The sequence below is a fragment of the Epinephelus lanceolatus genome, chromosome 1 (genome assembly GCF_041903045.1).
Source record: "Epinephelus lanceolatus isolate andai-2023 chromosome 1, ASM4190304v1, whole genome shotgun sequence".
In the NCBI taxonomy this organism is placed as follows: domain Eukaryota; kingdom Metazoa; phylum Chordata; class Actinopteri; order Perciformes; family Serranidae; genus Epinephelus; species Epinephelus lanceolatus.
Genome location: NC_135734.1, coordinates 40349360 through 40478457, shown reverse-complemented (window position 1 = coordinate 40478457; position 129098 = coordinate 40349360). Strand labels below are relative to the sequence as shown.

The 129098-nt window shown below is 40.1% G+C and overlaps 9 protein-coding genes across 18 annotated transcripts; 4 read left to right on the top strand and 5 right to left on the bottom strand.

The window, feature by feature from the left end:
• Positions 1–1463: 1463 nt before the first annotated feature.
• hp1bp3 (heterochromatin protein 1, binding protein 3) lies at positions 1464–15514 on the top strand. Of its 2 annotated transcripts, XM_033627516.2 has the most exons (13): positions 1464–1585; positions 2060–2140; positions 4482–4671; positions 5430–5492; positions 5613–5769; positions 5880–6023; positions 7917–7976; positions 8466–8605; positions 10108–10198; positions 10432–10591; positions 11843–11954; positions 12377–12541; positions 14086–15514. In XM_033627516.2, the coding sequence occupies exons 2-13, from the start codon at positions 2074–2076 to the stop codon at positions 14600–14602; spliced, it is 1866 nt and encodes a 621-aa protein (XP_033483407.2). In that variant the 5' UTR covers positions 1464–1585; positions 2060–2073; the 3' UTR covers positions 14603–15514. The 2 variants fall into 2 exon arrangements, with proteins under 2 accessions (XP_033483407.2, XP_033483408.2); XM_033627517.2 differs by lacking the exon at positions 5430–5492.
• A 4121-nt stretch (positions 15515–19635) lies between these two features.
• On the top strand, positions 19636–31547 carry sh2d5 (SH2 domain containing 5). 4 transcript variants are annotated; one of them, XM_033625678.2, is made up of 10 exons: positions 19643–19918; positions 20384–20449; positions 20537–20617; positions 20697–20771; positions 20879–21025; positions 25045–25245; positions 25347–25530; positions 26638–26743; positions 26844–27003; positions 27401–31547. In XM_033625678.2, exons 2-10 carry the CDS (start codon positions 20399–20401, stop codon positions 27605–27607), a joined length of 1212 nt encoding a protein of 403 aa, XP_033481569.1. In that variant the 5' UTR covers positions 19643–19918; positions 20384–20398; the 3' UTR covers positions 27608–31547. The 4 variants fall into 4 exon arrangements, with proteins under 4 accessions (XP_033481572.1, XP_033481569.1, XP_033481570.1 ...); XM_033625679.2 differs by having other exon boundaries at positions 20355–20449; XM_033625680.2 differs by lacking the exon at positions 19643–19918 and adding an exon at positions 19936–20167.
• A 932-nt stretch (positions 31548–32479) lies between these two features.
• Positions 32480–45304, top strand: kif17 (kinesin family member 17). Its single transcript, XM_033627470.2, has 14 exons — positions 32480–33039; positions 33313–33459; positions 33636–33737; positions 34023–34212; positions 35979–36431; positions 38239–38333; positions 38436–38637; positions 38813–38916; positions 39550–39656; positions 40807–41035; positions 41241–41499; positions 41624–41685; positions 41776–41896; positions 44652–45304. The coding sequence occupies exons 1-14, from the start codon at positions 32734–32736 to the stop codon at positions 44840–44842; spliced, it is 2568 nt and encodes an 855-aa protein (XP_033483361.1). The 5' UTR covers positions 32480–32733; the 3' UTR covers positions 44843–45304.
• A 4514-nt stretch (positions 45305–49818) lies between these two features.
• LOC117256562 (specifically androgen-regulated gene protein) lies at positions 49819–57983 on the bottom strand. The gene is made up of 4 exons (XM_033626046.2): positions 57914–57983; positions 52660–52816; positions 52197–52392; positions 49819–52103 (listed from the first exon to the last, which is right to left on the bottom strand). Exons 2-4 carry the CDS (start codon positions 52762–52764, stop codon positions 51019–51021), a joined length of 1386 nt encoding a protein of 461 aa, XP_033481937.1. The 5' UTR covers positions 52765–52816; positions 57914–57983; the 3' UTR covers positions 49819–51018.
• A 3807-nt stretch (positions 57984–61790) lies between these two features.
• On the bottom strand, positions 61791–70875 carry yod1 (YOD1 deubiquitinase). 2 transcript variants are annotated; one of them, XM_033625813.2, is made up of 4 exons: positions 70787–70831; positions 68147–68211; positions 67578–67786; positions 61791–65722 (listed from the first exon to the last, which is right to left on the bottom strand). In XM_033625813.2, the coding sequence occupies exons 2-4, from the start codon at positions 68152–68154 to the stop codon at positions 65022–65024; spliced, it is 918 nt and encodes a 305-aa protein (XP_033481704.2). In that variant the 5' UTR covers positions 68155–68211; positions 70787–70831; the 3' UTR covers positions 61791–65021. The 2 variants fall into 2 exon arrangements, with proteins under 2 accessions (XP_033481704.2, XP_033481705.2); XM_033625814.2 differs by lacking the exon at positions 68147–68211 and having other exon boundaries at positions 70787–70875.
• A 3337-nt stretch (positions 70876–74212) lies between these two features.
• pfkfb2b (6-phosphofructo-2-kinase/fructose-2,6-biphosphatase 2b) lies at positions 74213–96840 on the bottom strand. Of its 5 annotated transcripts, XM_033626159.2 has the most exons (17): positions 96679–96840; positions 93501–93648; positions 92210–92335; positions 90387–90483; positions 88437–88503; positions 88184–88258; positions 85836–85892; positions 85555–85679; positions 85099–85306; positions 84649–84795; positions 82339–82443; positions 82105–82234; positions 81947–82009; positions 81794–81858; positions 78439–78606; positions 75422–75444; positions 74753–74958 (listed from the first exon to the last, which is right to left on the bottom strand). In XM_033626159.2, the coding sequence occupies exons 2-17, from the start codon at positions 93583–93585 to the stop codon at positions 74889–74891; spliced, it is 1611 nt and encodes a 536-aa protein (XP_033482050.2). In that variant the 5' UTR covers positions 93586–93648; positions 96679–96840; the 3' UTR covers positions 74753–74888. The 5 variants fall into 5 exon arrangements, with proteins under 5 accessions (XP_033482052.2, XP_078026607.1, XP_078026598.1 ...); XM_033626161.2 differs by lacking the exon at positions 75422–75444 and having other exon boundaries at positions 74213–74958; XM_078170481.1 differs by lacking the exon at positions 75422–75444 and having other exon boundaries at positions 74213–74958; positions 82111–82234.
• Positions 96841–96996: 156 nt separating this feature from the next.
• Positions 96997–113166, bottom strand: phtf1 (putative homeodomain transcription factor 1). Its single transcript, XM_033626158.2, has 17 exons — positions 112849–113166; positions 111797–111922; positions 109930–109986; positions 109771–109840; positions 109428–109586; positions 108551–108731; positions 108179–108299; positions 107332–107529; positions 106962–107207; positions 105766–105894; positions 105071–105340; positions 102664–102795; positions 102482–102568; positions 102073–102228; positions 101815–101910; positions 100007–100132; positions 96997–97824 (listed from the first exon to the last, which is right to left on the bottom strand). Exons 2-17 carry the CDS (start codon positions 111830–111832, stop codon positions 97804–97806), a joined length of 2085 nt encoding a protein of 694 aa, XP_033482049.1. The 5' UTR covers positions 111833–111922; positions 112849–113166; the 3' UTR covers positions 96997–97803.
• Positions 113167–114092: 926 nt separating this feature from the next.
• Positions 114093–116964, bottom strand: ora1 (olfactory receptor class A related 1). Its single transcript, XM_033627751.2, has one exon. It carries the CDS (start codon positions 116532–116534, stop codon positions 115593–115595), a length of 942 nt encoding a protein of 313 aa, XP_033483642.2. The 5' UTR covers positions 116535–116964; the 3' UTR covers positions 114093–115592.
• Positions 116965–124027: 7063 nt separating this feature from the next.
• On the top strand, positions 124028–128166 carry ora2 (olfactory receptor class A related 2). Its single transcript, XM_033627632.2, has 2 exons — positions 124028–124293; positions 124380–128166. Exon 2 carries the CDS (start codon positions 124382–124384, stop codon positions 125348–125350), a length of 969 nt encoding a protein of 322 aa, XP_033483523.1. The 5' UTR covers positions 124028–124293; positions 124380–124381; the 3' UTR covers positions 125351–128166.
• Positions 128167–129098: the final 932 nt, after the last annotated feature.

Sequence of the window (129098 nt, the reverse complement as noted above, 5' to 3'; positions counted from 1 at the left end):
TAACAACTTTTGCGTGGGAAGTGGCGTACATGTCTTTCAAGCATCGTTTTGTGCGTATGCAATGTTATAAAAGAGACCCCTGGTGATTTCTGTCTATATTTTACACTTAACGTGTATCTAATACAGTACTGAATAAGAAAAACTGCTGTTAGCATTAGACAACTACAGCTCCCACGAGTCTTTGCCACAGACACCTTTTCAGAACCTTATCAGAGCTGTAGATTTTGAATGCATAGAATCGTAATTGATATATCTTGGATAAAATAATACGGTGCACAGATGTTGGTCCGTAAGGTAGAGGATATCAGGTTAGCTTAACGCATGGACACAGAACATTAGTATCATGTTTGAGCTTTTTCGAAAAAAACATGGAAAGAGTAAAAACTTTGTTTTGGTAGCTAGCCTAAAATATAAACCACGCATAATGATACCACAAGGGTGTGATAAAGAGTACTCATTTTCAGGGTATTTTCAGTTTGTCACTTTAGCTGAAGTGCTTCTGGTGTCTGTCTATATTTTATGTTTAATTTGTATCTAATACTGTTCTGAATAAGAAAAATTGCTTCTTCTTCATTTTGACTTTGTTAGCATTAGACAACTACAGCTCCCATCAGTCTTTGCCCCAGACTCCATTTCAAAACTTATCAGGGCTGTAGTTTTTGAATGCATACAATAATAATTGATAAATCTTGGTTGAATCAATAATGTGCGCAGATTATGTTGACCTGTAAGGTAGAGGATATCAAGTTAGCTCGACATTTGGACATAAACCCTCAGTTTATGTTTGAGCTTTCAAGAAAGAACATTGAAAGAGAGAAAACCTAGCTAGCTAGTGAATTTAAACCACAAATAAGTGACTATAAGTGATCATTTTTGTGTATTTTAATGGAGGTTTACTTTATTACTCTAGCTGAAGTTTGTTTTGGTGTTTCCTGTCTATATTTTACTCATTTTGTGTATCTAATATTGTCCTGAATAGTAGAAGTTGCTAACATTTTAGCAGTAGACAACTACAGCTCCCATGAGCCTTTGCCACAGACACATTTTCCGATCTTAAGTAAAGCATACAGTTAGAATTGATTTATCTTGGTGAAATTAATCATGTGCTCAGATTGTATTGACCTGTAAGGTAGAGGATATCAAGTTAACTCAACATACGGACTTAAACCCCCAGTAACACGTTTTAACTTTTTAAAACATTGAAAGAAAAAAAAGTTTTTTGTTTGCTAGCTAGCCTATTTCCTGTTAGCTTGACCGGCCAAAGCTAACGGCAGCGATACTGCTGCACTTTATTTAAAATTGTCCGGTGCACTTCATTTGGTTGCTTTAAGATAATTTCAAAATGTTTAAAAATAGACTGTAAAAGATATTATTTCATATAACGTTAGTCAAAGGGTTATTTTTATTTTTTATGTTTTGTTTTGTTTCTCAACGGTTAGTGTCGGCTCGGCTGTGACGTGCCCGTGTGACGCTGCGACGTCACCAACGGTCCTAACGGGGCGGGGCTCGTAAACAGAGAAATCTAAATAAAGGATCGTGCAGAATTTTTACTCCAAAGTATCTGACTTTTCTCCACAAGTAAAAGGTAAGTTTGATCCGCGTTGTGATAACTCATCAAATAAATGTGTAGTTGCACGGATGCGATGCTGGAGAAAATACGTAGGCCGGCGGTTTTTACTCCATGCAACTGAAATGAATTTTATCTGCCGTGTGCGACGCGACGCCATTACTGTGTGTACAAACCGACGGACAAAATGGCGAAATTACCAAAAAATCCTGCAACTCATTTTCTGGCTCGTGTGAAGACTGTCGAAATGTGTTTGCGAAGGCTGGCGGAGGAGCCGGAGAGCAGTGCACCGTCTTGGAGGTGGCTGCGATTAGCCAAACACAAAAGCAGCTCCTCTTGTGTGTAAGGATAATGGGCCTCAATGAATGAAGTGGGATTGGCACGGTCCACCATGTTTCACGGCGCACGTACACAGGACGGGCCTCGGGACAGTGTTGTGCGTTAATGTGGTTTCCCCTGGTGTTACGAAACGTGTTTATTTTCCTCATCCAGGTAAATCTCGTGTGATGCCGATACGCCGAGCAGCAGCGACTCCGACCCCGGAGAAGCCCCCCTCCGTTGCAGCAGAGGAAGGTGAGGCTGGGGTCGTCCATCACCTGAACCAGAGACCCGTGAACGCACCGTCATCACTGACACAGCTCCGGTCTCACTGCAGCCCACACAGCCCTACACTGTAGTCTGGGTATTCAGCATGGCCTCATGGCTGTGTGGGCATGCAAAGTTTGTTTTTACACCCTTTAGTAACAGGAGCAAGTACAAATCAAATATCAGAATTAAACTCCGCAATATATTTGGTGCTTACATGCAGACTTAAATTAGAATTGGGCAATATTATGTCCTTGAGGACAAAATGTACATACTTTGGGCATGTTGGACAAGCAGGCAATTAAAACAAGTCCACAATTCTGCATTACACCAGTTAAAATTAGAAAAAAATAAGCGTCTTGTCCTGCATTTTGTCGTCAAAAATCCCCAATTGTCATCAGAACACTTATTTTAAAGTGCAAATAGACATGTTTTTAAAGTTAAGTCATTATTATTAAGTAAATATTGATTATAAAATGTAACTGCCATAGAATAAAGACACCATACGTGTTAAGATTGGTTCCCTATACGCTTGGCACTGTGTAATTCTGTCTGCCACTAGGTTTGATCTCCCAGGAAATTGACGTCCCACCTTGATTTATGGCTCAAAGTGCCATTGCGCAACCAAACAGGAAGAGAATAGTTGTTTCCTGGTAGCTATCTATTGCCATCCCCAGCTACTAAGGAGTATCAACACAAGTTCTTTGCAATTACTATCCTCAGTTTTGGAAATGACGGACACTGGACAAACCAAAGTAACCGTAGAAGTAACTAAAGCTCAAAGAAGAAATGGAAAGTAATCTGGTATCTTTGCGACAGGCGCTAACATTAAAACCACTTGGAAACTGTGGTAGATGTTGAAAAGTTATCTGTCGTCACTTTGGGTAATGTCTCTGAAGTCAAAGACTAGGTTAAAGGTTAGGCCTAGCTGCAGCAGATACAGCCAATCAGCAGTCACAAACTGAATAGTGCACCACAGTATGGAAATCAAACCAAACAAAGACAATCAGTCAAGCAATCCTGCACAACTCAAGCTGTAGAATTTACCTTTAAGTTCCATAAGTAACTTCTGTCCCCCGCCCCCCCTCTGTAACTCATGTTTCCTGTTTCTATCTACCTCACTGTTTCTTTAAAGGAATACTTTACCCACAGAACGATCATTTGTAAATCAATTGGCCACGCTGTGTTACCTTGAATTTTGTGAAAATACTGTTGTTTTTCTCGCACGCTTCACTAGAAGACGGCAAACGCATTGATTTTTCAATTGATTGGAGACCGTGTTTCACTACAGCAAAACTATATCAAACTCTCATACACCTCGTGCAGTATAATCCAAGTCTCATTTATCCAGTCATATGCTCAGTGCTTCACAAACATGCATTTTCACTAAAAAACCTTAGACTTTGAAGAGTGTAGACAAGTTTTACTTTCAGTTCAGTTTTAAATTGCAAGGTTTTCAAAAAATGCATGTGTTTGGGAAGTACTGAGTGTACGGCTGGACAAATGAGATGTGGATTAGACGGCAGGAGTTGTGTGAGAGTTGTAAATGGATGTTTCGAAATAGTTTTGTTGTTAAACGTGGTCCCCAATATATCAGTAAGTTCTATAACTTCTGTGGAGGCAGATGGCAAAACTTTTTAACAAATTGAAAGTAACACAGCACGACTTACTGATATGCAACTGGTCATTTTGTGAGTGAAGACATCCTTTACCCAATTAATGGGTCATGGGTCCATTCTGAATGGACCACAAGTGACTCACAAACGTGTCGAATTTGTTTTAAAAAAAAAAACACTTAATTTTGAAGTACAGCAAATTTTTGAAGTGCTGTTTCCTGCTGTAGAGTGTGAATAACAGATAGCTAGTTAACAGAGACAGCGAACTAGCTTGATGACGCAGCCAAACCTAAGTAAGATGCTGAATATATTAAGCTGTGTGGACCCTGAACTAATGACTAAGGAGAAATCTGGACCCTGTGGCTGGACCAGTTGGGAATCACTGCTTTACATTACAGATCCTGACACAAAATTGGTCGTGGAAGTATATTTGTGGGTGTTAATATCATTACCCAACATATATTTGTAAAATTATTTACATACTTGTGAGTATTTTGCTCTACAAAATTCCCCGACAGTGTCTCTTTCTCTTTCAAAATAGCTTACATTGTTCTGCTTTGGGAAATCATTTGGAAAAATGTCACACAAACCAAATAGAAAACTACAAAAGACAATATTTTTTACAGTGGAATAGTCGGTCAGCTACTGTTTGGAAAAAGAAAAGTCATTGCATTGTTTCCCCACTCATAGTTTGTATGGTTTCCTCCTTTCAGAGCCTGAAGCATCCTCAGAGGAGTCCCCCTCCGCTGACGAGGAGCAGGCTGCATCTTCAGCCGCACCAACCGAGGGCGATGAGGGCGACGCCGACGCTGAGGCCGAGGGCGAAACAAGGCCCACAGAGAACGGAGAGAAGGCTGAAGGAGCGGCGGAGGAGAAGGAAGGAGAAGGGACCGGGAAGAAAGAGTGAGTTCCACCAGAGAGCGAGAGTTGCAACTCTGAACGCTGCGATATTTCACTTTGATAGCACTTTTATCTGTTTATATGATCCTTACCTCTGCTGGATAACAGCAGACTGCTCCTCCTGTGGTTGCAGTGTTGCATTTCCCAAAGGATGCGACCTGTCACAGCCACGTTCATCAGACAGATATCAGACAGATGTGTCGGTCCCTTTGTCCGCAGTCTTGGAGGAGTGCAGGAGGGGAGGACGTAAGCGTCATGAGAGTCTGACGGTTTACCAGCTCAGTCCAAATCTGAAAACTAATAGAGAGAGCAGCAGCATCCACTACAAGCTACTAACATTCAGAATAATGCTACGAAAATATTTTTGTTTCGCCTTCTTAGTACAAAAATGATTAAAATATGTATCAAGCCCTGCACTTAATCAAAATGTTTGGACATTTCTAAAGCATCGTGGACAAAATATTTCATAAAAATAATGACCTCTGTGTAGAGCAGTTTTCCAAAATATGTACCTAGACAGTGGAAAAAACTCAGCTGCAGGTGATGAACTATTACTGACATTAAAACCTGGCTTTCACAGTTAATAACTCCTAATTTCTCCTCCTTGTCTTCTCCCAGACCTTGACAAAGCAAACATTCACTTCTCTGCACATAGTACCCTAGTTTAGCAAGTCATTTGGGGTCAAATTACCATGGTGATCATTAAGACAGATGTTCTCAAATTTCATTTTGTCTTTCCCGTCGGTGACAAATGGACAAAGTGACAAATGCAAGGACTGCGCGGCTGGACAGTGTGCAACACACTGCTATGTTCTCCTACTAAGGTGAGGATGTGATAAAGATAAGGGTGGTAACAATCACAGTGAAATATCGCTTCTAAAGAAACGAACCACTTCACTGAACCCGTGTCTCGCTCCTCCTTTTTTTTTTTTTTGCGGCGGCAGGTTGAAGGATGGCTACAAGTACAAGAAAGCCAAAGTCAAGAAGGTGAAAAGGACGATTCCTGCGTGGGCCAGCGTCGCTGCCAGCAAAAAGCTTCCTGTCACCAACTTTGCAGGCACTCAGAACAAAGTGGATAATATCCTCATCGAAGCTATTACGGTGTGTACGAACTCTGTAAATCCATCGACTCAGTCTGTCACGTGTGTTTGTTTTTCCCTGATTTTTTTGGTATTAAAAAAATCTGATCCTTTGTCCTCGTGTCTTCACAGTCTTGTAATGACAGAACCGGGGTTTCGTACCAGTCTGTCATGAAATATATCCTGAAAAAATACCCGGGGATGGAACTCGACAGGAAGAAGTTTCTCATCAAGAAAGCAATGAAGAAACATTTGGAGAAGGGAACTATCAAACAGGTAAATGTTTCTCATGCAGGGATATACAGTCAGGTCCATAATTATTTGGACAATGATACACTTGTCATCATTTTGGCTCTGTACACCACCACAATGGGTTTTAAATGAAACAATGAATACCTGCTTAAAGTGCAGACTCTCAGCTTTCATTTAAGGCTTTTTTCCAAAAATGTAGTATGAACCGTGTAGGAATTACAACCATTTATTCACACAGTCCCCCAACTTTAAGGGCTCATAAGTATTTGGACAAACTAACATAATCATCAATTTAACAGTCAGTTTTAATACTTGGTTGCAAATCCTTTACAGTCAATGACTGCCTCAAGTGTTGGACACATAGGCATCATCAGATGCTGGGTTTCTTCCCTGGTGATGCTCTGCCAGCACTTTACTGCAGCCGTCTGCACTTCCTGTTTGTGTTTTGGGTGTTTTGCCCTCAGTTTTGGTTTCAGCAAGAGAAACGCATGTTCAGTTGGATTCAGGTCAGATGATATGACTTGGCCATTGCAGAACATTCCACTTCTTTGCCTTAAAAATGTCTTTGGTTGCTTTTGCAGTATGCTTCAGGTCAATGTCCATCTGCACTGTGAAGCATCGTCCAATGAGTTTTGAAGCATTTGGTTGAATTTGAGCAGATAATGGTGCCCCAAACACTTCAGCTTTCATCCTGCTGCTCTTGTAAGCAGTCACATCATCAATAAATACAAGAGAACCAGTTCCACTGTCAGCCATACATGGCTATGACATAACAGTACCTCCACCATGCTTCACTGATGAGGTGGTGTGCTTTGGATCATGAGCAGTTCCTTCCCTTCTTCCTTCTCTTCTCTTCCCATCATTCTGGTAGTTGATCTTTGTTTTATCTGTCCATAGTATGCTGTTCCACAACTGTACAGGCTTTTTAGATGGTTTTTGACAAACTCTAATCTGGCCTTCCATTTTTAAGGCTAACCAATGGTTTGCATCTTGTGATAAACCCTCTGTATTTATTCTAGTGAAGTCTTGTCTTGCTTACAAGAGCAGCAGGATGAAAGCTGAAGTGTTTGGGGCACCATTATCTGCTCAGATTCAACTAAATGCTTCAAAACTCATTGGACGATGCTTCACAGTGCAGTTGGACAATGACCTGAAGCATATTGCAAAAGCAACCAAAGACATTTTTAAGGCAAAGAAGTGGAATGTTCTGCAATGGCCAAGTCATATCATCTGACCTGAATCCAACTGAGCATGCGTTTCTCTTGCTGAAGCCAAAACTGAGGGCAAAACACCCAAAACACAAGCAGGAAGTGCAGACGGCTGCAGTAAAGTGCTGGCAGAGCATCACCAGGGAAGAAACCCAGCATCTGATGATGTCTATGGGTCCAACACTTCAGGCAGTCATTGACTGTAAAGGATTTGCAACCAAGTATTAAAACTGACTGTTAAATTGATGATTATGTTAGTTTGTCCAAATACTTATGAGCCCTTAAAGTTGGGGGACTGTGTGAAGAAATGGTTGTAATTCCTACACGGTTCATACTACATTTTTGAAAAAAGCCTTAAATGAAAGCTGAAAGTCTGCACTTTAAGCAGGTATTCATTGTTTCATTTAAAACCCATTGTGGTGGTGTACAGAGCCAAAATGATGACAAGTGTATCATTGTCCAAATAATTATGGACCTGACTGTAGATAAGATTGATGCATTGATTGAAGCTTAGTTGTAAACCAGTTCGACAGACATGCTAACATCAAACCCTTTAATGGCCATGTGCACACTGCTTCAAACTTTGGAAAAATCCTAAGTTTCACAGGCTTTGGTGCATATTGTCCATTTACAGATGTTCATTAAAATGTGTAGGAAACCATGAAGCGTTATCACTTATTTTCTTGTTTTTGCTCCGTCTCTCACGCAGCTGAAGGGTAAAGGACTTTCAGGAACCTTCGCCATTGGGAAGCAGCCCACCTTGTCGAAGGTACGTTACAGCAGAGGTCAGAGTCTCTGCTCGCTGCCTAGCAACAACGTAATTGTTGTATACTTGGGTTTTTGTACAGATTAAACAAATGAAATAAAGCATTACATAATCAGTGAGCATTAGTGATGCTGGGAATTTGTTACTGTTGGACAGAGTCCTGTGTTCAGTCTCTGTGCTAAGCTAAGCTAACCAGCTGCTGGCAATAGCTTCACATTTAATGGACAGATATAAGAGTGGTATTGATCTTTCTCTCATCTAACTCTCTGGAATTACTTCTTTAAATCATGAGTTAAATTTGGACTGCAGCGTTTCTTTACTGATGTCCAACTAGCCCCACAAGATAATACCTTCAGTAGGAGATCACAGCACAATATCTGATAGGTCTAATTCTTGTGTTACTGATGATGTAGTGTCAGCAGTTAATTTTCCCCTAAAAGAGTATGATGTGTTGGGTTGTAATCATGATGTCTTCAATGGGTGGTGTTTTAGAAAGCTGCTCAGAAGATGGAGTCTCTGGGAGATGCTCTTCCTCTCATCATCACTCGGCTCTGTGAGCCCAAAGAGGCGTCCTACAACCTGATCAAGAAATACCTGGAGCAGCACTTCCCCAACTTCAACATTGAAAAGAGGTACAGAGCATTATTTTCTGTTGAGTGTTGTTTTATATAACTTTACAGATAGTGCCGCATGATTTGATAAAAATGTTGTGATTTGAGTGGACAATATCGCAATTTGCAATTACAAAATAATTTTAAAAATGGTATCATTAGTCTTCTTGCTTGATTCAGTGTTTCCCCTACATTACATTAGGGGGGCACTAACCTGACCTGACATAGTTATTGTTATGGACAGACAGTGTCTAAATGACCATCAACAGACTGCGCACAGTCAAACACGCTGCTGGCACTGTACCTACAGCGGAGCGAGCCTGTGTTGCATTCAGGCGTTGTCATGTAAATGACAAATTCCAACACGCCATAGCACAACACAGCAGCCTGTCAAGTGAGCCGAACCCGAGCAAAATTTTTCATTTGTTATTATATAGCTTGTTATGGAGTCCGTGATTTCCCTGTGACACTTACAAATGTTTGTGTAACTGTGCTTGGATGTTGTTTTATGAGGCTCTGGCGGCTTTCAGTTGTCTCTTTGTCTTTAACGTTACACAGCTCGGCTTTCTCTCGCATGCACTCTTCCTACTTTTCTCTGTGCTGTCTCAAGTGCTGATATAGACTGGTCGTGTTGCCGCGGGACGTGCCGACTTTAACTTTTAAACTTTTACACAGCACGTCTTTCTGTTAAACGTCGCTGTACCTGAATCCAAAGTATCGCCATGTAATAGATGTTGCGGGGTTTTTTTTCCGCCACCAACTCAGCCTGTTCATGGTCGTGCTCATGCTCCTCTTCAGCGTCTGTGTTGCCAACACAGCCGCTGAAGAAGACGTGCAGACGTGCAGCTGTGACCAACAGTTAGTCACAGCTGCATGCCGGATAGTCACCTGACCATACGTGCTGCACACACCAGGATAGCTTGTGGCCGTGATGTCAACAGACTCCACACACTACAGCAGAGGTAGTCACGTTCATAGGCACACACGTTAACATTTATTTACATTAAATCGCAAATCGCAGCCTTTTATGCGGTTATGTAATCGCACAGCCTGACATCGCGGTTGCAATTAGATTAATCGTGCAGCACTATTTACAGACAACCAAGTAGAACAACCAGCTAGAATTGATGATTATTTTTTATTGTTCATTCATGTATTACTTTTAATTCTAACAAGTCTTTAAAGTTTCCAGTTTCAAACGGACGAACAATTAAAAAACAAATATTGAACTGATGATAATAATTAATGGAGTAGATTCAAGCAACTTGTTTCATTTGGGAATCTATAAACAGCTAATGTTTAATATTGTCTTTGATAGTAGAAGATGAATCCGTCCATGATCAAAAGTGGAGCTAATTTAACAGTCAAACAATTTCTTTGGCACTACAGCATCAAAATTAACATTCCAGCACACACACACTGGATTTTAGTGATTCAGTAACTTAACAAAAACGGAGTGTGTAAATCTGTGTTATTAGCTGAGTTTATTGAATAGGTGAATGATTAACTGACCTTGTCCTCAGGCCAGACGTCCTGAAGTCAGCCCTGGTGAGGGCGGTAGAGAAAGGACAGCTGGAGCAGATCACTGGGAAAGGCGCCAGAGGGACCTTCCAGGTGAAGCCTTTTTATTAATTATTGTCCAAATGAGTCACAACTGCTGTTAAAAATAACAAGTAGCGTATAAATTGTGACCTGCTGGTGAAGTGCAGTTTGCAACATGCAGGCCTCCGTCTGCTGTTCATATTAAAGCCACCATGGTGGACAAAGATGTAGCTGATTACCTGTACAGATTCAGTAACGGGGAAATCACGTGATAACTTAAAAATGGTTTTATCTGACTGTCGCAGCTGAAGCGTACCGGTAACCAGGTCCTGCTGAAAGGCACCAATCTGGAGGACGCCATCACCGCCGCCATCACAGCCATGAATGAACCCAAAACCTGCAGTACCACCACCCTACGCAGATATCTAGTGGACGCAAACAAGGACAGAAAGGAGTACCAGTTAGGTAAGAGTCTATCTTTTGGTTGGATGTCTTAGCAGAACGGCTGCTGACCACCTGCTGCTTCCTCTGGTACTAACAAATTCAGTTAAGTAACTTCAAATGATTGGTCTCCAGCTGAATGATATGAGGAAAATATGCAATAGCATTGCTGGATATTGCTACAACTATATTACTTGCAATAAACGGACCCCTCATTTTTATGGACAGAATTTCAAAACTCCAATTTTACCAGCATTTTTCAGATATATCAAATTCAAACTATTCACACATAACTTCAGCTAGCGGGCTCACTTGAAGGGAATTATGGAACGTTGTGAGAAAATGAAGAAATGTTTGTGATGATTAATAAAACAACACATATCGTAATGCAGCTCAAATATCAAGCTGCATTACGTCAACAGCTACAGAAAATAAATTTGCCATTATGTTACATTACGTGGAAGGTTATCCGCAGAAAATTACTGCAACACTTTCTTTATACACCACAAAATTCTGTAACATTTCCAGGCCTAAAAAAAAGTTCTTAAAAATTTCCATGAATTTTCCGGGTTTTCCATGACTGTGGGAACGTTGTAATAAATAAACATATTATAGCAGTTCTTGGCTGAGACTCTAACCGTACCTGTGCCTATTGTCTCTCCTGTATCCTGTCACACTTTCCTCTTGTAGCTCGGCAGCACTAGTCAAACAAACCTCTTTGCATGTGCGCAGATTCTGCCCAATCAGGCAATGACTCGCGCTGAGGGCCCAGTGTGATTGGCCAAAGAGTTAACTACATGGCTTATGTTAGACAAAATAGCTCCTGCAGACAGAATTTTATTTTAATAATGTAATATTTTATGTTTAATCCTTAAATAGATTTAATAGCAAATGCTAAAGTAGAGTTTTGAGATTATTTTGCCTTAAATTTTGCTCCAACCTCTTCTTTAGGTTTGTATTCACCATAACACCTTATTATCTCAATGAAATATTCTGAAACTAATGTCAGTATATCAGTATATAACACAAAAAGGCAATTTATAATTTTTGTGAATTAAAAAAAAAAAATCTGCATTGCTGGTGAGTTAAAAACGTTGATTACAGACACTTTAAGATCTGAAGTTTGTCTCTGTAACATAGACCATCTTGCATTTTGTAATGAAGAGTTAAAGTTCAGAAAAAGTGAAATTCAGATGAGCTGACTATGAAACCTGAAACTCAAACACACTTCACTGTGGGCTTTGGTGTCACTAAAGTGGGAACTCTTTTCTTCAGTGGCCAATCTGAGGAGGACCCTGACGAAGTGTAAAGTACTAGGCTGGATGGAGCAGATCACGGGTCACGGCTTCACAGGGACCTACCAGCTCTCCTTCCCGTTCTACCCAAGGTTTGTCTGCTACATGTAGAGAAAATCTTTCTTTTATTTAGTCATTAAATACTTACAGTCTTTACAGTTTTACTTTACAGTCTCTAAAAGAGTACCTTTTTTTTCCTTTAACACACTTTGACTTATGGTTTAATAATCTCTATATTTCTGGCACTGGTGGCCTTCAGTGTCAAAAAGACACAGTGGCAGTCATTAACACTTACGACTGTGCTCTAAAATATCCCTCCCTATAAATGGTCTCCAACTTTTTTCTCTTTAGTCGATGTAATGTGTTTTCTATAGTATATACTGTAGTTTGACAACATGTAAATATTTTTCTATTCACACACCAGGCTGGTAAGTTATAGCAATCTTTGGAGACAACATTCGTGGAGAAATCTCTCAAGACGCAGCAGATAAACGATTTCTATGTCTCTCTTTAGCCCCACCATCTTGTACCCAGACAAGTTCAAAGAGCTTCCGAAGAAAACCCCCCCACCTGCGACCAAGAGGAGGCGGACGGTGGAATCTTCTGACGAGGAAGAGGAGGAAGAAGAAGATGAAGATGAAGAAGAAGAGTCTGAGGACGAGGCTCCCGCCCAGAAGAGGTGGGTGTAAAAATTTGGATCCATTAGTGTCCTTAACACAGGGTTGCAGTCTGCAGGGAGTCTCTCCATCATTTATTATGACACCTCAGTGAGTGCTTTGCTCAGAAACACAGAAGCGGACCGTGCAGTCCAGCCACATCTTCATCAGGTCAGAATGTTTAAAAGTGGTTTCAGCATCTTCATAAACGCCTCAGAGAAGTTAAAAATTCAAGTAGTGCACAAAGTAAACGCATCATAGCACATTAATCCCAAAGATTTGAATTACAGAGACAATAAAGTGTCAGAAACATGTTTAAAAGTTAGATGAAAGGAAACATTTAATATTTTACAAGCGGAAAACACAAAATGGTATTAAACCTCTATAATTCCACGTCTGTATCATATTATACACCAACATAAATGGGCTGGGTGTCTAAATTTGATGCCTTTGAAGATATGCAGAAATTTCCTACAGACAGTGTGTGACTCACACAGAAGTAATCTCTCTCAATCATCACTTATGACCCACTAGAAATTTATGGTGGTGTATTTATCTGCCGAGACTCTGCCCTCTGCCTGCGTTTTTATATTTTCTGTGCTCGGGACGTTGATAGGTCTGTGCCCCCACAGCGCTCAGGTGAGGTTGGGACTTTATAAAAAGGTAGCGACCAGGTGCCAGACTGTAAGCAGCAGGCATCCAAGAGACACATTGCTAAAGAGAGTAAATTTAGCAAGACCAAAACAAGAGTGAATCTCGGGTTGGCTACTTTCACTTTCAGTTGCAGGTGTGTTAACGAACAGTTACTGACAATCTGCAATGTATACCTTTTTAAGAAGTGAAATAACGAATGATATAACCCAGTGCCAAGTAGTATCGAAACTTCTTCAATCAAACAATACCTGCATTTGATTCTTTTTGCACCAGGAGTCTGATCCAAGACAATCCTGACTCTTTATATTGCTGCTGTCTCTAGAGCTGCTCTCATCTGTTGAATGGTCAGTGTAACACCTGCCCGGTTGGCATGAGCTAACATCCGACTACAAGCCGTTTAATGGTCGTGACAGAAAGGGCTTGACTGTCGTTAAACCCGTTAAGAACTGTTAGGTAACATTAACTGTGTGCTGCTAACATTTAGCCCTGTTGCTGTGTGTGTGGTGGGATGGATTGTCACAACTGTCCCTGGCATAGAGCTTACACTCCTGCAGCAGCAGCAGCAGCTACAACCTATACAGCCGGTGGAGTTGGCAATTTACCTTTACCATGAAGAAATTGAAATATGAAAGAAATATTTTCACCACGTTTTTGGTTCAGGCCTCTTTGTGTCAGTATCTGAGAGGTAAACATGTACAATTTTACCTCTTTTAAAGAAGAAAAGTGAAACATTAGTGTCCACAACTTTTTAAAATATTTTGACCCGATGAAGATAAAACTTGGATCAAGATGCTGGCCATCTATACATCATAACTGTGCAATTTGGAGTGCAGGTGTTACTCTTTTCACTGATTGAACCCTCCTGTGACACCCGTCTACCTAACTAACGGCTCCTTGTTCAAATTATTCGTAGAAAATCTCAGAAGAGGCCTCCACCCAAGGCTCGCCGTCCCCCACCAGCCAAGAAATCTCGGAGCTCTAGTCAGTCAAAACCTAGTGGCAGGGGACGCGCTCCCTCCAAGAAGTCTCCAGCCAAGAAAGCAGTGTCCTCAGTGAAGAGACAAGGAAGGAAACCATCAGCCGCTAAGAAGGAATCCACAACGCCGTCTAAAGCCACCCCTGTCAAGAGAGGAGCTCCTGCAAGAAAGCCCAAAACACCAGCAGTAAAAAAGCTAAGCAAAAGGGGCTCCAAGCGACCGGTGTCCAGAGAGTCTACTCCAGAGGAGGAGGAGGAGGAAGTAGTCACAAAGGAGACGGCGAAGGGCGGGTCCAAGCGATCAAAGGCTGAGTTGTCCCCTGAGCCTGCAGTCAAAAAGGCAGCAACCAAAAGGCGGTCTGAACCCGAGGAGTCTCCAGAAGAGCCTGTCGTCAAAGGGGGGGCAAAGAACAGCAAGCAGTCCACTCGTAAGTCCAAGAGAGGGAAATACTGAGGCCGGGAGCAGCTTCCACGAACTGGGCCGCTCTGAATATGCAGCAGTCTGCCGCTTTGTTTTAGTGCTCTCTTTCTCTCTCTTTTTATCATTTTCTCCCTTTTTAACAGGGCAGTAGTTTTTTTTATTTCTATTGTAGAATAAGAACGTTATCCTACCAAGTTTACTGTACATTGAGAGTTTCTGAATTTCCTTTTTAATCACCATGTTGTAGAAAAGCGCAGTTAGTGTTGCCGTTAAAACAGATGTGACCAGCTGCCTGATCGGGAAAGCATAGCAAGATCCGACAAACTGTAACTAGAGCCATGTAGTGACTTCCGTTTTTATATCTGTTCCTCATCCACTCTATAAGCGTTGGCAGCACACGTTCCTAATATCAAATCAGTGTTTTGGAGGGTTGAAAAAGAGTTCATTTTAACTTAAAAACATTTAAATTGTTTCTAATGACATTAATATTTTATAAAACTCTGATTTTGAAGGTCTTGTCTTCTGTCCTGGGATCAGATTACAGTTTTTTCGGCTGTGCAGCACTGCATCAGAACCTAAATTTTTATCTATATTTGTCCTTATATAATTATTATTATTATTACTAACAATGATTGATGTTTGTTTATTTAAAAAAAAAAAAGCCCCTGACAAGATAAGGCTCGAGGATCAAACACTATGTTAGTATTCATTTCAAACACACCGGGGGGGGGGGAGAAATGTCTTTTTTGATATGTGTGTGTAATCGAGCATATACATACATTGATTTTATTGCTTCACAGCTGTAATTCAGTACCGAACTGTAAGAAATGTGTGTTGTGAATAAGAAAAAGGAGGATAATAGCTCATACATACCCTGCATGCATGTATTCCTTGTGTTGTTAAGCTTTTTTTCCAAGTCATTAATAAAATGGCTATATTTGTAAACTCTGCTGTTTTTTTTTTATTATTTGATTCAGTGTACAGGTAACTTACATTTTCCAGATTCCAGAACATAAAGAAGTGTTAGATATGGGCTTAACTATTATCAGTCATCAATTATTAGTTAAAAGGATTTCTTCATTTGGTGCAAAACTACTACAATGTTTAGTAATGTACAGGTCAGTGCGTCAGTCTTGCTGGGACGAGCAAGTGTTCCCAGAAGGAAATTATTAACGGAACAGTATCAATGATTCACCTTATTTAAGTATTTCACTTCTCGAGGGTTGTTATTCAGAAAAACAAATAAATAATGACATAAAAAAAAAGACAAGGGTGAATCTTCACCTAATCACATTAAGCGGTTTTACAGTCTCTTCTTGTTTAAAAAGGAGGGCTTCTTCATCCTGTTCAATTTCATGAGAAATGCTGTAATTGCATTTTGTTTTTAAGTGTGTGTGTAGATATTTAACATTAATTGGTTAAATTACATTTGGCACAGTGGTGCAGTGGTTAGCACTGTCACCTCACAGCAAGAGGGTTCAGGGTTCAATCCCAGGAGGAGCCCCTTCTGTGTGGAGTTTGCATGTTCTCCCTGTGTCAGCGTGGGTTTTCTCAGGGTACTCCAGCTTCCTCCCACAGTCCAAAGACATGCAGGTTAATTGGTGACTCTAAATTGTCCGTAGGTGTGAATGTGAGTGTGAATGGTTGTCTGTCTTCATGTGTCAGCCCTGTGATAGTCTGGTGACCTGTCCAGGGTGTCTCTCGACCAATGTCAGCTGGGATAGGTGACCCTCAAGAGGATAAGCGAAAATGGATGGTTAAATGACTTTTTTCACATTTGTATCAAACTTGTTGAAGTGCCACAAGTGTGCACAGTGGTAGCGTAAGTATTTTACTCAAGTACAGCTTTAAAGGCACTTGTACTGTGGTTTGTCTGTCTTGTGCTACTTTCCCCTTCACTACATGTCAAAGCAAAACATTATACGTTATACTTCCTTGAATGTTTGACAGCTATAATTACTACTTACTTTTAAGATTTAGGTTTATAACAAAACGTGTGATAAACTTACATACTAAGATTACATTGATAATACATCTTAAAACAGATAACGTTAAACCAGTGGTTTGCAACCTTTTTGGCTCGTGACACCGGTGACATATCAGTGTCTGGTTTCAGATGTTCATGAGTTGGAGCAAATAATTATTCTGTAAACTTCTCAGATGGCTTTGATTGAAATATGTTAGCATCCAATATTTAACTAAAAAAAAAAAAGATCATGTAAAAGTCCAATCAAAATGCAAATTTGTATCACAGACCACTCCCACACATCGTTTTCCTGTCTGGTCTTGCAGCAATAAGGGACTGAAGTAAGTTTAGCTATATATAACATTTTTCAGTGCTCACTCTTACTACGGGTCTGAGCAACTCTGACTTGGCTGACTCAGACTCAGACTCAGACTGAGAAGTGACTTCACAAGTGTGTCAAGTTTGGGAAAAATACACTACATACAGTAAATTTCCAGCACAGAGCTTTTATTTTGAAGTGATGTTTCCTTCTGTAGGGTGACTGTTGCACAGGTAGGAGACAGAGACAGTAAACTAACTTGATGACACGGCTGACCACAAGTGTGACACTGAAATTGAAGCTGTTATATCAAGGCCACCGGGCTCTATTGACAACAACAGTAATGTAACTAAGCAGAACACTGCAGGTGCTCGTCTACCACAGCCTTGATTGGTTAGTGTGTGAGCAGAGTAAATATTCACATATAGAGTCAGCCTAAATTGATAGTGATTTTCTCAGGTGGCTAAAATAAGTTTTGCTGCAGCCCTGTCCACAGCTGTACATGCTTAGCTTCTGTGCCAACAGATTTGATCTATCTAAGATGCTCACAAAGCAACACAGTACATAAAATAAGCAGAGCAGAAACATCAGATCAGTCAGACCACAGTGTTTAACTATATACTGCTACATGTTACACTTCAGGCTGAAATTACAAAAATGTTTGGTAATTTTTCAGAACAAGTGCCAGCTGTCTGCCCCGAGGTGACTGTTGTTGTTAGCCCAACATCAGCGTGACTTGGTCTATACACTGTGAAACATACCAACAACAAACACAAAAGGACCCGTTTACAATGTTTATGTTTCAAACAATCTGTGTAGTATGGTTGTGACATCACAGATTCACAGAAATCCTGATGGCTCGTCTTAAGGCACAGTTTCTGAATACTAACTGTGAGCGTTTCTCTGTGGACTGAGCGATTGATACTCTCACAGTATTTATAAAGTAGAAGAAGAAGAAAAAGAAGAAGATATATTTTATTAATCCCTGAAGTGAAATTCAATTTTTTCACTCTGTTGTCATGCACACACAGGCCTGAAATACACACATGCATAAACAGGACCTATGTGTGCATTGAATGGAGAGATGTCAGAGCAGGGGGCTTAAACAGTGCCCCCCACAAGTGAGGTGAACTGGCACCTCTCCAGCTACCAGTCCACGCTCCATATTTGATCCATACGGGGACATGAGCCTGTGATCCTCTGGTTGCACACCAAGTCCCTATGGGCTGAGCTACTGCCGCCCCTATATCTGCTTTTTTTTTTTGTTTAAAAAAAAGACATGGAAATCTGACTTTTCTCTATATGGGGCCTTTAATATCTTACTGTTTTCTTTTTATTCTTTTCTGCCTCATTAATGAGGATGATGAGATGATGGGGGTCCCCCTGAGGTTTATTTTGTGACCCTTTGGATGGGGCCCCAAAGTTAGAAGCATTGGACTGAACTACTGACCTGTATCTAAAGTAGTAAACTAGCTTTGTGTCGACCAGCTGCAACAATAAAATGCTGCTCACGCACTGATGCATCAGTAAGTATCAGTTACAGGTTTCTGTGGAACAAGCACTTTCCCTTTTGGTACTGTCAGTATATTTGGATGACAACCTTTATGTAGTATTTTAGAAGCAGAACTTTTACTTTTAAGACTGTTCAGTCCATACAGTTATTTTAAACAAAGATAGTAATACCATTTGAAATTTTTGAAAAACAAACTATATACATGTGGGTATTGATTAAACTGCATTAAAGAATTTTTTTTAAGACTTTACAAATTTCTTTTGTTTTCATTGCTTTATTATTTTTCAGTCCATGTATTGTTTTAATATAATGTCTGATTTATATTTTCAGTTGTTGTGGCAATGTGTTTTAGTCCATTTCCATTTGTGAAAAATAAAAAAAATTAAATTTTCCACATAAAATAAATTTGTGCAATCAATATCATTATTATCATAAATATATATATATATATATATATATATATACATATATATCTTTGATCTAAATAAATAAATGCAGAACTTTTAAGTTTTACATTGTTGTTTTTTTGTTATTGTTTTTTGTGTGGCATCGTTTTAGTCTATTTGCATTTGTGAAAAAAATAAAAATAAAAAATTCCATATAAAATAAAGACAACCAAAATATATCGTTTTAGTTTTACTTTTACAAGTTTTTAAATATTTATAATCATATAATGTCAGATTTATATTTTTATGTGTTGTGTTTGTGGCATCGTTTTAGTCCATTTCCATTTGTGAAAAAAATTTAAAATTAAATTTTCCACATAAAATAAATTGGTTCAAAATACACCGTTTTTGCAATCAATATCATTGTTATCATATGTCTCTTTAATCTAAATAAATAAATGCAGAACTTTTGAGTTTTTACATTGTTTTGTTTTTTGTTATTGTTTTTTGTGTGACATTGTTTTAGTCCATTTGCATTTGTGAAAAAAAAAATCCATATAAAATAAAAACGTCCAAAATATATCGTTTTAGTTTTACCTTTAAGTTTTTACACAAGTTTTTAAATATTTATAATCATATAATGTCAGATTTATATTTTTATGTGTTGAATGTGTGGCATCGTTTTAGTTCATTTGCATTTGTGAAAATTACATTTTCCATGTAAAATAAAGATGTTCAAAATAAATAAACAAACAAATAAACTTTTACTGTAAACATTGTTGTATGTGGTGCTTTCACTGGCCGCGTGACGTCACCGGGGTGAATTGCGCAACCAGCAGGAATGTGTGGAGCAGGAAAAAAAAAACGTGTGGAGAGGGTGGAGTGATTCAACGCTTTATCTTCCGCTGACTTTCACATGTCAAAGGCAGACGTGTTCACATACCCCCTCGCCTCCTCCTCCTCTTCCTCCTCTTCCTCCCCCGCTTTCTTCCCCCGCTTTCTTCCCCTCGAGCCCCGCCTCGGGCACCAGCAGCACACCTGGAGCCCGGAGCGGCCGCAGCAGGTAAAGGTGAGGAGGTCGGTGTGGACTACGGCGTGTGGAGAGGACGCAGCGTGAGCGGAGGAGGTGGTGTCGGTGCTGGTGGAGGCTCTCCGGCTGTGTAAGGTGAGTGTCTGTGATTTCAGGGTGAGACGCTCCGGTGTACCGTCGGTCTACACGAGCCGGAAACTGCTCAAAAGTCAAGTCCACTGAAGTTTGTCATTTTGGATTTGGTCGGGAAGGAGGCAGTGTAAACTTTACCGTGTGTTAACCGCGACTCTGACGCATTTACGGCGCTGGAAAGAAAACGGATAAAATGGAGCAATAAGCAGCAAACAGCACAAAGTCCAAGAAAGCATATGTAAAAAATCACAGGTAACAGTTTTAAGTCATGTTCCTGGCTTCCTGTAGTCGACTACACGGTGTTAAACTTTTACTATATTGTAAACTTTATTTAAATTTCCTGCAGCACCACTGTTGCCATCATTTAAAGGTCGAGTTTCCTTCATGTGTGCATGCATGTGTTGACAGCTTTAAAAATGAGTTTTGTTCTTATTTTCAGGGTCATTGTCTCACTGTCTGTTTTCACAGAGATAAACAGGCAGCATGGGTGAGGCACCGGTCACAGAGGATGGCTCAGTGACTCGATCAGCAGAGGTAACTCCAGAATTGTAATATTATATTTCTATTTATTTATTTGTGTCTTGGTGTTTTGCCTATGAGCTTGGGTCTTTGCTGTCAAAGTATGTGGGGTCATTTCCTGTGGACGACCACTGTTTGGATGACCAGATAGAGCAGCTGCACTCTGAGCTGAAGTCCCTCAGAGTAAGTCTTAATCATCAGTGTCCCAAATAGCATCAACTTTAATGCAGAATATAATATCTAACCTGTCTGTTGTCTTCAGGCATGCAAAAGAAGGAGGTCCGTGTCTCTAAAATTCTCCATCAAAGGAGTGAAAATGTACAATGAGGATGAAACGGTGAGTATGACAACATGATGCACACACAAGCAGCTGATGAGTGTGTTAACCTCAAAGCATTAGAGGTTAAAGATGTGGTGTGTGTGTGTCACCCTGACTGTCTGCAGACGCTCCTGATGGCTCACGCTCTGCGGAGAGTCTCTCTGTCCACAGCCCGACCCGTCGATGCCCAGTTTGCCTTCGTCTCCCACAACCCAGGCAGCACTGACGCTCAGCTGTACTGCCACGTCTTTAAAGCGAGGCATGCCAGAGCGGTAAGAAATTTATTTCAACAAAAGTGCTTCTTAAGAGTTGTGTCTGCTGTTATGTGGAGAGAAAGTTACAGCTCTGAGTCCAACTTTAATTAAATTGTACTTTTTTTAGGGCAAATATGAAACACAGCTCTTAAATTTCTGGGATTTTGACATTATGGACTCATAAAAAGTGTATTTTAAAAAGACTTATGGATCAGTATGTGAGAATGGGCTGATTTGGGCAGCTTTTATTTCACACTCTATACCCTGTGCAGGGTCCTGAAATCAGCGACCCTCCAGTTCCCAAGCCAAGTCCCCACAGACTGCCCTCTAACAATTTAAACTTCATAGACTTGTGGTTAAAACCAACCTTGTTGCAAATAACACGTCATCTGCACGTAACCCTGATGGCATTCAGTTCTCCTGACTCGACCCTTCAGAGTCTGAAGTGAGACTTGCTCCAGAGTAGAGAGAAAAGGATTACTATAACCAGGGTTCCTATGCAAGTATGGAAAGTATGGAAAAGTATGGAAATAAATTTGATCAATTTCCAGGTATTAAAAAGTATGGAAAATGAAAAATAAAGTATGGAAAAATATTTGTTTCCAGACAATTACCACTGTTATAAAATACTGTTTTCTAAAATAGAAAATTAGGTATTTCCAAAAATAATTTACTCAATCCGGATCGTGTTTTATGCCGGGCCAAGCACAGTTTGTGTGAGAGCAAACGTCTCCTTTTACCTGATTGACAAGTGGTATGTCCAGTCCGCTGCCCCATGACCCTCCTCCAGCCCGCGAGGTATCAAGTTTCACTCCAACACTGCACCTTCGACAAGAAGACGAGTTTCACGTGGTTCACAATGGGTAGATGCAAGTTTTTGGATGGATGGCTTGACAATACCATATATAAATACTGGTTGGCCAAGGATGCCCAATTCACACACAGAGCTAGATGCAAGCTTTGTGTGAAATCGTTTGACATCGCCAACATGGGGGAGAAGGCGATTCTGAGCCACATGTAAGGAAAAAACACCGACGTCTCGTTACTGCATCGCTTGCTCCCAGAGTCCCAACCTTTTTGCCTCAGCTCAGACATTGAACTTAGCTGAGTTTTTATTTGCATGCCATTATGGTGCTTGGCTACAATCGCCTATTAAGAATAATTAAATATGATGTGAAATATGATACACTGATATATTTACTCAGATGTCGCATATTCTCTGAAAAAAAAAACAAAACTGAGAAGTCTGGAAATAAGGGTATGGAAAAGTATGGAATTTTGAAATTCCAAATGTGTAGGAACTCTGTATAACAATGATGCCTTACATTGAGATATTAGACAGATATTAGGTTTTGTTGTTTTCACACTGGGAGCGAATAAAACAATTCGCGTGAATGAATTACATGTAAAGTCAATGTAAAGACACAATTAGCTGCAAATTTCCATCGGGCAGGGTGATGGACACGACACAAAGGACGTGAAATATGCGAATTAAGTAGTGCAAATGAAGCAAGTAGCATGATTTTGCCTGATAGGCTTATTCACGAGAGTTGAAAAATCTGAACTAAGGCGACCAATTCGTGCCTCAATAGCCAATCAGCATTGAGATCATCCGGGAACATATGATGCCAAGGAAGTACCAGTGGAAGTTCATTCATTCATTCAGAGATTTCACACGCGTATGAAGCGAGAAAGCACAAAATATTCCAGCTGTCAAAGTCGCGCAGGTAATGCATCATGAAAATTCACATTTGTGTTTGGTGTGAACAAAACATTAGACATTTTTGATCAGTATCTGCTGCCTGATTTAGCCAGGAAGCACTTTGACAGTGTAGTTTAAACTGTACCAATCACCTGGCAAAAAAAAGAAAAAGAAAAAGAAAATACAGCTATGTCACTTAACTTACAGAAATAGGTCTGATCTTTTGAAGTCGGGTTGTATGTGGGAATTCTCCGTAGTCAGTGTATTATACACAGCCGAAGTTAGTCGGCACGCCCCTAGTTTGTAGAAGCAGGCAGGAGTACTGCCACAGTATTTTAGCCACCTAAAAATATTAATAGAGAACGTAAAGGTATGCCATGCCATGTAGAACGTGGGTTTCATTTTGTGTGGTACGTGCACTTTGTCCAAAAACAAGATAGTTTACAATATCTGGGTTTGTGAGTGGAAGTAGTGCATTGAGTTCTGTAATCCAACCTCGGGCTGTCAAGTCATATTGATCTGTGTTGTTTGTCGTGATTAGTTTGCACAAATACTGTTGCTTGATGATCGTAGCAGGCACAGATAACACAGCATGATCCCCTCAAGATGGCGCTCTCATCCCAAAAATTGAACACAGCGTGCCGGACGTCAGCTTCATATTTTCTGTAACAGTTTGAGTGTGCACTACACTGAGAATATTTTCACCGCTCTACCGTGCTGCAAACAGCCCTTTCTGGCCGGAGATGCCGTTACGACTTCTGTTCCCCATCTATACTCTTGTCAAGCCACCAGGTTCCTGGTGCCTCCAGCTTGCTGAATACAAGAGCTGCTGGTCTACCACTGCTCGATTAGTTAGTTTGTGGTATTGTGTGAATTTGGTAAATCCAAACTCCTCTTTTAATGCCAAAGTCACACAATAACACAGACTAACTAACTGATCGAGGCAGGGGTATACCAGCAGCTCCTGTGTTCAGCTATGTTAAATTACAGTTTTTCTCAATGGAGTCAGGCTGTGAAGAGAACAAGATGTCTGCTTCAGTTCCCCATTGAAATTGCTGTCTGATGGTGAGGTAAAGCAGTGAAAATCAACTTTTTTAGGTGGCTTAAATATGTTTTGCTGGTGCTCCCATCCACAACAGTACATTGCTTAGCTTGCATGTGGTCACTCCTGCCTTCTTCTCCAAACTGGGGAGGGGCCGTAACGGTACATGTATTTGTGTCGAACCGTTCGGTACGCGACTTTCGGTTCGGCACAACCCTGTACCGAATTATTGGGCGCAGGATATTATTTTATTTTATTTTGTTTTATTTTAATTCCGTTTTTGCGAGCCGAACCATTTAAAATATCTAGTTCCCCGACGGACATAATTGAGTGACGGACCGAGTCGGACCGTAAATCTCCGCTTTCACTTTGTGCAGCGCATTCTCGCATTTTGACAACATGGCAAGTGAGCCTGACGAACCTGAAGACCCACCCGCAAACCTTAAGTCCTCCGTTTGGGAACACTTTGGTTTCAGGGTAAAATACGAAGATGGAAATAAACAAGTGGACAAGACAAAAGCAGTGTGCCGACACTGCAGAACAGCGGTCGGGTATGCACTTGGAAACACGTCTAACATGCTAACACATCTAAAGCGACACCACCCGAGTTTGAACGTTAACCGGCACGACTAGAAAAAGCAATCTGGTGCAAACTACAATATTGTCGTCGTTTAAAAAGAGAGAGCGTTTACCTGACCATCGCACTAAAGAAATAACCAACGCCATTGGAGTTGAGTAAAATTGTTTAAGCTGCACTTTAGATATAAGCATGTTTTGTTTACTGCACTTTAACAAAGTGGGAAAGCTAAGTAAGTTCCTAGTAAAACTGAATCTGAGCAGGCTTTAAAGCTGACCAGCTGCACTATACTTTTTATTTTAACTGAGTAAAACTGTTTAAGCAGAAATGTATATTTATATTTTTCATTCAAAAAATGTGTTAAAAAAACAGCAGGATTTTATTTTTCACTTTTATATTTCTATTTTCATTCAAACAATGTGAAAAAGCAGGATTTTATATATATTTGTTACATTCAAAAATTGCGTAAAAAGAATTAACTGCTGTGGTGGTATGTTTTAATAAGGTTACCATTAAGTAAAAGATATTTAATAGTTGTCTATTTTTTTCATTACTGTACCGAAAAAAACGAACCGTGACTTGTGTACCGAGGTACGTACCGAACTGTGATTTTTGTGTACCGTTACACCCCTAACACTGACTATGGATAAGTGCCTCATACAGCCCCACTTCAAAAGATCCAAACAATACCAACAATACTGCTTTCTCTCCTGTAGGCGCAGTTCCTGAACCTGCTGCTTTGCCGCTGTTTTCAGCTGTATTACTTGGAGAAGCACCCAGACGAGACGCAGGAAGACTCTGCTGGCTCAATGCCTCGTCGCAACCCCTCCCTACTTAACCACGGCTTCCCTCTCAGTGTTAGTGCCCTGGTGTCTTTCAGAAGAGCCCCATTTCGAGGGTTGTTGCCAGGGACTAAGGTTTGGACTTAAATGTCTTCTGGTATTAACTTGCTGAGTATGATTGTAATAACTCAACCCCAGTATTACCCATAATTTTATTTTCCCCCCTCCATCTACAGAAGAGTAAAAAGTCTTCCGATGACCCGCAGAGCAGCCAAGATGAAGTCTTCCCCACCTCCTCCCCCTCCCTGGTTCGCAAGAAGGCCATCCGCAATAAAGTGCTGCGCTCTGGGGCGTACCGCTCCTTCACTTTCACACCACTCAAACAGCGTAACATTCAGGAGCGACTGAATGTGTCACAAGGTGGGCCAGGTGTTCACAGAGCGCTTTCAAGAGTCAAAGAGTTGATTAGGTAAAGCAAACCCCTCAGTGTTTAGGTGACGGGCAGCCACTCACTGTCTTGTTGTGGTGTCAGAAGGTATATTTTGGAGTTCAGATCACTCAATAAGGTGATGGATAATGGTCTCGTCACACGTGGGTCATACTGGACGCACATTTTCTTAAAGCTTCTCACTGTTGAGCCTCTTACACTGATGGTAATTTGACTCTAAAGCCCAGTTCAGGCCAAAGGTTCGTGACAAGATGAAACTGTTTTAGAACTTTGCAGAGAAAAGTTGCAGCAGTGTGAACTCGCCGTCTGAGCTTGACTCAGCTGGTTTTAGAAAGTAAAAGCACGTCACCTGTTTCTACAGCCAATCGGATGTAATGAAGTCCGCTGGTCGAGTCAAAATGACTACAGATGGTGTGTTTGCTTGCGGCGGCAGGGGCTCCGTCCCCACCAAGTCCTCTGTTTCAGTCCTCATGATGTGCCGATGTCAGAAGCTGCTTGCTCTATGTGCTTATGCCCCGCCCACACACACATTTTATTGATAATGATTAATCGGCACTGGTTATTTATATTCTTGTGGCATATTTACTATGAATCCTCATTTCATCACTACCACGATGCAGCTGTAGCCAGTATCTCACTATCACTATCCTCATTCATATTTTAAGAAACTGGAATTAATATTCAGCCACAAAATCAGCCTGAAAAGCTGGAAATCAGAATGGAAGAACAGAGAGTTGTTGCATAGAGATGATACACCATCTCATCTAGTTGCATTGGTGTGAACTGGCAGGTTTTAAGAATGTTGCAGAACATCACACTGCAAGTAGCTGCCTGTTTCAACGTGTCTCATTGTGAATCTTTGGTCTGAACTTGGCTTTAGCTGTAACGTGTTAAAACACCAATTTTGTTTTTATGGGTTATTTTATTACCTCTTGCTCTGTTTGGTTCGGTCTTGTTACATTTTAAACCAAACATTTCCTTCACAGAGTTGGGAGTACACTGAATGTTTCCCCACGCAAACGCACTTCACTTGTTATGTAAACATCTCCTAATTCACAATGATTTCCCTTCTGAATCAGGAAAAGACCAAGACAAGAAGCAAGTGAAGAGATCCCGTACTCCCAGTTTGGCCGAAACAGAAGAAGCACTGGCTCAAGCAGTGTGGTGTTGGGCTGGTGTCGCAACGTGAGTGTCACTCATGCATTTAGTGTCAATGTCTTCACGAGCCCATATTTTTTTCTTGAGTTCGTCAAAGGTTTTCTAAGACGCGTATCTTGTATTTCAGTGACAGCAGCTACTCCCTGCTTGCAGACGATGTTCTGGGATCGTATCTTCTGTGCCCACATCCTAAAAAACCCAAATGTGGCTCTCTCATTGTTCGCTTCCCCTCAGGCCTGGTCACCCACCTCATAGAAAACACCCGTAAAGGGAAATTCCTGCTGGAGGTATTTGTTTTATCAATGTTCAGTCTTACTTATACATAATTATCAGTCGACAGTGAGTCTGCCAGGATAATACTTGCATAGAGCTGAAGTGGAAACAAAATCTTCAGATGTAACCTGAACTACTCCCCAGACGTGGGGAGTGGTTGGTGTAAGGCTGTTGGAAAGTTTAAATGGTCTTAAATTTAAAATTTTTGTGCTAAAATATAAGTATTTGGACTTATTTATTGTGCAAAACCCCATAAACTTAGCACTGAGACAACCATAATAATTCCACTGAAACCAAGAATAATTAAGTTATTGTTGCATTTCTTGGAGATGATAATTCTGTGTAACCCTGGCTTTGACTTCTGATTTTACAGTATTTTTTTCCTGTTTCTTTGGTTTATCTTTGTGGCAGAAATGCAAGACAGAGTTCAGCTCCATCGCAGAGCTGATTGAATTCTACACAGAAATCCAGGGTGAGCTGCCATGTCTGCTGAGCTGTGCCCGCGTAAACCACTGTTACGAGTGGGAGGAAAATACTGGCAAACAGGAGGCTGTGAAACCACACAAGAGCCTGAGCAAAGCCAAACTTAAAAGTACCCACAGACAGAACTGGGTTTAACCCTGGAGACTGGAACTTGTGGATTGCCAACCTCAGAATAAGTGACGCCTTTTCTTACTTTGCACATATGTATATTAACTTTAAATCACTTTGGTGTTTTTGGGAGGATCCACAAACTGTGTAACACACTGCACCTAATAACAGTGTTGTCACTTAATGTTTATAGTAGACAAGCCATTTCATCAAAGGGTACTTTTTTGGTTTATATTTTAAAGGTGTAATATTTTGTACTTGCTGCTTTCTGGTTTTCAATATAATATTTTTAAAGAATATTTTTATTTGTGCCTATAAGGCATCAGAGTTTATATGCGTTTTTAAGACATGAAATAAATTGAAACTGTGGAGTGGAATATATCGCACACAGAGTTGGCAAAGCCATACTTTTTTTTTCTTGCATTGCAAAGATGCTGCACAAATATATTTGATCAAATTTTATTGAATTTTAATTCTGCTTACATGTTAGTCTTTATGTGTTTCAACATTAGACCGATGATGTGTGCTGATATAAAAACATGACACCAATATTTTCTTTTTCTTGACACCTCAGTGTATTAGTGCACTTATCATGGCCACTGAAAGGGGACATGTTCATGTTTTCTGTGTTTTAAAGTTATATGTAGTCAAAGTTAACTGGTGATTTTAACTGCTAATGTTTGTAAGCAGTTTAATATACTTGGCACACTGATTTTCAACAGTGGTTTAAAGCTAGGTCTTCGTCATATGATTGTGAGGTTGTTTTCTGGTTCAAGAGGCTATATACAATGTAAGTAACTAATTTGTGTACCTTCCATGTACCATCCTTTCAACAGTAGGCCAACAGACAATTTTCATATTGCTCACTTCTGTTTGAGATTAAACGACAGGTGTTCTCTATTTTCAACCCTGAAAAAAATGTTTTCCGTTATTTCTGACTCTGCATGGCACAACCACACCTGCAGCTTTGGTATTGGAAAAAGATGCTACCGGCTGCTGTGAATTAATAGGCAACTTATACTGTACACAGCTTCTAAATCTCAGGGCAGAACTTCACATGGGATTGCTTGATGGGTGAATAGGGTCACAGGAGATTTCTACACTGATACTTAGTGGCCAGTTTGTTGGTTACACCCAGCTTCAGCTTCAGCTCAGTTTTTGTTTAGTGTTTTCAAGAGATGTTGATTTACCTTTATGATTTTTATGGAGGCCTCAGTTTGTGGTGCTGTTGAATTTGTATTGCTACATTGTTTGTCTTTTTTTCCACTTTTAAGTCAATAATACGCTGGATAACACCTCTTTGTATAATGCAATACTGTTAAACAGAACCAAAAACTGTATCCTCCAAAATAATCCTAAAGTTAAATGAACACATCTCTAAAACCGTTTCAATAAAACCTTAACATTATGACGTTCATTAATGTAGAAATTATTGTAGGACTGTTGTTCTGAGACTGCATTAGTTTTAGCTAAGTGTACCTAATAAACTGGTATCTGAGGGTATTTGTTGAATACATTTTTAAAAAACCATTAAATAAGTTTGAAATATATTAATATTATAATTTCTTGTAATGGGTTAATGATGTTGTATAGTTTAACATTTATTCCACTGTGAAGGCAATAAAACCCCATCATCCAGTGTGTAATTTAACACTTGTTGTGACTTTGGCTTCCCAGCATTTAGTTTAAATGAGAATAAACTAGAATGAAATATGCTGTCATATAGAGTCTGTCTTTGAAAAAGTAATCTTTACAACCAGAGATCACATACGAATGGAATAAGATTTATCTCAATGTCCAAAATTTGTTCCATTGTTGATAGCCATGGAATAGCCTAGGTTACATTTTGATACTAATATTTTTGTACTTGAGTAAGATTTTGAATGTAGGACTTTTACTTGAAAGAGTGTACTTCTACACTGTAATGCTATTACTTTTACATAAGCATAAAATATTGAAAATATCTGCTAGCCTATATCAAGATTTGGATTTAAAAAATTGACTCACATCAAGTTTAGCTCCCTAGATAAAAAGATGGAAGGGAGAGGTAATGCTGAGGTAAAGTTGGATGGAGACACCATAAAATGTCATTAATGAAGGAACTATAGTCTTTCAAAAAAAAAAAAGTAACAAGAAACATTTTCTACAAAACATGATTTTACAGAGCCAAGTCCGAAAAGTGATTTTTTTTTTCTTGTGTGTACAAGTTATGGCTACAGTTAGGCCAGCGTTAATTATCTTGTGTGCATAAGACAATTTACTATGAATTATATGCATCACTAACAACTTATACCGTAGTGTAGACTGCATAGATATTGTTATGTAGAGATATCTTGTATAATTGCCCTTACCATTAGCCAAGGAAAATATAAATTACATTTATATTTAAAATATAAATTACATTTTCCTTGCCATGAGCCTGCTATATATTGTTCCATTTTTATGTGGTCTCTGATTGTAAAGATTAATTTTCAATGTCCAGAATTTGTTCTACTATTGATAGCCTAGATTTTGATGCTAATATTTTTGTACTTTTACTTGAATAAGATTTTGAATGAACTTTTACTTGTAAGAGTATTTCCACACTGTGATATTACTGCTTTTACTTAAGCATAAAATATGTGTAGTTACATCTTTCACCACTGAAGATATCTAGGCAAGATTTGGATGAAAAAAATTACTCACCTCAAGTTAGCTTAAGTTAGCTGGAAGGATAGAAGGAAGAAGTTGAAAGGAGACACCTTAAAACGTTATTCATTAAGAAACTGTAGTCTTGCAAAGAAACAAAGACAGAAATATTTTGTAAAAAACAAACAAACATGATTTTAAGGACCCCCCAGTCCCAAAAAGTAGTAACGTTAACTTATTTCTTTCTTGCTTACAAGTTAGGGGAACAAGTAAGGCTAACGTTAATTATCTTGTGTGCAAATGATTATTTACTGTGGATTAATATGCACATTTAAGATTTCTACAGTAGTGCAAACTGTGTAGTTGTTATGTAGAGATATTTCCATTAACTGCTTTTACTGTTAACCTGCAAACTGGGCCGCACTCCGTTCTCCACAAAATGGCCACGGGGCTGGGGCCTATGTTCCTCAACGGTAGTTTATGGGGGGTTTACCCATAGATATATACACATAGATATGCCGCACCCTGGCTTGTGGGATGCGTCAATACCGCCGCCATCTTGCCTAAGTGCTCTGACCGGTTCAGACCTGTGTCAGACTCGGCAAAAATGCCACATTTTTGCTCTGCATTTGGGTGTACAAACGAGAGAAGTGTTAAAACCAAGCAGAAGGGAATAACATTCCACAGTTGAAGAAGTTGTTTTACAATATTTTACTGTTACGAACATGTTTAATGAGATATATATCTCAAAAAATGATCCTTCTTTTAAGCTAATCAAGTAAAGTAACTGTCCTGATCTGGTCCTAATGCCAAATTAAGCTAACGCTATGTCACACAACTTAAAGAAAAAAGGTTAACATTTAACGTTATATAATATTACTTATAAAATTATGATGCTTTGTCAAACACCTATGTTGGCGTATGTGTTATTCCAAATTGTCAACTATCTGTTTCATGGCACCAACGTCACATAACGCAGTATAACGTTAGTAGTTAACTTGTGGCCTGAATTGTAACTACAAATTATGTGGAACTGCGTTTTTCTGACACACTTATTTTGTGTGTAGTTTCCCAAAAACACACAGATAGGAGACGGGCATGGGTAGCAGCAGTGAGGAGAAAGGACTTTGTCCCGAGTGACTCCTCAGTCATCTGCAGCTGTCACTTCAGACCTGAGGACTTCGACAGGACTAGGCAGACTCCTAAAAATAATACTAGCTACTGTACACTGTATTTTTTGTAAATATGACCTAATAATGTAAACAGTTCTGTGTCCAGGCTCCCACGAGCACTGTGGTGTTATACATATGAGATTAAAGCAAAATTTTGTGTAAACATGCAGCTCTAAGTCATTTATTTTCACTTGTACAAAACCAACATTTATTAATCAGAATATACACTGCAGCTCGGCACAACCCTGCTGATACACTATTTTTTGCACATTGTGTGAAATGTGAATAAACATTTATAGTCAAAATTAATAATTAAATGACATCGTGGTGGGCATTGTACATCTAGTAAGAAAAAAGAATATGTATTACATGGGGAAAGTTTAGTTTAAATGTGTTGTAGAACTACTACTGTTACTTTATCTACATAAGATCAAATATTTTGGTATGAAAAGCTGCATTTTTTATTTAACCAAGTATCCTGTATCATAACTACATGTCTGACAATTGTAACAAACCAAACCGCATGAAAATCGGTTGAGAATTCAGCGAGTAATGATGATTTTAATCATAAATAATCCCCCTGCGCGGCTCCACCTGGGCAAGATGGCGGCCGCGTTGACGTATCGCTCCAATGAGGAGCACCGTTGAATGCGGCATCAACGTATATATATCGATGGGGTTTACCAGTTACCTAATGGCAGACATTCCCGCTAGATAGCAGACATGGCCACATGTAAAACACATAAAGTTAACAGCAAGGGCCGCTAACGTTAATTTCAGGAGGCATGAAAAATTTGTGTTTTTTTCCCTTGTGTGTACAAGTCTATGGAGACAAGTTAGGCTAACGTTTATTTTCTTGTGTGCATACGATAATTTACTATGAACGAATATGCATCACTAACGATGTCTTCGGTGGTGTAGACTGTGTAGTTATTATTATGTTGGGATATTTTCTTACTGCCCTTACCTGTAGCCTGTTAACTGGACCTCACTCCGTCCTCACCAAAATGGCCGCCGCTCCGGGGCCGCTCTGTTCCTCTGCGGTAGTTTATGGTTGCTTAGCAACTTCAGAACGCCATGGGAAGAAGAAGAGGAGAATGGCTGGGGACCTGTAAAGATACCTGACAAGGATACCGTGTCTGGAAACATTTCCGTCTCAACCTGTTGTTAATTAAGACTTAATTTAAATATTGTAGCAGCTGGTGTTTGATTCTCTCTGCTCGTCAGCTTTACTCTGTGGATTTTAACCGGGATTTGAACTGTTAGTTAGCTGTTAGTCGGCAGAGCTGGTCATCTAATTATCCAGGCTAACGCTCATTAGGATCCTGCTGCAGCTCAGCTGTTCAGATATGTATGTATAAGTCATTTTCCTTGCTTTTATCTGTTATTTATTGCACACACCACCTGCTGTGGAGTGAATGTGGAGACATGGGGTCAGAGTCAGTGAAGGTGGTGGTCAGGTGCAGGCCCCTGAATGACAGGGAGAAGGCTCTGGGCTCTAACATGGTGCTGTCCATGGACCTGCACCGCTGCCAGTGCTTCATAGAGAAGCCCGGGGCGGTGGATGAGCCACCCAAACAGTTCACCTTTGATGGGACCTACTTCATTGATCAGACCACTGAGCAGATGTACAACGAGATCGCCTATCCTCTGGTTGAGGTAAGCTCCTGGAACCACTCTTGATTCTGTTTGTTTTCAGTGCCAGTACACAGCAACAGTGTTCAGATCCAGGCATTATAAAAGTAGCACGCTGGTCACTGGACACCTCCAGTTCAACAGGCTATATCTTATTGCTAATGACTGCAGACCTCATTATTTACTCATTATTTAGTCTGCTGTCAGTCACTTACAAGGGTCAGCAGGGTGTAGGTCCTTTTAAAGAAGCCTCACACAGAAACTCTTTCATTCCACATATATTTTTATTTTTTACAGGGTTTCACTGAGGGATACAATGGCACAATCTTTGCCTACGGACAAACTGGAAGTGGGAAGTCTTTCACCATGCAGGGAGTATCACATCCTGCAGCCCAGAAGGGGGTCATCCCACGTGCCTTTGAGCATATCTTTGAGAGTATTCAGGTAGGTTTGGCAACTGTTGTTAATTGTGCAACATATTTCCCCATTCCAGTGTGTAGTCATCATTTATTTTGTCTGTCGGGGCAATATGCATACTAGTTTGATTGTTCTGTCCGGGCTTGTCTAAGCTTTGTGTTCTCAGAGAGTAATTCATGTGTTTGTTTTTCTCTGCAAGCTAGTGTGCAGAAAATACAAAATTCCTGGTGAGAGCCTCCTACTTGGAGATTTACAATGAGGAAATCCGAGACCTTTTGGGGACTGACACCAAACAGAGATTGGAGGTAAGTCTCCTGAATCACTGTTGTCTCAATAAACAAATCAGGCCTCACTGTGAAACATTAGAAGCCAAAATGATTATTGTTCTTTGGCGAGTACAGTCATTAGTAAACTTGTTTCTCATACTGTTCTCTGGCAGTCACCGCCAGACTTATGTTTTGGGCACAATACTGCACAAGTTGCCATGGTGACTTAAAAGCACAGTCGTTCCATGATTCCTTGAAGGTCAAGGTGTTTGCACAAGGTGACAGATTTGTGCGTGTGTGTTTGTGTGGTTGATGAATGCCCAGCTGAAAGAGCATCCAGAGCGTGGGGTGTATGTGCGCGACCTCTCCATGCACACCGTGCACAGCGTGGGGGAGTGCGAGAGAATCATGGAGCAGGGCTGGGGGAACCGGGCGGTGGGCTACACGCTGATGAACAAGGACTCCTCTCGCTCGCACTCCATCTTCACCATCCATTTGGAGATCTGCAACACAGGTGAACACACACACACACACACACACACAGCGATACAATACTTGTAACATGTTGAAACACAATCTGCTCAGTGTGTGATTGAGGCGTTTTTATCTGCATAATCATGTGCTTGTAGGAACATGTGATCCTATTACAGCTCATGACGTCACCAGTAGATAAACATTAAAGAACAATTGCACTTTCTGATATCATCATGCTGTTCAGCTTTGTATGTGTTAAGAGTTATTTTTGTCCTCTTCCAACAAAAGTGTCTGGCGCCAGTGGGTGTAATTAACTAAGTAAGTGATGATTGAGAGGGATTACGTCTGTATTAGGTGCATCTCAAATAATAGTATATCATGAAAAAGTTCAATATTTCTTATCAGTTATTTTAGAAAATGAAAATTGCATGTATTCTGGACTCACACAGTCTTGAGAAGAGCTCTCAATTTTTTCTGTTTTTCTGAGTATTTTTTTATGAGTTAGGAGAGCAATAGACCAACAGATGTTTTCATTCCTTTTTTGAGAGCTCGATATAAAGGAAGCAAACATGACCCGCTTGTTTAGTTTAATCCAGTTTTACTTTGTTTTGGGTTATGTGTCCAACTGATTCGGGAGAAACACTGCAATGTCCAGCAGATCTGAATGGGCTTTTCGTCTGAACAACCGCAAAGTCTTAAGGTGCCTGCGTAAAGTTGACAAACTAATGATAACACCATGTATATGACTTAAAGACAAGAGTATCTCCCAGTGTCTCAAACCCAAAACAAAGTAAAACTGGATTAAACTAAACAAGCGGGTCATGTTTGCTTCCATTATATTGAGCTCTCAAGAAAGGAATGAAAGCCTCTGTTGTTCTATTGCTCTCTTAACTCAGAAAAAAATACTCAGAAAAACAGAAAAAATTACCCCCCCAAAAAAAACAAAAAAACCCCACGAAAAACAGAAAAAATTACTCCAAAAAACAGAAAAAATTACTCAATAAAACAGATTTTTTTAATTTGTCAAGTGAATGCAATACGCTTCCGTACCAAACTGCTCTTTTTGGATTAAAGTAATTTTTGCATTTAATGTAGAGATCAAGGTCCCAGAGTCTGGAGAACAAGTGGAGAGGCACAGAATCCAAGTTGCTTTAAGTCCTGTGATGATTTGGGGTGCCATGTCATCTGCTGGTGTTGGTCCGCTGTGTTTTATCAAGTCTAAAGTCAAAGGAGTCGTCTACCAGGAGATTTTAGAGCACTTCATGCCTCTGTCTGCTGACGAGCTTTAGGAAGAGGAAGATGAGTGACATCAGACCCAACGATACAGACGAGCTGAAGGCTGCCATCAAAGCAACCTGGGGCACCATAACACCTCAGCAGTGCCACAGACTGATCGCCTCCATGTCACACCACAATGATGCAGTAAATTGTGCAATAGGAGCCCCGACAAAGTGTTGAGTGCATAAATGAACATACATTTCAGTATTATAAATCCCTTTTTGCTTGGTCCTATGTAATATTCTAATATTTTGATATACTGGATTTATTATTTTCATGTGCTGTGAACTGTAATCATCAAAATTAAGACCAAAAGAGGCTTGAAATATTTCACTTTATGTTTAATTAATCTAGAACATATGAAAGTTTTATCTTTTGAATTTAATCAAGGACAATAAAGAACTTTTCCATGATACTGAAATTTTTTGAGTTGCACCTGTATGCTCACAGAAAATCCTGAATAGTATATCTAACAAATTTCAAAGTCGTATTTTCTCTATATTTTCTTTTGTCACTCCACATTCTCAGACGCATGTGGCCAGGATCATCTCCGAGCAGGTAAACTCAACCTTGTTGACCTGGCAGGGAGCGAGCGTCAGTCTAAAACCGGTGCTACAGGTGAGCGCCTCCGCGAGGCCACCAAGATCAACCTCTCCCTCTCGGCCCTGGGTAACGTCATCTCCGCCCTGGTGGACGGACGCTCCAAATACATCCCCTACCGCGACTCCAAGCTGACCAGGCTGCTGCAGGACTCTCTGGGAGGAAACACCCGCACCTTGATGATCGCCTGTCTCTCCCCAGCAGATAATAACTACGAGGAGAGCCTGAGCACGTTGCGCTACGCCAACCGCGCAAAGAGCATCCAGAACAGGCCTCGCATCAATGAGGACCCCAAAGATGCTCTGCTGCGGGAGTATCAGGAGGAGATCAAGAACCTGCGGGCCCTCATCTCAGGACAGCTGGGCACTGCTAACTTTGCATGTAAGTGATTTTGTGAGAAGGTTTTTGATTTAAGAGAAATTATTTTTGTTTGAATGATGCCAGGTGATTTAAAGGAACGGTGTGTAGGATTTAGTGGCATCTAGCCGTAAGGATTGGGATTGAATCCAGCTGAAACTTTTTCCATGTGTGAAGCGTGAACTCCCATTCAAGATTCCATCAATGTTCATTGTTCAGGAGGTTTTTACAGGGAGCCAAATTATCAACAGAGGTATCTTCCTCCTCACAGCAGAGACCATACCAAGCCTGTTTTGGCCTCTCTCCACTGGCTGCTTGTAAAGTTCAGAATTGACTTTAAGGTTCTCCTGTTTGTGTGTAAGGCCCTTAATGGTCTGGCCCCATCCTACGTCGCAGACCTTCTAACCCCCTATTCTACGCCCAGGTCCCTCAGGTCAGCTGATTTGGGGCTCTTGGCTGCCCCACGCTCCAGACTTAAGCTCAGGAGTGATCGTGCCTTTGCTGTGTCTACCCCCAAACTGTGAAACACTATCCCCCTCCCAATCAGATCTGCCCCCACCAGTGACTCTTTTAAGTCCAGGCTCAAAACCTACCTTTAGTAATTAGCGTTTGAGTTCCCCTGATGTGGTTTTCCTTGACGCATGCCTGTGTGTGTCGTGTCTCTAAATGTGTGAGCTGTGTACCTGACAGTTATGTTGCCTCTTATGTGTGCGTTTTTAGCATTTTATTGCTTTTGTACAGCAAATAAGTCGACGTGAGTTGTTTATAAATGTGCTTTATAACTAAATTTGAGTTGAGTTGAGAATTAAAATAGGTAAAAACAGACATTTTATCCCAGTTACACTTGACCAAAGGATCAAACAATGTATTCCAAATGGTGTAACAGTGCTATGCACAATAATAAAGGAAGGGAATGTTATGAGTTTTAAACAGCTGAAACAAAATTATGCATTTAACAACCAGGACCACTTTAGATAGCCGCAACTACAGGACTTTTATGAAATAAAGCATTCTGTAAAGGAAATAAAGCATTCTGTAAATCTGGTTGAAAATTGAATAATTAGAACCAGTTTACAAATCAAAGAAATACAAAATAATATCTACACTATATCAATGTTTACTAGAGAGAAGAGAAAACACAGCACTTAATGTAAAGCTGAAATGGGAAAAAGAACTAGGTGTGAATATTACAGAAGATGAACGGCTGCGTATTTGGAGAACACAACAGTGTGAAACATCCTCTCGTACTTGGAGAGAGCACTGTTGGAAGAATATAATTAGATTTTTTATTACACCACAAATTAGGAGCAATCACCTGTCTGTAGCACAGCCATGTTGGAGAAGATGTGAGGCATTAAAAGTGGATCCTACTCGTGAATTTTGGTTCTGTCCTGAAGTTGTGCAGTTTTAGGTAAATGTTCATGTGGTTATCATTAAATTTTCGGTTATGATACACCTAGATTATGCATGGTGTTGCACTTAGGCAATATGGCGGGAGGAACTGTGTTAAGAGAAGACAGATACCTACTGGAAATTTTGTTGGCAGCCTGTTAAAAGGCCGTCATGAAGAGATGGTATAAGGCAGAACCACTAACACAAGATAAATGGCTGGAAATTGTGAAGGAAATATATGAAATGGAACTGTTAACCCACAGGATAAGAACTCAGTTCCCGTTTCTGCAAATGTACCCCTCTAAATTCTGCACACTGGACCCTTTAAGTGCAGATATTGAGAAATATTTATTGCATTTCTTTCTTTGTTGAAGGATTTTAATTACCTGTCTCGCTAAAAAAAACACTCCTGCTCTTTGTTCTTCTGTTTATCGTGCAGCTCTGCTGGCCAGTCAGCTGTCTGAGGCATCCCCTGCTGTTCCCCCAAGGCCACAGTCCAACACCACAGAAGCAGAGAAGGAGAAGATAAAAGAGGCAACTCCAGGCCGTTCCCAAACCAATATATCACTTCACATCCCTACATGCATTCTGTGAGAACCAGGTGATTTATAGGACTGTATTCTGCTCTCGCCGCAGGAGTACGAAGAGAAGCTGGCCAAGTTACAGGCTGAGTACAATGCGGAGCAGGAGTCCAAAGCAAAGCTGCAGGAGGACATTGCTGCCCTGCGCTCCTCCTATGAGTCCAAGTTGTGTAATCTGGAGAAGGAGCGAACCAGCAGGGGGAGCTCTGTCCCAAAGAATGAGAACAGAAAATCATCTGGCCCCAACAAAGAACCACGTAACTGGTTTATAAATCTGTCTCAGTGTTTACTGCTCTGTCGCAAAGCTTAAATCAACACACACTAAGTCTAAACAAAAACTTTAAACTTGTTGTATATGATTGTTTATTAAGAGTTCTTGTAATGGTTTCCACCCCCAGTATACTGACATCTTTGGATTGTCTTGATTCCTAGCATCAGTGAGCTCCAGCTGTGTGACAGAGGTTGATGAAGAGGAGCTCTGTCACAACACTGATCCAATGTGCCACAGTACAACTGGAGAAACTTCCCAAACCAAGGTGCTGTTCACTAGCACCCTCTGCCATTAACCACTACTCATTCATATCATGTTATAGTCTAACCCAAACGCCAGAAACAAAGATGGCATTGTGCATTTCTGCAAACTACAAATATGTTACGTTTCATATGTAGCAGATATGTTGAAACTTTACATTTCAGTTTTCAATTTCATGCTGAGAAAGTGCCATGGTTATTGTGTGGTTAGGTGTAGGCACAAAAACCACTTTGTACAACATCATGTTTTAGCTTAAAATACCCAGTTTTGTCACCACAACCACAACTGGAAATTTCATGACCTGTCCTTAAAAGATAATAGTGTCTGCTGCCTGGCAACCATCTTATCCAGGGCTCACGCCATCCACCGTCCCCTCCTCCTCCTGATGAGCTTACGTACACGTAATCTGAACCACATCACATCAGAAACGTTGATATGTTAGGTATGAAATATACTAATGTAACCTAAGCGTGGTTTGCAGAAATGCACAATGCCAACATTTCCATTTGGCAACTTCGCTGTATAGTTTCTAAATGAGTTTTCCACTGCTTCAGAGAACAACTGCTTGAAATTATGATTAGCATGACATGTAGTTATGGAATGTTAGAAGCTTATTGGGTGTCATTTCCTTGTGTAGCTGAGCCAGCCTGCTGTAGTCCAGAGAGGTCCAGACAGAGAGGGGCTCATGGACTCACCTGACGTCACCACTGCCGGGCCTCTGGACCAGCAGCGTGTCCTGGAAAGGTCTGTGGACACACATTTTAGACACATAACCAACTAACAGCACTGTTCGCAGTTTATGATGGAGGTCTTTCTTCATCATGTTGTTGGCAACAGGTCCGATGAGTTCTTGTGAACATAATGATTAAAGAATTACAGATATAGTATGTTCTGCTTTTGTATATCTATTTATTTATTTGGATCCCCATTTGTCACTGCCAAGGTAGCAACTTCTTTCCCTGGGGTCCACACAAGCGAACAATACGTCATAGTGTAAAGTAAATATGTAATTAAAAATCCAAGGCAAAAAGATACAAAATACAGCAAAGAAACAGGAAAACTACAAAACAGTAATAAAAAACAAACAAAACGAAAACATACAAACCAATAGATTAACCACAAAAAACTACTAATGGCACTAATTACAATAATGACAACAAGTATCCTCACTGTATCGAAATGGTTGAGCAATTTTTGATACATTTGGGTATTATTGTCACTGCATACTGCATCAGAGATGAGTTTTTCTGATATTTTTAGGAACCTTTTACATCATTCTATGTCTGTATTTTGTATTTTTTAATTTTTCAATGATCTAACAATCTTATTCACCTTCTTTTTAGGCTTTTTTTTATACATTCAGTGTTTTCTTCTGCTCTTTGGTTGTTTTAACTGAACTTTTCTAATGCTGGATGGGGCTGTTTAGCAGAAAGTGAAGGCTTTGTACGTATAGCTCACCAAGTTTATATCTTGAATACTAATTTAAACTTTAAAAATAACAATTTCATTTGGTTTTCTCTCACTTCAAAGAAATTAATGAAATGCTGAGATAAAGGGCTACTGCATATTTTTGTCTAAAAGTTTTCTTACACCCCTTAAAATCAAGAAGGCCTCACAACCTCCTGTAAATCTTTGGTAAGCCCTAGTGGGGGTTGGGACCCACTAGAGAGCAAGTTTTAAACATCCCGATCAGTATGATTTCAGTATGTGTCTGTCACAATTTAATCAAATAACACAACAAAAAAGAAAAGGATCTGAATCAGGATGTTACTGCTATGTGTTTCTATTAAAATTGCTGTAGGATGTTACATCATTATCAGGTTTTTACTCCCAAATATTGATTCGGCCTCAAAAGCTCAGTATCAGTCCTTCCCATTCATCCTTCTCTCCCCAGACTGCAGCAGCTGGAGCAGGAGGTGGTCGGAGGAGAGCAGGCCAGGAACAAAGAGTTACAGCAGAGACAGAGGCAGAGGAAGAACCTCGCTGACCAGAGAAAAGTCCAGCTTATCCGCGCTCTGTCAGATAACGGCGAGGAGAGTGAAAATGTGCTGTTGAACGTCTACAACTCAATCCAGGAGGAGGTCCATGCCAAAAGTCAAATGCTGGTTAAGGTCCAGGGCAAGGTGGGTCACAGCGGCTGTGGGACAAATCTAACAGGGTCATGTAGTGGTTTTGGAGCAGTGGTCAACACCTGGGTTCAGGGTGTGCAGGGTACTGAGCATCTAAAAATCTTAAAAGGTTGACACTGAATGATGCTAGATATGTGAAATCAAGTTTGCAGTGTCTAAACCTTTGGTGTTGAATTATATGCTCAACCTGTCGTGACAGCTGAAAGCAGCCAAACTGGAGATCCGAGACCTGCAGGCAGAGTTCGCGGTGGAGCGGGATGACTACCTGGCAACAATCCGACGGCTGGAGAGGGAGGGCCAGTTACTGCACAGCCTCCTGGAGCGCATGGTTCCCCTGGTGCGCCGTGACTGCAACTACAGCAACCTGGACCGCTTGAAAAAAGAAGCTGTGTGGGACGAAGACAGCGCCACCTGGAGGCTGCCGGATGTGACGGTGCAGAAAACAACCCTGCCTTCAGGTGCAAAGTGTGAAGAGCGGAGATGGGAGTAAATGCTTGATGTAGCTTGTAAGACTGTAGATGCTAAATGTGTTTTGTGTTTTCTTTGCCTTATATATAATTTAGCTTTCTTTATCTCTGATAGCTGTGGCTCCGAAACTTTCAGCCAGCAGAAGTTCAGCTGTAGATACTGGAGAGCCATTCATGGTGTGTTTGTGTTTCTGTTTCATGCATCATATTTTACTCACACACACTGAAACACTGCCACAGAGCCCAACTCCTGTGTGTTTTTACCAGGTTCAAGAAGACAGGTACAAGGAAATGCTGAACCGTAGTGACAGTGAGAACATCGCCAGCAGCTACTTCAAGTCAAAAAGAGCGAGCCAGCTGCTGGGACGTGAAGCTACAAAGACACACAGTAAGATAAAAATGTATAATTATATATACACCGTTAAGTTCGCTCCATTCCATTCATGCTAAGGTAAATCTGCAGGTTGTCATCATTCTGTGTGCTTCTGGACTTTCATTAGATTCTCAAGTGTCAGTGTGTTGGAGTGGAGCAATTCATCATGCCCAGATCATACAAATTTAAACAATGGTACCAAAGTAATCAGGTTTAGATTGAAGCATGTTTTGAAAAATGATTTAGTACAACCTGTTGTTCTTTGGCTCAGCATTCATGTTCTATGGAAGCCCTGAGAGGCAAGAGAGGAGATAAAAAATCTGGTGATCCATTTTTAAAGTCAGATTTAAATTTTCTCTCTTGTGTTTATGACTTAAGAACAGTTTTTGTTTTGTTTTTTTAAAAAATAAGGTTTTGCCAGGATAATTTCTACTTTTTAATTTGATTGTGGGGGTGTGTGGAAAAAAAATATTGTCAGGATAATATTTCTATGTTACTTTTTATCTATGAAAACATGTGGAAAACAGTTTTGGCAGGTGATGTCTTTCCTTTCTTTTTTATTTTGGTCAGGATTTTTTTTTTTTTTTTTTAAATATTTTTAAGGGCATTTTTAGCCTTTATTTGATAGGACAGTCAAGCGTGAAAGGGGGAGAGAGAGAGAGAGGGAATGACATGCAGCAAAGGGCCACAGGCTGGAGTCGAACCCAGGCTGCTGCGGCAACAGCCTTGTACATGGGGCGCCTGCTCTACCACGAAGCCACCAACACCCCTGGTCAGGATTTTTTTAGTGTTTATTGTTGTAATACTCATTTTGGCCACAAGAGGCTGAAGTGCACCACTACGCTATGTTCCACATCTGAGTAAAAAAAAAAATATATCGTTTGTTATTTGCTTTACTAATTGTTTTGTTAGTAAATATCAAACAAAAATAGTGAAATGTGTCCATCAAAATTTTCTTAAAGGGATAGTGCACCCAAAAATGAAAATTCAGCCATTATCTACTCACCCATATGCCGACGGAGGCCCTGGTGAAGTTTTAGAGTCCTCACATCCCTTGAGGAGATCAGCGGGGGGAGCGGCTAGCACACCTAATGGTAGACGGCATCCCAGACTAACGTCCAAGAACACAAAATTGAATCCACAGAGTACCTCCATACTGTTCATCCATAGTGATCCAAGTGTGCTGCAGCTGCGACATAAAAAGTTGTTTCGAAAATCGTCATATGAACTCTGTTTTTAGCCTCACTTTAGCCTGTAGCTCTGACTGCTTCTCTGTGCTCCACGCTCACGTGTGCGCGCCTGCGCGAGACCAGCGAAAGCATGAGCTTTGCTTACCCGTGTTTACATCACGTGACACGTGCACCGCAGGGAGAGACAACAGTAACCACAGAGCTAAAAGATAATTTGCACTACGGTCTTTTAGCAAAGGACAGCCCAACATGTCTGAAGACTTTGAAATTGAGGAGGAACAGCATTTCTTTGTTGAGCCGTATTTGTTTGAGCCCGAGTATACGGACGGAACTCAGGCTACTGGACGAAGCAGCCGCCGCAGCTCATGAGCCTCAGCCAGCCGCAGAATACCAGAGTCGAGCACTGGAAACCTGGTGGTGTAGTTGTTTCAAATGCAAAGCAATGCCAATGGATGAGGAAAGTCTTTGCTGCTCAGACTGGGAATTGGCGATGCCTGCACTTGAGAATCTGGACATCAGTACTGACGAGACTGCTGCTCTTCAGAGATCACCGATCACTTTGAGCGCGCACACGTGAACGCGGAGCACAGAGAAGCAGTCAGAGCTACAGGCTACAGTGAGGTTTAAAACAGAGTTCAAATGACTTTTTCGAAACAACTTTTTATGTCGCAGCTGCAGCACACTTGAATCACTATGGATGAGCAGTATGGAGATACTTTGTGGATTCAATTTTGTGTTCTTGGACGTTAGTCTGGGGCGCCGTCTACCATTAGGTGTGCTAGCCGCTCCCCCGGTTGATCTCCGCAAGGGATGTGAGGACTCTCAAATTTCACCAGGGTCTCCGTCGGCATATGGGTGAGTAGATAATGGCTGAATTTTCATTTTTGGGTGCACTATCCCTTTAATATGACAAACTCAAATTACTCATTTTATGTGACCAGCCATTTGAAAAATTCAAAGATATTCAATTTACTATCACACAAGTCAAAGAGAAGCAAAATCAAGACATTATAGTAATGCTAAAGTACTGGAACAAGTTTTTATACTTGTCTTATTTAAAGTTAATTGAGAAATTAAAACTCACCTGAAAGAACACAAGAATGCTTTTAGTCCTGTTTGGAACATAGGGCAGTGGTGCACTTCAGCCTCTTGTGGCCAAAATGAGTATTACATAACAAAAACTTCAAAGAATTATTCTGACCCAAAAAAAAATCTCCTGCCAAAACCTTTTTTGGGCTGTTTTTACCTTTTTTTTCTTTTTAAACTCAACTTTGACTCTGGCAACAAAAAAAAGATAAATAAACAAGGACAGAAATATTATGCCGGCAAAACCTTTTTTCCACTTGTATTTAAATCATAAACACAGGCGGAAGAAAAACAATTTAGTTCCAACTTAGAAAATAGATCACCAGAATTTTTTTCTCATTTGCCTCATAGGGTTTTTATAATATTTACATTTTACCCAAAATAATGCTGAGACAACTTTTTATAGGAGTCAAGCAATGACAAACCAATTTACATTTCAGTGCTTTCCCCTTTCACCCTGGTTTTACCCATCTGATGGAGCTCTTCTCCCACAGCCATACACTCTCCTCCCCTGGTTAATGGGACGAGCCACCTCACTCTGAGTGGTTCCACTATGAACTCCTCTGTCAGCTCAGACTCCGTCCTGCCACGTCCCTTCCGCCTGGAGTCGTTGGGTGTCCCGGTGTCCAATGGTAAGGTGAAACGCAAAAAAAGCAAATCTCACATCCCTAACGAGGGGATATGAAAGGACTGTTCCCATGCTGTACAATACATAAACACATCCCACTGTCATCTGATTTTGACTTAAAAGCAGAGAAATATTTTATTTATGTGCTTAAGAGATTTCATACACTGTGACTGGTTACATACATTATATATTAAATTATTAAATTTTTAATAACCCTTGATAAACATGAACGTATACAGTAGGCACTTGTTGTGGATATTACGAATCCAGTTTCGTCATGTGTTTTGAATGTTCCTTTTGAAGAAGATGCTACCTACAGTATGATGCTACCCTTGAATCTTTGCACTGTACCTAAAACCTTGTGATTCGTGCACTGTGAGACTCAAAGTCCAGCTACTGTAATATTTAACCTCTAATGTATTCTGCTGTCGCTGATTGTAAACCACAAACCTGTTCCTCATCTAACATCTAAAATTCCATACTTGGTGCTGAATAGATGAAATAAAATGAATTAATTTATCCACTTTATGACTAATTTCATTTACTTAAACATGACAAGTTTAAATGCCTTCTTTGTTATTTTGAGTGTAATGAGAAATAAGATCTGTGACAACATGTCAGACCGGTTTGAAGTGTTGGAGTAAATGGATTACTCCACTGTCACAAATAGGTCAGGGGGGCTGTTGTCAAGACAGCAGTGTAGACAGGTAGTAGACAGTTAGCTCATGTTACCGTGACCTCTGGGGTCAGCATTGTGGATTTTAGTGGGCGAGCCTTATAAAGATAAGAGAGCCCTTAATTTATTATTTAGGCAAATCTGTTTTGCCTTGAAGAGGCTCACAACAGTTTCTACAATTTTGGTCAAAATGACCGAAATGAAACCTTTTGACATCTGTTCTTTCTTCTGGCAAAATTTCCTGGTTTAATCTTGCTCTGTTCAGGAGAAAATAAGGTGCAGAAATCACTGTAACTATAAAATCCAACCAAAACCCAAGGCAGACTGCAGTAAATGTGCTGGTGAAGATTCTCAATCATATAGGTTATGGTAATTCTAAGTGCTATATCAGAGGTTTCCAAAATGTTTGTGTCCAAGGATCACTAACAGGCAAGCCAAAATCTCAAGGCACACCTGTCTGTGCACAATATCTTCCATAACATGTTTTATCATTCTTATCACGACATAAGACAATAAAAATAGGAAAAAATCAGACCAGTAGCGTCCACACAAAGACTGGCATCACAGCACACCGTTTGAGAACCATTGTGTTATATTATAGGCAACTGATAGGTGTGACACACCTGACAGGTGTGTATGTCTCATAGGACATTCACACCAGGTCCAATCTAACCCTAACAACACACAGAATGGCTGGGTTGGTCAATGACTCACATGACCTTAACGACTGAAACTCAGAGCTCTCATGTGACCTAAATGACTGTTAACACTGGGCGCGAATAAAACCATTTGTGCAAGTGAATTACATGTAACGTCAAAGTAAAGACGCGATTAGACGCAAATCCCCACCAGCTGGTGCGATGGATGTGACAATAACGTAACATGAATAATGTGTTGCGAAAATTTGCACTGGTGTGTACCCAACATGAGGATTCACACCCACACAGGGTTTGAAGCCTGCGACTCCCCAACAGAAACCTCTTGAAGGTGAGGTGAAATATCTTCAAGATAGTCAAGCAAGTCCAGTTGCCTACGATATAGCACTTAAAACGCAGTAAATTTAGATAGGCTACTGTGCTCTGCCTCGGGTTCCCGGAGATTGGTGATTCTTATGGTGAACGTCAAACAAAGGATGATCAACAAAATAACTGATAACGTGACAATGACCATGGCAAAATTAGAGATGAAGATGATCAGGATGTCAAGTTATCTTAATTTATGTCAATTTAACCTGATGAAATGAACATTACAACCGAGTAATACTTGAGGGTTGTCCTAAAATTTTCTCTGTTACAGTTTTTAAAGCAGACACTTTTAAAGTAGACACACTACTGTACTTTGCCTTTGGATTACCTATCTAGCTGTCTGAGGTAATACAAATGCAGATTACAGTAACTACAATGTTAGAACAATGTTAGAACATTTCTGGAATCATAGATCACATTATTGATCACGGTTTTAAGGCATAAGAATTACTTTATGAATATCTATTTAAGCGTGTTCCCATTTTTCTGCTTAACCCACATTTTGAAGCCATTTTATCCATTTCAGTGTTGGCATAGTTATTGCAGTTAATCTTGAAAACTTCTTTTAATGCCAATATAAAGTTTGCATATTTATTTAAGTAATGAATAAATGAAAACAATTTTATGACGGAGTCTGTTTCTGAACTGTAGGGGTTACAGCAGCTATACACAAAATGCAAACACTGTAGTTGCATTTGTATCTTTACTGATGAACTCAATCTTTTCTACAGCTCTCCTTTCTGTAGTAGTATCACATTTCTAAATTTGGCCATGGCCTGATTTCTTCCTCCATTGTTTAATATTACTTGACTGGCAGAGAGCCGTGTCAGTTTCAAAATTCGACACCCTTTCTTTGCCTGTGTGCAGACATACTAGACACAGATACCGGCCCATTAGGCGAGCCCCTCGCCTTACTCAGAGATACCACTACAGAAGGCAGCTGTAATCTTCTCTCACAACAATTAACCACACACTAATTCAAGACCGTTCAAGACATAACCAATGCCCAGTCATTCACATAACTCAGTAGCAGAAATTAGAATCCCAGATGAGCCAGCTGGTGTAATGGGGATGAATGAGTGACTGAGGAATTAGAAGTCTTACATGCAAAGGGTTACTGAGTAAACAGAGAAAGGAAAGCACAGGTCTGCTAAGTTCACGCGGAGGTTGGGCTCAGGATAATCGGATAATGGAAGAACAGCTGAGCAGGCTTTTCTCGTTGCTCGAGTGGCGTGTAAGATGAGTAGTTTGACTGATAGTCATTGTGTAAGTGGAGTGTTGGATGAAGCAGAGAGGTAAATGCACTGTGCAGCTTTACAGGGATGATTGTTTGGCTGAATTAATGGGCCTTTGTTTCTTTGTGACTCACTAACTCTGTGGAATGTTATTTAAAAACTCAGTCTGAATAGGCCATTAAAGGTACTGTGTGTCACTTTTTACGTGTATTTATCACTTTTTATTGCCGATGTGTGAACAGATTGTACATAATAACTGAGACCTTCCCCGACTTTCTCAGTTGCCTGTAACAGTCTGTGGACTGATTTCTATGTAAAGTACTTGGGACGAACTTTTTGGAAAAATCCAAAGGATGTATCATTATTCACACTCCCGAGTGCCTTGCCTCTCTTCAGCTCTACTACAGCCAACACTAAGGGTGCTTTCAGACCTAGAGTTCGCTTGCTTTGGTCCAAATTAGGGACTTTTTTTTTTTTGTTTACAAAGTAGCATAATTGCCTAGAGTTGGTTCGTGTTCTCACGGCAGCATTTACAAAGGGACCAGATAAAATGCCTTGCGTGAGAAAGCTGCTCTTGATTGGTCACAATTTCCATTTAGGAAAAATCCAGGAAGTAAACAAAATGTTGAAGAAGAGTACACTTGCAAGATAAATGTGACACTTTCTAATGTCACAAAGGAGGGACAACTACTTGGGTTGATTTTAGCGCTGGTCATCGTGGACTATATTGCTGTCATTGTTCATTTTAGTCAAACCATACAGTTTGAAAACGAGGCGCAGCTCCAACTAGAAAACAATGTTTTGATGCACTGGATGTGCTGAATGTGCATATTAAGGCAGTACAGGAGGAGGTGCACATTAATAATCCTCCAGGACTGTAACATGCTCATGTTTAACCCAAACACTGTGTCATGTGACTGCAGCTGGTTCAGCTCGAGGTCGGAACACGTTCTCACCACAAACGGACCGCACAAGAGTTCGTTTGTAACCAGACTGAGACCTTCTTGAAGAGGTGGGTCTCGTTCCAGTTATTTTGGTGCGCACCCGAGTGCGATGTGTTCACATCTGTCCAAACGAACCGCATTTAGGGGGCAAACGAACTTGAGTTTGATTGAACTGGAACCAAAGTGTGCAACACTAGCTAAGATAAGCTTAGAAATGGAGTCCACTAACATTAACAAACAACCATACACCAACACCCACCACAAAAGAGTCCACACATGCTGTGTTTTCATGCTGTATTAAGCAAGCTCTCCTGCCGGCGAAGTATTATGTCAGAGTGGAAGGGAGGGAGGTGGAAGGACTGCGGGTTTCTCTAATTCTTGTCTCATTTGTGGTCTGTCTCACATAATAAATCCCTGGTGCTGAAAAAATCCTAGACGAGACACTGACATGAAATATATTATGATATTGTGGTTTAAGTTTGCTAATGTAAGCTAATGTTAGCTTGTTTAAATGGATGAATTGCAAGCTATCTAGCTAACATAGCAAAATGTCTTGAGTGGCTAACGTCTGCTAATTCATCCAGACCTCTAGGGCTGGTTTGAAAATTACTTAATCAGCTGACGTTATTAAGCAACCAACTCCTCATCCATGCAGCTCAGCTAAGTTACAGCTTACTGGGTAGCCAATGAGTTAATCTAAGATAAGGTTAGACAGTCAACGTAGGCTACACTGCTTGGCTCTGCCATTGACTGCTTTGTAGCGTTAGCAAACTGCAAGCTAATTGATGTTAGCCGCATTATAGTAGCATGGAGCTAATGCTCAAAATTAAACACAGGAACATTACAGATAGTAATGTAATTGTAATGAATAAGATTGTAATTTACCTTTCAGCATTCTATCAACACAATGACGGTCAATCACAGTCAGTCTCGGGTATGTCATGTCACTGTTTTGACCAATGCCCAGGTGCTTGCTCGTGCCTATGCTGTGCGAGCGTGAGCAACTGGATGCTGACTGCAGTACACCGAAAAGCCTCAGAAAGAAGTGTTATTAACAAGGATTTTCTGAGACTAAATGTTCATCGTGTCAAAATTAAAAAGGTGTGATACTGTATTTGAACTTTTGAGAGTAATGATAACAATACTCAAGATATAACATGCAGACTTCTTTATTTTCACCGGTATTAATGGTAATGGTAAAGAGTTGGTAAAAATAATCACATTGTCATTCATTCTGGATGAACATCCCCAGTATTTAGACAATGAAGGCAGTCACACTGACACAGTTTGTCACACATTTGTAAAACCATCTAAACCATACTGTATAAAATAGTAGCAGAAACAAAACACTGAGCTACTGATGCATCAGATTTCAATAATGTGCCGCTGATTGCTACTAAAGATTAGAAAACACTGAAAAAAATCACCCCAAAACACTGTCAGAATTTAATTTTACAATAATTATGATCTTCTTCGAGGCTTTGCTCCAAGGAGTGTACTCAACAATTTACTTAAAGGCACATCTGTGAATTATGAAATGATCAGTCATGTAAAAACTCTGTTGAGTTGATGTTTCCTTTAAGTAGAAGTACATTGGAGCAGCATGTTACGGTAGTATAATGAGGAAGGAAGAAGATTAAATGAAAGTCACAGTATTATGTTACCATTGTTCTAAAATGTTATTGTTGTGCCAATATAGGCTTATTACAATATTTCTTAATATTGTTAACAAAAATTCTTACTTGTGTGTGACCAAGTGCCATCTAGTTCCATTATTTTCGCGAGAAAGCAAAGATCTCCACAGCTGATATCGCCAACACTCAATAGCACTACAGGTAAGAGGAAAAGTATGTCTTTTTGATTTGGAGGCAAACTGTCCCTTCAAACAACTCAATGAAATGTCTGATTTGAAGATGTAGGGATTACTTTTATTCATATGCAATCTTGGGCTGATTTGATATCTAGCCTTGTCAATTTGTTTCTGATATTTGTTAAACACAATTAGAGATTCTGATTGGATGGCATTACATTAACATACCATTTTTAATCAAATACGTACAGCCTCAGGGGTTTGAAATGTGTAAGGTGCATTTTCAGATTGAAGCCTCCAGGACAAAGGACAATCGTTGGAAAGAAAACTGCCCTGAAGTTAGTGAGTGATCACAACCTGTATTAAAAGTGCTGGTCTTGCCCTTTAACTTCTTCTCCTCCTTCATCCTCTTCTGCTTTAGTTTGCCAAAGTGCCAAGTGCCAAGTTCCCACTTAATGCTCTAACTCTCTTTAAGCTGATGGTACTCTTGAACTCTTTCTGAGCACTGTATTTACGCAGGCAGACTCCTGTTGTTTACCTGCTTTAGTCTTTGAGCAGTCCGAGCTTTCTGAGTGCTTCTTTCCGATCAGCTCCCATCCCAGGCACCACCATCACTGTGTATCCGACTGAGTTTGTGGGTTTGGGGGGTACAGGTTGACAGTTTCCACCGTTTCTGTGGTAGTCTAGAGTAGCAGAGCGCTCCAGACCAGCTGCCTTCAGTCCATTGGATTGAGCGGGATGTGGTCCAGGCAGAGGCTGTTGGTCACGTCTGGAGTAGTGATGGAAACTGGCACTGCTCTGCAGAGACCTACTCTTTGGCTCTGTGGGCACTTGAGGATAACAAAACGATGGGCTTCTTAATGGATTAACATTAGATGTAAATCTGTTGGGTGCTGGGTCTGGACAGGAGTGAGATTTAGGGGGAGATAGTGAGGCTGCTGTCTCATCTTCTGGCTCTTGGTCTTTCAGGAGGCCCAGCTTCTGCAAAGCTTCCAGTCTCACAACCTGGGGATCTTTTGCATTCTTGATATTGTACGTATTTTCTGAAGTTATGGATGTTTCACTTTGGGGGGTTTTCACAGCTATGTTGGTAGGAATCTTTTTGGGTTTGGGGGCCACAACCGGAGGACCTGTCTTGGACATAGAAGCCTCTGAGAAAGATTTACCAGATCTTGGTAGATTCCTGAGGTTTTGGCCTTCCTCTGTGACAGGAAGGTGCTTGTCCAATTCTATAGTATGATCAATTTTAGGACATAGAGGTGTCTTCTTTGTGGAGGCACTCCTCCGCAGATGAACAAGTGCCTCATAGGACAGAGGACCTCTGGGTAAACCTTCAGGTGTCCTGCCTGAGTAGTCCCTGGGTTTAGGTGGAGGAGGTATCACAACATTAACCTCTAAAGGTACCTGGGGAGCAACAGGTTTCTGGTTGTGTTTGTGATCAGGTTTGTTGCTTGAAAGAGTGAAGTGAGGGTTAGAGCTGAGGTTTTTGTCTGGAGGGACACCCGGCTTTGGTTTGGGGGGAGAACATGGAGAGTTGCTTGCCACAACAAGAGGTGTCGGGACCAGGTAGCTGGGTTTGGTGTCATCGTTTTCCTTTATTGGTTCCTTAGAAGCATGTTTCTCCGAACCTGAAAGACAAACAAGCTTATGTTGGTCACTAGAAAGTATTTAATTGACAACTGTTTAACTAATTCTGCATCTGTGCCTAGAGATTAACTCACTGTTGAGCTTGCTTTTGCTCATGGAGGCTGACAGGTCAGCCAGTTTGGTAGCGAGGTTGCCAGGGCTGGGCAGTTGGTCAGGTTCGTCATTAGACAGTCCACTATCTTCCTCGGTATCCAGAGACTCAATTGTCTCTTCCAAAAACATGAGACAAGCCTTCTCTTCAGCAGACAGATGCTCCAGACTATCATCACTCTGTAAAACATAAAGGTAGGCTTTTCCTTGATTGACCGAAAATCCGTTTTGACATCAAGAACAACTGACATCACTTTTTTACCAGATAAACCTTTAATGTCTAAACAGTCACAAAACTATAAAACCAGATGCACCCCTTTTGCTTTTATGCTTCAGCTCTGTGACCTACATGGTTCCATCTTGATTCATGTTGTTTTACATAATGAGTTGTAGTAGAACTAATATATTTCTCAGAATAAAGAGGGTAAGGTAAGGTCAGTAACTTACAAAGCCAGAATTGGCGCTGACCACGCTGTCACAGCTGCCAGCGCTGTCCATGCCAGTCATCGTCTCCAATCCAATGCCACCTGGCCAGGTATCACTTTTGGGCATCTTACTGCCCTAGTTTATCCGAGGGTAGCGGCACAGATTGTTGTGTTTCACTCTGAGAAAAGGGAATACATAGTGAGTTTCATTTTCAGAAGTAGATTCTGTTTAATTAACCATACTATTTTTGCATACTTAGTTGTTCTATCAGTCATTGATTTGCATGTATTTTTGTACAGTGAGAAAAATATATATTCCATAAAGGACGACATTGAAAATTTCCTTTTAATATACTTTCCTACTGCATTCCCTTGCAGTACTTTTGCAGGTAACACTTTACGATAAGGTACACATAAAATCAGTAGTTTCTAAAGAACTAATGACGAACGAATGAGTGACTAACCATAAGTTCATTCATCAGATCAGTTTTTGAGTAACTCCCAATCAAATGTCATACAGTAGCTTATCATTAGGTAATAATTTGTGAATTATTAATGACTAAGGTAACCGTTGAGGAACAAATTAGTCGCTAACCATTAGTTAATGTTCAGTTCTTGAGTAAGTCCCAATCAAATCTCATACAGTAGCTTATCATTAGTTAATGATTAGTTAATTGATATGACTGAAGGAACAGCTCGCTTTTTTGTGAAACTTACTGTAAAGTGTTACTCTTCCACATTATCTTTGCAATATTTTTACATTAAGCTTACAATAACTTTTGTTTCCCAGCCTTACGCAGGAATTACAAATCAGCGTAACAGTGAATCCAGTTTACAAGTAATTCAGGATGTGTACATAAGAAAACACACCTGTGTGATGTTATTATAGCTCAATAGACTACTTTGTAAGTTAGAAATAGCCCAGTGTGCTGGAATAAAAAAAATAAAGTTTTTAGAGTATCTGTCACATGGACTTCAATGAGAGAACTCCTTTTTGTCCAGGGGGCTCGTTACAGAAATTTCCTAAATTTGAAATCCTGTCTTACCTTTTGTATTGCAGAAACATGTTTCCTGACTGCATTAAGAAAAAAAAAATCTTATCTCAGGATTTGGAATTCAGCTTTTACAGAACTATCCTGACTTTAGGGTCCTAAATCCAAAACAAGTGCCAGAAACGGCAGCAGCACTGTTGTTAGGCTGTTTGGCAATAACAATAAAGGAATAACATGAACTCAAACTGAAAGGCTACTCAAACCATATGCTGACGCTCTGAATTTTCTAGACCTTGTATTGATGATTCATTTTGAATTTGAGCAACATGTTATACAACTGGCTCTGGAGAGGCCAACAAGCAGGCATGCTGTGGTCATGCAAACCACAAATGCACTTTGGGTTTTTGCTAACAGTGACTTCTTGTCACCTATTGCATTCTAATCAAATATACAGGCATGACAGGATGAATGCCGATTGACAAATTTAATTTACAGTTAGGAATCAGGTAGGATTTCTTAAGACAGGAGGTCTGAGGTACAATAGGACAGGCTTGAGTTTAGAAGTTGCCTCTGTAATAGGAAGATAGATTTTTTTTTCAATCTTTGAAACTTAGGTTAAGATAGGACAAGCAGTTAGAATATTTTTCTGTAATGAGGCCCCAGACAACCAATGGAACAGTAGGGATTAAGAACACAGAGGCTCGCCTTCAATAGTGGCAGTCTGTATAAATTTTGCAGCACAAATGTGCTCATCCTGTCAGATGTTTAGTCCAAAAACTCATATAAATAGATGCCCAGAAAAAGACTCATTCTACAGGACTCGACATGCACGTTTTGATCAACACAGCACTGATCATAGTTTGACAGACAGTTGCATCAAAGCAGACCAAACAATTGAGTTTTATCTGTAAAAGCTTCAACCATATTTCTAAAGTCCAGTCCTTTGACCACGCCTGATGTAAGTGCCATAGGTCAATCTTTTAGCTGTAAAGGAGTTTGGACTTTGTCTTCCTCTACAATTAATAAATAATGGACAGTACAATGTGCACAGACACTTATTAACAACATACAGCTATAAATTTGTTTCCAAAGTATGTAAGCAGATATGGAGAGGAGGGAAAATGAGTGGCAATCAGCACCACAGAGGACTGTACAGCTCCAAATCAGGCTGATCCGTCTTTACTGTCAGCTCAGGATTATATTTAAACAGTGTCAAAGGTGTCAAAGTGTCATTTATGTCAACCCAGGTTCAAATTAGTCCTGGGTTACTTTGATGGTATTATTAGTCCATACTGTAAACATGGCGTACATTGTGATTGCACAAGAATCTTTGCCTTCATAACACATTTGTAATGTCCCAGCATGCTTTGGACAAGAGAGCATGACTGTAGCCTTCATACATTATAGAACGACAAATGTGTCCAGTGATAGGCAGCATTATTGTTTGCACTACAGGAGCTGGAGGCAAAAATATCAAATGGTTTTTTTTGTAATTATTGTTATTTTGTATTAATATATTTATTTACTGTGCCTGTTTATTATGTTATTTAGATATCACGTCTGTGTCTATGAATTTATTTAATTTCCTAATGAAAATCTGTGAAATATAACTCCTTAATGAAAAAGATACTGGGGAAAAAATGGTATAAGTGAAATAAAATTGTTTTTAAAAAATCCCAAAGAAGCTGTATACAGTCTCTGTGAAATCAAGTATCTAAACCTTCTCTAGATAGACTTTGGTAAATTACATTTTTGTCAAAAATAAGATTCTTTTTGCTCAATGGCAAACTCCTAGAAATCTTTAGTGTGTAAGAGTTTGTGGTCAAACCCCTACACTCAACATTTAAGACTCTAATGCTGCATAAGAGCAACCATTTTAATGCAAGAAAAGAAAAATGAATTTACAATATATTATTTTCACAACATCCATATTTGCGTAGTGTTTGTCTGGGGCAGATTTTCTGATGATTTGGCTTATGAAGGCAACAGTTTACTTTTTGTTTTAGCTCTAAGATACTGAGACTCCCAACTAGTCTTCAAAACAATCCATGCACAAGTAAGAAAAAATTAAATTAAATGTTAAGTACATAATAATTTAATTTAATTTAACTTAATTTAATTTAATTTAATCTTATTTTATTATATTTTATTTTATTTGATAGGGACAATGCAATTCAACATAGTTTCACTACTGAGTATGGGACTGATGTGTTGAGAGTTTATCGCTCTTGCTAATTTTCAACTCCTGTCCCTAGTTGGGCTTTGACATGTAGACCAAAATGTTATTAAAAATATACAGTTTAAAACATCATACAACCACAATACCCTAAGGCTCTACGATTTCATTTTTATGCTTAACTGGTGAAAGCTATTACCATTGGCTGCCTGGAAGTCCATCTACAATAGTAGGCCGATGTTTGGCAAATGGTTCATAGTAAAGTAAAGGATACACTGTCTGTAAGTAATATATGATGTATTAGACTATTTCCCAGCTTTCTAAATTGCTCAGTCTCACATGCAGACCTGCCTAAATATAATCTCCTCCACATCATCGTCTCATCCTGTGTTACCCTGTGGTGTGTTTTACATGCCCACCAGCTTTCTGCTGACTGGACGGAATGACAGAGTATCATAGCTTAGTGCGTTTCTGACAGATATCTAACTAGTCCTCTAATTGCATGTGACTCAGATTACAGCAGCACACATGCCACTCCTAATCTTCCTCAACCGGATCAGTTTCAGAGGGAGTGGAGGGCAGCAGCAATGATCCCCTGAAAGCTATATGATATCCAGTTTGACTGTGTTGTCTCTCTGCAGCATTATTCATTTGGGTGTATGTTCAGCCACAGACATTTTCAGTAGTTGCAGGTGGCGAGATGCAAAGAGGACGTAAATAGTATTACCGTGATTAGGGATCAGTTTCCTGCTGGGGATGCTAAAATTTAGGCCTAACAGCTGCTCCTTAAATTTCTAATCTCATTTATAATAACAAAAAAGCGTCCAGCAGCTATTTGAGCATTGGATTTCTACCTGTACAAAGGAATTTTAGAGAATAAAGACATTTTTATTTATCTGCTACAGAGCAGGAAGTTTTGTATAAAGGAACCTTTGTCTGATTCGAGTGAAAAGAAATTCACTTTTGGATAAGTTTCAACACACCTGAGAGGGAATGGCTGCGAGATAAGCCAAGAGAGGCACAAAAGCACTTCTGTTCACTGTCCATGCTCTGCTATGTCATCCCATCCCTACAAAAATTTAAAGTTCCTATCGCCAGGTCAGTATGTAAATGAAATGTCCTCATATGTCTTGCTGCATGCAGGTATTTATTGTTTTATTTCTAACTTTAAAGCCACTGACTTTTAATAATCAAATTTGCCTTCAATTAAGTGTCAAGTATTATGTAATTCCTGTGTTGTAAAGTGTGTACTCTGACTCGTTTTTTTCCCACTTGTCATAACAAAACCACAGACTAATAAGACTGTAGTTAGTCATTAACTCCCGTTGACCATTTCCAGTGAAAGGACATGGGTGATCATAATGTTATCTCCACACACCTGTCAACACAGTAGCAACCACCACAAAGTAGAAAAAACAGGATGAGCAGAGGTCAAGGTAATAAATTGAAGTGCCCATGTCAAACTCCTTGGAACGGAACATTAATCTCTGTTGCAATAACAGTTTTGATTGTGGCTATAAAAGAGAAACTGGCCAAGCTTTTATTATCCATAATGCACTGTTTGAAGGGGATTATGCAACTGGGTCAAATCATCCACGTTATGTTTTTAAGTTTACAACTTAAACCCTCACACCTGGCCTTCAACCCTCTACTTTCAGATTTAGGTTAAAGTACATTAGGCGCTTTGTCACTTTTGTAATAAAGATAATCTGCCCAACATACAGGCTTTGCAAAAAATACAATAAGTCAACTGCTCAAAAGATGTTCTGTACTTCAGTCCCAAAAGAAAAGCAAATAACAATAAGGCTGACTAAACACACTGTAAAAAAAAAAATTAATCAATTGCATTGCTATATGACACTACACACAAACATAAAGTATGGCAGCAATAGTTTTTCAAAACATGGATTTAGTCAGGAAATAAAAACACTTCAAGCCACCAAAAGTGATCTAAAACTTGGGTTGATATGTTACTACATATGAGCTATACTTATATTAACATATGAAGAAAAACATGATTTAAATTAAACTATGTAACATTAACAGGTGTTTAAACTAACTTTAAATAAACTGACCGCAGACTGGAAAAGCATTCATTGAGCACATACCTGTTTGAATCTCCGTAAACGAGTATTTAGTTATCCATCTTCTGCCACTTGTGTGAGTGAAGACATGAGGGAGTGAGCGGCTCTGTGTCACCTGCATGAGGGACTTTGTGCTCTAAGCTTTTAGCCAATCAGAGAGCAGCATTCTCCTTAAGACGCACAAGCCCTAGTCGTCATGGCAGCCTACCTACAAATGCAGTAATCTGCTAATCAGTATCTCTGTTTCAAACTCTCTCTGCTATTGTAGTTTGAATACAGGCTCATTATTCAAAGAGTAACTTGTTACTACTGTAAAAGGAAATGCAAACAAATTACTTTCTTTGAGATAATTACACTCAGATGTAAGCAGTGTTTTACAGGTGTTGTGATGTTACATTAAAGTCACTTGGGTTGGTTACACATTGTGGATAGTTGAACGTTGTGTTGTCATCTTTGCAACAGCACACTATCTTAGAAAAAAATCTTTTAGACATTATGCCTTGTCTATGTACAGCTAAGTAATAGAAGTAGGCCACTGCTTATTTTCATAACTGATCAATCTGACAATTATAATCTCAATGAATTGATTAATTGTTTGTTCTGTGAAATGTCAGACAATCATCAATCTTCAGCTTGTTCTGCCCGACCAACTTTCCAAACCCAAATATTCAGTTAACTGTCAGGCAACAAAAAATTCTCAAATCTCTGAATTGACCAACAATCTGAATGATTCAGATCAAGAGTTTGATTGCCATCATACAGTATATTAGCCCATGTATCATTATACTGTAGGCGATACCAGTGGTATACCTACAAAAAAACCACACTGCAAAGCCCTGCTTAAGTAAAAAGTAATAGCCTATGTTAGCATAAACAGCAAAATGTACTTAAAGTAAAAGTACTCAGTCTACAGTAAAATGTTTCCTCTCTGTGTTTTACTATAAATAATAAATAAATAAAGATTACTGCTGCATTAATGTGTTGCATTTTACTGCTGTAGTTATGTAAGATTGTGCTGATTCTAACTTCTTTATATACTGTTGGCCGTTTAATCTACAGCAATGCACCTTTTTTTAATGAGATCCTCAAATGTTTGTTGCATTGTTGTCCTGTGACAACTTTTCTCTAGACACCCCTGTTAAATTGTTTATTAACTATAGGATACAGGAGTATTTTCTTTTGATGGTTATAGTCTGTCATAAAAATTTTACCCCAAAAAAAGTCATAGTATAGTATGTCAACAAAATTTCACCAAAAAACTCATAGTACAGTATATGATATTAATTTGACCCAAAAAGTTTTATGATATTGTCATAAGAATTTCACCAATAAAGGCATAGTATACAATATCATGAAAACTTAATTAAACACTATCTTTAAAAGTCATGGTATAGCATATGATGATGTGAAATTTTACCAATAAAGGCAAAGTTTAGTGTGCCATGAAAAACTCAAGTAAAAAAGTTAGTCATTATATGGTATGCCATAAAAATTTCATCAAAAAAATCATAGTATAGTGTGTCGTCAAAATTTCACTAAAAAAAAGTCATGGTATAGTATGTCGTCGAAATTTCACCAAAAAACTCATAGTATAGTATGTCGTCCAACTTTCACCAAAAAGTCATAGTGTAGAATGTCCTGAAAATGTCACCAAAAAAGTCATAGTATACTATTTTGTCCAAATTTCATCAAAAAAGTCACATTATAGTATGTCGTCAAAATTTCACCAAAAAAGTCATAGTTTACTATTTCGTCCAAATTTCATCAAAAAAAGTCATAGTATATAGTATGTCGTCCAAATTTCACCAAAAAAGTCATAGTATGGTACGTTGTCCAAATTTCAACCAAAACATCATAGCCTGTCGTTCAAGTTTCACCAAAAATTTCATACAATTGTATGTCGTCCAAATTTCAACAAAAAACTCAAAGTATAGCATGTGGATCAAACTTCACCAAAGAAGTCATACTATACATACATACAACTTGACCCAAAAGGGCATAGTATAGTACATCATCAAAATTTCACCAAAAACATCATAGTATAATATGCCATCCAAATTTCAACCAAAACTTCATAGTATCGCCTGTCGTCAAAATTTCACCAAAAAAGTCATAGTATACTATGTCATAACAGTTTGATCCAAAAAAAGGCATAATGTAGTATGTCGTCAAAAGTTCACCAAAAAGTCATAGTATAGAACGTCCTGAAAATGTCACCAAAAAAGTAATAGTATACTATTTTGTCCAAATTTCATCAAAATAAGTCATAGTACAGTCTGTCTTCAAAGGTTCACCAAAAAAAGTCATGGTATAGTATATGTTCAAAATTTCACGAAAAAGATCATGGTATAGTATGACATCGAAATTTCACCAAAAAACAGGCATAGTGTAGTATCTCGTCCAAATTTCACCAAAAAAGTCATAGTATAGAATGTCCTGAAAATGTCACTAAAAAAGTCATAGTATACTATTTCGTCCAAATTTCATCAAAAAAAGTCATAGTATAGTATGTCGTCCAAATTCCACCAAAAAGTCAAAGTATTGTATGTTGTCAAAAATTTAACCAGAAATTTCATACAGTTGTATGTCGTCCAAATTTCAACAAAAAAGTCAGAGTATAGTATGTTGTCCAAATTTCACCAAAAATTTCATAGTATAGTATGTCGTCCAAATTTCACCAAAAAAGTCAGAGTATAGTATGTCGTCCAAATTTCAACAAAAAAGTCAGAGTATAGTATGTCGTCCAAATTTCACCAAAAAAGTCATATGTCGTCTAAATTTCACAAAAAAAAGGTTATAGTATAGTTTGTCATCGAAATTTTGCCAAAAAAGTCATAGTATAGTATGTCGTCCAAATTTCACCAAAAAAGTCATAGGATAGTATGTCATCCAAATGTCACCAAAAAAGGTCATAGTATAGTTTGTCATCAAAATTTCACCAAAAATTTCATAGTATAGTATGTTGTCCAAATTTCACCAAAAATTTCATAGTATAGTATGTTGTCCAAATTTCACCAAAAAAGTCAGAGTATAGTATGTTGTCCAAATTTCACCAAAAAAGTCAGAGTATAGTATGTCGTCCAAATATCTGCAAAAAAGTGATAGTATTGTATGTCATCAAAATTTTATCAAAAATGTCATAGTATGTCATCCAAATTTCACCAAAAAAGTCATAGTATAGTATGTCGTCCAAATATCTGCAAAAAAGTGATAGTATTGTATGTCATCAAAATTTTACCAAAAATGTCATAGTATGTCATCCAAATTTCACCAAAAAAGTCATAGTATAGTATGTCGTCCAAATTTCACCATAAAGTCATAGGATAGTATGTCGTCCAAATTTCCCTCAAAAAGTCAGGATAGTATGTCGTCCAAATTTGATCAAATAGTGATACTATAGTATGTCGTCCAAATTTCACAAAAAAGGTCATAGTATAGTATGTAGTCCAAATTTCTCCAAAAACGTCATAGTATAGTATGTCGTCCAAATATCACCAAAAAGTCATACATAGCATACTATGTCGTCCAAATTTCACCAAAAAAGTGATATTATAGTATGTCGTCCAAATTTCGCAAAAAAAGGTCATAGCATAGTATGTCATCAAAATTTCAACAAAAAAGTCATAGTATAGTATATCGTCCAAATGTCACCAAAAAAGTCATAATATTGTATGTTGTCCAACTTTCACCAAAAAAAGTCATAGTATAGTATGTCATCGAAAGTTCCCAAAAAAAGGTCATAGTATAGTATGTCATCCAAAGTTAACCAAATGGGTGATGTGGTGACAGTTACTATTACAAGAAGTATTAGGAAATAGGCTGAACACAACATGAAGCATAAAAATGGTTAAAACAGTGATTAAAAAGAAATAGTTGATAGAAAATGACTCGTACACAAAGCTTTCGGCTATAACCTTTAATTGTGACACAACACTGAAAAAAATCAAGTAAATCCAGTTATTCTGTAGTGCTTTGTGTGCAACATTCATTGTTATTGTCCTTTAAGAATTAGGAGAACTTGGTAAATACAAAATACAACAAAGCCATTTCATAGTTTCACTTTTATGCAAGCTGACTAATCCATTATCACTGTTAAAATAAACTACCTAAAAGTAACAGATGAAGAAAAAAATAGTAATTCACATTAACACAAAGAAATAATTTGAGATTTTTAGCTTAATTCCCAACACCGTCTCTGAGCCTGAACCAAGAAAGACCTAAAAGAAAGCCCCAATCAAGTCCTCCACTGTAACATTTTCTTTTTTTGGCAACAACTTAGTACCAACACCGCCATCATAGATATGTGAAGTAGTAATACTAGTTCTGCAGAACACGAAGCAACAATAATCTGGGCTTTGAGAAAAAAACATAATCCCACAAATATCTTTATGGCCTCCTCAAATTTAACATTTTGAGCTGTGGTTTAAAATAAACAAGTGCATGCTTCATCCTTCAAGGCAGTGAGTATTAAAGGAATTAGCAGAAACGTGAGAACATGCTCCAGTTGTGCAAAACATATAGTGGAACAGAATGGCGTAGTTTTGACAACATGCACTACATAAAATGGACTGCAAATGTAAGCTGAAAAATCAAAACTGCAAAGATAAATGCTTAATGCGGATTAGCTGAACACATAATGTGTGGACTGTACCTGAACAGTAAATGCAAGTGAGCAGGATTCATCTTATACAGCGTGTCTTGCACTCACTCGTTTCAGATTTCTAGTTAGTACACTCCCCTCTCACCGTGTCTGGTGATCTGAAAAAAAAACACACTCAAACACCTCATCATGCTTAAAGTGTTTTCCAAAATATGCAGCAATATTAAACAAAAAAGAAAACATTTTTAAAAGATTACAGCATAACAACATTTGAAAATTACACACTTGAATTAAAAATTACACTCCTGAAAAACTGTCGTACCGATGAAGAATAACAAAGAGCTACAGTTTTTGTGAAATGTTTTCAGCACCATTTTTTTTGTCTAATCTAAAGTATAATCACTGATAAACCATGTTGCAATATCAAAAAAAAAAACAGGGGAAAAAAAAAGGGAAAAAGTCCAACATGAGTGTTTAGTCTAATTTTGATCACAATTTGCAACACTGTAATGCATAACCTCAGTCTCAATGGCCACTACTCACACAGTAATTTTAAAGAAATGTCACATTTTTGTAAAGATGAATCCAGCGTATCATTATCATAAGCCCCCCTCCATTCAGAAATGTGTTTCTACTGTTTATGTTTATGTCCCCTAAAATGACTTGACTACTCTGACTTGTAGCTGTACAAAGTTTGTCACTAAAAGGTGTTTTTACATGCCTCTACTGACAACAATCTGAGATTCAAACATTAATTTGTGACAAACCTAATCAGTAAACGGGGGAAGACTTCAACACATAACTGGCAAAGAAATCTAAAACCTCCAGCATGTAGCGGACTTGTCAGAGAGCGACATTTAGCATTAGCATAGTGAACATTTGACAGCAAACATTCCATTCATTCCATTATCTTCCAAAAACACCATCATGGCAGATATTATTGTCTTGTTTCACAACCATTAAAGTGCAACACACACCGCCACCGTACGCCACGCGTCAAAACGCCCGCCTCCATTATATTCTATGAACCAACCCACACTGGTGCCGGCCGTCGCACCGTGCCGCTCTGCTTCAGCCCACTGCTCTATTTCCAGCATGGCCGGCGCTGCGAGAAAAGCCTTTTTTTATGTACGTCTCGTCTCGTAGGATCAACTCCGGTTGTTTCAAATTTTTAAATAAGACGACTTTGATAAGAAACTCACCTGTGAAATTCAAGTTGTTGTGACCTCAAAGTTTTTCCTCTTCTTCTTCTGTTACTAGCAGTTGGCAACCGTTGGCAACTAGTGTAGGTACAGCCACCTAGAGGGCTGGGGTGGGAAATACATGTTGACGGCGCCGCTGCGCGCCGCTGCCAGTGTGTGTTGGGGGGCGGCCCTTGACGGCCACAGCGCCACGCCAGCGGCGGTGTGTGTTGCACTTAACACCGTGTCAGCCATTGTCAGTTAGCCTACAAGCTAACGAACAACAGAAACAAAAAAAATGATGCTACACTAACCATTTTGATACGTCGCTCATCTGAGTCTGGGTCTAACTGAGATTCAAACATGTATGGCTGAATTTCTCCGATGTTTCCTTTAACGCTAATGCTAGCTTTTTGATGCGCGCTGTTCTTTTACCGGTTAACCTAGCGCAAGCGGCTAAAGTTAAGTGGGGCAGGGGCCAGTCTCATAATTTCATTGAGGAAGAAAGAGTAGATCTGCTTCCAGCTCCTTTTCAGAGTTTTTTAAACATTCCATGCGGGGAAAATCTTTTTAAACAAAAAAAATTAACCATAGCTGAGTATTTTTTTTTTTTTTTTTACATACTTTAAAATGTGTTGGGAGGGGGGGGGACTTCAACAAAATCCAACCGTGCTGAATGATTCAGACATCTAAAGTTAGCTAAATCTTAAGTTTTAGTATTGGAAAAGTTTCTGACATACATCTGCAATGAGAAAAACCCATAATAAACAACATAATCAACATGATGAATAACAGTCATACTTTGTGTGCTGCGCTTAAGACAACAGTGAATAAGATCACATCATAGTGCAAATAATTCTTAGTGGTTGTTTTAAACTCTTTCTAGAACCATACAGCAGGGTTTTATCACATACACGTTTAGTCAGTCACAGGTAAGTACTACCAATTTGGCGCATCAACTGAAACACATCAGCTGCTTTCTGTTTTTCAATAAAACTGAGCTGTTGAGTAACAAAAGAGTTTAAAACAAATCCTAAGAATAGTTTGCATATTTTCCTTGACCCATTTGAACAGTTTGAAACCATCCCTAACAGACTAAAATGATGGTTTTAAAGACATCGGAGCACTGCAGTAGCGTTTCTGACTATGAGAACTGACAGCAGTTAAAAGTAATACTGAACAGATTAGAGGCTTAACACAGTGTCTGCAGATTCTCCATAGATGTCGCTGGACAATGTGAGGTAGAGGATCACACAAGCAGATTGACAGACAGACCAACGGAGTTGCCAGACGTGGGGCACAGGGTTGGTGGTGGTTGTATTTATGAGAGGAAGAAAAGACAAAACAGTATTCACACTTCGCCAAAATTGGTGTGGCCTGTCTCCTTGGCGTGCTCCCGAGCTTCCTTTTGTCCCACCAGGCCTGTCTGGCACACCATGCAGCGCAACGCAAAGCGGTTAACGTCCGTGAACTGACGCTTGCGGCGAGCCTCGTCTGCCAGCTCCAGGGCCTGAGCCAGGATTACGTCATCTGTGGTGGAGAAGATAGTCTGGGGCGGAGTGTCGGAGCTGGGCGTTTCTTTCTGCAGCGGGTCGTAGTGGATGCCATCGTAGATGAGCAGCACGCGTTTATGGTAGCCAGCGTCCTCCCCGAATCGATCCACTCGGACTGTCTGAGTGTCCACCACACAGATCTCACACTGGTAAAACTTGGAGAGGATGGACACCTCGATGGCTCCCCCCCAGGTGTCGTCACGTCTTATCCAAGTGCAGTACTCCTCATTGGTCTTTCCCAGCACCGCTTCAGAGTAAGCTGCAGGGTCACTGGAAACAATCTGGGCGATGAGGCCTCGCATCTCAGGGGCACACGCAGGGTCGTATACACCACCTTCCACCACATAATACACACTGGTGAAGAGGCAGGAGTTGTCAGCCGGGACCACTCGGCGTGCCAGCATGGGTGAGGCTTCCAGGCGTGGTGCTTTAGTCACAGTGGGATGATCCTGAGGAGGCTTTGGCTTGTTCTTTTCTTCCTCAACAATGAGTGTGTCTCCTACAGAGGAGGACACAACACAGTTCAGCCTGGTCACACTTTGGTAAGAAGACGTTAATTTAAGGTATAAAGCATTTAAGGTATACTATGCAGGATTTTGCTGAAAACAATGTATTGACTCGTACACAAATAATCTCTCTCAATCATCACTTGTGACCCATTAGAAGTGTGAGGCAGTGTATTTATCTGCAGAGACTCTCCCTCCGCCTTTGTTTTCTTCTTATTTTGCTGTGTTTAGGATGTTTCTGGGTGTTCACTCCCCAGCCAATAACAGCACACAGTTGAGGTCAGGAGGGACTTAAAAAAAAGACTAAGCAACCAGATAGTAGGAGCACGTATTCAAGAGAAAGCTATTTAAAACTGCGGACACAGTGCTGAAAAAACACACAAACTAAGAGAGGCAAAACGCCAAGTGGACAAAGCTTGTTCCAGCTACTGAAAGCCAAATCTCTTCATCTCAGCGACTGAGTATTCGTCTTCAGTAAGTTTGTCTCACTGTAACATTTAACCATGAAAGAAGACTGTCTTACTTGTTCCTATGGACTGCGGATGTCTTTCAGTCTGATCACTGCGGCAGTGAGGGCCACAGGGATTGATGAGGAAAAAAAATATGCAGTGGCCTGTGGTGATAAATTGTAACAAAATCAACTTTTGGAGAAACCTAACACGACTTGACTGGCCACTGCAGCCTGATATTGGGTTGGATTTGTCCAAAAATTGATTCTGTTTCAACTTCGTCACAGTGTTTTTATTTTTCAGCATCCCTGCGGCCTCCCACTGCCGCAGCCTAGATGCACTACTCGCATTCAAATTACTAGGAGGACTTGCATTTTTGCAGCAACGCTTGATTTGGCGTGAATGCAGCCTTAAGGCCCAGACACACCAAACCAACATCAAAGAACTGTGGTGACAAAAAACAACTGTTACGTCGCCTGTGTCTCGGCCAAAAAGTTGCACATTAACACACTGCAATGACTACAACTAATGGCCAACCAGCACGTACGTTCTGCACAAGCATGAGAAGAAATAACTCTCCACACCAGCAGACTGCAGTCGCCTGTATACGTCATTTAAAAGGGGAAGCTAGTTGGCCAATTAGCATATAAACAACATAATCTAATGTTGAAAGAACAAAGGATATTTACTATGTGCCAGTGAACAACAAAAATTAACTGTTTCTCCAAAAGCACTCAAAGAAAATTTATCTTACCTAATAAAACAAGCTTTTTTCAAACTTACGCGCTTTAGACTTTAGCTGTTTGTTTACTTTCCTCACTTCCATTTCTCTTCTTGTGCACTGTGCTTTACTGCTAATCAGAGTGATTTCGTTCACTGATGGGCTCCACCAATCTGACGTTAATTTTGTGTGTTGAATCGGCTTAAAAAGAACATCAGAAAAAAGCAAATGAGGGCCAAGAGTGCAGGACACACCACAAAAATGGGAGTGACGGACACTCACCAACAGCCCAACATCAGCTTGGTGTCAGGACCTTTAGGTTGCTAAGGTATCAGCTTTGCCATCACAACAAATGTAACATTCCTGTAATAGTGACTTGCAGTGTACGAACAAGCAGTGTAGAGAGAAGGGGCCAAGTTTGAATGTTTACGAACAGTAACGGACAATTCCTGCATAGTATACCTTGAAGAATTTTAGTTCAAAATATTCCACATCAACTTTTTTGTCATAATTCACAGAACACTGTCCAAAGTTTTCACAATGATTATTTCTTCTAAAAACTTACCCAGTCATCACACTAATGTAATGTCATAAAAACATGCAAATAAACAATAAAATGCTGATACAAACAATAATGGTGTGAATTTATCTGCATATTGTGGATGTTTGACAACATACCTGATTTGATGGGATAGTCCTTAAGGTGAGCATCTCCGTTTCGAAGATCAAGGCTGGAGGGTGGATAGCCGACCATGATTTTCTGCACGTCACAGGGGATACCAGTCAGCTCCTCCACCTTCGTCTTTAGCTCTTGCACGCAGGACTGATGAGTCAATCCCTGCATTATGTGGCTCCCATTTTTGGTCTTACAGCGAAGCCGCAACATCCTACGTACAAAAACATGTGACATCACACATCAGTGACACTGCAAGTACTCGGTTTGAAATTTGCTCGTCCTCCAGAGCATTTGTTGTCAAGACGTTGTTAATGCTATCAAGAGGACACTTTGTGAACATCTTGATTAATAAAGAATATTAAATCAACTTTGTAATCAGGGTTTTGTTTTTGCTGATGACTATAAAGGCCTCACTAGAATAAATCAAATCTTTTTAATATCCAGGCAGAATCTCTCTCTGATTGATAGTAAATATGTACCATAATGTCTATGTCTGTTCCTTATTAAAAGAATACTTCACCCACAAAATGACCATTTGTATATCAATAATATGAGTTTTTCACCATGTTACCTTGACATTTTGAAGAAACTTGGTTCTTCTCACATGCCTCCATGGTGTATGAAGAATCCGCTGAACTTCAGTAAAAGAAGCCCAAATTTAACAACAGCAAAATTATATCAAAACATTTGTTTAAAACTCTCAAACAACTCATGCAATACAATCCAAGTCTCATTTATATGCTAAGTACTACCTAAACACATGCATTTTCACTAAAATGTTACAATTTAATGAGTGTGCCCAGGCAGGCTCAGGGCTCATTACCCATAGGCTAAATTCTTTCATACTGAAAAGCTTTAGCAAAAAATACAAAGTGCTTAGTCATATGAATGGATAAATAAGACCTGGATTGTACTACATAAGTTGTGTGAGGGATTGTGGAAGGGTGATTTGGTACAGTTTTTGTTAAATGTGGATCCTGAGTACTTGAATTCCTGAAGAATGTTTGCCTTTTTTGGATTCTTTGTTCACCGTGGAAGCATTTGAGAAAAACAATGTTTTCTTCACAAATTCAAGGTGACATGAATTTGGTAACTAACATTCAAATGATCATTTTGTGGGTGAAGTGTTCCTTCAAGTTTAAATGTATTGTTTCCTATCTGTGAAAAAGCTTTGTTTCCACTGAGGGAAATGGTTTTAAAGGAAATGACCACTTTAGAATGACCCTCATGCCAACAAGAAGTCCAGTGTAGTTTTTAATCCACAAAACTTGTTCGGGGTATCAGAGGATAACAGCTAGCCGGAATAACAGCTACACTTGAAGTGCACGGAACCCACATTTTGAAAATGTAATTAAACTCCGCTAATGCATTTCAAAAACGTCAGAATGGCTTGTCTGTCGTAATCCAAGTGCCCCGAAGCCGTGGCATGCAAAATTGACTTGAAAAGACATAATTTACTCCACTTTTATAGCATACTTTCTCACTGTGGTCAGTTAGCCACATTTACATGGCAACTCACACGAGACTCGAGAACTAGCACCACCAGTAGCCATCAGCTAGTCTCGCGCGAGTTGTCATGTAAACACAGAATGCTTGCAGGGCGGGCTAACTGACCATGGTGAGAAATTATGCTATAAAAGTGGAGTAAAATACGTCTTTTCAAGTCAATTTTGCATGCCGCGGCTTCAGGGCACTTGGATTACGACGGACGAGCCATTCTGGCATTTTTGAAATGCATTAGCATACTTTTATTACATTTTCAAAATGTGGGTTCCGTGCACTTCAAGTGTATGGAAAAATCCGGCTGGCAGTTGTCCTCCGATACCTTGAACGAGTAGATTAAAAAACTACACTGGACTTCTTGTTGGCATGAGGGTCAGTAAGAACTGTCTGTATTTTCTTTCTTAAGTGGCCATTTCCTTTAGGCTTACAAAAACAGACAGGAGTCTGTGTCGCTGTGACGCGCTGTTACATTTCTGGGAGGGTACACGTCAAGCTACAGCATAGGGTACTGTGTCAATTCAACATAGAAGTATAAACTCTGCCTTAGTCTAGTCATCTAGCAGGCTGATTTGGACCCTTTGGTGGGCCGGGTTCTGGCCCGTGGGCCATATGTTTGATACCCCTGATTTAGAAGCTATTAAGTGCTGACCATGCACTGTGCCCAAACTTTTGCTTCAGGTCCTTATCCATTTTTTAAACTGTTTAAGACTGAAATAAAAAAGTAATCATGCTTAAACTATTTAAGAAATTTGTCATATCTCACTTTAAACTTTTTGGAAGCCAGGTCATCTCTAAATATTGAACTGTGGTGCCCAATCTTTTGCATGCCACTGAATGTAAAATTAAGCAAAAAGTGACTCATAATCGTAAAAAGTCAACCCCCTCTTATCTGTAACTCAACCAGTACATCACTGTAGGTAGTTTAACGCCCTTGAATATTTTATACATTGTTTTAACCCTACAGAAACTATGCTTGTAACCCCAAATGCTCTGGAAATGGTGATAAAATTTACTTTCCTCACATGTTTTGGGGTGGTTATTTAACGTCAGTCATGTTAGCTCAGAACTTAGCTGCTTTATCGTGTAGCCATAAGCTAGTAGTATTAGCTTGCTAGTTGTGTTTGTTAGCCTAACTTATACAACACAGCAATATTCAGGACGTCGGACACCCTACATTATGCTGGTCGGTGTGTGATAATACTGCTTTCGAAATGGACCCGGCCTAACAATCAAAGTGCTGATGAGCAGCAGCAGTGTAGAGAAACACATGACAGCGACATCGCTTTGTTTTATTTTCTTTGTTCTGTCAGTTAACGTTAACGACAGTTGACTCAACAGCGGGACAAACACACAGTGAGCTAAGCTAGCAGCTCCCTGCTGAGCGAGACACAGGGAAGATTGTGAGAAGCTACCGGTCATATGACTTCACGAATAGCTAACACGTTAGTGACATTTATTCTGAAAACGTATTAAAGAAACACACTTACTCGGACGTGCAGAGAAACGTAACGTTATCATGTATCATATGCTAACGTTAGCATGCTAACCGTCCCTTTAACTTGGCGTTAAGTGGACCGTTTTTCCAACCACTTTGCATCCGGGTAAACTTGACCAAAATCTGTTAACGTTACCTTCCCTTTCACATATACACACACGACAAGGTTTATGAAGTGACATGACGACGAGCTAAGTCATTTTATTTTCTTACCTGGTGTTGACTGCAGCCCTGCCTCAGACAATAAACATCCAGTGAGACGACTGATGTGGGGAACGTCTGCCTACGTTCACGTGACGTCATGACGCTCTCTGATAGAACAGCGGTTTCTACCGTAAATGTCCGAATAGAGCCGAAGTGACACTGGAACTGTCGGGTTCTGCTCCAGAAGTAGGAAAATGTCGTTCAAAATCCCACTGGCATTTATTGCATCTACGCTAATAACTAAACATCTAGCCTTGAAACAAATCTTTTTTCGGCACTAAGTCATTATGCTGACTTCATATGTTTAGATAAGGACTGTAGTTAAAAAACAAACAAAAAAACAACAACCTAAGGGACTGTTACTTACTTATAAGGGAGCGTGGCTGGTGCAAAATAGGGGAGGCATGTCAAATAATTGTCTAATCGTTTTAAGATTTGAAACTCCATGAATTGGTCTCTCTGAATTGTTTTTTAGTTTGGCTTTGAGGAGGGACATACTTGAAATGGTTGTATTTTGTGTTTATTTTAAATACCATCTGAACCCCAAAACCCACCCGCAGGCTTGAAAGGCATGTTTTCTTTGATAATAACCAAAATAACACCATCTATCACAGTCAGAAACTGTAAAAACGAAAATTATCATTATCATTATATATTATATATTATATTAACTTATAGTATTTTTCATGGACTTAAGCACTTCCAGCACTTTAATACATATCATGTAGCATCCTTTTTATTGTCTATGTTGTCTTGTCAAATTGTCTGTAGGTGTTGTTGTGCTACTCTATGTGCCTTTTAATTGCCCCTTGGGGACAAATAAAGTGTTTTGAATTGAATTGAATTGAATTATCAAAATTGCGACGTTCCTTGAACACATCTTGAGTGATAAACACTCCTGTCAGGAGACATAACCAAATCTAAGCTTGAAAAAGTGAAATTTCACCCGTTTAATAAACAGTTTGCACCAGATCCTGTAAATAAACATTAATTTCTGCGCTCCTGCATGACAACAGTGGATAAACCACGACTTTTTTTTCAACTCCAGGATTTAATTTTCATCTTAAAACTTTTAACTTTCAAACATAAAGTTGTATGTGTTTGCAATATAATAATAATAAATTAATACATTTTGTTGGTTTGTGTGGTAGGATGTGTAGCTGTCATATACCTAAATTAGCTGAAGTACACACCGTTTGTGTGATAATGCTATCGTAAGCACAATAAAAATAATCTATATATTGTGTTTGATCTACTTTCAGAAAATTAAGGCAACTTTTTACATCAGATAATTATGTAGATCAAGAAAGGCTAGTATTTGTATGAACAACTTAATATTTTTGTATGTAAAAAACACATTTTGAAAGTGAAGTCGACTTAATTGTGTTAAGCTGACCTACTTTACTTGGAAAAATTATTTGTTATGTACAAAAAAATTCTGTAATTTATACAAGCACAAGTCTTGCTTGATCTACATAATAATCAGATGCAAAACGTTGCCTTAATTTGTTTAAGTGGATCAAACACAGTATTCTTATTAGTGTGAGAAGGATTCACATTTTGCTTAAGAAATAAGCTGTTTGTTTTGATGGTAACTTTAACTCCCGTGTCATTTTCTTCTTGTTCTGGCTCCAAAACCTACTTGTAGAGTGAATATTAAAAAAAGGGTTATTTTTGGTGGAGGGAGCGTCATGCAGTTTCCCTCAGTCATTCAGGAAGGCTCAAGGAAAAATATTTGTAGCTTCAGGGAGGGTCAAGATAAATAGTCTATTTATGACTTTAACTGCCTTTGACGAACACTAATTCTCGTAATACTTGTGGGCTAAATGTCACGGCTCAACACAAGAGATGAGTCCATGTGAGAGTTGAGGGGTCGCAGCTCACTCAGATATGTTTGTAATAATAGCTGTGATAACAGAGTTTGTGGATACCGATATATGACGACGTTAAGTAGCCTACCCACTCTGCTGTGCTTGTGGTTTTCTCTGTGCTCACTAAGTATTCCCTCCTTAAACTTTTTTAGATGATTTATATCTATTCATAGTTGCCTTGGTTAAAATCAGAAAGGTTTAAATTTCAAGTGTTGTAGTGGACAACAATTTCTGTTGGATATGGACAATAAATCCAAGGAACACGTGTCAAGGGAATAAAACACATTTATTTGGTTAAGGAGCCAAATAGCTACACATTAGCTTCCAGTTCTTTAACACAAACAGCCCAATTACACTTCTTTCTGTGTACAGTTGACTGAATAATTTTGTGTTAAGTTTTCCACTCCAGTTATGGTGAGGTGTAAAGGAGACACCAAGACCACCCATCTCAAACTGATCTGTCCCCTAATCATTAATTCTAATGCTCCTGATTGTAGCTCACGTCTAACATTGGCCAAGTCAGTCTGCAGTCGATCCCGACACAAAAGTGGACAAGGTTCAAAACCTGATCACATTTTATGGTTGAATCTTGTTAATTTAAGATTAATAATGTTTGTAGTTGGATATGGCAACAAATTTGACCAATTTTCAGTGACAAGCCAAGGCGCTATTAATTAGCAAGTACTTATTTGAGGACACTGGGAATTTATCATCAGCTTGTTGAAGGACATCTGAACTTTATTATCAGTAACAATGTTTAGTTTTTATACTTGTCAGGTCCTTCTGATCCAAAATAGTTAGGAGGAATAAAAAATGCAGACCAAACAAAAGTTCAGGTCTCAGGAGGATATATCCAAATACCACAAATCAAACTTTGCCTCAGTGGGCTTTACAACATACAACACCCTCTGTCCCTGCACCCTCAGAGCAGTTAAGGTAAAACCCTTTAATGGGTGAAAAAATATTGAGGGAACCTCAGACAGGCTAACTGAGGAGGAATCCCTCGCACAGGACAGACAGGCGTGCATTACGTAGATATCATGTGTATAGAAGAGACCAACATAATAATATTACAGTATAGACAATCCAAGATCTTAAAGAATTTTGAGACGATTTTGCATCGAACAAAAATCACTTAAATGAAGGCCAAGAATGATAAAACAACATCTAACAGATCTGGATCATTTCATCTGGAACATATCATGTGCTGCAAAGATTCTCCAACATTCCCCTACAGGGGAAAAAAAATGTCACTTCAAAATCCCCTGCTTAAAAGGCACCAATAGGCTGCTTTGAGCAAAAACTTATCTACAGTCAAATATTACAGTCAGAATGAAACTTGTGCCGCCGTCTGTTATAAAGTAAAATAAGAGGATTTTGTGTTTCAAAAATGGATGACGTGAAGAGAATTTAAGGAGGAAAGATACATTTGCATAAAGCCATTAAAATAAATGATAAGAGGAACACAAAGGTCAATAAATAGCGAACATTCCACTAACTTGTGATGCCGTTGTTGCACAAAATCCCTTAATAGAATATACAGGCAAGAAGAAGAAGGGATTAACATTTAGTACACCAGTTTAATACATCAGATATGTTAATGGAAGTTTCCCTCTCTGCTGCTGGTTTACAGTTTGTCCAGCAATGTGGTGTTTTTATCTAACAACACGTAAAACATACACGGCTTCCAGAACTGAAGAAAGAAAGTCAATATAGTATTTTCCCTTAAATCTAAACCAAATCAATATAACACGTAACAGAGGATGCTAAGAATACATTTCAGAGGAACACAGATTGTTTGCATGGCAGATGAGAGTATTTATATTATAAAAATATTTTACAGCATCTACTTCATAACAGAAATCTGGTTTTCATCATGATGCATAACTTGTTTTTGTTACATTCATACAGAGGAGCTAATACTATCAGTATACTTAGAGTTCAGTAAGGCATTGTCATATTTACAACAAGTGTTAGTTGCCTGTTTTTATTTTGGTTCATTGATTGATTTGTCTCACATGCAGAGAGTGTTTATGATACTAATGATAAGGCTTCAAGTTTATAGCCTCAACATGCAGAGTACGGTTTAACACAGATGTTGAGATAGATAGGAACAAAAAAAAAAAGACCTTATAGTCTGACCATCGTCTCCAAGGATAAGGTTTAAAAAAATGATTTGATTCATGTGTGAACCCGGAGCTTTCGCCCACATTGTGCCGTGAAGAAAGATGCTTTCATCGTCACTCAGAAGCGGACACAGTCACTAGATTCTTCGGGGCTGTCATAGTCGCCTCCTTCGCATAGGGATTCCTTCAAGAAAAAGAAAATGTTAGTGACAGTCACAAATTAACACCTCACAGCAGCAGAGTCTAATCGAGGCAGCTAACAGCTTCTCAGGAGGCTCAGTAGGTCCTATTTGAAAAATTGGGTCATTATGTGAAACAGCCACATTGGTGGAGACTGTGCTTTAGCCCAAATGCTTGTGACTGATGTCTATCTGAATCAGATACACTTTATGTTTATGGAACTCAAATACCTTTATATGTTCTACATTATTTTCCCATTTTGAAAAATATCTAGATGTCTAACAAATACTATCATCAGAGAGTTTGAAGTGCAAAGGTGATGGAAGGTTAGAGAAACCCAAAGACTGAGCACCGTAAAAACACAACACTGTGACAACATATTCACATGGGTTACAATGACATGAGTTGAATTGTGGGAAAGAAAATGAAGGGCTCTGCTACATGTACGAAGTCTCCAGAATACTCACAGACAGCCGTTTCCTATCCGAGGCTGTAAGACAGGTGTACAGGAAGTGGAGAGAGACAGAGGAGACAGAGAGATAGAAATGTGGAGAAGGGACTGAAGCACTTTACCAACAGGGCACGGCCAACAAATACACAACACATACAAATATGAATATGCATTTTTAAATTTTAACAGAATCTGTCATTTGTGTATTGTGTTGAATTCTCTCAAATTTTCGAGTTTTTTATTTAATGGAATCATCAATGTAGATTTATGAAGGTTATAGTATATACTTAATATTGTGTACATTATCACTTGTAACCAGGCCTGTCACAATAACTACTGTAAGAGTCAAATATGTCATTCCACTCAGCAGACATTAATTGTATTTACTATAATGTACACAAGGTGGCGCTGTATTGATATGTTGAGCAGTAGTGTATATAGTGTGTGGTGCGGGACAGTGTGGAACATGCTGAAAGCTGTGTGTTTGGCTTGGATAAAAGATAAAGAAATGGACATTTATTCAACCTGTGTTTTGGTGGTATGAATAAATACGATGATTGTTCTGCAACTGGAACCTCCAGTTTATTGTCTGAACTCAACACAACCAAGGAAGCTGTGGCATCAACCGTCAGCCAGGTCAGGCCGGGTGAAACAGTCATGTAGCTGCAGGTAATAGGCTTAGCTCCTACAACTACTTTTGTTGGACGATATATTGTCCCAGAAATAATTGTGATAAACAATATTATTGAAATTTTAAGGGCCCACACATGCTGCATTTTTTGCGGCCTCAAATATTTTGTTTTAAATGTAAACATGTTGAAGACGCATTCAAAAGCGCCTGTTTTTCAGGGTGCAATGGCTGTACCCTGAGGTTTACAAAGTTGTACTTTTGAAATGCAGCAACACGCATCGCATGTCGTGTGACAAATAACAACCACAAACAGCCAGCAGATGTATTTCCTTTCTTCCATGAACATCAGTCTGTGATAAATATTGAGGAGAAGCTGATCATTTCAGTGCAGGGCAACTCGGAGCTAGGGTGGCCACGATATATACCGCTTTCAAGGTATACCGTGATATTAAAATTGATTTTTATCATACTGTGTGCATTTGTTATCTACGATATATATATATATATATATTTTTTAAATGTAGCAGGACAGAATATCTGTACTTTATTTTAGTTATTTTCAAAAGGGAGACTTTTTACACACATTTCCATTAAAGTTTCAAGTTTCAAATACAGTAATAAAACGTTTGTTTAAACAAAAATAACCCTTCTGTTTTTTCTGACTGATAACAATAGTAATTCCATAATACCATAATACCGTGAAACTGCAATATTTTCTGAGACGGTTATCGTAACGTGAACATCTCATACCATTGCAACCCTACGCAGAGCTTTACATCTGTCCCACAGACAATATATAAATGAAAACTTTAAAAAACTCCTGAAAAAAGATCAGCTCCAAACTCAGGATTTCTGATGAGTAGGCTATAGTATGTTGCTATTTAGGGTTGCTCAACAGCATCAGGCACAACCCACCTTCACACCCTTAAAAGTTAGCACAAGAGTAGCGTTTAGCGCCTGACCTCATGTTTTCCCAACTTGGTCTCACTCCTAACTTGTCAAAAATACCTACGATTGGTCAGAGGCCCATCAGCATCAGACACTGACACACAGACAGACCCTCAAGCGGTGGTATGAGACACACCGAGTGATGGCATTTTTGACGTTTTGGGCAGCTAACAAAGTAGAAAGAGCGAGAAAGTCCACATAGGGAGGGTAAACCCAGGACTTTCACATGGAGGCCTGCTGTTTGTGTCCCGTGTGGAACCAAAAGTCAATCAAATTATTTTAATAATGACATAGTATGGTAGTATCTGAAGCATACTACGGTAGTGACATTTATCATGTGACGTTATGTTGTAACCAAATGTATTTATTCCAAGCCAAACTTGATGTTTTTTCCTAAACCAAACCACGTTATTTTATTGCCTAAAACAGAAGGAAGTAAACCTAAAAGTTTTGTACCTACATTCTAGGTTTATTTTTAAAAAGACTGTGGATTTAATGAGCAGAAACTGTACATTTCCTGTGAAAAAGGAAGTTTATTTTGAAAAGAGACGATGCATTTAACGAGCATGGCCTGTCACATGTGCTAGGTACCCTTTCGATGACCAAGAGTAAATTGACATCCAAAACTGAACCAGGAGTGTATTATAAATCATGCAATGTCATGTCATGTTTTGACGTAACAGGCCACTGACCAAGAGTCTGTATTTGACAAGTTGGGAGTGAGAGTGTGTTGGATTTCACGGCGGTAAAAGACACGGCATGTGTCCCAGCTCTAAAAGACCATTTTATGAAACTGACAGAAATGATGTGTCTCAACATAGTTTTTTTTCTGTTCAATCATCTCGTGCTGGGAAAAATCTCTGAGGAGCTGCACTTCAGTCTTATAATAATCGGGAAACCCTGCTGTTTATTCTGGCATCATGTTGGCTAAAATGTTTGTGCTCTTTTTTTATGTAAACAAACAAACATATAAACCCAACGGCAATATTGTACGATAAATGGGCATGACCGTTTTTGCCGACCTCCATAAGTTGATAATGTAATTATTATGACAGGCCTTATTACTAAATTCAGTACAAGACTTCTTTGATGTTTGTGTGTCTTTCGTGTCCCATAAATTCTAACTTGAAAAGGTAGACATGCTGTTCTGCATATTCAAGCTGGAGACAGCCCCGTGGTGAAGCAGAGGTCATGCAAACTTCGGAAACAGACAGACGCAACATAACAAGAGCAATCCATTCAAGACCCAAAACATGCCCTGAGAGAGACAGAGAGAGATAGAGAGATGGACTCCATGTGTTCATTTTCAACACAGACACTAAATCACCGAGAGGATCCAGCACTGAGGCGAGGGAATGCCAAACACAGGGTTACAACTGTGGTGGTGGTGGGGGTGACTGATTATAGTTGACGGTGACTGATTTAGTGGGGGAGCCTGTAACTCTGGCACTAACTTGGCTTTGCCGTCCCTCTGGCATCAGAGCTGAAGGGGTGGGAGCGAGCGGGAGCCAGGGCTGGTTGCCCGCACTGTAGAGCCTGGGACGCTTGACCTGGTCGTGACTGGACAAGGGAGTGTAACTATTCCGCCGGTGTATGAGAGCAGAGTCCCTCGGGATTTTATCCTGGTAGGAGATGAAACACCGCAAGTGTTAAGGAAAAAGATCAGGGAACACAGAAGCACCCGGGGGACACCTGACCAGACAAAGCCAAGCAAACTAGCCGTCCTCTCCGCATGGATCCACAGCAACAGGTAAGACAACTGAAGCTGTTTTAAACCACATTAGTCTGCCACACAACACAAAACATTAATGAACTGTAACAGACTGTCCTGATCACACAGGAGAGACAGTGAAATACTTTAAAAATGGGACTCAAACACAGCAGTCTTTCACAGAGTATACATAATCTTAATATCAGGATGCAACCAGAGCAATGGTAATGATTAGTTCAGCCAAGCAAAGTTTGCAGGATCAGCCATTGCCTCCATCAAGGTAAAATAACACCAAATTAACAACTGACTTAACATTCATTTGCTCGCAGCTCAAGCCAGACTGAGTCATCAGGGTTAAAGATAACGGAACATAACATAACAGGGATAAAAGGAGTCAAAGGAAGCAAAGCCTCAAACAGGGGATAAAGTGCACTGAACAAGCAGACACAACAAACAATGAGCCTTTTAGATTTTGGATTAGATGTTGAGATAAGTTTTGATTAATTACTGTGTAAGTAATGCATATGTAATGGTGTTTGAAGCTTTACAAGGTAAGTTTATCATCATTTTTCAACTTGGACCCTATTGTCCCATGTTTTTGTGTCTAAGTGACTAATAGTACCAAACGTATTTGAAATTGGTCCAGTATTGGGTGAGAGCGCTGCAGCCAGCAACCATGAAACAGGCTGCAATGTAATCACTTAGGACATGTTTGCACCATCTCTTTATGTCCACTAAAAGAGATTAGAATATAAAAAAGATTTATATTCTAAGTGTCTAACAAGACTATGGAAAGGACCTTTTTGTTAAAGAGTAAGACTGTTTTTGTTTAACCAGAAACAACCTGGAAATTGTAATTGTGAAACCCATCAGACTCCACTTAAGACTGATTTTATCAGTACGTTTGAAACAAAATAAAACTCACAAAAGCTGTCTTGCTTCCTCTTTCCACTGGTCCAACAATCAACAACTCTAGTTTGGTCCAAACTAAACTTTTAATTCACCCAGTTAAGCAGGATTTATACTTGTGCGTCAACTCTATGTAAAGCCTATGTTGTAGCCTACGCACGTGTGAGCATTTATACTTGTACAGTGGTGTGTCTGTGTCACTCTGCAGTTACACCTCCAAAACACTAGTTGGCGGCGGGGTTTCTGTGAAGTGCTGTAAAGTTTAGTTGATTCAAAACACACATTAAACATGGCTTACAATTTCAAACACAAGTACACAAATCAGCTTCACTATAACTCGCAGCATTCACAGACAAAGCATTTTTTCTTTTGCTTGACACTTTTCCCTCAAATACAACATGCTAATGTTTTTAGCACAAGCCTATGGCATTTTACATTGTATAAATTAGCCTAGAGGCCTCTACTCATATAAAGCCAGGGACAACAGCAACATTTAACACAGGTAACGTCAGAGATACTGGATGAAGCGAGATACCCAACTCAGCTCACTTCCTGATTCAGTGACGTCAGCGCCACGCCCCCGTAGGAGACCTGCGGCAGCTCTGAATGTATTGTCGTCAATGAGGAAAATGAACGTGATCACAATTTATGGTCAATTCTTTCGCCCAGTAGTCACTAAAGTAAATATTGGGTTCATTTTCCACAAGCCACACATCTTACCAACATTCTGACACTAAAGCTGCATTTTTCATCCGCACAGATCAAGAGAAAGTTAACTTTGAGCACTGTCCGTCTCAGAAAACAAGTTCTCGCGAGATCTCGTGATCTTGATAAACAGGCGGTAAAATCACAGTTAGTTTACAAACAGTTATTTACCGCTAGTAATAAATAAAAAATGCCCAAGCTTTGTGCAGCAATAGGCTGCAATAATAGGAAGAATGTATTTTCATTCCACCTGCTTCTCAATCCGTATACACAGACATCCACAGAGCCTCTGTTCAACACGGTGGTGGGGAGGGGGGTTGAGGGAGAACAGGCTCTGATTGGAGGGAGAGCTAAGCACGCCCACTTAGGAGACAGGAAGAGTGACCGTTTTCTTAACATTGGATAAGCCTACAGTTGGGTATCTCCCTTCATCCAATATCTCTGGTAACGTTACAAAATTCAGCTCCATTACAGCTCACAAGGTTCACCGACAAAACAACTGTCTTATACTAAACACGTTTTCTAAACAAATACAACATGATAACGTTAGCAGCAGAAGCCTATGGCATTTTACATTGTATAAATTTGCTGAGTGGCTAGTGGACATTTCTTATTCTCATATGAAACAAGGGACAACAGCAACATTTAACAAAGGTAACGTTACAAAATTCGGCTCCATTAAAACTCACAAGGTTCACCGACTACACAGCCGTCTTATACTAAAGGCGTTTTCCAAACAAATATAACATGCTAACGTTTTTAGCACAAGCCTATGGCATTTTACATTGTATAAATTAGCCTAGCAACTAGTGGAGATTTCCTCCGCTCATATGAAGCCAGGATAAATCACACACAAGACTTAAAATGCTATTTTTGTGGAGGCCTTATTGTCTTCACAATTTATTGTTTCTTATCTGTGAAATTAAAGTAAATAAAGCTTTGTTTCCACTGAGGGAAATGGTTTCAGCTTACAAAAATAGACAGGACGTCTGCGTCACCACAACATGTAGTTACATATCTGGGGAGGTGCACATCCGGCTAAGCCATAGGTATGGTGTTGTTTCGATGCAGAAGTACAAATCTCGCTTTAGATGTGTAAATATGCTGGCTCTATACACTCTTAAATTACTGTTTATTTAAATGGAGTCTGGTCGGTTTGTTGATGGCAAGTTCAGAGCTTACTCTTTAACAAAAAGGACTGTCTCTGTAAAAAGCCCCTCCATGATGCTGTCTGACTATAGAATATTAATGTGAGCCTGTTTTGGTGGACGTGGCCAAATGCCCCAAGTGTTTACACTGCAGCCTGTTTTGTTGCTGCTGGCTCACTCAGTACTGGACCAATGTCAAAACTGTTGTCCCTATTAGTCACTTAACTACAAAAACATGTGAATATAGGGTCCAGATTGAAAAATACCTAAGTCACACTTTAATTCAACCACACTACACAATAATGTGATTTTCCATCTCAATTCAGAGCGACTTACAAGAGGCCGGTCTCGATGAGTGTTTACTGCCTCCACATTAAGATAAAACATTTCCACTTTACAACCTAGAAGATAAAAGACAGAATACATTTAAACAAAACACGCAAAAATCAGTTTTATGGTGTAATATTGAGAGCTAAGATGAAGACCTACCATATGCAACAGGAGTTAGCTTGAGTACTGTGTGGAGTGGACATTTCATGTATGGTAGATCTTCTACGGGATGAAGAAGAGAGTATACAAAATGTTATCACCTGCTGGTGTGATGTAGTAATATACTGTATGTGTGTGTGCACTTGTGTTTATGTGACCTGCACCCTTGTCCAGGAAGTAAGCCAGCAGACAGCGCATCACAGCCTGATGGCAGATGACCAACACGTTGCCCTGCCGCTCCAGCTCCATGATAACTGGCTCCAAACGCTGGACGAGGTCTTGGTAGGACTGAAGGAGAAAGAGGAGAGACTATTTTAATTACCCTGCAGATGTTTGAATAAGATGAACAAAGGTTATTGAGACAAAAGTATGGAAGGAGTGCGTCAGGTCACCTCTCCTCCTGGGTAGCGGTAGTGGTACTTGTCCTGGTCCCTCAGAGCAAACTCCTCTGGGAATGTGGTCTCGATCATATCATAAGTCATCTCCTCACACACACCCTGGACGAGAATGACAGAGCGTTTGTTTCAATGTCAAAAGCACAAGTAAAAAAGTTGGATGGAAGCTCCTTCACCACACACAAGACTGATTACAAAATTGATTACACATGTGGTGCAATAATATTTATTTCCAGTATATTGTCTATATAATCTTTAGTCTATGAATTACAAAAACTATGAAGCCCTGGTAGGAGGCCCTGAGGCAGACCCAAAACACGCTGGAGGGATTATATATCTCATCTGCCCTGGGGCTGCCTCAGGATCCCCCAGGAGGAGCTGGAGAGCGTCGTCTGGAGTACTTTGCTCAGCCTGCTGCCCCCGCGACCCAGCACAGATAAGTGGATGAAAATGGATAAATGGATGGATGATGAGGCAGCTTTCTGTTGTTATGCACCAAAGGTTTGGAACAAACTCCCATTACAAAAAGTCATCTCTGTGGATAGCTTTAAGAAATGGATCAAAACCTATTTTTATGATCTCGACTCTATTTAATTACTCTTTTCTCTAACATCAGTTATTTGATATTTCTTTTATATTTCTTTTACTTGTTTTATGGTCTTTATAACTTAATATTGTTGTTACCGTTGTTTTTATTACTAGTATTATCCTTTGTTTTTATCCCTATAGAATTTTATTTTATTGTTTTTGCTCCTCATGTCTCCTGTTTGAACATCAGTGTTATTAGTTTGTTTCTCTTGTAAAGCACTTTGAGCTGCATTGCATGTTATGAAAGGTGCTATAAAATAAAGTTTATTATTACTAGTCCATACCCATTGGTAGCTTTGTCACCTTCTACCTATGCCAATCCTCAACGCCTATGTGCAGTTTCACATAGATTGACCACATCAGTGAGTAAACGTGGGACAGACAGAATGACTGACTGACAGTTTCCGTGATTATGTACAGCATACCATACCATGACTTAGTCATACCAAAAATTAGAAAAAAACAACAACATTGGTCCACAGGGGGAGCCACAGCGATCGGTCGCATTTTAGCCATTTTTAAGCATTTTTCTGTTGTTATAGCGCCACCCAGTTGCCAATTAGAGTTAAATGTCTCCAGTCACCTTGAGGCGTCCTGTTCTACATATCTACCAAGTTTAGTAAAAATCGATATGGCGGTTAGGCCTAGATAATAAATTAGCTCTCTAGCGCCCCCATTTTGTTTGATTGGGTCAATAATGGAGGGGTCCCCTCAGATTATGTGTGGTCATATGCCTACAAAGTTGCGTGGTGATGGGTGAAACCCTTGAGATGTTATACACCTTTATGTGATGAGCCACGCCCTCCGCAATATTCATTGCCTTATAGAAGCTCAGTTTTAGTAAGTTTTCCAACTTTTGCCAAGAGGGAACTTTAGATATTGGTCCCTAGATTATGTTCACCCAGTTTCATGCAGATCGGTGAAACTTCCTAGGAAGAGATCAATTTTAAGTGTTTTTCAAAAAATTCTGAATGGTGGAAAATCTATATAACCGGAAGTTATGGGTTCTTGAGGCAAATGTGTTCCTCATGAGGAGAGGCATCTCTGTGCAAAGTTTCATGTCTCTACGACATACGGGGCATGAGATATGCCCATTCAAAGTTTGCAATTTTAATCGGTTGCTATAGCGCCCCCTTTGGCCAATTGATGTAATATTGCTTCATTCGCATCCTCCCATGACCCTCTACCACTGTGCCAAATTTCACATGGATTGACCAAGTCAGTGAGGAGAAAAACGTGGAAAGAGACACACAGATACACCCTATACTTATAAAGTACCAGCTTTAATCACTCTCAGTCAGTATGTCCATCCTGATGATCCTGTAGGGTCCAAACCAACTGGCATTTTAATTAATATGCTTTGTGCAACCGGCCTGCTCCTTATGAAGATATAAACGGCTCATTCTAAGCTAACAAAAACAATATGATTCCCAGTTTCAGGTAATTATTCACTAATGAAAACATAATTCTGAATATTATATTAAGTACGATTTTCAGTGCAGGACTTTTCCTTGTAACAGAGCACTTTTACAGTGTGGTTTTGGTACCTAAATGATCTGAATACTTCCTCCATCACTGGTACTGTGTTACTGTCAGGAAGCTCCCTTCCCCTCACTGAAATGTCTCAGATAAACATCCAAAATACAGTTTCTCTATCTAAACCAGAGCTCTATGGTAAGTAACAGTATGTAATGATTGTTTAGTGATGAGGGTACTCACAGCATCGATCTCATTGAGTATCTTCCACTGTTCATACGGGACACCCAGCTCCTCCGCTGTCTGGATGGTTCTTCTCAGCTGGCTCGTCCACACCTTCAAATCTGACAGATTGTGCTCCTCGATGAAATCTCGTAGGGCATGGGAGAACTGGGATGTGAGAGAGACATGAGAGGTTTCCAATAATCTGCCTGTTCATCTATCCATCATTAATTCCTTAATATTTGTAAAGGTGTTTCTGCTTCATTAGATTCATGTTCAGTGGATTGAGAGAAGAAAATGTGAAATGCAGAGGATTAACTGTGATAAAGGTCATAACTCTGGTGTTCATAATATTGTAGTTAAGTACACCTTCCTTATCCCACTGAGCTACCTCCCAGAGAGAGGCTTGTAATTGGGTTTTAAGAAGACGTTGGCTTTGCACTTCATAAAACGAGGATTATGAAAGAGAACCTGTTTCCCTCGAGGAGAAAGTTCCGAGTCTCCTCCGATGCGGCCTTCGACGTTGTGGTTGCTCTCTCCATGCCGACACAGGTAGATGGAGTGAGAGTGAACATGGATGTTCATGAGGTAGTAGACGATCTTACTCTGGATGTAGTCCTGCACCCGGTTCACCAGGAAACGCCGGCCCACGTTTATCACCTTGATGAAGGATAGGTCCCTGCAGGAGCCAGTGAATCATACAGGTGAGTCAAATGGATGTTTACTGTCACCATCTAGTGTTTGATTTATGTACTGCAACTGTAATGCTACAAGATTATGTATAGAAGTTGAAACATTTTTACTGCTTTGTTAAAAAACATCCAAAGGTAAGTTTTATATGAGTAATCTCACAATGTGTTTTTAATGTAAACAATATTAAATCACGTCCTGTTTCTCCATAAACAGAAGGATCTGTTCGGTTCTTACTTGTCGTAATCGTCAGGATCTAATGGCTGGTAAGTGACCTTGTAGCACTCGATTCGTTTGAGGAAGTCATCCATTACCCTTTCTCTGTGTCTCTCAGGGTAGTCTGGACTGGACACTTTCACTTCCTGTTACAGGTATTCAGTATATTTAAACAATGTGAGCAAGCACACCAGTTCTTATGCAACACCATAGACGGTGTGAATATTAATAGATTATGAGTGTGACCCAGACGACAAGTCACGGTCACACGTGAAAGTGTCGTTGGTGACATGAGATCATACCAGAATATTAGCAGCAATGACCTCTGGGTCGTCACACACCGACTCCACAAAGAACACCTGTTGGAAAGACGCAGCAAACAGGGTCGTCATGTGCAAGAGCTTCTTGTGACTTGGGACTCTTCTTCATCGAATCAACACCACGACATGCTATCAGCTGTTTCCTCGTCTGAGATTAAAGGTACCCTCTGAAGTTATGTTTACATTTATGTCTCTTACCAAATTAAATTGTGTATATTCTTGATACCTATTGTTGATTGTATGTCTTTGATTATTAAGTATTTGCAAAGCTGACATGCACACAGCTGCCTCCTGCGTGATGAGGAGACACAATCAAAATGGGACCCAACTCCTCAAAACATTTCTCCATAGCTCTGCTAGTGGTTGAAAACTCCACAGGGTACCTTTAAAGTCAATATGAGATTTAAAAAATGCCTTTTTAACCCTTTTAGATCACACTACTAGACACTGTTCACCTATTTAACGATATAAAAAGTCATTTTTCTGCAGGCTGACGGGGACGTTAGCATTGCCCCGGTTCCCTTGACAAATAGCCTATGGGATTTTTCCATTGGATTTTGGATTATTGCGGAAAATAAGATCTGCGGCACCCAAACGAACACCACTTTCATGTTTATTGAAGCCTATAAACGGCTATAAAATCAACTACAACATGGTCGCATGACTTAACGTCGCCACCACAACAAGGTTGTAAAGCCGGGTTCGGTGTGATGATGTTTTGTAGTCTCACTTAGCCATATGTTAGCAACTGCCTTTTTTAAGACATGTAAAAGCTTCAAAATGAACGAGTGGGGTACTTACTGCTGCATTTTATGTCACAGAATAAAAACTGAAAGTCTCTTAAGCTTGTGTTAAACACAGACCTCATTTCAGGCATCTAACCAAAAACCCATTAAAAAAAAAATTCACTGACGAGTTAACTGGGAGTGAGTTTCTCTGGGTTTTAGGACTCATTCCTGCAGCACTCTACGCCAAAAAATACAACAAAATCAATTCTTATATCAAAATCCAATTATGTTTTCCTCCTGTAGATCTAAATATGACGTGTGCTTACGTCAGCTAGTACCAACCAGTTTCAACCAATAATATCATGACATCCATCCACCAATTAATCAGCCACTTTTAGCCGCACAGAGCTAAGATTAGGTTAGCTAGCTAACGTTAGCATGCAAGACAGCTCCAGACTATGCACACGACATTTTGCAGAGGACATGGAGCATACAACAATGGACTTGGTCTCTCTCTCCTTGACAGATGCTACTGTGGTAAATGGTAAATAGACTACACTTGTAGCCCCTTTCTAGTCTTCAGACCACTCAAAGCACTTTTACACTACAAGTCACATTCACCCATTCACACACTGATGGCTGAGGCTACCATACACTACTCAGTAATCATTCACACGCTCTCACACACCGATGGAACAACCACGGGAAGCAATTCAGTATCTTGCTCAAGGAGACGTCGACATCTGGATTGGAGGAGCCGAGGATTGAACCGCCGATCCTTCGATTGGTGGACGACCCACTCTACATCTTAGCCACAGCCTATCCTGACATCAACGTTACACACATAGACATATGCCTTTCTATATATCCCACCTGCCTATCCTGTTTCAACTGGAAATACATCATGATACTGAAGCTATATACTCTCAAAACGTCATTTCATCTGGACTTTAGGAGCATTAACTAAACCGATCAATGCTTAACTGATATTAATGAGTATCACAGCCAACATTTGTATGTGGGGCCCATGTGGGTAGTAAGTGGGCTGAACAATGGGCTGTCCACAGGATCCGTACCGGCCTGATGACATTTGCCAACATGGGTGGGTTTACCCAAGTGGGCCCCAGATAAGATGCCCATTTTGGACCCATACCCACTTTGTACTCAGGTAGCCCCAGCATGAGCCATGTTGGGCCCACTTGGGCGAACCCACCCATGTTGTATATTGGCATGGGGCCAATATGGAACACATGGACAACCCAATATAGGGCCTATTTTTCAGCCCATTTACCACCCACATGGGCCCCACATACAAATGTTAGCTGGGATGTTCGCTGACTTTATTACTCCTTTCTTCACGTGCTACCGTTGTGCCACACGTTAAGGTGTCACAGACACACGTGATGATGTCTTTAAAGCAGCTGACTCTTAATAATCTTGGGAGATGAAGGACAAGTATTTAATATGCCACTATCTTGAGACCACTTGTGGCCACAGTGGCGTCTGTTCAGCACAAGTTATGTAGTCTCACTTCAAGTAAACTGTGCAGTGTTTAAATATCCAAGGAGAATTTAAACATTCAGTTACATTTTCTAATCTTACCTTGAATGCATTCTCCTTCACAAAAGCTAGAATGAGGTCTCGCCGCTCTCTTGTTGTGTTTGTTGCATCAAAGACCTGATAAAGAAACAGACAGGAGGAAAAATATTTCTCATGTATAATGTGGGCGTTCTGTGGTGAAATGTTTGGAGGACAGTTTAGGATTAAGGCTGTTGTAATGCCAGATGTGTTTCTGTTCCAAATGAGTCATACATAGATAGATAGATAGATAGATAGATAGATAGAAAGGACTCACCGCAATCTGACCTCCTTCTTTTGACAGGTACGCCTTCACATCCTGCAGAGCTACCAGAGCACACTGCCTGGGGGAGAGACAGAGACAACATGGAAACAGTTCTCTCTGAGAGTCTCAGCCTGCTCTCTGGCTCTCATTCACTAAAACCTACACTCATTTCAATTTACATTACATGTGTTGTTTCGTAACTGACATGGGAAATGTCACAAATCAGGAATTATTAAAAGATCAGTTATCTCAAATTACAAAAAACAACATTTTCCAGTCTCCCTCTAGTGGTGTCAAACCACAGAGACAGTTCAGATGTTATGTGCCGAGGTTGTGAGATATCCATCCATGAGATTTCTGCTGCAACTTCAATAAAAATGAGGAGTGTAGAATTGAACATGTTCTGCAATGTCGTTTTCCACAAACAATGTCTTGGCAATATGCTTGATAATCTTACTGTGTATGGTTTTCAGTGGGACTATTCTTCTGGCTCATTCATTCATTTTCCATAACTGCTTATCCTGTTGGTGGTCACAGGGGGGCTGGAGTCTATCCCAGCTGACATTGGGCGAGGGGCGGGGTACACCCTGGACAGGTCACCAGACTATCACAGGGCTGACACATAGAGACAGACAACCATTCACACTCACATTCACACCTACAGACAATTTAGAGTCACCAATTAACATGTATGTCTTTGGACTGTGGGAGGAAGCTGGAGCACCTGGAGAAAACCCACACTGACATAGGGAGAACATGCAGACTCCGTACATAAGGCTCCCCCACCCTGGGTTCGAACCAGGAACCCTCGTGCTATGAGGCGACAATACTAACAACTGCACTGACAAGTAATATTTTTTGGGGCTTGGTTTAGTCCACTTGGAGGGCAGATGGGTGAGATTTACTGAACAGAATGACACTTAATTTTCCAGTTGAGTTAAAGAAACAGTTTGACACTTTGGGAAATGTGCTTCTTTGTTTTCTTGGTGTGAGAAAATTAACACCTCTCTCTTTTCTGTAGGATCTATATGAAACTACAGACAGAAGTGAGTTAGCTTATTTTAGCATAAAGACTGAAACTGCGAAACAGGTAGACTGCCTGAGCTCTAGAGCTGCTGATCATGGATACATAAAGAGAACTGGATGCAGCATTGGAGGCGGGGCCTTGTACCTCCCTATGAAAGCTGCTCAGGTACGCATAAAGCAAAAACAAGTTCAGCTTTCTGGGGATAAAATCCCATTAATCTGGTCACCAGCTCTCATTTTACTCTCAAACAGAAAGCAAAAAGCTGTATTTCACAAAATGTGGAACTACTCCTTTAATCCCCACCCAGCTGATACTTCCAATAGCAAAACGACAGCATTATTCAGAGTTACTGTTTGACTCAGATACTGAAGCGACAGCCTGGATTCTGGTGGGCTTGTGTCAGCTTCAGACTGACAGCAGCAGCTTGCTTAATATCTAGGTCACGATTGAGCACTGGGATGCTGTCAAAGAGCCTGTCGCATTTTCATGATAGCCATGAACAACAAAGTCTATTTCAGTTACCACGCCTGGATAAGACCGTGAAGGAGACAGACAGTTATAATCTCTGTTTTATAAATCTCTGGAGAAATCAGCAGTGGTTTACAGCTGATCTAAATACAAATGAATAACTAGAATTTGGAGGTGATACGTGTGTCTGTGTCTGCACATTAACTACAGATTAATGTCAGTTTAAGGTAATATAAAAAAACAGCGCTGACCCCGACTGAATATCGACTGCTGGCCCAGAAACAGCTTAGTCATTGATGCAGCAGTGGAGGCTGCAGAATACCAAACAGACCCGTGTTGACTGGGAGGAAATGTTACAGACGGTGGAGATGCTACAGCCTCCCTTACTAATAGATACATAAGTGAATGTCCTCTGTAATGACTGAATGAAAGCACATTATGAGGGCTACTGTCAAAGTGGAACTTACTTCCTTATTTTCATGGCCTCCTCATTGTCGTGGCGGAAGAAATCATAGGACTTATAAGATCTGACAGCCTCTCTGCGGTACACGCCCAAGTTGAACACTGCAAAATAAACAAATGGACATTAACATACTGTCCTCAGTGTGTCACCTCAGTGAAGTCACCGGTGAGGTCGTTTTTTATAAGCACCTACAGTTATTACAACCTAACTGATGTTAAATTTAGTCTCCTATTCTGAGATGCTCTGACATACAGTACATACATTTAACTGAACATGTTGTGTCATGTGGGGTGAAGGAGTGGAGCGCAGCTCACAACAATACAGAGAATGTTCAGACCTTTACCGTTCAGTAATTAATGATCAAGTTAGTGTCCTGATTTCACAACCCTCTTCCATCGGCAGGTTAAAGGAACAGTTCATCCCCAATGCAAAAATACATATTTCTCCTCTTACCTTTAGTGCTATACATCAGTCTAGATTGTTTTAGTGCGAGTTGCAGAGTGTTGGAGATATCAGTTGTAGAGATGTCTGCCTTTTCCCCAATTTAATGGAACTAGTTGGCACTCGGCTTGTGGTGCTCAAAGCTTTAAACAATACATTTGAAAAACTCAACAGCAATGTCTCTTTCCAGAAATCATGACCCGGTTACTCAAGATAATCCACAGACCTTGTTGTGAGCAGTTTCATGTAGGAACTATTTTCTTTCTACCAAACTACACCTGCCAACTGTATCACTGTGCAGAAGGAAGTGTGCATCTACTCATGGACAAGAGGTTCGTGCTTGTGACAGTGTGAGATGTAAACATTAATGGCATCTTCCTTGGCTGAGCTGTAACATTAGTTAGCTGAGTGGTGCTAGCTGAGCTAGCAGTGGATGCAAGCTTTCTTCTGTGTGGTGATATGGTTGGCAGGTGTAGAATGAAAATAGTTCCTACAAGACAGTAGTTCCTAACTGGTCCAGCCACGGGGTCCAAATTTCTCTGTAGTCATTAGTTTAAGATCCACGCAGTTTAATATTTTCAGCATCATACTTGCGTTTCACCATGTCATTGAGCTAGTTTTCTGTCTCTGTCAAGTAGCTGTCCGTTAGTCACTCACTCTACAGCAGGATAAGGCACTTCAAAATAGAAGCCCTGTACCAAAAATTCACTTTACAGAACGGACACGTTCGTGAGTCACTTGCAGTCCATTTAGAATGGACCTGTGACCAACTTTTGGACTGCAACCTACCATTTGGGAACCACTGCTCACAACAAGGTCTGTGGATTATCTTGAGTAACCAGGTCATGATTTCTGGAGGGACAAATTGCTGTTGAGTTTTTCAAATATATTTTTGGTGTAGATGAGTGACATCTAGTTCCATTATATTTGAGAGAAGGCAGACATTTCTACGGCTGATATTTCCATCACTCGACGACTCACACTGAAACAATCTAGACTGATAAACAGCACTACAGATAAGAGAAAAAAAAATATGTGATTTCGATTTTGGGGTGAACTGTCCCTTTAAGCCAGCATGTCTGCCAAAGAGCCAACAAGTTCTCCTCCAGATATTGATGAGGTTGTCTGAATGTGCTTCATGTAAAATCCAATTTAAAATATTGAATTAAACTTGCTAAATATGGCATAGCAGTGTGTACACCACAATAGACTGTAGTTTTGAGTTAAACATGGCACCCACTTTGAAAAGAAAAGAGTTCAAGAAAAGATGGCATATCAAGTGTAATTTAAAATATGCACATGTGTAAACTCTATAAGAAAATTACAGTTGGGATGAAATTAAAGACACTTAAACAGATTGTTGTCACATATCATGCGGTAGGCTACCTTTGGTTGGGACTCCGATCCAGTTGAGGTAACGTGTGAGTTTCTTTGACATGTACGTCTTCCCTCTTGCAGGCAGGCCGATCATTACGATCATTGTTGGAGAGTTTGTCATGTAGGAGGCCCACGCTGAACAGGAGACACACATATGTCTATCAAACACACTGTTAGAAACCATACACACTTTTATGCATACCTGTTCAAAGCGCATCCCCCAGAAACATTCTCCATTTCAATACTTCCACTTTCAGTAGCTTACATTAAATACATTACTAGCAGACTGCATCAAACTGTGTCCCCTAACAAGCGTCTTGTCCAGTTAGGGAAGACAACTTGTAGAAAGCCACATGGCAACTAGTGGCACCTCATGAATGTCGCAGGAAATACGTTCTGTCATCAATGCTTCTGCTCTAAGGTAAAATTAGTGATTTTGGTGGACAACTCAAAGTCTTAAGGCTGCTGTGAAACTGCGCCTACTTAGGGCACAAAAAAGTTTCTTGGCTGCGTCGGTATAATGGACAACCAAGAAAGGATGGCAGAGGAGATACCGGCACAAAAAAAAATAAAGGTGAATAAAAACAGCAGCAAACGTTTCAGTCCTTGACTATCATCAGTGCTTTCATCATCAGTGGATGTCTCCCCACTGCAGTTTTTCTGTGCAGCCCCTCACTCATATGCTGGCCCCCTAAATTTGCAGTCAGCCATCAAAACTTTGAGCAGCCATGGTTTTATGGAAATACTGTCTGACCCTATAATGTTAATCACCTGCATGAGAAAAGATAAAAACGTTGCATAACAGGCAGAGATTTGATTAAAATAAATGTAAATTTATTGCCTTGGAAAGTCGGGCTGTATCTCAGCATGACCACTGAAAGCACTGCATCAAACGTGCAGTTTGTTGCCATCCTTGGAGAACAAAGATAATTTAATAACTAGGCCATTTGTGTACTGGACAAAAATAAATGTCTCTTCAGACACAAATATCGTTAGTGGGCTGGGATCAAAGACAAGGTCTGAGGAAATTAGACAAAGAAATGACCTGGGAGAGAAAAGCAATTTACTCAAAGAACAGTGGGAACCACAGAACCACTTTTTAATGCCTGTCTTTTGCAGGTTGGAGTCTAAGTGAAGGAGCTGTAGTGTCTCACAGAGGCGATTTAGAGACTATTGGTGAGTTAAGCCCAGCGTGAACAGCACAAGGTGTTATGTTGCACTGAAGTGCACCTTTAGACTCTTGAAGCAGTCATGCAGAAAAGCTCGTTCACATTTAATTATTGTGGGAAACTTTACTTACAGCATTTCTTCTCGTACGTTCTCAGGTCTGTTTTCTTGGCTTCTGCTGAGTTTGCAGAGCCGTTGTCTAAGTGAGTGCTCGACATGGTGGAGTCCGGTTTGAGTCAGAGATCAGCTCTCGTTCTCAGACGGGCATCGTCCACGCTGCTCTGAAACACAGGAGTCAGATACATGTCATGTTTTAGAGTTACTTCCAGTGGTACTCAAGAACTGTACTTAAGTACAATTTTGACATACTTGACTTGAATATTTTTATTTTATGCTACAGTTCAGAGGGAAATACTGCACTTTTTACTCAACATTCATTTGACCTTTAGTTTCTTTTTTACCAGGGGTGGAAGAAACAAATTACATGTACTCTCGTTACTTTATAACAAAGACATTTTTGTGTTCTTCTACTTTTTTCAGTATCTCAAAAAAAAGGGTACTTTTACTTCTTTTAAAATACTTTACATAACAATTATTGACACAAACAAAAGGACGACAAAGCCATGACGAACTTTGTGACAGTGGAACAGAAGACAGGGTGTGCCTGCGGCTTTAAGAGGCGACAGAAATAAACTTCACTGCTTCTGTGGACATAAAGGGTGTTGCTGCTGATGTTGCTCAACTTGAGTATAAGCTGACATTAAATGCATTTTTTTTTGCCACTCAAAGGGTTTTTTTTATTTTAACAGTAGCATCATATCACCATCAGGGGCAGCATAGTGGTGGGAAAAATGGGACTGATTACCCAGGGACCTAGTGGGAAAAGGGGCCCTCACAAAGCCTGGAATAAATGATTGGTTTTGTTTGCAAGATTTAATTTAGGGAATAGGTGCTGTACTTAAATTAAAGTGGCTGAATAATCTGGTTAAAAAATGGCGAAGGCTCTCCCAGGCCCCTATATTACTTATACTACTACATATATTCAAAGTACCAAAAGTAAAAGTACTCCTTATGCAGAATGTCCCATTTCAAATGATCATATTTCATATTATTGGATTATAATTATTGATGCATTAATGTGTTTATGACTTTAATGTTACAGCTGGTAAAGATGGGGCTTATTTTCATGACTATTTCCTGCCTGGTAATTCCACACACTGTAAAACTTCAATTAAACACCCAGTCCATTTCACTAGCCCGGTGTGGCTTCACATTTTAACAAATAAACACGTGTCTCAATTAGACGCCTGGTCTGGTTGCGAAGCAAATCGTTTCTTTTTATAGAAGATCTTCAGATGTTAAAAACGGGTTGTTTGCTACCTCAAATTATGTGTCCATTCCTTGACTACTCTGTAAGTTATTCATATTCCTTAAGTCTGTAGGGGTCCTCAGATCAAAAGAATCAAAAGTGTTTTTGATGAAAATTTATCCAAGTTATGAGGATTGTTTTAACAGGATAAAGTGGTGTTGTGTTGGTGCTGTAATCCTCGAGTGCCGTAAATAAAATTAAATTAATTATAATTTAACTATCTGAAGCCTAATTTGTAAACAAGTAATATTCATGCTGGTAAATAAATAATTTGATTGTATTTCTTGATCTTTACTGATTAAAAGTTTTTTTGTAAAAGGAATTAAAGGTCTGTCCCAAATATAGGCCTGTTGATTTCAGAGATTTAAGCAAAAAACAGCCTGGGCTATTAACTTAAATTTTATGGTATAATAATATCTCCTAATTTATAAATTGATTTGTATTTTGTATCAATAAAATAAATCTGAAAAGCAACTAAAGCTGTCAGACAAGTATAGTGGTGAAAAAAGAACAATGTTTCCCTCTGACATGTAGTCGAGTCGCAAAACTGAAAATGGCAACACTCAAGTTAGGTACAAATACCTCAAACTGTCCTCAAGTACAGTACGGTAGCTGCTCTGCTGCAGATTAAAAGTCTCAGCAGAGAATCCTAAAAACTAAAACATCATACACCATCACCTTCACCTCTTGCAGAAAACGCATAACATCCTAAAAGACTCATTCCATCCTGCTCATCACCTGTTTGAACTGTTGCCCTCCAAAACACGCACCACAAAACAGTACACATTAACAGTCTCTACCCTAAACCCATAACCACTTTACTATGAACTGACGTGAACCCACTAAGACACAGAACAGCTCTTTTTCTGGAGTGCAATAGCTTGTTTTATGTGCAATAATATGCATTTCATTTTATTGATTTATACAGGGAAGGAATTAAAAGTAACACTGTGTGCTACAGTTAAAACTGGCCTGACTGTAGGATTTAAATCAGGGGTTGCAGGAGTGTCCTTTCATCAGATGGTGTCCGTATGTGTGTTTGAAATGTGTAACAGAGGTTATTGCTCTGATGTAGTGTGGTGTGTCGATCCAGATCTTAGTGTAAGTGTGACAAAATGATCCATATGCATGGGCACTTTTTTCTTATTGTCCCATTTTAACTGCACGTGTTGGCAATGAGTGTATCTACGATTGTGTAGAATATGAGTAACTATTTATTAATTATTGTTCTATATGAGCCCTTTCCTTGAGTGCACCTGAATTTCTTTGTGTGTTTTTTTCTTAGGTGATTTTGTCATCTACTTTATTGTCATTTATTGTACAATGACATTAAAGAAATCTGAATCTGTACTGGAGTAAATGTACTCAGTTACATTCCATCACTGATAACATAGTATTTTAAAAGGAGCCATCCTGTATTAGGAGTATTTTTTACTTTTGATACGTCAAGAACATTTTGCTCATAACACTTCTGTAAGCTACTTTCCCTTACATAACCTTTTAAATTCAGGACCTCTACTTGTAATGGAGTATTTTTAGCCTGTGGTATTTCTACTTAGACTTGAGTAAAGGATCTGAGGACCTCTTCCACCTCTGGTTACTGTCCTCACTTGCATGCATCCCTGCTAAAACATAATCCTGCACACACAGCTCTGGCTTCTCTGACATATATTTGTTATGGTATGTCTGTGTTTCCCTGCTAACATGAACCAGAGGCGCAGCGGATGAGAATGCGCCGCCACATCACCTCCCAGCTTGGTTACAGCTCTGTATTTACAAAGCCACACATGAGCAGGCAACGGTTTTCTCTCTGACCGGGGTAACTGAGTTCATGCAGCATGAAATCTAACATGAAAATGCAGCTATGAGATAATCCACCTCGGACATAATCCACACAGGACGCCTGTCTGACAGCATCATATCCTTGTTATTAATTTATTACCTTATTGGTATGAAAATGAGTCCTCCCGGGCAGAGAGCCGCAGCAGACGCCGGTAAAAACAGTCGGCTCAGGGATCCGCCGGACCGAGTGTGAGCCCGCAGCTGCGGCCGGAGGAGCCAGTGTGCTCGGCCTGTCCTTGGCTGCTGAGGTGCCTCCTCGGCCGGCTGGTGTCCTTCCAAGCTGGAGGTGTGCCTCTACGTCATATTTTTTGTTCCTACCGTAACGTTGATAATAGATCATACGTCAACGCACTGCAACACTATCCCTAATTTAAAAGTGCCGAGAAAGGATACAGAGAGGGCTCTGCAGAGGAACCTGATCCGTGCATGAAAAACATTTATTCACCTTTATCAAACATTGTCTTTAAGCATAACTATACAAACGTTGCATAGTTATTTCATTCAATAATGGTCCTCGACACAAGAGACAGACAGTGGTCAGAGACTCATCATGACTTTACAGGTACCATCACAAGTTTGTGCTAAAACAGAATCCCCAAATAAATAAAGCCCACTTACAATCACAATGTTTCCTCTTTAAATAGTACAAAAGGTTGAAATCAAAGTTCAGTCCCGTGAAAATTCATCTCATGAAGCTCGCAGCCCATTTTTGATTCACCGGCTTTAGATAGCACGCAGCTTGTTTTACAGTTAGTTACACTGATGAGACACATCAGGGAGTAAGACTAAAACTATCTAAATTATGGTCTGCGTTTACACTTCACATTGTGTCCACACATCTGCACAGGTCACACTTGGAAAATCTGGATGCCACAGAAGCCTGACATGATCACAGACCTCAAACGCACTGCTATATCTAACCACACACTGAGGGACATTCAAGGGTCAGAGGTTAGGCACTGGGTTAGTGACATGGCGCATGGACGCCAGCTGAGCCGCCAGTAATGATGTGTGTGTGTGTGTGAGCGATTGTCAGAGCGTCTCAGGCTTGTGGATGCCTGATGAAACTCTTTTAAGACAGAAGTTTCAGCTGGAAGGCACAGACAATGAATACACAGTCAGTAGGTTTGCACTTTTTGTTTTTGTAGATGAGACGCTGTGTGCAGCAGACGAGGGGAGCCTCTGGTCTCCAGTGTCCGACTGTTAGTGGTTTGCTGTTTTCACATTAAGGCTTGATTTTCCACAGCTGGAAATGAAGCAGAAGAGATGGAGCTTTGATTAGAGAAAAACACAGACACATAATCAGGTCAGAATGCAGCATCATCTACAGTGGTGCATCCCTCGTTACAGGTACAGTTAAACATTTTGTGAAGTACACTTCATGAAGAGTTTTGATCAATACAAGTCTCATGTCTGTGCAATAAACATGGAGCCAGAGCCAGGAGGCAATTGGGTCATCTTATCTGAGCATAACAGCTGTTCAAAGTTCAAAATAACACCTTAAGATCATTGATCAACCTGATGCATGTCTTTGGTGTAATCCGTACACAAACATAAATTAAAAACTATAAGCTGTGGTTGATAAGCGAACATTAGAGGTGACACTAGAGGAGGCAGCCAGGCTAGATGTTTCCCCCTGCTTCCAGTCTTTATGCTAAGCTAGGCTAACTGCCTGCTGGCCCGAGCTACATCTGGCACAGACACATGTGAGGTACACAGTAGAAGTTGCTGATTTATGGTTGAGTGCTCAACACTTTTGATAAGTGTCACTCGACAGAAAACAAACAGCTGTGCACCACTCTCAAGTTATGCTTCAGTGAAAGGTTTTAAGTCATCTCCATGGTTTGTTTTTTTTTTTAACACTGTGAGGCTTTTCCAGTCACATTTAGTGAAGCGTCATCTGCACAGACATTTGTTTAAATCGCACAAATTTCCTTCTGTACATGTGTTTTTAACTGAGCTGTATCCTCATTGACTGATGTGCTCCCAGTCAGTCTGTGTGCGGCAGATTCCCATCACTCACTATGATGGGCTAGGACATAATATCAGTGAATCAATAACAGAAACACTATTGACTTCTTCCTGTGAAGCTGATATGAAAACTATTTTGGTTCAGTAAATGTCTGCTGTCAGTCAGCCTGGTGAAGAAAGTTTGACCGGCCGCTGTCCTCTCAGCTCCCTGACAGCTGCTGCTAACAGATGCTAGCTACTCTGGTGAGAGATGCTGACTGCAGGTCGGAATTGATGTGGATTGAAGACTTCTATTTCCATGGCGACAAAATATGATGTCCGCAACATTCAAAGTCCTCCAGGTGCACTACATGACAGGAACATGTCAAGCAACACCTTAAAATAAGTCATTTCTTTCGAGCGACCCTCATCAAAAGTGTGGAGCGCATGTCTACTGTCTATCATCGGGCTGTATAGCTCTGGGTATCCAGCAACTGCTACCACCAGTTTCTCCTCCATTGTTGGTCAACTGTAAACTTGCCGTCATGACCATGATGAAAAAGAGATGATGTTGGGTGCTTTTCCGCTCTGAGTTGAAGTTTCTTCTACCTGAGGGGCTCAGAGCACTCACGCAAAAAAGCCAGGCGCAGAGAGCTCAGAAACAAAAGCAGCAAAAAGCTTTTTTCTCGTTAAAAACAGTTACAAAAAGGCGCCTCCACCTGCTAAAATGACTCCTGTGTGATCAGGGTCTTACTCTGTAAGAAAGTATTTAAATTCCAAGGCCGCCGCCGCCGCCTTCTTCTTCTTCTTCTTCTTCTTCTTCTTCTTCTTCTTCTTCTTCTTCTTCTTCTTCTTCTTCTTCTTCTTCTTCTTCTTCTTCTTCTTCTTCTTCTTCTTCTTCTTCTTCTTCTTCTTCTTCTTCTTCTTCTTCTTCTTGAATTTTTTAAGCCTCAGTATGCTTACTTACAGTAGCTTGATATTTACATGCCAGATGGCCATGACCAACGCAAGAAGGTTTCTGAGATATTACTAAGATACCCCTGTAGGCCAACACACAGTGTAATATGAAACTATAAATGGAAAGTTCCATAATTTGCATTTAAAGGCCGCTCCAGCATTGTATTATAGCAATTCCATAAAGTTCAGGTATTCACAAGATGGGGATATTTTAAAATCTGTCCAAGCCGAAGCAGCTGAACTCAAGATGATGTGAGTTTAAGTCCCTAGACAAGCACCAAAATCACTGGATCCTAAATTTCCCATGATGCAACTGACTGGTAACTACCCATGTTTGTAGTCTCCAAGCCAAACTCCAGAGAGCTCCCTCTGGAGCCAGAGAAGATATTTTACAACCTGCTCTCACAGGCTGAATTGTGCTTCATGTGACGGTCAACTGAACTTGATGTGTGAAACTGAGTTGAGCTCCCTTTAATCTGTTTTGTTGTGTCTCTTTTCACATTCAGCAGAAAGTCTCTCACTCTAATGTTGAAGCCGAGCAGGTCGCTGACCACAGCAGACACAGCGGACAGGATGACCACTCTGGTGATGTTGTAGATCAGAGGGTTCACGGTCAGACCCAGCAGTCTGAATGGAGTATCCAGCTCCTGGGGAAGGGGAGAGGGAACACAGTGTCATTTCGACTTGACAATATGGGTCAAAGACAGGTGTTAGAATGGATGTTATTTGAAATATCAGTCATAACTTAAGTACAGAAGGTGATTAGGTTGTTAAATATTAGAATCATTTAAGAAAAAAAAATTATCACTCCAGATTGTTTTGGTGTGAGTTGCAGAGTATTGGAGATATCAGCCGTAGAGATGTCAGCCTTCTCTCTAGCAGTTTCACGTAGGAACTATTTTCTTTCTACTGAGCTACACCCACCAACCGTATCACGGAGCAGAACCAAGCGTGCATATATTGCTAGCTCACATAGCACCACTGAGCTAGCTAACGTTACAGCTCAGCCAAGGAGGATGTTTACATCTAAAGACCTTTGAATTCTGAGTCTGTTTCTTTCAGATTTTTAACCCATCATCTGAAAAAATCTTTAAGCACAGAAACCTTGTATATTGATTCTGATGTATTTTATTGTTCGATTCGTTGTGAAAATTCACAATACGTGACAAAATGAAAAGACACATATGCTCTTTTGAAGTTACCTATCTGGCTGTCATCACTCCCTCCCTGTCTTTCATGTGGCACTGCAGCTGCGTGAAGGGGCAGAGCTGTCCTCCACATTCTGTGTGCGGTCCACTTCCTCCTCCTCTTCGTCATCATCCACCTGAATATTACTATCTGACCCGTTGAAAGTGAGCTATCAGAGTTATGAAATTATTCTGTGCGCACCGTTCTTCTGTCTCGTTGTCTTGTTGCTGTGTCCAAAACCACATTTTCTTCACTGATTCTTGGTCCAACGTCTCTAAAGGCTCTGATGGATGTCAAAAATGCAGAAGATTGAACCTGTTCTGAAAATTTTAATGATGGACGAAAATTTACGACTTAGTATGCGAACATAATTGACAAAATGTGAAGTCGTATTTATTATTAGACGTGTGACAATTTCGGATGAGAAAGCACGGACTCAATGTGCAAAGGCCTTAACGCTGTCTCGAGCAGGAGCCTGTTGTCCATGAGTAGATGCACGCTTCCTTCTGTGTGGTGATACGTTTGGCGGGTGTAGTTCTAGTGGATGTCTCTGCAGCCAATATCTCCAACACTCAGCAACTCATACCAAAACAATCTAGACTGATAAATAACACAAGTAAGAGGAAAAATATGTATTTTTAATTTGGGATGAACTGTGTGCAGCTATAGTATGGAGTCAAGCACAGTGGGTCCAAACTGGTCCAATCACAGGGTCCAGATTTCTCCTCAGTCATTAGTTCAAGGTTCACACAGTTTAATACATTCAGTGTCATACTTGTATTTGGCCATGTCCTTGAGCTAGTTTGCTGTCTTTGTCAAGTAGCTGTCTGTTAGTCACTCATGCTACAGCAAGAAATAGCACTTCAAATTAAAAGTTCTGTGTTGGAAATTCCCAGTACTTCAAAATAAATCATGTTTTTTACAAACTTGACACGTTGGTAAGTCACTTGCAGTCCATTTAGAATGGACCCCCGACCCACTTTTGGACTGGGACCCACCACCAACAATTATGAGTGAGATGTTTTATGTTGTTGGAATACTGTATTCTGAAGGAAAATAACTACAATAATTCAGACAAAGCCACTCACTATAATAAATAAGACAACTTCTTATCTAAAAAAAGGAGCTAAAGTTTGCTTACCTTCATCAGTTTTGTTGCTAGTTTCAAAACATTGTTCACTATATTGAGTTCCTCTTTCTTGTTGGGCTTTTTCTCCATCTTAAGATACAAATTGATCTGCAACAAAAACAGTTTTACATTCTGTAAATTGTACAATAAAATCACAGTAATTTATTCAAACCTAACACTGAATCAGCTGATGGTGTCGCCCGTAGTGCTGCTGACGCCACTGAGAAACAAACCTGTGACCCCGTGTGTTTTGCAGACGCATACTCTTACCTGCTCAGTGAGCAGCACTGAGGAGTTGCTGTATTTGCAGTTGGTCTCTGAGCCCAGCGTGGCCAGCCGTAACAGAAAGAGGACGAGGGAGGAGGCCCACACCATCAGCTCCCAGTTTGTCAGAGACTCTAGGAATGTCTGGTGGTTGTGCAGAAGCTGAGAGAGAGCAACAGAAACAACACTGCTCATACTCGCAGCACTCAGCACTTGCTGTTGTGAAAATTAGGACTTCTCCTTATCAAGCAGAGCATACAAAGCTTTATCTTCACTCAGGTAATAAGATTAGACGGTTGCACGTTTTGTCTTCCTGTTATTTCACCTCTATGCAAGATTCACACTATCTGAACAACGTTATTAAATTTGTGTTCTCTAAACAGATCAGATCTGCTCCGGCGGATATAAAACTGACCTGGGCACAGATGATGAATGAAATGGAGAGCGCCAAAAGGAAGATAGTGGAGACAATGACGTCAACGGAGCGCTGCGGCCCTCGTCTCTGCAATGAAGGAGCAACTCAGTGACACACCGTGACAAACACAAGTCCATGCCAACCCTCAGTGGTGAAACAATGATACAAATATAGATACTAACCCTGAGAAAAGAGCGGAGTGATAACCACATCTTTATGTTCTGGACTTTCTTCAGCCTGAAATGAGGGATCTCTGATTTCTTGGCCTTGCGGGCTGAAGTGAGGTGGCTGAAGAACTTGGCGAATAAAAGTCTCTGTTTGGGAAACACGGACGTACACTGTCAGAGACGCAAAACACCAAGCAAACACTGCGTTTCATCAGTAGTTCCACTTCCCCTCATTCAGTTGCCCTCAGCCCTTTTCATTACATAACAGCATACATCGCACTGAGGTCATTCAAGGAGCAGCGGCAGAGAGGGCGGGGGAGGAGCAGGGGACTGAAATGGAATGCACCGGCGCTTTTATACTTTCAGCTCAAACTATGATGGCACAACCACCAGTTGTAGGCTGAGTGCTAAACTGCTTTTTATAGATCATCACACATACCTGCGGACTCCTTCCAATGAGACGAAGAGTTTTCTGTGTCTAATTGCAATACAATTTTAGGCACTTATTAATTAGCTACATCTGTTTCTGATTCAGAAATTTCTGTTTTTGATCTATATCATGATTAATCATAACTAACCATAAAAGAAGAGATCACACATGCTGAACAGAACAACAATGTGAGTAAATATTAACTGCAATTAGTTATACGGCATTTTTTCAGTTAAATATTAAACTATCAATGAGATTGACTATGGAAATTAACTGCTAATAGGTGAGTGTACACATGTAAGCCTGCCTATACAGACCTATAAGACATATAAAAACAATAATATTAAACTTTATTTCTATAGCACCTTTCAAAACACAGTTACAAAGCAAATAAAACAAGATAAGAGAATACACAGAGCAAAACACGCAATAATAAAGCAGTTAAAAAAAATCACCAGAAGGCAGTTTTAAACAAATAGGTTTTCAGAAGTGATTTAAAAGATGAGACTGAGTTTGCAGCCCTGATCTCCTGGGGCAGGTCATTCCAAAATTGAGGTGCTCTGACTGCGAAGGCTTCATCACCTTTGTGAATTAATCTAGACTTGGGAATAAGAGAAGATGCATCTGAGGAACTCAGAGTGCGAGAAAGAGCACAGGGCAATAAAAGAAGTATTAGGATAGATCTGAGACTGAAAAGCATGTCGAATAGTGAATTTATTTAATTTTATTTTTAATTATCATTTTATTTATTTATCAGTTTATTCGTCTGCTAGTGCAACAAGTGCTTTACATATTAACGCCACCTAATTACGGTTAGTAACCACCGTTATCGACTTGTTCCCTCAGCCCTTTGAAGGGTCGATCTCACCAACTTCACTCCAGTTTTTCAGACAAATGGCTGCTGGGATTCCCCCGTGGGCAAGTCAACAAGGACATGTTGAACGACTAATGAAACGCAGTCAGAGGTAAGCAGGCCTGCACAGAGTCAAGTGGGTGATTCTGTTTCAGTGCTTCTGATCTGCCACTAGAGGGAAGACCAGCTAACACTAGTGAATAACTGGACTGATGTGTGTGGATGGGTTAACAACCCACAATCAGCTGCAATAATACTTCCTCGCTTTTCACTCCCTCAGTTTACATTAAGCAGTCATTAAATGTCCAGCCAGACATGCCATATTGTGTATTGTTAATTTAAGAATAAGGTGTTTGAGGTTTTGTGCCAGTGTGCTGAAAGGTTTTCCAGAAAGGCCAATATCTGTACAGGAGGAGATAGATAAGAGTGACCATGTTCCTGGGATATAAGATCCATGTAGACATTAACGGCCCTAGGAATGTAAAAAAATATACTGACAGTGCAAAACTGATACAATATAACTTTATTGGATTTTGTCACCACTGTCTCCTACTTCAATTTGGGGCAATAATATAAAGCTTCCGAGCAGTTACCAAAATGCTTTGGGGGATTCAAGCAGGACGTATAATAACGCCATGCTGTTAGTGAGATAGCTGTAGGCTACACCTTTGGCTCTTCTTTCAAATCAATATTTCTTTTGCTAATGAACGATGAAAAGTCTTCCCAAATTAGCTATTAGCAGTTCCTGTTTACACTGTAACCATAAATGTACAGCCAACTATCAGGGGATTAGCTCTGATACTGAAGAAAAATCACAAATATTGCCATTATGCGGCAAGAGCTAAGGATAAATGGAGCATTTTCTTTCTATGATTTCTAAGAAGATTCAAAGACGTTTATATGAGATATTGAAAACCCCAGAAGGTGTAAATCCAGCTGAATCTAACAATATGTGTCACGTCTGTGTATTCAGATTTAACTGGGTTACGATACTGAGATAAAGGAGTGTGACTTCTGACAGAAAATTGTATAAATCAGGTTCAATGTGTTAAAATGGAAACAGTTTAAATCTAAAATATAAATATAATGGAAAGGCATTGCTGGAAATAAACAGCAAACAATACAAAGTCAGCGCTCACCTGTTTGTACGTTCTCTCCGCCACACACATCATGAAGAAGAACAGCCCTGTGAGGCAGACTCTCTGCACCGCCGTGATAAAGAAAAAGGTGTAGGCCTGGGCATCATGCTGCCCAATGGCCATTTCTCCCAGCTCTTTCAGGGACAGGGAGCCAAGGCTCGACATGTCCAGACGCTGAGCCAAGCGGAAGGCGAAGGGAAGCAGTGCCAGGGTGGCAGTCATCAGCCCGCCAAGCACAAGGTAACCCATACCCTGCTCCACCATCTTCACCTGTGATGAAACATGAGATACAGAGAGAGAGACAGGAGGCATCTTGTTATGCTGCCACATTTTTATGCTGATAAAAGCTACAGCGACTCAGATATCACCGTGTTAATGATCACAGCTTTGTATGATTTTGCCAAAGTCTACAAGTAATTACACATGTCAGACAGCTTAATGTTCAAGAGAGTGAGAATATCACACTTTGGCATCTTAATGAACATGTAAAGTTTTATCTGCCTCTTTATTTCATTACTGAAGAAGCTATACTTACACTACATGACTGTGTGGCAGATAAACTGGAAGATAGTTTGTAAATACTGAACTTAAAAATCTGCATTATTACACTTGCATTATGCTTCACACGCTTATTTAGGGTATGTAGCTACAAGCAATCATTAAATTAACACCAACACAAGGAGGATAGTGTGTACCCGTGTGAGGATGATCCCACTGATCTCCAATACTGACATGTCTATTTTCTTACACTCGCCCTGCTCCCATATTATGGCACTGACACGGTCCTTGGATGGGTGACACGCCTGCAGCCACGACAGCTGGTTCTGAAATCAAACACAATAAATAAGGTCCAGTTAACTGATGGTTTCCAGTGCGGTGTGGAGTACTGCAATGGGCTTAAGCTAAATTCAGATTATAGAAGATGGTCACAGTCAACAAAAAGTCCCACATGGAATTTTGACTGACTGGGACAGACACATGTTTTTGTGTCCAAGAGACAACAATCTTTGAAACTGGTCCAGTATTGAATGAGACCGCTGCAGCTGTCAGCATCTGAACAAACTGCAGTGTGACCACTTGGGGCATTTGTGCACTGTCTCTTTAAGTCCACTAAAAGTGTTTGTTTTTGCCACTGACAGGCTCAGATTCTGTCAGTTGTCTGACAACATTTTGGAAAGGATCCCTACAGAGACAGACCTTTCTGTTCAAGAGTAAGATCCATTTTGTGTAACCAGAAACAGCCCGGAAATCGTCCAAAAGCACCAGACTCCATTTAAAAAAACAGTAATTTTAGCATGTATAGAGGCAGCATGTTCTTACATCTTACTGGGTGAATTAAGAGTTTATTTCAACCAAACCAGAGTTGGCGACTGTTGGGACAGTGGAAAGGTGAACCAAGACAATTTTTGCAAGTTTCATTTTGTTTCTGTCAACTCTAAATTAAGTGTGTTTTATGATGATAAAATTAGTCTTATGTAAATGGAGGCTGGCAGGTTTGCTGATAGTGAGTTTGGAGCTGTTTCTGGTTAAACAAAAATGATCTTACTCTTTAATAAACAGGTCTATCTCTGCAGGGATCTTTTTCATTATGTTGTCAGACACGTAAAATAATAATCAGAGACTTTCAATGGTAAAAACAACTTTTAGAGGATGTAAATTGACAGTGAATGCTGTCCATTAACATTAAATTGCAGCCTATTTCGCTGCAGCAGTCTCACTGAATACTGGACCAGTTTTAGAAATTGTTGTTCCCATTGGTCACTTAGACACAAAAACATGGGAAAAAAGGGTCCAGATTGAAAAATACAGAACTTAACCTTTAACATGTTGATTCAGGAAATGTTTTATGACAGAACCAGTCGAGAGTATTTTAGATTTTTGGTGATCTTACTCCAGTGATTCCCTGCTGAAGGCTCTCATCGTCACTGCTCAGAGTGGTGGTTTGTGGGAGCGTCATGCCAGCGTTGTACCTCCCGTTCGCCTCACTGTCGCTGCTCCCCGTGGAGCCGGTGTCTGGCCCTTGGAGAAGCTCCTCCCACAGCGTGTCATCAGTGTCGGAGGCCGGACGAGAGCCTACGCTCGGCCTGAGGCGCTCCACCTCTCGAGGTTTCACTTTGATGGAGGCCCCGCTCACTTCCTGTTTTCAGTACATAAAGAGTTGTTTTAAATCATGCTTGTTCTGTATCAGGAACACACAACGAATTGACAGTAAACGTTTAACTCCAGATTCATTTAAGACACAGTGTGACAGTGAGGTTTACCTGAGGTCTTACTATGGGTTTGGGGTTAGACTTTAGGTTTCTCTTCCTAACAGAGGGCACCGGTGCAGATGTCGGCCAGGTTGGAGAAGGCTGCCTCTCTTGAAGAGGTACTGGAAGGGTGACTTCCACTGGTTGTATGCCCTCTTCTTCCTCACTGGAGAGCTCATCGGATGCCCCAAATCCTGACTTTCTTTTGGTCTGTAAGAGAATATCCAAACACACAGACATCTTAAAAGTCATTTGTTTCTCCACTCTGCACAACACAGAAACACTTGAGAGCACTTTTGACAGATTTGAGCTCGCTCCTTCTGCAAATGGTGCTGTACAGAGAGATGAGCCTCCTGCACCCATCATGATGTCAAAACTTAACATACACATTTTGTTCAAGTGGAATTAAAGACCTTAAGGCAGAAGCAGCTTTGAACACAATCCTGCATGACAGGAAATCACCAAAATAACAAGACCACTTGACAATCTAATGAAGTACAATAGCGCTAAAGTAAATAAAATGTCAATAAAGATTCTGATATTTATTACAAGCTATAGTCACAGTCGAGGAGGGTCATCGATTGCATTAAAGATACAGGTGTTGGAATCTGTCTGGCTTTCTACAGATGCTGAGACAACAAACAAAACAATGAAAAATGAAGATATTACAGATCAGTTAAACATCAGCCAGAGGCTAAGTAATGCTGAATCTTGACTGCAGACGCAGAATTTTTATTCTGACTGCTTTTCCAATAACCCCCACCTGTATTTATTGTCTGTTTTTTTACAGCTGACACACTGTAAATTGGTCCCTTCATACCACAGCACTGAGACTGACTAGTGAGATGAGTAACTCTACCCTCCTCTCTTCAGTCCTGTATAATCGCTGGCTTTCTTCAAACTGCCAAGGCCCCTGCTGCTCTGTGTCCCCGCTGTCATTCTTTTCTTCTGATTTTTTCAGCCCTCTGCCCTTCCTCGGCCTGAAGGAGACAGAGTAACAATAACAGTCAAAGACAAGAGATTGAAGATACAGCACGCATCACAAAAATGAGCTCAACCCACAGAGGAGTGACAGAATTATCAAGAGAATGAGAAAGGCTTTAGTGACTGGAATAACTTTTGGTTGATTAGAAGTCTTGTGCGTAATGCGGGAGTGTATTCAGGTGCCAAGAGGTGAGAGTGTGTTTGTAAAGGCAAATGAGTGTGCAGTGCCTAACAATGAGAAAACCACCTCCGTCTGCGAGCAGGGCTGGTGGTGCAGCTGGCAGCTGGACTGCCCGAGGGCCACCGGCTGGACTCGGTCGACACAATCTGGCAGTGCACGGTACCCAGCAGCAGCATCAGACACATGGGTCCAAACACCTCACTGGCACTCGCCCCAGGGACCTCCAAGTACAGCACCACGGCTGCCACTGAGGGGAGCAAAACATTTGGCAACAGCAAACAAAACGGTTTCTTAGGGGAGCCATTATAACTGAATTCATGCTTGCTAATGAGGTCTTTCTGTGCTGCTCAGGTGTGATGGGTAACACGCTTATTGTTGCACACAACTGAACGTAAACTGTGACAAATGGAGACACTGAACTGAGTACATATATAAAATAAGAAGCGGGAATTTTCTACACTTCCTTTAATGACAGAGTGTGTGTTTTTCCAAGGCTTAGCAAAGACCAAAACCCTTTGTGTTTTCACTGTTGCTGCAGAACGACACACTCTCAAAATGTCGCTGAGGTGACGTCAGGTCAGCTGATAGGAGTGGATTGACGTTTGAATGTCAGAGGATGACAGGAGGCAGGAAGAGAGTGATGGCTGCAGCGTGGAGGCCAGTAAGACAGTGGACAAGGAGGGAAATGGGGCGAAGCACTCAGTGCAGCGTCTGAGTATACATCCGTGGCCACAACTACTAATCAATTACGGACATGAATTGGATACAGTTACACAACTCTCCACACACATTTACAATTTGTTTCAGTACAATAATGGTGTGTTACTTGAGTCCTGGTTCTTGTCATCGTGTAAATTTCTGAGGTAATTTTCAAATTTAGGGAATTTTCCCGAGAGACTCAGCCCCAGTGTGAATAAGATTAGATAAGAAATGGTGAGCTAACCTTGCATGAAGTACAGTACAAGGATGCATGAGGAGATGGACTTGGAGGTCACCTGGATCCACCACTGGAAGAAGAACGGGAACAGCAGCACTCTGACCAGACCCTTCCGAGTCAGAGCTGTCCAGGGACTCTCTGGTTTGGCTTTGCTGAATGTTGATCCTGAAAGGAGAAATGAGGAAGTCTCTTACACAGCTTCACCGAAACCATTACATTCATTACATATATACATATATGACTATATCTCTCAGCCATACATAGTCCTGTTTGTTTTTGTTGCTGCTTATTGTTTAACTCTCATTATAGAGGCTAAAGCAAGAAAAAACTACTCTTTACTGATCTTCACCTCTTACTAAGTCGACATCGATGAGGTCTGGCTTGATTTGACACGTCTTCCTTGGTTTGCTGTCCAAACCCTAAATGAACAACGAATGGTATCAGTGCGAAAAGCACAAAACAAATACACAGATATTTATTTCTTCACACAGACTTGTAGATGTCTTACGTTTAGATCCGCCTGCTCCAGAGATTTTTCCCAGACTTGTTGATCGTAGGCCCCGATCTGTAGCAACAACATAAGTTTTAGCATCATTTCCTAAAAATGAAACACTATAGAGGTTATTAGTCAAATTGAGTGAGCTCATATTTGCTGCACCAAGGTTTTCCCCAGTTAAAATGTCATATAAAATACACACACATGCACAAACAGGACCTATACATGCATTAAATGGAGAGATGTCAGAGCAAGGTCTGCCTTGGACAGGCGCCCTGAGCAGTTGCCTCGCTCAGGGGCAGCTCGGCGGTGCCCAGGAGGCAGTGTGGGACCTCTCCAGCCACCGGTCGACACTCCATATTTGGTCCGGACAGGGACTTGGACCAGCGACCCTCTGGTTCCCAACCCAAGTCCCTATGGCCTGAGCTACTGCTGCCCAGTTCAAAGTCACTGTTTAAATTATGGTACATTACTCGTGACTATGATGAAGATGCAACTGCTGTCAAAACATTAGCCCTCAAAACAAGGTTGTTGCCTTTAGTCCGTGTGTTCCAGTGTACTTTGGACTAAATCTCTGATGTCATTCCTGGTGAGTTATTCCAATGAAGCCATAAAACACAATGTTCTTTTACATGTTTCTGACTGAGGGAACAGAGCTGATCTGAGTGTCTTAATAAACACACTGAGGTATAAGGCTGTAAAAACTGCTTCAAATAAAGTGGGTAATTAAAATGAACAGATTTAAAAATGAATATTAACCAAAGAAATTTCCATCTGGTGTTTAAAGACTTCACATCAAGAGCCTCACTCACATCAACATGATGAAAAATTTCAAAATAAACCATTGTAAATCACATCAAGAGGATAAAAGATGCGACTCTTTTGATTGCACATTACTCCAAGTTCATCAGCAGAAAACACTTTCTTCTGCGCTCCCCTGCTTTTCAGACATGTCACCACAGGCCTGAAGCCTGGCGTCAGATCTTATTGACATTTTATGCAAATCAGATGAAACACAGCTGAGCTCTTAAGAAGACTTAAAAAAAAAATCATAGGGAAGCACAATTTTGTGCCGCTGGCGGCTTTGAGTTCTGTCAGGCTCAGTAAACATCCCTCTACGTGTTTTAACATATGTTAACCTGTTGAAGAAGTCACACCTGTTTTTACCAAATTCATTTGGTTTGTACGCTATCAGACAAAAACAGGAAAGGTAAACAGAGAGTGTTGTTGTTGTTGATCTATAAGCAGTGTCCCTGTCACATATATAAATCCCAGTCTTGAATTAGTGTGTGCTGGTTCTCTCTGAGACCATTAGCATTTGTGAAATAAAATTTGCCTTTTTATCATACATATATGTAATGTTCTGCAATAACAAAAGCACAGGAATTGAAAACAGATAGAAAGGTAGGGGTGGGTCCAGGTTAACAACAATAGAATATGTCAATAGAGGAATAAACTGTAGATGTGCATGGAGAAGATTTGTGGTGAATGATTGTGATGATAGGGAAGCAGCTGTGTGCAGTTGGTTTGGGCAATTAAGTATTTGAGTCATTAATGATATTTGTGGAAGGAGTGATAATAGAAACAAACAAAAGAGCAGGCAGTAGAGAGAAAACAAGACAACTAATATTAATTAGTGGATGAATAAGTGTTTCTGTCTGTGCGAGAATGTTTTCAGTGACTAAATCTAAGTCGTGCACATCCTTTGGAGAACACGCTCTACATCAATCCCCCCAAATTTCACACATATGCATTCATAACATTGATGTGTATTTGTTTCTTTGCCAATTATCACAAAATCCACAGGATTAAAAAAAGCTTTTAACTGTGCAAATTAAATTTTAAAAGCAGGTCTTTAACAACAAAGTATTTGTCTTACCTTCTCTTGATACCAGGCTATTCTGGCCATTGTCATCTGATGCTGGAACCAGTGAAGTCGCAGTCAGGTCATTTCACAAAGAGCGCAGGAAACAGAGAGCGCTGGGCAGAAATCCAGATTTGTTCACTGAACAAAAAAGGGGCATGAACACATTGAACCTGACATAAAAGCACTGGTGTATTGTAAATGAGTACATTTACTCAAATACTGTGCATAAGTACAATTTCAAGGCACTTGTACTTTGAGAATTTACATTTTATGCTATTTCATACTTCTACTTCACAAAATCTCAGATGGAAATATTGTTCTTATTCTCAACTACACTTGTCTGAGAGCTATAGTTACTTTTCAGATTTATATTAATAATTATTATTCATATCAATCCATTTATAAATTATGATATTACATATATAAACTACCAGGTAGTAAATCCACTTACATATACTTTTTAATTCAATATGTTTATCTGACAACACTAGTTACAAGTTACTTTACATATTCCATACAAAATCTAATCAACAAATATGGAGTATTATTGATTAACCAACCTGGCAGTACATAAAGTAGTTGGACTTTGCCTCACCTGTACCAGCTGCAATGAGTAGTGATGCTTAGACATGAATGCATCATTAATTATATTCTGAAATAGGCTATCCTGCACCGTGGGTACTGCTACTATTGGTACTCTTGGTAGGCTATAGTTAACACAAACACACATGTACTTTTACTTAAGTAACGTGAGTAACGTTTGAGGTTTTGAATGCAGGACTTTTACTTGTAGCTCAGTATTTTTACACTCTGGTACTGATACTTTTGGTTGAGTAAAAGCTCTAGTACTTCTTTCACCACTGCATAAAAGCAACACAATAAAAACCAATGGTACACAGAGGACACTAATGCTAAATGTAAGGTCAGCTGTAGCTACACTGTGACGGTGTAACCGTTAGGTCACTTCTGAAGCAAGCATCTGTTTACGGTAAACAAAACCTTTGTAACCACGTAAACGTTAGCTAACACTAGCTGCCCGTTAGCATGAGGCTAAAACAACTCACCTGAAATAAAACAGTACGGGTTTACTGGCCACAAACTGGAAGCTACCTTTAATAACCATCACAAACTGGTCGGTAAATACTTTCTTGTCATCAGTTTCAGGAGCGCTGCGGCGTCTTGTCGTCTAACTAAGCTAACTATTAGCTACGCGCTTCAGCTCAACTGACGCTTTTCGACGCGATTAATGATTCGTAAATGTCACATTTCTAAACTGTTTTCTTCGTACGCACAAGTCTAGTTACCGATACGTTTATTTCAGGTTCGCTGTACTTTACTAACTTCACTTTTTGTTTAACGTTTGGCTCCGTCTTCCGCTTCCCTTTTCCGGGGTTTGTTGTGCCTGTGTGGAGGCCTCTCTTCCCTAAGTACAGTCTTTCAGGCGGTGATTGCGCTTGCTCAGGTGGCATTCACAATCATTTTCTGGTTGTATATTGACAGATAATAAACGGCTACCATTATGGTGTGCATTAAAGCAATCATTTGTCCTTAAATCTTAACATAAATGTTTACCGGTGAGGCTTTTTGCGCACTCGTACAGGTCATTTGCTGCCTGAGAGGCCTTCCTACGGGCAAAATAAACACACATTCCTGAAGTTATTCCTAACAGTCCAGCCAATCAGAGCGCAGCAAGGGTGAGACGTTCAATTTAGGTTAGACATGATGATAATAATGATTAGAGCTGCAAATAGATTAAATCATTAATAATAAATAAAAATAAATTATTTTACTAACTGATTATTCTGACAATTAATTTCCAAATTATTATTTTGTTCTATAATATTTCCTAAAGCCCTGTGAATGCTTCAAAATCAGGACCAAAATTTTGGACATACTGCAACCGCCCTATAAAATATTTCATTAACCACCAGCAAAAGTCTGTAAAATTGTCTTCATCCACATTTTCAATTTAAAAGCCCTCCCCATAACGCCAGTGATACAATTCTGGTTGACAACTTTCAAATCTAACTGTTTTAATGAATGTGTCTGACCTTAAACTGTCCTTATTTTTACATTTTTAACTACTTTACATACTTAAATATTTTATATACTAGTGCTAAACACTTTTTATTTACGTTTAGTTTAGTTTATTTGCACATACACATGTATAGAAAAAACAGGAAAAAGAAATTAAAAGTTAAAAGCCAAAAATGGCTTATGAAGTTACCTCCCCTATTAAATAACAACAATCATACATAAAAATAAAAAGATTAAAATGAAGACTGCATAATTAAATAAGAGTCCCAGACTAAGGAGTATAACAAAATTGTTAAAGATGCACGATTAAAAAAAGAAAAACACAAACATATTACACATACATCTATAAAGTGCTGAGTCTTTGCAAATTAGAGTCCTTTTCAGATGTTTTTTTGAATAATGATACCATAGATGATGACTGTAGAGATGGAAGAAGATTATTCCAAAGAGATGGTCCTCTGTATTTCAATGATTATTGATTAAGAGAAGTCCAGCAATAAGATAAAAGTTCTTGGAGTGTCTTGTGAAATATGAGTGAATGTCTGAGGAAGACTTTAAAAAGTTCTGATAATCACCAGGCAAGTCATGAGTGAGATGTACATATTTATACAAGAATACATAGATGTGGTATATATCCACAATGAAAATTGATAAAAGCTGAGATTTTCTAAAGAGAGATGTAGATGATTCACATTTTTAGCTCTCAAAAATTTCTTTTGAATTAGACAAATCTTATTGAGATAAGTGGGACATGTGGCAGCCCAAGCAGTATTACAATATGTAATATGAGGGTAAATTAAGCTACGGTAAAAAGTTATAACAGAGGAATGATCGACCGGTGAACAAACTCTACTTAGGATACCAAATGACTTCATAGTCTTTTTACAGACAAGTTCAATATGGTATTCCCAAGATAGTTTTTTGTCTACTATGACATCTAGAAATTAAATGTGGAGTTATTTCGATGTTGTCTATGAAAATCTTTATTTTTATTACAAAATATCATGAAGTTTGATTTTTTTTTTTTTTTTTTTTTACATATTTCTCATTTTCATACTTACTTATATATTCATATACATACGTACTCATTTCAACTGTTTTTCAATTCTCTATATTATACATTCAAGTCACTGAAACATATCCCAATTTTCTCTTGGGATTAATAAGTATTTTTGATTCCAATGCTGATTAACAGTCAAATTTAAGGGTTTTGACTCTAAAAAATTTCTCAAGGCTTAAAACGATGCCCCATGTGAAATGTATGTGAAAGTGTCCAATGTGAACCTTCAAATTCCATGAAACAGTTATTAAAACATGACCTTGGTGTCCTTAAACGTGGCTACAGCTCTGTTCAAATTGCTTTTGTACAATCCCAAACCCAAACATAATCAGTGCAAGATCATAACAGACTAAGAAAAGCAACTTATCATCACAAGTGAGAAGCTGAAACGAGGGGATGTCTGGCATATTAATTTACTGACTGACTAACTGACTAACACTTTCAGCTCTAATAACAATGATGTGTTTTTTGCCCTCATACAAAATGAACACAAACACATGGCAGGTACAGACACCCATTTATGACTGATGAAAACACACATATAAGACAGAACCCTGTAACACTACTCCACTTGTGTCTCGTACTACTTCCTAAAGGCTCCCCTGTTTCATAAAATGACAGTCGTGTGTGCAGCAGTGGTGAAAATGATCAGGTCTGAGAATACAACTCTGCAGTCTTGTTAGTCAACAGCCTGTCAAGACAGAGACGGAGTCATTTGTCACTCGACTCCTGATTGTCCACTGACGGCTGGTCTTGCTCGGCTGCGCACACGAGCTTCGCCTTGACCTTCTTGTTGGAGGAAATGATGAAGTAGGGGCTGAGAGAGGCGTAGCAGGACGAGAAGAACACCCTCATATCAGCCACCACTGGCGACACCTTCGCCACTGTCAGCATGTAGATCCAGATCACGTTATCAATCCCAAAGAAGACCACGTAGAGAACCACCAAGGTCACTACTGTTTTGGCCGCCCTGGTCTCTGCCCCGCCGCCCTGAGAGCGACGGATCCCTCTCACCTGGCGGCTGTGGCGGTGGAGGAGCAGCAGGATGTAACCGCTTGAGCCCAGCATCAGGGCGACAAAGGCAAAGTCCCTCCCAGAGACAGCCACGCCATTAATCACATAGGACAGGTTGTCTCTGAAGTCCACATGACAGAAGCCAAGGTTCAGGGTGAAGGCAGGGACGGTGCCGTTACGTGGCGCCATGGAGAAGAAAGGGGCTGCGATGCATATGGCCATGTTGAGGAACCACAGTCCTGCAAAGGTGGGGATGACCAGGGCGGGAAGTGCAAGCTTCAACCTGGACAAACGGGGTCCAGCGGGGGCGATGGTCACCGCCTGGAACACACTGAGCATACAGGTGATGCAGACCGACAAAGCCCGGCCGATGCGGTAGGCGTAGATCACCACCTTGCAGCCGGGGTCATTCAGCAGGTCCCTCAACCCGAACACAGTCATAGTCTGAGGGACGCAGCGGGTCAGGAGCAGCAACAGGTTGGCGAAGGCCAGGTGGCACAGGATCATGTCCACAGGAAGGAGCTTGGGCTCGGTGAAAATTATGTTGGCATACGCCAGCAGCACCACAGTGTTCCCCAAGATGCCCATACCTGTTTGCAAGAGGAAGGAGACCCCTTTGATGGTCACACACAGATCCATGACACCAAGGCCTGAGCCGTTAAGATTTGGAAAGCAGAGAATCAAACACTGCACACAAGAAACATCCCCCAAGTTACCACACTAATGCAACCAGCCTGAATATATTCATGTAATCTCTCGGATGTGTTTCAGTGAAAATCATGCTCACCTGGAGTTGGCGATAAAAAGTAAAGCCTGTTGTGCATTAAAGGTTTAATCGCCCGTGTAATTGCAACTTATAGTCTTTGATATCCCTCGAGATCTTTGGCCAACATTCAGTGTGCAGCCCAGTTTGGCAAATTAAAACAACAAACTGAATCTGACTCAGGTGATCTCAGAGGGCAGAGCACTGCAAAGGGAATAAAGTAACACTGAAGGAAACACAGTTTTTTTTTTAAGTCTGATTTAAAAAAAATAAAATAATTAAGCACCCATATGGACTTTCAAATTGTTTTTGCTTGCTGTAATTATTCCTCCTGTTCATACCTAACATGACTCCAATGGAAGTGATGGACAGACAACATCCACAATTTATGTGAAGACAAGAAAATTTGCACTTAACCTCCTGATTGCAAATATTAAACAAACAATGTAATAACATGAAAAATTATGTAATAATGTGACCCAACTAATACTGTAATAACTTTGTTACCAGTCATGTCATGCAATGCCCTGCAATGTCACTTTGAGATCAACGTTCTGTTTTTCCTTTTAAATGTGCTTGAGTGTTAAAGGTCCAGTGTGCAGGACTGAGGGGATATACTGGCATAAATATGATATAATATAATATAATATAATATAATATAATAGTATTATATAGTAAGTTGCAGATTGCAACCAACTGAAACTTCTCGTGTCTACCAAGTGTAAAGAAGAACTACAGTCTCTGACGCAAAAACACAAATGGCCTTATCTGGGGCCAGTGTTTAGTTTGTCCATTCTGGGCTACTGTAGAAACAACATAACAGATGGTGTGTCTCAAATCACATACTTCCGTTAGTACACTTCCATGTAGTATACTATGTGCACTATGTACTTATTGGCGTAGTGCGCGAATTTTGACAGGGTAGTGTTGTCTCAAACCAAACACGGCTGTTGTGCACTCACCGGAAATGACACTGTAAATTAGCTAGTTAGCAAACTAGCATTAGCATTCGCATTATCGTTTGTGGTACCAAATCATTACAGACTGCTTAATTAAACCAACTAGTCCATACCCATTGGTAGCTTTGTCACCTTCTACCTATGCCAATCCTCAATGCCTATGTGCAGTTTCACATAGATTGACCACGTCAGTGAGTAGAAAAACATGGGACAGACAAAATGACTGACTGACAGAATGACACACTGACAGTTTCCGTGATTATGTACAGCATACCATACCATGACTTAGTCATACCAAAAATTAGAAAAAACAACAACATTGGTCCACAGGGGGAGCCACAGCGATCTGTCGCATTTTAACCATTTTTAAGCATTTTTCTGTTGTTATAGCGCCACCCAGTTGCCAATTAGAGTTAAATTTCTCCAGTCACCTTGAGGCGTCCTGTTCTACATATCTACCGAGTTTAGTAAAAATCGATATGGCGGTTAGGCCTAGATAAGAAATTAGCTCTCTAGCGCCCCCATTTTGTTTGATTGGGTCAATAATGGAGGGGTCCCCTCAGATTATGTGTGGTCATATGCCTACAAAGTTGCGTGGTGATGGGTGAAACCCTTGAGATGTTATACACCTCTATGTGATGAGCCACACCCTCCGCAATATTCATTGCCTTATAGAAGCTCAGTTTTAGTAAGTTTTCCAACTTTTGCCAAAAGGGAACTTTAGATATTGGTCCCTAGATTATGTTCACCCAGTTTCATGCAGATCAGTCAAACTTCCTAGGAAGAGATCGATTTTAAGTGTTTTTCAAAAAATTCAAAATGGCGGAAAATCTATATAACCGGAAGTTATGGGTTCTTGAGGCAAATTTGTTCCTCATGAGGAGAGGCATCTCTATGCAAAGTTTCATGTCTCTACGACATACGGGGCATGAGATATGCCCATTCAAAGGTTGCAATTTCAATCGGTTGCTATAGCGCCCCCCTTTGGCCAATTGATGTAATATTGCTTCATTGGCATCCTCCCATGACCCTCTACCACTGTGCCAAATTTCACATGGATTGACCAAGTCAGTGAGGAGAAAAACGTGGAACGGACACACACACAGACAGAGTTTTCGTCATTATATAGTAAGATAAACATCCTGCTGGCTTATACCTGACAACAGTATAGTGCTGCTTAGTGCAAAAAACACATGTATTTGTAGAATGTAGCGACGTTCACAGTCGCACAGTCCTCGGCCGTTATTTCCAGTTTGAAAAGTGGTCCCTCCCCTTCTTCTACGTAGCCAAGATGGCTATAGTCTATTGATAAGAATGTCATGATTGGCAGTGTCAAACGCAGCATTAAGGTCAAGAAGCAGTAAGATAGAACATTTCCCTGCATCAGCACCCGTCAGTAAATCATTTTAGACGAGCAGTTTCAGTGCTATGATGCTTGCAAAACCCAGATTGGAATGTATCTAAGATGTTATTATTGTTTAACACAAATAGGAGTTGAGTTAGCACCACCTTTTAAAGAACTTTGGATAAGAAAGGCAGCTTTGAAATGGGCCTTTAGTTCTGTGGTAGAGATCGATCGAGGTTAGGTATTTTTAATAGGGGTTGAATACTGGCTTGCTTAAATACTTAGGGATGCAACCAGACGTTAGGGAACACTTAGCAATGTAAAGGAAACCAGGGCCGATAGCACCCATAATTTCTTTCAGGAGTGAGGTGGGTAAAATGTCAAGAGGACTTGAAGAGGAACGCATGTGAGACACAAAATCATTTAGCTCAGAAAGAGATATTTGCTGAAATGGCTGAGCAGTTCAGGATAGGCTGGATAGTCAGAAATATTAGTAATTGAAGTGCAACGTTAAACTTAAAGGGGGGATTCATACTTCCAATAGTAGGTGTCGCACTCACACTCGCCCGCTCTCGCTCCACTCTTCAATTCTACAGGTTGCCACGTAACCAAATCAAAATATTGACATATTTTGGGCCTGTAAAAAACAATTATTTCTCTACTGTAATTATTTTTTTCAGGAAAATACAGACTTCAATAATACACCTTTCTAGACGTTCTGTGGATATATTATTTTTGAAAAAATATTCGTTTTGCGGAAACAGCTATACATATGACCTTTAATGTGAGTGACCTTATCAACAATTTTCACTGTATGGAGAAAATCACCTTTTCTTTAAGAGTGCGATTTGATCAATCTATAAAATATTGGAAAAAACTGACCGTATACACAAAGGGATGTAACCTGTTGACTGGTTAGTTGAAAAACCTTGTTCTGTACCATTGTGTGGCTTTTACCAGCCCCGTCCCCCCACCCTTATTTTTCCCATTGACCTAAAAACACTTGTAAAAATTAAGTTGTAATAACTGGGGGCGCAGCTGAAAATCTGAGCAAAGTTTCTGGGTTGGAATCAAATGCACAAGCATGCTATAAAACTTCTCCAGGCTGCACATTAACAAAGCATTCCAGATTAGTTTGAGGCTTTAGCGATTGGAAATTGTTCATCATCACACAAAGTGATTGAACTGCCCCAGGTCATATGAACAACATATGTGATTTCTAAACTTCAGCGGTATTTCCATGTACTTAATTCCCACATGTCAGTTTCCAGCCTCTATAGACAGAAAGTCTGCACGTCAGTCAAATATTATAATGCCATTTCCCCGTGGAGTTAAAAAATAGAGTTAAACAACCCCCGCTGAGACAACAGTGAGCGGTTATTGTTGATGCAAAAGCAGCCTGATGATGCCTTGAATGAGCCATCAAGAGGCTTTTACATGCACAGCTGGTGCTTCAGTTTGCGCTCCTTTCCTCCTTCATGTCCTGGGAGCGTGTTAAAAGACACAGAGGAGCAAGACAATTAGCCATATAACAATGCATGTCTGTACTAATTGGGGGCACAGGGACAAGCAGCCATTATTCATTTATGTTCTTAACTCTCATCACTAACATATGCTACAACACAAGTTTGCAGTGCGTGTCAAGGTATTCCAGCACGTTCTCTATAAACACGAAAAGCGCTCTAACCTTTTGGTCAATTCTATATCTGTTTTCTTTAGATTCAGGCTGGCTCAGTATGCTGAAACTGTGTTGTCTGAGAGGCGTGTTCTCTCCTGGGAGTGAGCTTTGGAATAAAGCATCATAAGACGTGTTATTTCCCTGTGTGTTTTTTACATGTTTACATGTTCAGAGAGCTAATTAAAATGGCAAGTTCAAGCATGTCCTTCTCAGGGGATTGCATCATGTACAGTACGCCGCATTGCAAGTTTTAAAATCCAGGGTTCTTTTTTTTTCTCACCGCTGACATGAGATTTGATTTGATTGTTTGTGGCTGATGTAAACAAGTTTTCCCATCGCACTAACTCAACCTTAATTTTACATATGCTAACTCCATTACAATAATATCCTTAGAGGCAAAGTTAACATCTATACAGTTTAATGAAGGTCATGAAAACCTATGTGCATAATGTCTTATTTTGTCTGTACATGCAATAATATATGTCAGACATCATATTGTACTTCTGATTAAGGGATGCCTTTATGATTAGGATAATATCAGTTAATGGTTTTGCATGTATAATAAAAGGCTTTGCATGATTTGAGCGGTACTCAAACGAATTCACACTGCTTAAGATACAGATACTCAACACAAGCCTGTTTAATACATCATTTACTTGCCGACTGTCTCAGTGTTCTAAAATGCATTCTTATGTATTATTATGCTGTATTGTCTTAAATCAAATCACTTCTCAAGTACTGAAGTTAGCTGCTTGCAGGTTAGTTGAGAGATTGGCAGACTTTTTAACCTTTTGCACCTTTAAGTATGCTGTTGAGAGCAACAGCTTTTGAATGGTGAAGAGGGAATATTCAGTGCACCCCTCACTGTGCCACTTAATCTGTCCCACAGCAAAACTGTGGTTTAAGAAGCTTTTGGCTTAGCAGTCTGCCGTCTGATACTGACGAGCCTCAGACTCTTTATTTGCATCTAAAGGGAGGGGAGCAAAATGGACCTCCCACGACCTTAGATTTTGTTTCTCTACATCGTATCCTTCTAATATACAAGTGAAATCTCCAGAGACCATTCATCAGTTTAGGTACCTGTCTGCAGTTCTCTGTCTCTGCGCGATTCATGTTTCACCTGGCTGTAAGACAAATTTCCTTTCAAGGGCAACCAAAGTTAAATTTGAAGTGTTGCTGAAGTACAGTGGTGGAGTGAGAAGTCAGAGCCTCTAGTAAAAGCAGCAATATTACACTGTTATTATTATTTAAGTAAAAGTATACTTGAAATAAAAGTGCCCAATGGAGAAAAATGGTGTTGCTACAATTTTACTGTGCATTTTATATCATTGAACTATTGTTATTATGTGTTAGTATCAATTTACTTTTACAGTTGGTTAAAAATTGCAGCAAAATTTGTATAATATTCATGGATGGATTACTGAACAGGCCAACCGGACACAGGACCAGGGGTTCAAAGTGTCAGGGGGCCCCCAGTTCAGTTCAGTACGCCTTTTTTCTGTTTCCACCGTGAAAAGTTGTGGATGGTACCAATGGAACCGTTCCATAAAATCCCCATTTTTGGTCCCCCCTCTGTTGGGGTACCTAGCACACAGATCTGGTACTAAAAGGTGGAGCTGGTCATTGGTCAATAGAGGACGGTTGCTCTGCTCAGGGCTGAGTTGTGGCTGGTTTTGAGGCTCATGTAACCACTGTTCATACTGTGGAGAGTTTTATTAGTAAACTGTAACTATAAAATGAAAGGATGTTTTGCTGCCTCTCACAGCAGCTGGAGTCTGAGAAAAAAATAACTTATTCACTGGGCCGTGGAATGTTAATTTGTAATGATACTCAATGCATGAGTTGACGACTTGAATCAATCAACACACCTTAAATATTCAATATGACCATCACTTTAATTTTTATATGACATACACTTTTAGTAATGAGTGGATCTTCAAGTGTTTATAAGCCTCACGGAGCGTCTTTCCTGTGGGCTCCAGCAACACTAAACCCCTGAGCTTGCCTGAGAAGGACTAAATGCACAAACCCGCTATATTTAAATATCCCATGGAGAGAGACTCTCACTGCAGCCTGTTCTGTTTTGCTCTGAAAATGTCAGCGTGCAGCCTCGTTCTGTGGACGATAAACGAGGAAATACAGTGAGTGACAACAACCCCGCCCACATTTAAGAGTACTGTTTGCGGTGGAAAGACTAGGGTCTAGGTACCATGTCTGAAGGGTTACTTTTGGTTCCAAAGGTACCATACCAAAGATGTTGGTGAAAACGTGCACTGACCAGTAAGAGCAACAAGAACAACCACAAACAGACACAAAACGACTACAGAGAGACACAAAACGACAACACAAAAGACTCATGAGAACTACAAAGAGATGCAAAACCACCACAAAGTCTGTGTTTAGCTCCTTCAGTATGTAAGAGAGGTGGTGGGGCTCTTTGCGTATGTGTGCCCAGGGGCTCAGTGTCTCATAATCCACTTGTGATAATAATGGATACAAAACATCATGTGTTAATTATCATATGTTAAAGTCTTAATTTGTATGTAACTAGTACTCAGGGAATAAAAGGCACAATATTTCTGCTTGAAATGTTGTAGAGAAGAAGAATAAAGTTCCTCAAATTTGCACAGTGTGTAAATGTAGTCACCATAGTTTCGTTCCACAGCCACTTAAAGTTTTCATAAACCCACTCAACACAGTCAATGCCACTTTTATAGTGTCCAAAATCTAAATTCAGGTGAGGTTATTGTACATGTAAATAATCTCATTAATGCTCATATTGTCATGATTTCTCTTTTAATTTCAGTGGAGGACACGTCCCATCGTGTACTTGTGAGAAATGGAGTTAATATTCATCACCAATTACCTGCTGTGGGACATGTTGCGGTTAAATCATGCAGCCCACCCACACTTATGTGCCCTTACAACACCCTCACAGTTTAGATTTAATTCCATTTTTAGAACTTTTATTGCTCGGGATGAATTACGCAGTCATAAATTGGATGTTATGTCACGCTCTACAAATGAAATTGTGGGCGATCCATCATGCAGGCTGAGTGGAACGTCCTCTGGCTTCTACTTTGTTTCAACTTTCTCCACTGGAGGACACTGTGGTGTTGGTATTAGACCGGCCAACTAACACAGGAGAGGTCTCTTTAATAGGTCGTGGCTTTTTAAAATTGATTGCAGAGATTAAGAATACAGAAGCAATATGAGGGGTCTTGCAAAAAAAAGAAAAATCTAGCCTAAATATAGGATCAGGTAATTAGGAAAAAAGTATCAAATAGTCTCTGCTCAGTGAAACAGTGACACTGAGAAACTGTTTTAATCTTGTTTTTGAGTATAAACAGGAGGCTAATAGATATTATCTGCTCATTAACACCATTCTCTCTGTCCACTGGTGTGATCTCTGTAAACGAACCCAAACAGCTTTCTCTGTGTTATCCCGTCTAGCTGAAACCCGGTGAGGGGACAGAATCAGTCATCTGAATTGATCTCAAGTAATTGGAGGCTGAGAGAAGAGAAGTCAATGGACCATGAAAAACAGAGCCAACTCTTACCTGTTTGCAAGTATAAGAGCACAAACAAGCCGGCTACTTCAGCAGAGAGGGATCAGGGACGAGGTCCACTTAGACCTCATTGACTGTTCTCAGGTACGAGTGAGTGTTTTTCTCTGATATCATTTTGAATGCATCTTGTTTATTTCATTGGTAACGTTGCTTCTTTTCTATTCCTGCAGGAATGCCATCCGAGGTGTTTGTCCGTGGGATGCTCTACCTGTCCCTCACCGTTGTGGGAGTCCCAGGTAACGCCACCGTCATCCTGGCATTCCTCCTCCTGCTGTACCAGGAGAACCGCCTCCTCCCAGCTGATGCCATCGTCCTGCACCTGGCCTGTGTCAACCTGCTGGTGGTGGGTGTTCGCTGTCTGCTGGAAACCCTGGCATCCTTCTACCTGGCCGACATCTTTGGAGACGTGGGCTGTAAGGCTGTGATCTTTGTCTACAGAACATCGCGTTCCCTCTCGATCTGGCTCACCTTCGTGCTGAGCGCCTATCAGTGCCTGAGCATCGCCTCTCCTGGATCACGCTGGGCCTCCATCCGTGCCTCTGTAGCCCAGCATTTAGGCTTTGTGTTCCTCTTCCTGTGGCTCCTCAACACCTGCATGAGCTCTGCGGCCATACTCTTCTCCTTCAGCACCAAAACCAACTCCAGCCAAACAAACTATGGCATCAATGTACAATTCTGCTACCTTCCCTTCCCTTCAAAGTTGTCCAAACAGGCAAATGGGGCAGCCCAGGTGGGCAGAGATGTGGTGCCCATGGCCCTCATGACCCTCGCCAGTTTGATCATCCTGGTCTTTCTTCACAAGCACAGCCAGCAGGTGAAGCGACTCCGCAGCAACAGCGGCGGTGCTGGTGGGGGAAGCGGTGGCGCAGAGCAACGGGCTGCCAAAGCTGTGGTAGCACTCGTAACCTTATATGTGGTTCTTTATGGGGTAGATAACGGGCTTTGGGTGTACACGCTCACTGTGAGGAAGACCATGACTTCCTCGCTGATCTCTGACCTGCGTATATTCTTTTCTTCGCTCTACGCAGCGCTGAGCCCAGTGGTCATCATTGCATCTAACAGGAAGGTGAACAGCAGGCTGAGGTGTGTAGTGCAGGAGAAGGCTGTGCAGGAGAAAGTCACGTGTGTTTCTACTGTGTGAGGCCTGCTGGACGTCTGATCACTGACTAAAGGGGAGAGACTGCAGGTGAATTGTGTACAAATTTTAATGCATAGATATCACCATAAAAGTTAATTACTTACGTTAAGACAATTATTTTTTGACTTTTTTTAAATCACTCCTTTAATTATAATACTGTCAACAGCTGTATGAAATCCATTTTCATCCTGTTTTTAGGAATAAAATGTCATATAAATCTGACTATGAATGATACATCAACAAACATAACAAAAAAAATCATCTGTAAAAATCTGCAGACTATAATTAAGAATAAGATTGGAAAGTTTGCTGTATGTGAGCACTACTGAAGAGGAGATTTTCTGCTCTGAGTATGAGAAAAACTCATTTTGAGAAAATATGTAGAGCACAAAAAAAGATGCTACAGGTAAAAAATGATAAAAAAAATTTAATTAGCAGATATCACCATGAAACTTCCCCAGTTGTACATGCATTAAAGGGCATCTACAGATATAACCAATTTAATTTAAGACCTTTTTAATAACATCTTATATTTGTGTGTGTGTGTGTGTGTGTGTGTGTGTGTGACACATATAAGAACTCTTCCTAATTAAACTGATGTCAGCTCAAAATGAATGGTAACACAAAATAACAACAATAAGGTGAGTTTAAATATCTCTCATTGCAATTCTTCAGTCTGTCCAATGACTGTAAACAGTTATTGGGTTTGTCATAGGCTGGATAAATTCTCAAGCCAATGTGACTGAAAATATTTAAAACCCAACAAATCTCAATTTAAAACATTTTTAGACTTTTTAAGGACCTGCAGACACCCTGCCATTAATGAAGTTTATATATTTTTTCCCTACGGTCTAAGAAAGTTCAAAAATATTTGCAAACATGAACACCTCTCTCCCAAAACCAAAAACTAGAGTGCTAAACTCTTGAGCTGCTCCACAGACAGTGAATGGTGAAAGATGTTATAGATCAGTGGTTCCCAATTGGTGGGTCTTGCAGGTCCATTCTGAATGTAACGCAAGTGACTCTGAAACATATCAAGTTTGTAGTACGGTGAATTTCAGGCACATGGCTTGAATTTAAAGTGCTGTTTTCTGCTGTAGAGTGAGTGACTAACAGACTAACTACTTACTAGAGACTAGCTCAATGGCATGGCCTAATGGAAGTATGATGCTGAATATATTAAACTGTGTGGACCTTGAACTAATGACTAAGGAGAAATATGGACACTATGGCTGGACCTGCTGGGAACCACTGGTATAGATGACACTGAGAGCACCCAGGGGAATGTTCTGAGTAAACGGGTAACATGGGTGACATCACAAGTTTGAGAGTGGCTCGTGCTCACAAAGTATGATCAAACTTTCCTAATACATGGAAATAATATATGGGAATTCTTAATTAAGGTGGTGTTCCCCTTAAAGACAAATATTTTTTCTGAAATTTTATGTTTAAAAATGTAAACGAGGCATTATCAAATTAAATATGTGCTTTTTCCTAATTTTCCAGAACAGAAATCTGAACTAAAATAAACACTAAAATGTGTATTTTGGATGTTTTCTTTCTTCTAGTCTGAAAAAAGACATGTAATGGAATTAAAGTAGCCCAAAATCTCAAAACAGACCACTGTATTTAAACACTATGGTTGCCTATCGCCTCCTGTTGGAGGTGTTGCGGGCACGCCCCACTGTTAAGAGGCCGCGAGGTAGACCTAGGACACACTGCAGGGATTACATATCTGGATGGATGGTGGCCTGTGTTTGTGGGTCATGAATGGGTCATATTGTCTTTGTGCTTTATGTTTTGTAATAAGCATCGCAGGAGAGACTCATCTTTCCTCTTTGGTTGTGAATTAATAACAATGCTGCTTTTTTAATATCTTGTATGTGAGACTTTTCAGATACGTTGTGAAATAACTGATGAATGAGAAGGTGTACCTGTGGGCAGGAGCAAACTATTGTCTCACCGTCTGTAATCAAGGAAAACCTGCCATGACAACACTGTTGCTCAGTACAGGCCTGTATGAATCTCTGCTGATCTGGCTCTACGTGGCTTTGTTTGTTTATTCGTTATGTTCTCTCCATCTTAATTGGGTGGAAGAATTATAGCTGGGTGACTCAAGGCTCAATGTGGCTGTCAAATGACTTCCAGCTGTCCATTTAGCTATAATTAAGGCTTTGAATAGAACCTGCTAATTCTAATGAGGCAGGTTAATTGTCCGACAGACAATCGGTTAAAAACCTGATGGGGAAAGTATATTCTTTCGAGGAAGAAAAAGGAAGATGAAAAACATGTTCATTACTCAATACTGAATCACTCAATGCAATGCTGACAATGTATATCTGCGGTCTTTGGGTGCAGTTATAACAAGAGGGGACACGAAGCTACGACTTGGTACAAGCCCTGAGGAGTTTTCTGTAGATGTGGTAAAGTGGGAATTTAGGAGTCATTATATAATTGCCATGTCTTGGAGAAGCAAGGGCAGAGAGACGGGGTGAGGACATAACAACCCCCCGTGAGTGACAGTCCAAAAGACATAAAGTGGGGCTGCCAGCACTCTGTGATCCTGCAATAACTCTAAAGTGCAATCAGTGCGGCGCTATTCAACTGCTGCTGTCGCAATGCAGGTGAGGAGGAGGAGGAGGAGGAGGAGAAGGAAGAGGAGAAGTCCTCTTTCTGTGCTTGTGCAGAACTGTTGCATTCAACACCAAGTTGACATGAAAAGACATTAAAAGCCATGCAATGAGGCTGATCTTTTGTCACAGTGTAACAGTCACCTTTATTGTCAGAGTTGCAACCATTAAAACCGTCTTTATTCTCTGAGACAGCTCCCTCCAGACGACAAATTCCATGTGTTTTACTCTTCAAACCACTGAAATCTGATTGGCACTTTACACAGACTCCGGTGGAATGAAGGATAGAATACATGGATGGTTTCATTAGAGCAGCGAGCGTGCAGGCATCTCTGCTGAGGAATCGCTGGGAGTGTCACAGCTGACACAACACTTTCAGTGATGTCACTCTTTCTTTTTCCTGCTGGGAAAGAAGCGGCAGATTAGTTAAAAGAAACAAACACGTGAAAAACAGGTTGCGTGTATGTTCATGTCTTTCTTTATGCGTACGTGTGTGAGTGTGTGTGTGTGTGTGTGTGTGAAGGGTGTGTGAAGGGTGTGCCAGGCCGGCCTCTCCCTGCACATGACTGGACCTGTTTCCAGTGTTTTCCATCCTTCTGGAGTCTTTTGAGCTTCAATAAATGCAGGGTGCTGTTAAACATGTACAAACCAAACCCACACAAATGGAACCCTCTATTACTGCCTCACTCTCAAATCACCCTCAGCTCTAACGTTTCCCTTCCAACACTTAATTCTGCAGCTAAAACAGAACATGCAACAGCAGATAAATACATTGTCATCATCTGTCCAACCTCTTAACTGCAACTCACCTGCTTGACGAGGCAAGACTTGTGAAATGCACATGTAAAAACAACACAACAAAGCAACTTTAACCAAAAAAATATACTCACAAATTCTAACTTCCCTGTTTTAAGTCTAGTTAGTACGCAACACAAACCTGTGCAACAGCCACACACACACAAAAAGCTGTCAGGTTGTCCAGAATGCTCGGCTAAATGAAGTCGAAGTGTTGCAGTAAATCCCGCCAGCCGATCCACTCCTGCTGCGTCTGATGTCAGTCTGTTTACCTGCGCCAGGTACGGGCATTTTTGTCCCCCGTGTCCACCAATAGCGACGCAGCA

Excerpts from the sequence above, each read along its gene's own strand:
- phtf1 (XM_033626158.2), bottom strand. The coding sequence starts at position 111,832 with ATGACAATGGCCAGAATAGCCTGGTATCAAGAGAAG. Across the intron at positions 105,341-105,765 it reads GTGGGATCATCCTCACACGG|GTGAAGATGGTGGAGCAGGG; the intron begins GTACACACTATC and ends GTTTCATCACAG. Across the intron at positions 100,133-101,814 it reads TAGCAACAAAACTGATGAAG|GAGCTGGATACTCCATTCAG; the intron begins GTAAGCAAACTT and ends CCCCTTCCCCAG.
- LOC117256562 (XM_033626046.2), bottom strand. The coding sequence starts at position 52,764 with ATGCCCAAAAGTGATACCTGGCCAGGTGGCATTGGATTGGAGACGATG. Across the intron at positions 52,393-52,659 it reads TCAGCGCCAATTCTGGCTTT|AGTGATGATAGTCTGGAGCA; the intron begins GTAAGTTACTGA and ends TATGTTTTACAG. Across the intron at positions 52,104-52,196 it reads GAGCAAAAGCAAGCTCAACA|GTTCGGAGAAACATGCTTCT; the intron begins GTGAGTTAATCT and ends TTTGTCTTTCAG.
- ora2 (XM_033627632.2), top strand. The coding sequence starts at position 124,382 with ATGCCATCCGAGGTGTTTGTCCGTGGGATGCTCTACCTGTCCCTCACC.
- kif17 (XM_033627470.2), top strand. The coding sequence starts at position 32,734 with ATGTATAAGTCATTTTCCTTGCTTTTATCTGTTATTTATTGCACACAC. Across the intron at positions 36,432-38,238 it reads GGGCACTGCTAACTTTGCAT|CTCTGCTGGCCAGTCAGCTG; the intron begins GTAAGTGATTTT and ends TTTATCGTGCAG. Across the intron at positions 38,334-38,435 it reads AGAAGGAGAAGATAAAAGAG|GAGTACGAAGAGAAGCTGGC; the intron begins GCAACTCCAGGC and ends CTCTCGCCGCAG.
- ora1 (XM_033627751.2), bottom strand. The coding sequence starts at position 116,534 with ATGGATCTGTGTGTGACCATCAAAGGGGTCTCCTTCCTCTTGCAAACA.
- pfkfb2b (XM_033626159.2), bottom strand. The coding sequence starts at position 93,585 with ATGTCGAGCACTCACTTAGACAACGGCTCTGCAAACTCAGCAGAAGCC. Across the intron at positions 85,893-88,183 it reads TGAAGGAGAATGCATTCAAG|GTGTTCTTTGTGGAGTCGGT; the intron begins GTAAGATTAGAA and ends TCTTTCCAACAG. Across the intron at positions 78,607-81,793 it reads CTCATCGAGACCGGCCTCTT|GATAAAATCCCGAGGGACTC; the intron begins GTAAGTCGCTCT and ends ATCTCCTACCAG.
- yod1 (XM_033625813.2), bottom strand. Across the intron at positions 65,723-67,577 it reads GGACTATCCCATCAAATCAG|GAGACACACTCATTGTTGAG; the intron begins GTATGTTGTCAA and ends CCTCCTCTGTAG.
- hp1bp3 (XM_033627516.2), top strand. The coding sequence starts at position 2,074 with ATGCCGATACGCCGAGCAGCAGCGACTCCGACCCCGGAGAAGCCCCCC. Across the intron at positions 10,199-10,431 it reads GCGCCAGAGGGACCTTCCAG|CTGAAGCGTACCGGTAACCA; the intron begins GTGAAGCCTTTT and ends TGACTGTCGCAG. Across the intron at positions 11,955-12,376 it reads TCCTTCCCGTTCTACCCAAG|CCCCACCATCTTGTACCCAG; the intron begins GTTTGTCTGCTA and ends GTCTCTCTTTAG.
- sh2d5 (XM_033625678.2), top strand. The coding sequence starts at position 20,399 with ATGGGTGAGGCACCGGTCACAGAGGATGGCTCAGTGACTCGATCAGCA. Across the intron at positions 20,618-20,696 it reads CTGAGCTGAAGTCCCTCAGA|GCATGCAAAAGAAGGAGGTC; the intron begins GTAAGTCTTAAT and ends TGTTGTCTTCAG. Across the intron at positions 25,531-26,637 it reads GCGACTGAATGTGTCACAAG|GAAAAGACCAAGACAAGAAG; the intron begins GTGGGCCAGGTG and ends CTTCTGAATCAG.